The 125,132-nt window shown below is 38.9% G+C and overlaps 2 protein-coding genes and 1 long non-coding RNA gene across 11 annotated transcripts; 2 read left to right on the forward strand and 1 right to left on the reverse strand.

The window, feature by feature from the left end:
- The first annotated feature begins 3,796 nt into the window (after nucleotides 1–3,796).
- Ncf2 (neutrophil cytosolic factor 2) lies at nucleotides 3,797–29,327 on the forward strand. Of its 2 annotated transcripts, none has more exons than XM_027934991.3 (15): nucleotides 3,797–4,189; nucleotides 5,953–6,035; nucleotides 11,704–11,812; nucleotides 14,511–14,612; nucleotides 15,546–15,653; nucleotides 17,068–17,127; nucleotides 18,311–18,354; nucleotides 20,217–20,358; nucleotides 20,560–20,628; nucleotides 21,542–21,617; nucleotides 23,138–23,163; nucleotides 23,526–23,677; nucleotides 23,783–23,894; nucleotides 25,227–25,401; nucleotides 27,905–29,327. In XM_027934991.3, exons 1-15 carry the CDS (start codon nucleotides 4,016–4,018, stop codon nucleotides 28,015–28,017), a joined length of 1,545 nt encoding a protein of 514 aa, XP_027790792.2. In that variant the 5' UTR covers nucleotides 3,797–4,015; the 3' UTR covers nucleotides 28,018–29,327. The 2 variants fall into 2 exon arrangements, with proteins under 2 accessions (XP_027790792.2, XP_027790791.2); XM_027934990.3 differs by having other exon boundaries at nucleotides 3,799–4,189; nucleotides 14,478–14,612.
- Nucleotides 29,328–31,340: 2,013 nt separating this feature from the next.
- Nucleotides 31,341–108,585, reverse strand: Smg7 (SMG7 nonsense mediated mRNA decay factor). 8 transcript variants are annotated; one of them, XM_071600237.1, is made up of 24 exons: nucleotides 108,248–108,585; nucleotides 73,744–73,882; nucleotides 67,116–67,147; nucleotides 64,804–64,921; nucleotides 63,196–63,328; nucleotides 56,309–56,480; nucleotides 54,988–55,059; nucleotides 53,744–53,894; nucleotides 53,263–53,398; nucleotides 49,866–50,028; nucleotides 49,360–49,516; nucleotides 47,527–47,597; nucleotides 45,895–45,955; nucleotides 43,102–43,221; nucleotides 41,999–42,287; nucleotides 39,417–39,561; nucleotides 38,499–38,791; nucleotides 37,439–37,810; nucleotides 36,489–36,638; nucleotides 34,428–34,508; nucleotides 33,919–34,078; nucleotides 33,108–33,278; nucleotides 32,842–32,987; nucleotides 31,341–31,862 (listed from the first exon to the last, which is right to left on the reverse strand). In XM_071600237.1, exons 2-24 carry the CDS (start codon nucleotides 73,857–73,859, stop codon nucleotides 31,749–31,751), a joined length of 3,423 nt encoding a protein of 1,140 aa, XP_071456338.1. In that variant the 5' UTR covers nucleotides 73,860–73,882; nucleotides 108,248–108,585; the 3' UTR covers nucleotides 31,341–31,748. The 8 variants fall into 8 exon arrangements, with proteins under 8 accessions (XP_071456338.1, XP_071456337.1, XP_071456335.1 ...); XM_071600236.1 differs by having other exon boundaries at nucleotides 38,499–38,824; XM_071600234.1 differs by having other exon boundaries at nucleotides 38,499–38,881.
- Nucleotides 108,586–109,044: 459 nt separating this feature from the next.
- LOC117794801 (uncharacterized) lies at nucleotides 109,045–110,110 on the forward strand. The gene is made up of 2 exons (XR_004618672.2): nucleotides 109,045–109,204; nucleotides 109,636–110,110. It is a non-coding gene; the product is annotated as an uncharacterized lncRNA (long non-coding RNA).
- The last annotated feature ends 15,022 nt before the right edge of the window (nucleotides 110,111–125,132 follow it).

The raw sequence follows: 125,132 nt of genomic DNA on the forward strand, positions 1-125,132 counted from the left end.
CAGCACAATTCACAGTAGCCAAACTATGGAACCAACCTGGGTGTTCATCGGTAGATGAATGGATAAAGAAAACAGTGGTTTAGGTAGACAATGGAGTTTTATTCTGCCATAAAGATGGATGAACTTATGTGATTCACAGGAAAATGGATAAAACTTGAAAATATTAGGTTCAGTGAAATAAGCCAAGCTCAGAAAGTCAAGGTGCAGATGTTTTCTCTCATATGTGGAAGCTAGAGAGGAAAAAGGAGAACAAAGGTATGGTGGGGGGATTGCATGGGGTTTAAGAGAGCTTGGTACAAGAGAGTTAAAGGGACCCGGGGAAGGAGGAAGGGAGGGAATGGGGAAATACTGGGGAATGATACCGACCAAATCTTTTGTTATATTGTGCATATGTATGAATATGTCACGATGAATCCACCACTACGTACAATTATGACGCACCAAGAAAAATATGGGAAAAATTAAACTGAAAAGAGCACCTTCCACAGCATCAATATTTAACATGTATTTCAGGAACTCACGACAGGCACATGATAGTCACAAAAGACACAGTGGAAAATCAGACAGGAATGAATCCCGTACTTCATAAAGAGGGATGAACTTATGCCATTCACAGGAAAATGGGTAGAACTTGAAAATAGACTGTGACCCCACAGTCTAGTTGGGGTCAGTCAGGTAAATGATGGCACTCACACGTGGTTGACCACACACTAAGAATGATAGAGAGATCTCTCTGAGAGCACATGGTAGGAAAAACTAACCTAGTCTGTGAATCAGAGAAGTCTGGAACTGTATGGTTGTGACAGGCAGAATTCTAAGGTGACCCCCAATGATCCCTGCCTTTAGGTAATCCCCTCCCCTTGAGAGGGAAGGACTTGTGACTTGCTTTTAAAATATGGCAAAGGTGAAAGTATTTTGCACACAATAATTAATGCCCCTGACTTTAAGTTATTCAAAAGGGAGACTATGACTATGGCCATACTACCCCAAATGCACCTGATCTCAAAAGAGAGACTATCCTGGGTGGGCCTCACCTCATCAGGTAAACTCTTTACAAAGGTCTAGAAGTGAGAGAAGCAGCTTCTCCCTGCCTCCACTGCTGGCCTTGAAGAAGCTTCCAGAGAGCTGGCAGCAATAATGAAATGAACCCTGACAGCAGCAGGAGAGAGCTTGGAAGTCAATGTGTCCTTAGTCTAGCCTCTGGATGGTATAGCATCCTGGCTGGCACTTTGACACCCTGGGCAGACAGATGGCTGTGCCGCACCCAGACTCCCAGCCCAGGAGACCTGTGACAAAGTAAATGTGTGATATTTTAAGGCGTTCAGTCAAATACGAGGGTAGATTAGACAGAGCTGGCTTTGGGTGTCCTCCTGGGCAGAAGCACTAGAAGCCGAGGGTGTCGGTGGTCTTGAAGCTTCTGTATCCTGCAGGTGACATCTAGGCCAGGTGCATACATAGCAAGCGAGGTCTGCCCGCCCACCTCCTGGGGGCTCCCGACTGGTGTGTGAGTGCCTACACTCTCGTGTGTCAGAATGTCTTCAACTCTGATATAAAACCCCATTTGTGTGGCTTAAATAACAACTTCATTACCTAACTAAACAGGAAGTCCTGAGGTAGGTCAGGCCCACGTTCTGTGAACTTATAAGCTCACTAACATGATTAAGGGTCAGGATCTTTTTTGCTTTTCCACTGTCTTCTCCTCAGGACAATGGTTTGTTCATAGTTTGCTTTCCTCGTGGTCACAAGACAGCTGCCACTGCTCTAGGCACATCTTCATAAGGCTGTCTAGTGGAGAAACAAGTACTGTATCTCTGCATGTTGCCTTTCTTCTAACCAGTGAGGAAAAATCTTCCTCAGGCCTCTCCTAATTAGCATCCCATTGACCAGAACTCTATCTCATGCATAGGGGCAGAGGGGACAGGCCACTGAGAACATGGAAGGAGGCCCGTGTGGCTGGACTGAGTGTGGGGCAGCCGGAGGGGCTTCCTGCTCCTTGAAGAGGAGCCTGGGTCGTACCCCAGGAGCCACTCAAAGGCACCGATGGTTTGAAAACAGGGCCACGATGTGATCAGAGTTGTGTTTTTAAAAACTCAATCCAGCTGCTGTGTAAAGAATGGATGGAGGCACGGGGGACATCAGGAGACCATGGCATTAGCCCAGAGCTGATGGTGGTGACTGGGCTTGGGCAGTGACAGAGGGAGGGAGGACGAGTGGACAAGCTGAGCCTCCATGGCATTGCTAGTGCCTCGGGGGACACCAGGGTGGTGTGCCGCCTGCTGCGGGGACTGAGATTCGCCTGTGCAGCCAAAACCCCAGCCTGGAGGGTGAGTGAGAGCCACGTGGGAGGCGCAGGGAACTTAGAAGAAGGCGAGGGCATGGGGCAGGGGTGTGTGGCAGGCGTCATCTCAGGGCCACAATGAATTTTGGGGAAGAGGTGACACGAAAGGGGAAATTCTCTCCACTACCTGGCTTGTGGAGCGAGATTTCACAGAGAAGGTGACATATAAGTGTCACTTGAAGGACGGGCCTCGAAGGATGAGTAGGAGTTTGCCAGGCCAAGAAGTGAGGTGGGAAGGTCTTCCGAACACAGGGAAGGCTCTGTGCAGACGCAGGTCTTTTCAATTCTCACCCCTTCATCCCTACAAAGCCTGACAAGCCGTGGGCTCTGACAATTTCTACCAAACAAGAGGTGACATCTAAGCACTGACCTCAGGAGCACGCATTTTTACCAGCAGGAAGTGGGGATTTTCATCAGTCTCAGGAGTAGACCCACGACCCCCGGTTATTCCTCAGAAATATTTTAGTGACTTTCACTTTTCCAGGGCATCAAGGAAAGGATTCTGAAATCAGTTTCTTTCGAGACTAGGAAACTCATTAGTCATGGATACAGGGCCCTGTCTCTTCCTGTTTCACAGAAAGACAGGAAAAGTCGTGATTCACCCTCCTATCTGGCTTCTAATTTTGGCGTTTGCAGGAAATCAGTCTGTTATGGTTTAGATGTGGTGTCCCCCAAAAGCTCACACGTAAGACAATGCAAGAAGGTTCAGGGGAGAGATGACTGGGTTCCAGCCTTAACATAATCAGTGAATGAGTCCCCGGAACGGGAGGCAGGTGGAGTGTGGATGGAGGAGGCGGGGACTGGGACGTGGATTTGGGGTATATATTTTGTATCTGACCAGGGGAGACCTTTCTGCTTCCTGATCACCATGTGAGCTGGTTCCCTCTGGCACACTCTCCCTCCATGATGATCTGCCTCACGTTGAGCTCTGAGGACTGGAGCCGGCCTGCTATAGACTAAGACCTCTGAAGCTGGGTGCCCCCAAATAAACCTCTCCTCCTTTACAGTCGTGGTCGGGTCCTTCAGTCACAGTGGCGAAAAAGCTGACTAAAACAGTCCTTTCTGAACTTCCTGAGAGTTCGTGCAAGTTTTCTCCAACCCCGAAAGATGCTCAAGAACATTCGTGCTGAGGCCGAGATGTAATTGCTCATTTCACTGAAAATAAAAACGAGCCTTTCAAGACAGTCTGTGAGGTTGAGAGACTGTGAGCAAGGAATCCATTCCAGACTGTGAAGGCCTCTGCTCTTAGCCCACACCATCATGTGACAAGTGTGGGCACTGAGGCAAAGGTGCCCCTGGACCATGGGGCAGGGCCCTGACCCCAAGCTGCCCCAGAAGGAAGTGGGAGGCAGAGAGAAGGAGCAGGGTGACAGCAGAAGTGTTTTGAGGAACTGGCCCAGGGCAGGCATTTCAGACGCACTTCCTCTCCCCTCCACACCCTGCCTCCACCCGCCCTCTCTCCAGACGCTCCTTTTCTCTCTAGTGGGCAGGTCATGCATCGGTTGCTGACAGGTGGGGACATTTCCTGACACATTTGCAACATTAAAAAGTGTCCCAAGACACGGAGAAGGCCAGGCCCCATTCTGCACACCACGCCAAGGACAGAAGACCAAGGCCGCTGGGGCAGCCCTGCCCGTCTCCTGGTCGCCCTCTTGGCCTCCTGGTCTCCACCTCACCATGTCCCTGGCTGAGGCCATCAGCCTGTGGAATGAAGGGGTGCTGGCAGCAGACAAGAAGGACTGGAAGAGAGCCCTGGACGCCTTCAGTGCCGTCCAGGACCCTCACTCCAGGATCTGCTTCAACATCGGTTGCATGCACACCATCCTGGGAAACATGCCCGAGGCCGAGAAGGTGAGTACAGCTGCCTCCTGGGTCTGTCTCTGCCTTGTAATTACGGCTCCGACCCCCTGCCCTTCAGAAACCTGAGCTCCAGGGAGTTTGCAAAGAACAAGTTGTGCAGGCCCCACCCCCTGAGGTCCTGATTTAATTGGTGTGAGGAGGAGCCGGGAGCCACCCCTGGGAAAGCTCCCCGCTGGTTGGTGGTTCTCGTGGGCAGCCAGGTCGCTGGCCCTGTTCTCCTTTCTTTTCCATCTACTAAATCCAAACCGTCCTGCAACCAATCTTTAACAGCTTTAGGAAGACTCCCCATGACATCTTCTTCTAGCCACCCTGCTGGACACAGGATGTCTGTCTATCACTGCCACACACCTGATCGTTAGGTGCCCTTTATGGCTTTCCAGGAATATCACATGCATCAGCTTTGCCTGCCCAAGAGATCAGGGTGAAAAGTAGGTTCCCTCCTCAGTGGCAATTCCCATCAGTTACGAGGGACACTCTTCTAAGGGTTCTGAGGCTGTCAGAGGAATTCATACCACGATTGGGTTAGCGGTGTCGGCCACAAGCATGGTATGGGGTATCTTAACATTTTCTAAAAATACTTTTTCTCTCTTGAATGCCTTCGAACCAGTTGAGCATTCTCAGTCATCACTTGTTTAGATTGGTTGTGCTAAAGTGGAAGGGCACGGAGTTTGGGAATAGAAGATCTAGTACCAAATCCCAGCTCTACCTCTTCTGGACCTATATCATAGCGCAAGCCCATATAAGCTTCTGTCTTTTGGCATCGTGAGACTTTAAATATCACAAAGATTAAGTGAGATACCAACTATTAAAGTGCTGTGTAACTTCCCATCCCGAATTAAATTTTCGATTTTTACCCTGTCCTGCCAGCCTTTGCAAGGTGTAGACAAATAATTACTCCTCGGTACTCCTTAACGAACCAAGTCATCCTGTTACCAGCAGTGAGCAAGCCTCAGTCACGCCCTCTAGACGGGAGGAGAGACCAGGGCTCCAAACGCTCTCCCATCTGACAAGCGGTTCTCAGGCTTCAGAGAAGGGGGACAAACTGTGCTGAGGGCCTGTGAGGAGACCCCCCGCTGCTGCACCACCTCCCTCTGGGCCTGCCAAGGGGCTGAGCAAACAGCACGGTGCACCTGAGTGCTTCAGGGGACCGAGGGCTGCTTGTTGGGGAGAAGAGATTAGCGAAGGCAGCGGCAAGCTGCAGGGTCTGCTTGCGTTTCAACCTGGGTGGGGGATCCTTGGCCACCAGGGCAGACCCATGCACCCCACTCGGCTCCTGCGCTCACTGCCCTAGTTTCCCCTTGCTTTCTCCTGCCGCCTGCCCTCTCAGTCCCTCTGCTTGCCTTTGTCTTTATGCTTGGGCCCTTACTGCCAAAATGTTTTATATATATATATATTTGTTACTATTTTAATTAAATAATACATTTATATCACAAATACAATGATTTATGTATTTTAATTATACTATTTGCATTTTAATGAATTTGACTATTTTGTTCCTTCCAGTCATCTTGAAAGGCAGGTAGTGATATCCCCATTTCACAGACAGAAAACCGAGGTTCATGGAGATCAGATAACTGGCCACATGCCATGCAATGAGGAAGTGACCACCCAGGGCGTTCTGACGCAGGGTGTCGACGCCCTAGGCTTTTTGGCACCTTGACCTTTATCGTTCTCGTGCCCCTTCCTGACCTGCCCGCTCCGGCTCACCTCCCACTTCTTCATGGCCTTGCTCCACATGACCCTTCTCTCCACAGGCCTTTACCAGAAGCATCAACCGGGACAAGCATTTGGCGGTGGCCTACTTCCAACGCGGGATGCTCTACTACAGGACAGAGAAGTAAGTGGTCCAGAGTTGCCCACGCTAGGGAAGTCCAGAGGGAAACCCAAAGAATCTTGGAGCTTTCGGGCCTGGTATTCCAGCCTCTGTTGGGAAAAGGCTGACCCATTCTTGGGAAGTGAAGCAAGAATCAGCACCTGAGGCCGAGGCAGGCCTGCCCGGATTATAAATCCACAGTGCGTACTCACGGGGCCTAGAAACCTCCCTGCTCTTCAACCAGCAGGCGCCCGCCAGTGTCCTCGATGGGGTCACCCATGGTGGCTTACCACTGTGAGGTGCTGAGCTGTCCCAGAATGAAGAACATTATGAAACCACCTCAAAACCCGGCTTCATCCCACCAAGATGTGTCCTCAGAGCCTGGTTTAATATATTCAGTCACAAAAACTAGAATATGAACTACTAACAGTATTATGTCTAAGAATAATTTATACAGAGGAATAAGCAGTATATATATATATATATATATATATATATATATATATATATATATATGGAAAAGTTCACAGTAGACATCAAATTTTTTAAAAAAAATTTAAAAATGTATAACACAGTTCCATTTGTATCATAGAAAAGACTGGAAAGACATATACCAAAATATTCTTGGTAATTCTGGATGATGGAATGATTAGGAAGCTCATTTTCTTCTTTCATCCTATCTGCATTTTGCGGGGGGGGGGGGGAGGGTGTTTACAGTAAATATGAAATAATTAGTAAAAAGATAATGACAAAGTGAAAGTTAGTCTCAGTTTCTACTCCCCCTTTCAAATGGCCAAAGACCCAAGATATAAATAACAGAGGAAAAATGTTCTAAGTGACAGAAAACTCATTCTTCATGGAAATTGTCCGATCATTTGGCTCAGGTCACTGAAGACCTTTCTAGCAGTGAGTCATGGTGTGTGTTGGGGTGCAGGTGGACAGGGTGTTGACGGGGAGGGTGCAGAGGATGGGGGAGGGGTTGGCTCTGATCCTGTGCCACCTTGGAAGGCTTTGATCCTAGGGTTTGTGAGAAACACAGCTGGTAATGTCCTGTGTGTTCAGCGGTTGCTAGGGGCAACCACAAGGCACTCAGAGGACTTCAAAGATGGAGATGTAGCCAGTTACCTGAATGAGTAAGAAGTCTTCCCCAAAGAAAAAGCACAGGCAGAGACCATCTGGGAGAGAGAGCCTGCGACTGGGATAAGATGTGTGGCTCTTTCCTTTATTGGCACTGTCCCTGCCTGTCCCCTTTCTTCACGTCCTTCTCATCCCCCACTTCCTGCACCCTCTGTATTCTCCAGATGGATATAACATACAGGGAGGCCAAGCGCCCATCCTCCACCCTGTTTTCAATTTCAAAAGACAAACTCTAAGGCTATCCCTTTAATTAGCCTCAGTAACCTATAATGCGGAGGGGAGACGGCAGGAGTTTCAGCGTCCAGATGGAATTCCCACATGAAAATGCCCACAGACTCCAGATTCTGGAAGGCTGAGATTTTGAGTGAGTTAGGAGGAGCTAGAAATAAGATCCAGAATTCTGTTACTCCACTTGATAATAATTAAACCGAGAGAAAAATCTAGCAAATTTGATCTATAGTTCAGCAGCACTTTGATGAGGACATAGATCTCCACCCTGACCTGGCTCCTTGTCCTTTGACCAATCCATAGGAGCTGGGGTCCCCCTCCCTGACATTCTGCTCTCAACCCTTTGTCCTAGTATGATCACAAGAGTGGCTGCTAAATGATAAAAAATACGTGAGCTCTCTCTCATGAAACAATACGCAAGCACATGCCTTCTGTGATGTCCCATCTCAGGGGGTACCGACATGGAAATCCTCCTGCGAACCTTCACTGTCTATTTCTGGGCAAGGCTGCCCTCTCCCAAAGTACTGGCCTCCATTTGTAACCACCCAGCTTAGGACATCTGAACCTGGATCAACCCAGAATGTCCCTAGTCCTGACCTTGTCAGGGTGACCTCCAGACTCTATCTCTTTATCTCATCTGCCTGTCACTGCCCTGGGTGAGACCCTCATTTTCCAATGTTCCAGAGTGATCTTTAAAAGAAGGAAATCCATGAGGTCGGCTTGGGAACCCAATACTCCCCTTACTGGGGGACACAGTTCCTCTGCGGTCCAGCAGCTGGCCGCCCGTCACTCATCCTCCATGCCTTTACCACACTCAACCTCAGGGGTGGCAGCCACACTTTCTCTTGTGCCTCCTTTCGTGACATCTTCTGGTCTATGGCAGATATTTGCTTACTTGATAGTCTTCTCCACGATTACTCTGTGTCCCTTAGGAGAAGAAATCTTTACAACTTCACGCTGGAACTTCAGTCCAGGTAGTAGTTACTCAATAAATGCTTGTTGAGTTGATAAATGAAAGTGAGCAAGTGTTTGCTTCAAGGAACTCATACATTAAAAGGGGAGAAAGAGCCACCAACACTGGTGACTGTGGTGCAAGAAGTGGCCAAGTGTTGTAAGCCCTGGGATGGAGCCCCAGGGGCGTTCCACCTCTGAGCCACATCCTCAGCACCCCTCCCTCCCCTCTTCTTTTGAAATAGGGTCTCACTAAATTGCTGAGGCTGTTCTCTAAATTGAAATCCTCCTGCCTCAGCCTCCTGAATCACAGGGGTTACAGACATGCACCACCAGCCCAGGCTGTAAGTGCTATTTTTAAGTGCTGTAGGGATCTAAAGAAGGCTTCTTGCCGAGTGGGCTGGGAGTTCCCTTTGATCACAGTGGGATTTGTTCTAGGGCGATAACGTCATGGATGGTGCTTCTTTCTCTATTTTCCCACTCTTGATTGTTATTGGTTCTTCGGTCACTATCAAGTTCCAACAGAACAGAGTTAGAGCGTGTATCTGAAGAGGCAGGTGGTGTCTCACGGATGACCAGTTGAGCTGTCTTGTCATCTAAGGAGCAGGGGCTCTAAGCCCTGTGCCTCTTGAATCTTAGGGGTGTGGAAAGAGAAGAATCACAGACCCTTTAGAGGGACCTGGCTTAAAGAGGCCAGCAGCAGGCTTCTCCCTGCCGACTTGGAAATGGAAAGGGCAGGACCTGGGTCCCCTCAGAGGAACAAGCAGGAACTTCAACGGTCACCTTTACAGAGTCTGTTTCAAAAATGATGATTAGGAACTCTCTCAAGCTCTGGGCCTGCAAAAAGATTCTGCATGTTTCTCACTTGGGCAGGGAGTTCCTGCAGGGGGAGTGGAGGCCAGGGCACAGCATAGCACAGCCAGGGTTCTCCAGGGCCTCACAGAAGCCACAGGAAGCAGGCAGCTCCTTGGCTCCTCAGGAGGCCTCTAAATGGCACCCAAGGGAACTTTGGAGAAGGGCAAAAAGGAGTCTGGGTTATGCCCAGGTTCCAGGGACACAGGCTGACAAGCTATTTCAGACCTTTCATTCTGAGCTTGTTCAGACCTGCCCAGCTGGAAGCAGAGCTGTGTGTCAGAGTGGACCCCCACCAACTCCCAAGTGCAGCAAGTAGAGGACTGAGGAAGGCCAGCAGAGGGAGGGAGGGGGCCGCCAGGCCAGCAAATGAGCTTGAAGAACTCCTAAGAAGGGACAGTTAGCAGGGATCCCCCCTAGTCCATTCCCCCCACCCCTGAAGCAAGCACTTGGAATAATTTGTCAGTGGTTTCTCTCTCCCTCCCACGGAGCCCAGATCTTTGGACAACTTCATGGAGCGTCACAAGGAGGATTTTGCTAGGCTCCTGCAAAAACAGGAAGCAGCCAGGGGACCTGGTTGGTCTCTTCTCAGCTGAAATCCATCTGCTTAGCGAACTCAGCAGGGAAAAAGGCGCGTTCCTAGGTCGATGCTGACCGGCACTCAGAGAGCACCTTCTGAGACCTGGCATGGCCGCTGCGGAGGGAACAGGACACCTGCACTTCCACCTGCCCCCTTCTCTGTGTGGTGAAAGGAGCCAGTGCCCAGCCTTGGTGGAGCTACCTCTCCCCCTTTCCAGGATTGCCTGAAAGACGTGTGGCGAGGCCTTGAAATGCCCGGTGCTTCTTCCAGAGTGGCCTGCACTTTTTTAATGCATTTCACAATCATCCATGTGAACAAGGATCCTGGCAGTCCTGTTTCAGGCCCAGGCCGTCCCCTCCCACCCACAGATGCCCTGCTGTGAGCTGCTTCAAACCTACCTGGGACTGCAAGTCAAGTCCCCACCCCAAACATCCCTAGGACTCTCTTGGCCCACCAGCCCTCTTGGTCAGCTCTGAGCCTCCTCCAGATCGAATTTCCACTTCTCCACAGTCGATTTTTAAATCTCCTGATAACATCTAATGCCATATAGAGCTTTAAGTGAGCAGGTGATAAATGACTGATGCAGGGTGCCACTGGGGTTTCAGAGCCTAAGAACTAAATGAATGACTGGGTTGCCAGGTCCTAAGTGCCTGGACGCTTCAGGTCTGCACTGTTAGCACCCTCCTATTCTAAAGGCGAGGAAACACATTTAGAGAAGCAAAGTCATTTGCCATTCATCACCAGGTCACCAGACATCAGTGGCAGAGCCTGACAGGACTCAGGCTCAGTTTACCTTGACTTCAGAAATTGGATCTGGGACTACACAGTAGCAAGCTCCTCATGTTATATGCTTCTTGTATACAGTATGCTCCCATGTTATTGATGTGTCCCTGAGGCCAGAGAAGTAGCTTGCTAGGGTCTCCCACTTAGTGGCAGACCTGTGGATATGGTGCCTGACGCCTGGCTCTGCTCCAGGGTCCTTCCCTACACCATACTGCAAGAGAAGTCCCACATGGCAGCTCTGATCACAGTGGCCTGGGGGCTTCCCAGCTCAATTGCTCAGGTGGGGGTCACAACCAAGCAGCCAAGGGGGCTGAGAGGAGCCATAGGTAGGGTGGCTTGCTTTTGCTTTTCCCACCCCCTGCAGCCTAGCAAGGGCTCTCTCTCCCCAGGGCCTCTGGAAGTCAGGGTTAGGCCACAGCCTGGGTTGGCTTCCAGAAAAGTGTGAATCTAGGTCCTGCCCACTGGACCCCTGCACCTTGTGTGTCTGGGATCCTTTCTCTGTTGCGATTCAAGAATAGCAGCCCTGATACATCTTCAGCTAGTCAACAATGCCAGTTCGACAGAACGCAAGGCCGTGCCAGGAGCAACATTAGAAGTACCGTCTGGCCGCCGGGGAAGTTACCTCCTCCTTTTTTCCAAATGTGTGGAGGAGGTAGGAGTAGGGAGGAGAGCCTAGTTGGAGTTAAAGGAAGCCCCAGGAGAAGGCTGTGGGCAGGAGGGTGGTGTCACAGCTGTGAGAAGCACCCCTCGTTGCTGTGCCAGGCTGCTCTGACCTTACACAGGGGGTGGGTGGGGTACAAAGCCCGCTGTGCTTCAGATCAGCTCTGAGACCTGCAGGGACGCAGGTGGGCAGGCGTGGCTCTGCCTGGAGCACTCAAGAGAAAGGAATAAGCGCTATATTTGAAGGTGACAAACCAGGTGGCCAGAAAGGTGAGAGCTATATACAATCCATAGAGAAGAAAATCCCAGGGACAAACTGGGGGCATCCCAGCCCCAGGGGAGAGTTCCCACCAAGAACAAGAACAAGAACTACAGAATCAAGAAATCCGAAAGGCCTTTTCTCCCAGTGAGCTAAATGGGAGAGACAGACCCAGGAACACTTGCTTTTGCATTTATTCCTTTGAGTCCGGGACGGGTTTATTTTCGCCCTCTTTCCTGCAGGTACGACTTAGCTATTAAAGACCTTAAGGAGGCCTTGACTCAGCTTCGAGGGAACCAGCTGATAGACTACAAGATCCTGGGGCTGCAGTTCAAGCTATTTGCCTGTGAGGTAAGCTATTTGCCTGTGATGGCTCGGGTAGGTACAGACAGACGGCTGACAGTTGGGATGCTCAGTGGTCTGCAGCGACTTTCAAGGGCTTATGAAAGCCATGTTGCTTCCCGTGCCTTGGGGCTCAGGTTTTCCATTAAAAAGAAGATCTGGATGGGCTGGTAGGATAGCTCAGTGGTAGAGCGCTTGCCTAGCACGTGTGAGGCCCAACATTTGATCCCCAGCGTAGAAAGAGGAAGAAAGGAAGATAGACAGACAGACTCAAATGAGTTCAGGGTCATCAAAATCATTAGTTGGTGTGCATTTTGTTACTATCAGGCTCCAAGGGCCTTGCAAAAATGAGCCCAATGGGTTCTCCGAGGGAGATGACAGGACTGTGTCACCCTAAGACAGCATTCATCATAATTGGCGTGTTTTGTTTAGCAATCCAGGTTGACAAGCTGTTTGCTCAGCACTCACAAATCCAAACTCCCAGCCTCACTCTCCACGCAGCACCTGCCTTGACCTTGCTATTTCCACACCACACTCCTACTATCAGTGGTCTCGCCCATGTGTTTGGTTGACACCCAAAGAGAAAACGAGGATACTTTGGCACAAATCTGTCCCCTCTTGCTCCCAGAACAGCTCAAAGCACCAATTTAGGTCAAGGTTTCCATAGAAGGACAACTTTTTTTTCTGTATCACCAGAAAGGACAGACATGACTTGGCAGGGTCATGTCATTTTTCCAAACAACCTCCCCACCCCCTCCTGCCCCCAAGTCCACACTCGTAACTTTAAAAACAAAAATCCCTGCAAATGTCAAGGGTCTTTATTTAGAAGAATTGCTGAAAAAAAGTCTCCTTGCTTTAGTTTCTCAGGCTCAAGAAGTCAAGTGTTCCCAGGGTCACTCAGGGCTAAAAATAAGAGTCCACAGCTGCCCAGGGTCCCTGGGGACATATGGCCTCATGTCAGCCCTAGAGCAGGCTAGCAGCTTTTCTTTACCTCTCACAGACTGGACAGATGAGGCTTGGTATTGGAGCTGGCTCTTCTAGAGACAAGCTGTTACGGTGGACCGGGTGATGCTGGCCCCTGGGCTCTGCCCTCTAGATGCCAGAGGCACCCTACCCTCAGTTGTAGCAGTAAAACCATCTCAACATTGCCAGTCACCCCAGTACCACTTACGTGGAACACAGGGTTGGGGGGTCAAGTGGCACTAGAGAAAGGATCATGCCCCAGTGGCGTCCCAGCAGAACTCCATGAAAGGGACATCCTCCCTGTAGCAGGGGTTGAAATGACCCGAGGAACAGGAAATGCTGACTGAGAGGGTCTCCTTGCAAGTGGAGCTCCATCTTTGGGGACCTGAGGCCCTCTATGTCACAGTCATTTCCCTATTTCTAATTCCGTTCCTCTCATCCCACTGGGTTTCACCTCCTCGCCTTCTGAGAAATCACAGCGGTCTTGTCAAGGAGTCTCAAGGTTTTTCTAGTCACCGAGTCACAAAAATTGTTGTGGGTAAAGGTTTCAAGAGAAGGTGGCTGAGAACCAAACAGGAAGTTCTGAACCCCCTCGAGTTCTCCTTTCCTTTCTACCCGTGGTTAAGAGCAGCTGAGCACATACAGATGCTTCCAGACCTGTACAGCTCAACCCATCTTAAATTTATTTATTTATTTTTAATATTTTTATTAGTTGTTGATGGATCTTTATTTTATTTACTTATCTATTTATATGTGGTGCTGAGAATCGAACCCAGTGACTCACACATGCTAGGCAAGAGCGCTACCACTGAGCCCCAGCCCCCCCATCTTAAAGTACCCTAAGTTGAAAATGTATGTCATGCACCTGACTTACTGACCGTCACAGCTTGGCAACACGGTCCACTGCAGGGTGGGGACTGTTCCCCCATGATGGCTGGGTTACTGGGAGCTGGGGCTCACTGCCACTGCCCAAATTGCAAGTCTGTTGTAGTGTATATTGCTGGACCAGGAAAAGATCAAATTAAAAAATTGCAGTACCTTTTCTGCTGGATGCACATTACTTTTATACCATTGTAAAGTTAAAAAAAAAAAAATTGAGTCCTTTGTGTAAGTTGTGACACATGATAATAAAACACACATCTAGAAACCTACAACTCAACTAAAGGCCTGGAATATGACGAAGGTCAACCTGCCACCTCCTCACCCAGGACAAGCACTCGCCTAACTCTTTGCTGTCTCTTCCTGCTCCACTGCGCCTTGCCCCTGGAGCTTTCTTATGCACATTGCTAGATTACAGTGTTGTTGACGCCTGTTCTAGAACCTTCTCTCCACCCTGCACCTGTCCTGTGGTTCAGCACAGGCTCAGAGGCAGGAACTGGACTGGGAGGCCACACTCCTCTCTCTGCCTCTTCAAGGGGCCTTGGGCAAGTCACTCATCTCCACACTAAAACCACACAGTCCCCTTGAGCTCTTGTCCCCTTGGACCCCTTTGGTTTTGGAAGAACATAGAGACATTGACTGACACGCCACGAGACGCTATCTTAGCACCAGGCTAGTGATTGACAGAACTGGGTAGCAAGACTAATGTGCCCCCCAGGGGAGCTGAGAGGGGAAGTGTCCCAGGTGCCATGCCCTGTGGGTAATGTGCCCTTTGCTGGCACCTTGGTGGGAAGGAGCCTCAAGCTTTCTGCCGTGGCCTCTGCCTTTCCAGGTGTTGTATAACATCGCTTTCCTCTATGCCAAGAAGGAGGAATGGAAGAAGGCCGAAGAACAACTCGCACTGGCCACCAACATGAAGTCTGAGCCCAGGCACTCCAAGATCGACAAGGCCATGGAAAGCGTCTGGGTAGGTGTGTGGGGAGGGGAGGTTTCCACCGTTCTCACTGTGTCAGGGCTGAGTCTGGGCTGCCCTGCTCCACGCTCAGCATGAGGCCACTGAAGCTTTGAATCTGGGCTGAGAAGACAAGGACCAGAGCACAGGGTGGCAGAGCCCTTGAATCCCTTGTAGTGGGGATCCTCGGCAGCCTGGCACCCCTGGGCGGCAGGATGTTGGAGGCTGAGCAGGGCTGTGAGGGCAGAGGCTGCTTGCTTTTGAGTCCTAGCAGCCTGGCACAGAGCCAGGCACAAAATGGCCCTCCACAAAACATCTTGATTAGAGGAATAAATGGTAAAAATGAATGATAGTCTGAGCACATTGGGAATGAAATTTTAAATAGGATTTTTTGATGGGACGTGCTGGGGATTTAAACCAGGAGCACCTTACCACTGAACTACACCCCCAGCCCTTTCTTTCTATTCTTTTCTTTCTTTTTTTTTTTTTTAATTTTGAGACAGGGTCTCCCTAAGTTGCTTAGGGCCTTGCTAGGTGGCTGAGGCTGGCCTTGAACTTACGATCCTCCTGTCTCAGCCTCTGGAGGCACTTGGATTACAGGTGTGCACCACCACACCAGGCTTAAGTAAGATGTTTAAAACACCAGGAAGAGTGTTCAAGTCACATCCATATCACCAACGCTGGTCCCAAGACAGCAAGGGAAGGCTCTTGACATTTTGGTCAGCGGCGGATCCCATGTCCAGCAGTGGCTGTAGCATCTAGGGCTGTGTGTTGTAGAAGGAGTCTAGTGAGGGCTGTGGAAGTAGAGGGAGTCCTCAGAATCCTGAGAAGTAATGACAGAACTGAGCCTAGATGGTGTTGTTCACACAATGACCAGACAGCACATGTCTCCGAGGGTGTTGCCATTGCTAAGTGACGGGTGACTGTCCTTTGCCGTCTGTGTTTCAGAAACAGAAGCTGTATGAGCCTGTGGTGATCCCCGAGGGAAGATTGTTTCGTCCAAATGAGAGACAAGTGGCTCAGCTGGCCAAGAAGGATTACCTGGGCAAGGCCACGGTAGGTGGGATCACATTCTGCCTGAGTCCTGTGCCCAAGGCCGTGCAGGGCAAGGTGGGAAGGACCTTGGAGGACAGGGTGTCCTCTGCGGCTGTGTGGACAACGGCATTGCTTGGTGAGGATGGGGCAACCTCTTGGGCCTATCTTCCCAGGCCCCTCTCATTTCTCCCTCCCAACCTGACGAGTGATCCCTGAGGGTGGCTCTCCGGGTGCTGAGGGCTGGGGCTGATCCAGGGGAGGAAGGCACAGCCACATGGGCTCCTAACTGCGGAAAGGACCAGCGTGACAGTCCTAGGCTCAGTTCTGTCATTCACTTCTCAGGATTCTGAGGACTGTCTCCACTTCCACAGCCCTCACTAGACTCCTTCTTAAACTGGATTCCTTGTGAATCGGGTTGGAAATCCTCTTGGCCATGATTCAAAGTGTCTCATCAGTCCCCTTGCAAACTGCACCCGACTTTAATACATTTGGATGGCTAAGGTGCTCGATAGCTGGGCAGCTGGGATTGGCACAGTGGCAGAGGCCAAGAGAGCCTAGGTTAATGGCAATACCCCAAGTATCTGTCCGTGGAGGAATGGATAAGCAAAATGTGATATGTCCACACGGTGGAATATTCCACGGCCGTAAAAAGGAACAAAGTACTGATATATACTTCAACATGGATGAGCCTTGAAAACTAGACTGTGTCTGAGAAGCCACACATTTAACATCACATGTTATAAACTTTCTTTTATGTAAAATATTTGAACAGATAAATCACAGAGATAGAAAACAAGGTAGTGGTTGCCAGGCTAAGGGAATGCAGACTAACTGCTAAATGGGTACAGCTTTTTCTTCAGGGGTGATGAAGATGTTTTGGAACTAGTAGAGGTGTTAGCTAGACAGCACTGTGAACCTGCTAAATGCTACTGAATGGTTCACTTACAGAGATTAATTTGATATTCTATGAATTGCACCTCAATTTAAAAATTCTGTTTTCAAGAGAAGGCATTGGGGATATAGCTCAGTTGGTGGAGTGCTTGCCTCGCATGCACAAGGCCCTGGGTTCAATCCCCAGCACCACAAAAGAAAAAAAAAAAGAGAGAGGGAGAGAGAGAGAAATATTGGGATATTGTAGCTCACTGCTATAGCACTTGCCTAGCATTCAAAAGGCCCTGGGTTCGATCTCTGGCCCTGAAAATTAATAGTAATAATAAATTAAATTTTAAAAAGTGAGTTTGGGTTATCGGTGGTGAGGAGAGTACTAGTCTCTCTGGTCACTGGAACTTCTGATCTGGAGGTCAGTAGGCTGATCCTTAGCCACCGTGCACTTCTGGAACCTGCACGAGTGGGCATGGACCTGTGATGTGGGGAAGGAGGGGTCTTGGGGGAAGCATCTGGCCGAGCCCTCAAGCCCCGCTGCCCTTGATTCCAGGTTGTGGCGTCTGTGGTGGATCAAGACAGCTTCTCCGGGTTTGCCCCTCTGCAACCACAGGTGAGCGCCCCGACCTCTCCGTGGATCTGGGTCTTCAGGGCTGTGTGGAGCGGCCCCGGGGAGGGCAGTGCTGAGCGGCCCTACTGTAAGGCCTCCAGGTGCCGCTGAGAGTGTCCACCTGCCCATTCTCAGGCCCAGCTCCCAAGGCATAGGGGGATAAGCCCAGGTCAGCGTAACTGCATGTCCTCCTGCTTCCCCAAAATACCAGTTCTCACTTCTCTAAGTTCAAAGAGATCAGTTGATTATCTTGTGAAACCTTCCTTGACCGTTTTCTCAGAAAATTGAAATGCAAGCTGTCGAAGGCTTTTTATTGTTAATGTGCAGGACTGGGGATCGAATCCGGGGCCTCTGACTGGGTCAGTGGTTAGTGGAGGAATCCTGTGGGCCCAGGGCCTGAAGTCTTGGGATGTCCTGGTACTGTCCATTTGCCGGTGTTCAGGGGACACCCCTGTATATACATGAGCCCTGTTGTGGTGGAACTGTGGTGGGCGAGACCTCGGTTAGCACCGACTGAGGGACCCAGGCTGCAGTCGACACACACTCTGTACACTCCCAGGGCCACCGAGGGTGACCAATGCTGGGACTCTGGGGCACAGGATAAGTCAAGAGGGATGCGGAAAGGCCAGTGTGTGGGTTGCTTGACCTCAGCTTTCACAATAAAGTTGAAGAAGGCCTTACTGGGCCTCAGTTCAGCTAAGGACAACCAGAGGGTCAGACACCCAGATGACCAGACTGTGATATTCAGCGTAGAAGAGGGAACATGTATTGAAAGCAGATTCTTTCCTGATCAGCGGATCCTGAGTTGATTTTAAATACCAGACATGTCACGTGATACCACAGACATTAATTATAGAACATTTTTGGAAAGTGTCCTGGGAAAAGGTCAGAGCTCAAGGTCATAAGCCCTCCCTTGATGCCACGTTGCCCTGTGCTGGCTAACCTCCAGAAACCAGCTCTGGCTTTATGTGCATCCCATGTGCAGGGAGCTGACGAGAGGTAGAACTTTGTTTTGTTCCATCAGGGTACACCGTGCCTCCCCCGAGACAGTGTTCCCATCAGTCAGAAATGCAGTCTTGGATTCTCTCGTCTGGAAGAATGTTCAAACTACCATTAATAGTCTGCTCTCTTTCCCCTCCTTCCCCCACTGTCCTCCCCTTCTTCATTTCTCCTGAATGTACCATAGGCAGCTGAGCCTCCACCCAGACCCAAAACCCCAGAGATCTTCAGGTAAGTTGGATTCAGGTCCAAATGTGGAATAGCCAATCGCCAAGCCTGCGTCGATGGTAATAAGAGGGTAAAAAAGCCCTCACTGGGGTCAGGTCTAAATCTGTTTCCAAGGTTACATCAGAGTGATAGTAGGAAGGGGGGGGTCTCGACTGGAGCAGGGCAGAGCTGCTGTTACGTGGCGTCCCCATGTCCGTGGGCACAGTCACCCCCATACTGAGGGGTTGTTGAAGTGCAGCAAGGTCCAAGGTCCCATGGAACATGGCCCAGGTCAGAGAAGAGGTGGAGGTCAGAGGTCTCTGAAGTCAGGAAACTAGAATGGTACCCCCTTTCCTGCGTGGGTGTTTTCCATTCTCTATTGCCACATGTTTTCTGAGAAGTAAGAGGAAGGACTCAAGAACAGGAAGTCATTCTTCTGTAAGACGAGAAGCAAAGAGTGACGTAATCTACAGCTTTCTTAAGAATTCCCTCTCAGTAAAAAAGCAAGCCCAAGCCGCGCGTCCACACCATAAAGGAGGTTAGAACAGTGAGCAAGTACCAAGGTGACAGAAGGAAGTGGGGGCTGGACGAGGTCCTCTCTAACTCTCTGGCTTGAGGAGACAGGAATAGCTGGGATGTTTGAAATCAGAAGGGAGGTCTGTGTGGGCCGTGGACTGGGGACCTTGAAGCCAGCCTCACCCACACTTTCCAAAGTGCACCACTGAGATGCCCCAGAGTGTGGAGGAGTCGAGTGGACCCTGAGCAAAGTAGAGGGGTAGGCCGTGCCTGGCACAGCAAGGCAGCTGCAGGACCCTCCGCACACATCTCGGACTTCCCACGCCTCGACTCTCTCCATCCTCATCCTCCTGCCCCTACCCTGGCCCCAGCTGCTCAAGGAGACTCTCCTCCCTCAGAATTCACCATCCATTTCCTTGCTCAGCTGCTGTCACCTGACTTCCACCTTAGCCAGTCCCCTGCCTCACCCCCGTGACCCATCTCTGCCCACACTTGGGACCTGGCCAAGCTTACCCTGTCTGGAAATCTCCTCAGAACAGAGGAGATTGTAAGGTCCATTACCTATAGCTATTTTGATTTATTCTTTAAAAAGTTTTCCTGGATAACTTTATTCAAACAAGCATAAATCTGTCACTCTTTGTCTTTTATTCTTGTCCCACTGCATGTATAGTTGCTCCCCTTTAACTGCAGTTTGGCTTTCCCCAGTTTCTGTTACCTATGATCTACCACAGTCCACAAATATTAAATGAAAAATTCCAGAAATAAACAAATCATAAATTTTTAATTGCATGCCATTGGGTAGTGTGATGAAATTTCACTCACACTTCACACTCTTAAGCTGTCAATCATCCATTTGGTTTGTCCTGTGTATCCACTCTGTATATGTTACCTGCCCATTAGTTGTTTAGTAGCTGTCTATGCAATCAAGATTATCTCAATATCACTTACGTTCAAGAAGCAAGCTCAAGGGTGGTGATACCAGCAATTTGCTTATATAAAGAGAAGCTGTAAAATGCTTGCTTCAAGTGAAAGAAGCAAGTGCTCACCTTAATAAGGAAAGGGTAAAAAAGTTATAATGCTGACCTTGCTAATATCTACAAAAGGAACAAATCTTCTATTTGTGAAATTGTGAAGAAGGGAAAAGAAATTTGTGCTGGTTTTGCTGTCATACCTCAAACTATAAAAGTTTTAGCCACAGCATGTGAAGTGTTTAGTTTCCTATACTTACAGTTATGTATGTAGATATAGGAAAAAAAATAGTATTCATATAGTTGCTGCCTCCAAGTCCATTTATGCTTGTCTCACAGCACCACATGAGGGGGTGTGGTCCAGGCTTAACAGTGCAGTGGATCTTGTGTCTGCCCCTGCAGGGCTCTGGAAGGGGAAGCTCACCGGGTGCTGTTTGGGTTTGTGCCTGAGACACCAGAGGAGCTCCAGGTCATGCCAGGGAACATCGTCTTCGTCTTGAAGAAGGGCAATGATAACTGGGCCACGGTCATGTTCAATGGGCAGGTATGTAGAGGATTGGGGGAGGTTTAAGGCCACAAGAACCCCGCAGCAATGGCAGGGCTTTCTGCCACCTCATTTGCAGAGTGGCCAGGTTCTCCTGTCTGTGTGCAATCCCTCCCAGAAGCTCTTGGTCTTCTGAGGTATGGACACTGACAAGCATATTTTTTGTTTTCTTCTTTCTGATTCTGTGACGTTGGGCTGCAGAAGGGGCTTGTTCCCTGCAACTACCTGGAGCCTGTCGAGCTTCGAATCCACCCTCAGCAGCAGCCCCAGGTAATCAAGTGCTAATGCCCACCCACCTCCTCCCTTCCTTTGCAGAACTCCCTCTGGATGGGAGAAGGTAGTGAAAGAGATGTTGGCGCTGTCACTAGTTGGTCCTGGGCTGGATGAGTTGCTCAGAGCTGAACCTGGGGACGAGGGAAATGGTCAAGATGTGCTGAGTGGGGGAATCTATAGGACCCACGGGGCCCATCCATCTCTGAGACCTCTGGGGTGACTTAGAAACCAGAGCCTACAGTAGACAAGGGCTAGTCCTCCTAGATCTGGCCTCTTCATCAGGAAGAAGAGTCAACATGCTGGTTGGTGAGATGCCATTAGAAACAGGAGAGGCACTTTAGAGCTTTAGAGCTGCAGAGCAGCGCTGAGTCAGAGCAGTCGCTGCCTCTGAAGCTGCTACCCAGCCCTTCTGCCAGACTACAGTGTACTTTGTTGGCCCTGAGCAGATGTGTAAATGATCCCATGGCAGCGGAACCTGTCTCCCTCCAGACCCTGTGACCAGTTGTATATGGGCTCAGCCCTTCCTGGTCATCACCACAGCCAGGTGTTTTGAAAACTTTCAAATGTGATGCAGATGGGACGTGGAATCTTTCCTTTCTTGTGCCCTCTGCAACTGAGACAAGAGCACAGCCTGCTACCCCATCTCCAGTGGGTTTCCAGTACTGCGGAGGGGATGCAAGGCGGAAGGGCTTCGTAGATGGCTTTAGGATGTCTATTTCTACTCTGATATTTCACCTCATTGGGCCAAGCTTACCTCCTCTCTCAGCCAGCATTTTCCTTAGTCTTCCTGAGTGACATCACCACCCCAACTTTTAGAAAGTCATTTGCATCTGGCTCCTTTCATGACCCCTTACCCCCAAGAATTTTGTCCTGATGAAGGTCCTGACCACCTCTTGCTGACCTCTTCCAGGAGGAAACTCCCCCGGAGTCTGAAATCCCACCTCCTCCTAGTTCCAATGCCCCAGGGAGACCCCAGTTGTCTCCAGGTAAGTGGCCCACGGGCCCTCCAGGCTGCTTCCCGACTAAGGTGCTCTCCCCATCTCCCAGGAACTTCTGGTTTCTCTTCTAGGAGCAGCTTATGACCATCGAGTCCCAGAGCCCCCTCTTGCCTGCACTCACCCACCCAAACCCGAGACCCACGCCCTCTCCCTGCCTGCTCCAGAACCCTCGGAGGGGGGATGAATGTGCTGGTTTCAGCGCAGTGTGTCAGCCCTCAAGTAGGCACCGAACCCCTCCTTTGTTAAGTTCAGAAACCGCTCGCAGAATAAAAGGATCAGCAATTGTGCCTTTTCACCTCAGAGGGACGTGGATGGCTTTTAAAATATCTGAGGAGCTGTACCTTGGAAAGAAACTGCTCTGTAGTGCCCTGGGGCATGGACAGAGCCATGGCAGATGTGAAAGGGACATTGTTTCTCCAGGAGCATCTCCCCTGAGGTGGAGAGGGCTGTCTGGGGAAGTGGAGGGATTTTTGTTACTGGTGCAGTTTAAGCACGTTCTCATAGAGAGAGCTTTGTCTTAGACCTCTGGTCACCAGAATCACTCAGGTTGTACCCTCCCGTGTTTTTATTTTGAAAAATTGCAAACCTACGGAAAGGCTGGAAGTAGCGTGTAATAGATACCAGAATGTCTTTCACCTAAGTTCACCAATTGTTTTCATTTTGCACCAAGCACTCGCCCTGCTTCCCTCTCATTTTCCCCCTGAGCCTTGACTTTCCTAAAACAGTGCAGTCTTCTGTGGGACCACAGCACGATCTGGGACATTCAGCACTAACATAATGACTTCATATAATGTATTTTCCACATGTAAATTTCTCAATTGCCCTGCCCACCATATCCTTATAGTTTTTTTTTTTTTTTTTTAATCTTTTCTGTCTAGGGGTTCATTAAGGATGACTTACTATCCTAGAAGATTTTAAGAGTATGGATTCCTGGGTCTTTGATTCTGATTTTTTTTTTTTAAGACAGGAATGAAACTATTTGCATTTTTAGCAAAAACTCCCCCAATTATTCTAATAATCAGCCGAGCTTAAGATCTGTTTTTTTAATGCACCTCCTATAGTATCTTATATTTCTTGCAAATAAATTATATGCACACTACATTAATACATTATGTATGTTAAAAAACATACAAAAAATAAAGGACAAGGTAAAAATAAGTGGTTATTTCCTCTTGAGGTCTCTGACTCATCCCTCACTCCCTGCTTTTCATGGCTTTGGTCCCACTGGTTTACTGACCTTGGGGACTTATGCTAACCCCTGTGGTGTAAGGATGTGCTAGTCCTTTGAAATTACCCTCAGGCCCCTAGAAGCAGAAGCTGGGTTGTTCAGGTGTTGGTGACCTTCATGCTCCCCCAGGGTGAGCTTTTCCCACAGTTCCCTATGGCTAACAATTTCCCCTGAGGCTCTAGGTAGGAAGCGGGTGCTGTATCCTAAGAGGTTCCATTAGCTGGCCAGGAGAGTTCACTGACCACCTTCTTTTGTTTTACTCCTTACCTTTTCCATTTAGGTCAGAAACAAAAAGAAGAGCTCAAGGTGAGTTTTTCCTTGCACTACTTCAAGTGGGAGAAGAGGGAAGAGCTGGAGGTGTCAGCCATGGAGTCCCAAGGGAAAGGTGGAACCAGGTGCCCTCTGGCAGAGTCCATGGGCTGGGGACCCCCTCAGCCATCACCCTCATCCCCCATACACATTTTGTCCTAGCTCATAGCTGGGTGACCAACTTTGGTTCTGTGGCCTAGAGGACCTCTGCAGGTTGCAGGACACTAAGGAACCTGGGCTTGCCAGTCTCTCCCTGCAGCTGGGTTACTTCCTGGGCCAAAGCACAGCACCACGGTGATCCAGGATGGTGCTGAAAGCCGCAACACTTCAGGAGTTCCCTTTGCTTCCTCCTCCCTCAGGAAGTGAAGCTCAGCGTCCCCATGCCCTACACACTCAAGGTGCACTACAAGTACACGGTGGTCATGGAGACACAGCCTGGGCTCCCATACAGCCAGGTCCGGGACGTGGTGTCTCAGAAACTGGACTTGCTGCCGGAACACACTAAGCTGAGGTGAGCTACCTGCAGGGGGCACTCAGGGGCAGGCTGTGGGCCTCTTGCTGGCCCAGAGCACAGAGGGGGTGTCTTCCTTGCTGATGTCCTTACTTGTGGTCTCAGCTATCGGCCCCGGGACAGCAATGAGCTGGTGTGCCTTTCGGAAGAAAACATGAAGGATGCCTGGAGCCAAGTGAAAAACTACTGCCTGACTCTTTGGTGTGAGAACACAGTGGTGAGTGCAGTGAGCCCTAAGATCCCTTCCACTGAGCCACTTCCTCAGGCACCTCAGCATGTGCTTAGTGTTGGGGATACGGTGGGGAACAAGTTGCAGCTCTGACTCCTTTTTATCTGCATCTTCACCCCAGCTGGGTCCCCCCCACTCAAGAGAAAAAAGCAGGCCCCAGAGGCCCAGCCGCCCACACAAAGCCTGGTCCCCCTCCAATGGTTGTCAGGCCTACTTAGGACACGCATCATGCACATCACTATAGGACAAGGGCTGGAGCAAAGTCACAGCTCGAGGCTGAGGTCACTGCCATTCTTCATCTTCAGCTTCCATGGGGGAGGTACTTGAAGGTGCAGGAAAACAGAATTTATTTCACAAAGAGATGGTTAGGGCAACAGCCTCCTATTAATAGCGAACATCACCAAGAACTTCCCACGGCCAGATACTGTGCCAGCATGTTCTGTATATGAATTCTTAGGATCTCCACAACTCTACGAGGTACACGATCAGGAATCAGGGCAGAAAGAGGTCAAGCAACTTGCCCAAGGTTGTGCTGCTGGTCCCTAGTGGAGCCAGGGCTGTGGCAGGCATTTTGACTCCAGAGCCTGGCTGTGTTCACAGGCACCAGGCTGTACTGACAGGACGAGGGCAGGTTATCTTAGAGCCCCGAGATTTGTAAAAGTTACCTTTCAAGTAAAAATGATGGGAATCAGAAGCAAAGTGAGAGGCTAGAATTGGTAACCAGGAGGTAACATGCTTGAAGTTTGTCCCTTAATCTCCAGAGGAAAAGTTGCCCTTCTTTTCTGTTGTGGATGTTAATTCCACACTCCCCCGGCCCCTCCCCTCCTCCCCCCCCAAAAAAACTACCCATAGAAAGCCCCCAGCGTCCTTGATGTTAATCCCTCCCCAGAAAACTATCCATCTGCTTTCTGTCAATATACTGTTCTCTTATATCTCATTATAAATGGATTATACAATATATATGGTCTTTTAGATTTCAGTAATCCAGTAATAATCCCTTCCTTTTGATTGCTAACTGGTATTCCATAGCATGAAGACCACCATTTATCTATTTACCTGTTGGTAGACATTTGCCTAGAAAGGGCTCTTTACTCTAAATGTGAACAATTTCACTTAAATAATTTTTAAAAATGAATTTTTTTCCCCCTGTGATGAGGTTAATCTGTTTAGTGACTCTATGTACCTCCCCATATTCCAAATGCAGTCTTTTGGAACTCGATCCAGGCTCAGGGATCACTGTTGAATGCTCTGTCATCAACTGTTAGCCTGAAGGCAGTAAGTCAGTTGGCTCTCACTGAATTAACAGGGCCTTTATTTCAGGGTGACCAAGGCTTTCTCGACAAATCCAAGGAACATGAAAAATGTGACTCTAATCAGAAAACAGAACCTCAGTTTAAGGAAGGCAGCCAAGTGGTAGCACTCTTCAGCTACGAGGCTACCCAACCGGAGGACCTGGAATTCCAGGAAGGGGACGTAATCCTGGTTCTATCAACAGGTAAGTGTTACTTCTTGACCACAGAACTCAACTCATACATTAGCAGAAACAAGGTCAAGGGCAGAGAGAAGTAAACATTGATATCCCACAAACCAAACTTCATAGGGGTTTCAATCTCCTTTCCCTGTCTGTCCTAATAGAGAAGCAACATGGATGTGACTATGATCACATTTTACTATTAAAAGACAGCTGAGCTTTGGAACCATGGATTTTCACTCCAAGAGTTAACAAATTGCCTGGAATCATTTTGCCTTTATACCAAACCATAGATCTATGAAGTCACACACTTCCCAAAGAGGAAGAGAGGAAAAGAAAAATTTTACCTGAAAAATCTCTCTGGATTCCGTTAGGATGAAATATGATATGTCAAGAGCTTTGTAATGTTTTGAACAACCAATAAAAAAAAAAAAAGAAAAAAAAATGGATTCTGTTAGGGATCAAAAGATTAAAAAAATCAATCTGAGCCAAGCACGGTGGTGCATGCCTATAATTTCAGCAACTTGGGAAGCTGAAGCAGAGAGATTACAAAATTTGAAGCCAGCTTCAGCAATTAAAAGGGCTCTCAGAATTAAAAGGGCTGGAGGTGTAGCTTAATAATGAAGTGCCCTGTGTTCAATCCCCAGTCCCGCAAAACAAATGAACAAAAAGAAAGTGGAGTAGAGTTCTAATTTAGTAATTCTCAAACTTTAGTATGCCCAAGAATCCCTTGAAGAGCCTCCTGAGTGGAGTTCCTTGGCCTGCTTCCCAGATTTTGGTTCAGACCTAGGGAGGGGCCCACAAATTGGTACTTCTATAACCAGTTTCCAGGTGATCTAGGCCTACACTCTAAGAAACAGTCCTAATTCATGGTTGGGTAGTCCCATTTATTTACCTGGGTGCAACAGATTCCCATCCTGAAAAGCCTTGATCACAAGATTAAAATGCTGTGCATCAGTGATGCGAAGTAGTGAAAAACTATTATAACTACAGTAGAAACCCCAACAGATTAAGAAATCAGTGAGAGATTCTGAAGTTAATGGAGTATACAAGTGTGTGACAATGAACTCAAACAGAAACAGCAGCAGAGCACCCTGCAGTACATTTCATTCAGGGGACATTGGAAGCTGGATCTGAGAACCTCAGTGCCTTTTTCTAAGGACCACTATCAACCAGTCAGCCAAACTGTTCAAAACGTTTTAATTTTTGTTTGGGTATGTCAGTGACGAGATAAAAATGAGAGAACATGCAGGCTGAGGATGTAGCTCAGTGGAAGAGCACTTGCCTAGCCCGTGCATGCAGGAGCCCTAGGACTCATCTCCAGTACCACAAAAGCCCAAACCATACATATGCAAGAAAACCCTGGGAAGAGAAGGCAATGTACTTCCTACTCTGATATGAACACATCTAACTGGTTTAAGAAACCACCTGAGGGTACTCTTGGAAAAACTGACGCTCAACCACACTCCACACTAATTACAGAATCTCTTGAGGGCAGGATCCATGCAGTTGAGCTCTGTCTTACACTCACTCAAAGATGAATTCTGAGTGGCTTGTGTGGTTGGTAGATGGGCTTTGGAGGTTATACCCAAGTCATCTAACATTTACTGGTAGAATGGCTCTGAATAATCTCTGGGCCTCCTTTTCCTTAGCAAAATGGGGTAAAAGATAACTTGAGTAATTATTAAGTCTGAGCGTATGTACACCCTCATACATCTATTTTTCATTAAAGGCTCAAGAAAGGGGCTATGAACCCATTAAGTCCCAAGTTTTCAATTCTACAATTATTTCAATGAAATTGACACAGTTGCACTAAGTTTGGAAATCACAATCAGGAGTTCATCATATAACTCATCGTCATTAATAAAAGAATGGTAAAAATTCAAAGTTACTGTAAGTGGCATGTTTGTTGCTCAATTTGTTTTATAGGAATTCCATATATGAGACAATGGGATATACATAATAGGTCAAAATTCTTACATTTTATAAAATGTACTAAACTATCACTAGTTCTAACTCCTAATGTTTTGATGAATTCTGTATTGGAAACTTTCATTTTTAATATATTTAACCAATGGCATGCCCCCTTTTCTGTCATCAAAATGAACATTCCCAGCAAAGCTCAGATGGTCCATTTCTTTCACCTTATTTCTCTGTCTGGTAACTTCTTGAAAAATAGAATTCAGGGCTTGGGCTGTAGCTCAGTGGTGGAACACTTGCCTTGCACGTATGAGGCACTGGGTTCAATCCTCAGCACCACGTAAAGATGTTGTGTCCATCTACAACAAAAAATACTTAAAAAAAATTCAACTCATTCTTCTTTTACCCATTATCATGTTTAAGACAAAAATCACTGAGATGCTAAAACCTATGTTCACTCTAACATCAAATCCCTTTCCAATACTGTCTTCCCCATTACCACAATGTGGGGGAGGGGTTACTGACAAAAGATAAGCATGGAATACCTGAAGGGGGTAATTTTCCTCCTCTGGATTTAGTAATTGATATGTACTTTCCCTTTTTTCAGTGAATGAAGAATGGTTGGAAGGGGAGTGTAAAGGGAAAGTTGGCATTTTCCCTAAAGCCTTTGTTGAAGAGTGTGCAACTACAGACTTGGAGAACACTCCTAGAGGAGTCTAGGATGTTTCACAATCTACCAAGAAGAAAAAGGTCTATTATTTGTTTGCAAGATTTACCACACCTCTGACGTACACTATACTGCGACATTACAGTTTGTAAGTGTTCACTAACCTAAATTTTCCCTGTTAAAGTTGAACTATAGACAATGATATGAGATCCTCTCAGGATGAAGATTTCCTGGTACATGGAGTGGGGGAATGAATGTCTGAAGATTTCCTGGTACATGAAAGGGGGTCCTCAAGGATGTGACAATATGGTTTTGTTTAGTGCTAGCTATCCAGATGGGTTCACTTTGTGAAAATTGAGTTGCATGTGTAATTGGTGCACTTTATATGCATGATACCTCAATAAAAATCTTATCTCACAAAAATAAAGCAAGACATCCAGAGTCCAGGCTCAAGAGCTCAGTAGAAACATTCTTCTTCTTATATCATTAATATCACATACTGAGGCCTGAAAGCAATTTCACAAGTTATTCAGAAGGCGTATACAGACAAAATAACTTGTTCTTTTCTTACTAAAAGTTTCATTGCTTAATCAGAACCTAAACAGAGTTAGGTTCCCACAGAATATAACATTCAATTCCCCAAAGAACTAAAATACTAGAATTATATCCCTTTATGCCTTCTCAGAGGGACATTTTTATAAAGAGTTCAATATTGAATATTTGCCGCTAACACTTGAGTTGGTTAATAGTATTCTATGACTTTACACATTATAGTATTATCATAATAAGAGAGATACATAATGTCAGGTTTATTTGGTCATCATTTGGGGTTGACTCAGGTGAAGGATTCAATAAATACTAGACTTTAGGACCTGACCTTAATTTTCCTCCACCCCTTTTTCATGTAGTTATGTATGGCTTTGCTAACACATTTTCAAGTGTGTAGATGCTTGTGAAAAGCAGAGTTAGGAAATGAACTACGAGTGAATCAGCACCAAGGTGAAAGGACAATCAGTGTGAGCAATGGCTTCCAGCACACCGCTGAAGGCCCAGCAAACCACCAACGGGAACTCTGAACACAACTGGAAGACAAGCCACCACAAGGCCAAGAATAGTAATTACTGTTGATGGTAACCAGATTTAGTGAATTTTATAGGCCCAAAGGATAAACTATCTCTGAATTGACTCATTAACAGAACAGGGATAAAAATAGTGGGTATTACATAATTCCTTTACATAAGTCAATCATTCTTCCTTAAATAATTTTGAAAACTTGTTTCTTTGTACCTCCCTTTCGATAATAATTCATTGGTATTAGTTTGAATGATACAAAAAGCAAAAATAAACCTGTAAGTTCTGACCATCTTTGCTCTTCCCTAGACTACTTCTGCATAGGTGAAATTCTTTAAGTTGGATTTCCTTCAACACTGAATCTGTTAGGATAGAAAAGAAACAATCCGTACACAGATGTGGTTGGAGAGAACATGGTTTAATTAAAGGCAAAGCTGATTTCAGCAGCTGCAGGTCTCGCACAGACATACAAAAAACAAAACAAAACAAAACCCAAAACAAACCAAACAATCAACCCATAAAAGTAAGTTTACTACACAAAACCAATTTCTGATGAAGATTCTCCTCCCTCTCCTCATTACTCCACAGAGAGGATGACAAGGCGAGGAGCCCTGCCCCAAGAGTCAGAAAACATTCCAAACATCAAATTCTCATGCAGAATGGGGCTGTAGATGGGAACTGGGTACTACTGGGAGGGAGATGATAAAGCCTGGTTTGCTTGTCTAGGGTGCAAGAATCAGTGACAGTTCAAACACTGGAATGTTGCAGCTGCCTGAATGCAGAGAGCTCAAACACACAAACTGGGTAAGGCAGTAGGGAAAGAGGCTTAGGAAAGAAGCAAAAGGAAAAAGGTGGACACAGTGAAGGGGCTGGAGAGAAGCACAAAGGGTTTCATATTGCCATTGGGTGGGGGCCTTCACCCTTTCAGACCTTTCCAAAAAAAAAAAAAAAACCCAGAAAACAAAAATCCCAACACCATGTCAAACTAAAAGAGCAATAATGTAAGCACAACCGGGACTCCAACCACTCTTTCTTAAGAGCAATGAGCATTATCTCACCCCTTTCAATTGCTGGGGTTGCCCAGACTCCAGTGACAACCGGGGCTCCTGGATGTGCTTTGCTCTGAAGCTGTTTTCCAGCTAAGTTCCACACTAACTCACACGCTCATACCCACAACCCCGTCCCTCTGGGAGAGCAGATGGGCATGTGTGAGCACTTGTATGCACGCACACACACACACACACACACGCACACACACACACACACAAATACAGGAGAGACCTCCCAGGAAATAATCCCTACCACTAGCACAGCAATTGGACATTTAGATTGTTTCCATAATTTCCCCTTAAAATATTACTTTTCCAGGAAACGACTAACAGAAACGCTGTCCTTCCGTTTCTACACAAGAACATCTTCAGTCCTCTTTCCTCCTAATAAATATCAAATAAAAAGTTTATTTTCCATTCTTTTGCCTTTTCCAAAACGGCCTTCGTTGTGTTTTCTTCTGTTCACGACGTGCATGTGTCCATGTTGCCTTGAATCTCACTCTCGAAGTGGAGGCTGGGAGGCTGCAGCTGGGCAGGGGCCTGGCCCCTCTGCGGCTGTGCAGACACCGTCACTTCCTTCTTCAGACTGTCTTTTGGGTTCCAACTGCTGGACCCCATGCTGTTGCTTCTTGGCAAGATGTTGTACACATTAAGAATAAAAAATGATTACTAGCAAACAGCACAGGATTAAAAAGGGATGGAGACAGGCCAAGGAGGCTGGTAAGTAGGATGGGGGCACAAAAACCAACCAAACAAAAAATAACCACACTGAAAGCTTCTACCCATTAAAATGTATCAGGCCAGAATGGATCAGCCTGCCTTCTGTGGGACTGTTTGCTAGGCTACCGCAGAAGGTACAGGAATCAAAAACGTAATTTGAAATCCTACAGCAGTCACCTGCTAGTCCAGCCCAGCACCACTACCCATACCGTATCTGGGGGCTCGAGCACCTACAGAGTGAAGGGCATTTCCTGCTGGAATCTCCAGGCCAGAAGAAGGTCCTACCCAGGACCTTCTACGAGGCCCTGTACTCTCCCTTATGGAACACTTCCACTGGCTAAAGAGGTCGGTTCCCCATCCTGTCACCACCAACCTCTCACAGGAGCAGTGAATAGGGCTGTCCTTGCTACACACTGACTAGAAGCACACCTGTGTATGGAAGAATTCAGTGTGATAATTTACTACTGAGAGTAATAACAATAATAAAAGATGTTTAGGAATAATTTCAACTACATTCTCAGTCAGCAAAGCAATCATTAATGGATTCCTATTTTATTCCCCAAAGAGGAAAAAAGGACTGAGAAGTTCCCATTGGCTTCTCCCATCTGCCTTCCCTTCTCAGCTTTCACTTCCCATGTGGCTGGGGACATGCACGATGGAGAAGGTGAGAGGCGGTGATATCAAGTAACTGAGTGAGACAAACAGCAGTTCCTCTCTCCCTCCGGAAGGACCTGGGGGGACGGAGAGTTCCTGATGGATTTTTCTTTTTGTTGCACTGCGAACATTTCGTGCACACTCAGCGGGCTGGTGGAACACTTACACCCTCTTGATAGCAAGAAACAGACAAGAGGGCTGCCACCTGCAGGGGACTGTGTGGGCCAGTCCTGCAAACCCAACATGCCATGGTTTATGGAGCCTTCATTCCCAGGGTTGCCACTTTGGCCTCAGTGTGGAGGGTTCATGGTGCCTTGTCCCCGCTGCTGTTTCTGCTTCTGCTGCATTAACAACTGCTCCAGAGCGGAAGGTCCAGGATGCATCATGGAACTGGACCAGATAGACTGAAAAATAGCCCAGATCTTGTCAACAGAGGTCAAATGCCTGGTTGTCTGACTGGGATTTGTATATTAATCCCAGCCAACTATAACATGATGTACTACCAAAAGAATGGGATCCTACTTAGATTTAACTTATACTCTATGCATGTATAATACGTCAAAATATACTCTACTGTCATGTATATCTAAAAAGAAAAAAAAGACACGTATGTCCCAAGAACCCTACTTTGCCCCCTGAAACAACTGCTATCACAAAGTCATTATAATACTCTCAAGGCTAGTTAGTTCTTCGGGGTGCAGTGGTGCACACCTGTAATCCTAATGGCTCAGAAGGCTTAGATCATGAGTTCACAGCCAGCCTCAACAACAGCAAGGCGAGGCACTCAGCAACTCAAAAAAAGAAAAAAGGGCTGGAGATGTGGCTCAGTGGTTTAGTGCTCCAGAGTTCAATCCCCAGTACCAAAAAAAAAAAAACTAGAGTGGAAGGTCCAGGATGCATCATGGAACTGGACCTGATAGACTGAAAAACAGCCCAGATCAATTTTAAATTGGAAAAGGTGAAATTATGTTTTAGGTAAAATCTCTTTACTCAGCTCCATGTGGTACCACAGGCTATATTTGTAGTAGTCTATTTTAGGTAAACAAAAGCATTTCTAATATGATATACTTTTCTTTCACTTGGTCAGAAAAGGTTTAAACCAACACTGAAGGTGAATCAGAATTTTCTTAACCTTAGAATAAAACTAAAGGCTTTACATTTTGGATCCTGTGATGATATTTAATCACTAGTGATTTCATAAATAATAAAAAAAAAATCCCCTCCAAATTGCTAGGCTTCACGTGTTCCCAGGACTGCACTACACATGGACTCTGCTTTAGGCAGCTCTAAGGGCACAGAAGCAAGCCTACTTACTTATGTGAACAAAAGTAGAAATTATCATAGCTGCCAGTTTCGTGGCTCTTGTTTTGGAAGTCTACTCACCTTTAGACTTTCCATGAGGACAGCAGAGGAATCCTCCATGGAGGGGCCATGGCCTGTCCAGGTGCCACTTGGAGTACTGGCCTGATGCCAACTGTTCTCAGAGGATGATGTTGCTGAGAGATAATCAACGCCAAACCCACCCATGGCTAAGAGATAGAAAGAGATAAGAATTCAAGATGATGTTCTATCATTGGCAAATTCCAAACCCCAGGTAAGGTTAGAGCAAGTTATCTCATTTTTTCTATATAATAAAGCCCGGATCTCACCTGGCTTATCAGTTTTCCACCGATCTGCAGTCCTCCTATCCCTGTTGTCTGGAGTCCCAATGGGTCCAAAATTGGAAAATGGAACAGAATTATGGTTGTGTGTTGGAGGAGAGCTGGGCAGACTGCTTGGGTTAGAGGAATGAGGAGACTGGCTAGCTGGTGTTGAGTGATCTATTAAATGATAGCAATATAGGTTATTTAATAGATGTTTCACAAACATACCAAGAACCAATTATTTCCTGCAGATCCAGTCATCCAAATTTTATTAAAAATAACCCCAGGGCTTTGGCAGAGAGGTAAACCCAGGACCCCATAAGGGAGCCTGTGTAATGTACTAATTTACCTTAGTATGCCTATCTAAGGCACATTCTTTTCCTTAAATAGTACACAAATTTTGTCAACTGAACATTATTCTGGCTTGTTTCAGATTAGTTACTTGGTTCTCCATCAGAAATAAAATTTCTTGGTCTTTTAAGAATATTATAAAGTCAGGCAATAAAATTGAGATAAAAAAAATCTTTACTTTGAAAAGTATAACTTTCCTTGCAAAGAATGAATATCTATAAACAAAACTGTTAAAAAGCTGAAGCCATATGATATAGCCCATATTTCTGTCTCTTATATGCTGGTTATCTAGGATATAAAAAGCTTTTTTCAGTAGCATTTACTACACAAACTGGTTTATCAGTTCTTTTCCCTATTTTCTTTCAGAAATTACTTTTTTACAAAACCAATATATTTGTAATTACAAATCTTAGTCAATTTGAATGTATGAGAATGGCAACATCTATAATTTAAGATTAGTTAATACCTGAACTGGCAGGAAGTGATGGAGACCATGGAGTCCCTTCAAAAAGGGAGTACAGTGATGTTTCCTGGGGGGCCATCGAGGGATTGAGTTCTGCTTTGGAACTGGTTGTCAGGTTTTTCCCATATACCTCATTGAACATACTGTTATTTGGGTATCTTTCCTGAAAGATATGACACTCAAATTACAAACTTCTCCAAAACAAAGAGATTTAAAAAAAAAAAGAAAGAAAAAGAAATGTCATATTCATAAATTCTTAATACACCTAAAGCTTTTATTTTCATTTCCCCTTTTGCTTTCTCTCACCCTGTATTTTGCTCTACATAAACTACTCACATTATACAGGTCACTAATTTGACCCAATCAGACACTAGGGGATAAACTCAAATTTCCGAAAGATATCAATATATGGAAAAGAAGGGAAAGAGAAAAACAGTTGTATTGAAAAAGAATAGGAAAAAGCATCAGCATAGAATAAAAGTACAAAGCAAGATTCTTAACTTTTTACCTACCTGATTGAGAGAGAATCCGGTGAGGGACAGGAAAGAGGATGAATGTGACATGAGCTCTGAGGGTTTCTCCAATAAGGATTTCTTCACAGTCCCAGAAAGAAAAGTAGTTAAGTTATGCCTTCCATTTTCTTAATATTAATCTTAAGACACTACAGAATCCAAGTAAAAGACCACCGTTTAATCATACTTGTACTCATTCAACGTATACAATATAATGAATGCCTAGAAGATGTGAATTCGAAGCTGAAATACCATGACGCTAGCTAAGCTTCAATTGCCACAGGTGAGTTAGTCAGAACTCTTCCTTATCAGTGTTATCTAGGCTAGCTCAGAGATTCTGGTAGGGACCACAGAGCCAGGAAAACAGCGGGAGTTCTGAGTATTTTTAAGGCATGAATCTCAGGAATTCCTTTATCAATAATTGCTTTTAAAACAAGAACTGTTCTACCACTGCTTACTCCCTAAATTTTAAAAATACTGACATGGATGACATACAAAAAAGCCTTTCAAAGCTGACAACTGGTTTTGTTTACATGTTTCCTAAGCAGCTATATTTGTGGTGTATGAATATACTAAAAGTCTAAATTACATTTATTGGCTATAAGAAAAATATGGGGAAAAGAAAGCTGAATCTATAATACTCACTGCCACTAAACAGTGGGTCAACAAATCATTTACTGAATACTGACTACATGCAAGGCATTTTCATATATATTATATTGTTAACAATGAGTTTAAGAAGGGTTACTGTTGAGGGCTTTAAAAAAATCTGTTTTTAATGGTTGGTTTTTTAAAACACATATAAGAAAAATAAAAATGGACTGAAACCCCCACCACTTGCTCCACTTCCAATGTAAGAGCAGGAGCAACAGGAACCCAGGGATATGATATGGAAACAGGTGGACAGCCAGCCAGTATTCCCAGTCTCTCAAGCCACTCCAGCAGAAAAGGAACAAGACAGGCACAAACACCCAGGCAACAGTACAGCAGCTGGGCTTTCAGCTCGTCCCTGCTCCTGGGTGTAGCACTAACACCAGGGGTCTTAGTTGCTAACTTGGGAAGAGGCTTTCATTCTCATTCACCCAGGCAAATTCCTAAGGGAACTTTCAGGTACTAGGGATGGCAGCTAATGTCATGACAGCTGTTTTTATTTCTCTTGATACTACAATTAATGCATCTTAATCTAATGTTTAGAATGTTTTTCTTGCCCTGTGTTTATGGGAAAGAAACACCAAGAAAGAAAACTTTTTTTTTTCCCCTGAAATGTAGTGAACAGCGGGGTAAAGCCTCATGGCATACATCATCTTCCCAACTTTTATACTCCCTGCCCTCAGTAAAATATAACGTAAATGCTCATGAGCATGAAGAATGTCTTTGAAATGCAGTCTATGTTGTAGAAGATCACTTTTAAAAAGACATGATTAATCCAATCTTACATTCTAAAATTGTCCTAGTTATTTATCTTCATATTGACATGGTACTCCATGTCAATATGGCACTCCAACAATGTTTACAAATAGAATCCTCTTCAATTTTACTCAGTTTATGCATCCAACTCTTAATATCAGGGCTCTTTCTGGGTTCAGCCAGCTAAACAGGAAAGAACTAAATACTGTTCAATAATTTCAGTAAGAAAAATCTAGAACATATTTCCTTTCATATTTTGAATACATTTAAGACCAAAAATCTCACTTCCCCTAGGCAAGATTAAATGACACTTAAGTTTCTGGGTTCAGATGGAAGTGCCACCTGGAAAGCGAGTAGGTTTGCTAATACCATGGCCTGAGCATGACCAGCCCTGCAGGATGCTTTGTGGATAGCACGTGTATCTAGGCTCTGTATGATTCTACGATTGGAGGAACCAGAGTCAGAATTTTTTTTTTTTGCCATATTGGATTACCATTTTAAGGTTAGTTCCTGGCAATGAGGAAATATATTTTATACTTCATACTATAAAAAAGCCAAGCCCCGGAAAGAAGAAATCACCTATAACGAGTAACACAAAATTTCAGAAAAGCAGCTGGGGTTAGAGCAAGAAGCAGGATTATGTCAAATACATACAAAGAGGCTTCGTCCAGGAAGAGAGGCGAGAGGCCCCAGCAGAGCTGGGTAAAGATCAGGAGGGTTAGAAAAAATCAGCTCTTCCTCTTCCTCCAAGGCAGCCAGACTCTTTAACAGGTCCGGAGGAAGCAAAGGGGAGCTCTTGGGGTCCTAGTGACAGAAAGGAGCACAGTGAGATGCAATCAGGTATGACAAAAGCATAATGGAGTAGTAGTAGCAGCGTGATTACAGTGGATAAGGCAACTAAAAGGGTGGAGAAGTAATCAGTAGGGAAATAGTTAATGCAAAGAGAAAAGGCTGTGAAATATAAAAGCAAAGTGACACAGGACATGGTTGAGAAAGACTAAGACAACAGAAAGAAGCAAAGAAAGATACAGATAGAGCAGAACATAAAAGATTAATGTAGTTAGTAAAAAAAGGCAATGAAGCAAATGATTAGCATATTTTGTGCTAACAAATAGAAAAACAGATCTTTTAAAAAAGTTTATAAGCACACCTGCTTCTCATGACTAAAAGGGCAAGAAAAGGGAATTCCACTGTCCTCGATAACTGACTGACTTTTTTCCTCTCAGAAAGCAATTTGTTTAAATGCTCAATAAAACCATTTTTAAACTCAGTGACTCGGCCCAACTAAGAGGAGCTCTTTGTCTCAGAATTCTCGAACATGCTGCATTAGAGATTCCTGTACATTTCTCACCTGAACATCATAGTTAAAATCAGTTATAATTCTTCAGTTCCCCTAATTGAACCATACTATGTAATTTTGAAGAGACTAAGTGCTGTAGTACCAATGGACCAGAGTGATCTTTTATAATATCTATTTCCTATATGTATTTCTATGTGTCATCTTGAAAAATATAAATAAATACAGTATCTACTATAGAAATTAAAAAGATAAGCAATCTTAGACCCAGCTTTACAAGAACCTGGTGATCGGAAAGGACACACACCTCAAATGGCATCCTGGGCACAGGATCCTGCTCTGGACGGAAGACTCCTGGTGACCGTTTTCCCCTGCGGTCCATGTTTGCTTGCTGTGCCATTACAGCTCTATTATCAGCCATGCTGTAGGAAGAATCCCAGTAGAATTCTGGGACCTTGACTTCTGAGGGATTATGGTTATATGGCTCCATGGGAAAAGGCTTCATTTTTTTCTCTAGAGGCTGCTGCTGCATTACAGGAGGTTGCAATGACGGCTCAAACAGTTTTATGGGGTCTTGGGACTGAAGGTAGTAGGGCTGTTTCACAGGCATGATTTTCCCTAATGGGCCTTGAACCTGAGGAGGATTCCACAGCTGTTTGGAGGCATCTGCCTGTTGATACTAAAAAGACAGATAGCTATGACCAAGGTGAAGATAATATGCAATATTACTGAAAATTAATGCTAAAGAATCACAGAAAGAACCAGAAACCAAAACTATAACCAAACCAAAACAAACCAAATTCTCTGTGTGTGGGTGGGCAGGTAGAGGGGGATATAAAAATCCAAAACCAAAACTCAGCAATGCAGTAGTTTCCTTTACTCTTCATTGTTTTTTTCAATATAGATTTTAGGAAACCAAGTATGGGCAATGAACTCATATTTTACTTTTTCAATTCAATTATTTAAGAGGTTTAATGAATGAATATATATGAGAGACTTTCTGCTTCAAGTGCTATGGGGATAACATGTAAGATTGGTATCACATTCATCATAGCACTTCATTAAGACTATGATTTTCTTTTCATTTTGCAGTTTATATTCAAATAAGAGATAATTATTTAAATAAAATCTTTCCTACAAAGCTCATAATTAGCACTAGCAAAGAATGACAGTGAAGATTATCCTTTATCAATAGAGAAGGAAAATATTTATTTTTCTGACAGAGAATACTTTTGTATTCCCACAATAATAAATTATAAGTCTAAACAAGAAGTATTTTTAAAGTTTAACATTTTTTAATTAGTCAAACAAATCATTTTGGCATTTCCCCTTATTCAGGGTGGTCAGCACACGTGACTGCAATGTACCTGTTGGAATCCAGAGTGGTGAGGAGGGCTTTTCCCCAAAGCTGGCACGGCTTTTGTAGGGGATTGCTGCTGCTGAGCAAGAGCTTGAACCTGCAACTGGCTTGTGGACTGTGCTGTTGGCTGAGCTGGTAAAGATGGAAGGGGTTGCTGGGAGGGTGGCTGTGACTGTTGAGGTCCCTGGTTCATTGGCCCTGGTCCAGAGGGCCGTTGCTGGCTGTAAGGAATGTGGGACTGTTTCCCAGCTTGCACCTGGTTTCCTGCTGGAGAGTGAGCTGCAGGCTGAAGAAAGGTTCCTGGGACAGAAACACCAGCTGGGAAGGTGTAACCTGAGCCCATAGAAAATGCCACAGGAGGGGGAATAACATATGTTGGGGGCGGGAACCCTTCAAAATAGAAGAACACAGCTTTAGTTCTAAAGAAAGTTAGCCCAAAAGGGGAAAGTCTTTTTTTTTTTTTGGTGGTGGTGGGGGATTTCTAATACATTATAAAAGCAACACATCAACCATGTTGTCAATCTTTAAGAATTCAAGAATTAAGAATTAAATGCACACTATTTTCTAATTTTCTTCTGTCCACTGAAGTAATAAGCACATTCTAAGTTTTAGATTTTTTTTGCAGTGCTGGTAGTTGAACCGAGGTTCTCACATATGCTAAGCAGCTACCTATCCCTGAGCCACACCCCCAGCCCATTTGAGTGCTTTAAAGATGGCTTCTCAAGTTTAGTAATAGGAATTCCTTCATGATAACAACATGCACTTGTATATGAACTACAAAAATAATTTCATAAGTATTAGGGGAAACTGAACTTCTTTCTACTTGATAACATTATTACTCTAAGAGAATAAACTACTCAATGAGTGAACAGAAATCCCCAGACACATATGGAATTAAGTACAACAAATTACAAAATGCATTTACCTGGCCGGCTAGGAAGAGGAGGGAAGGCTCCAGGGTGATGAATGGGGATGAACTGGGAGTTACTTGCTTGACTTGGGGTTTGAGTTACAGGTGTTTTCCTGGCTTCAGACACTGGAGTCTTTCTTAGTTCTGCCTGGGATTTCACCTATGACCAACAGAAGCAAAACTATCAATAAAAACATGGAATTCTAATGTGTCAGAAAAAGTACCTATTCCTAAGAAAGTATGTTGAAGATATTTAAATTCACCTAAGTTAAAAATGAAAAAAAAAATTAAAAATTATTTAATTGTCAATAAAATAGATAAGGATTTAGTTTAACTAATGTAGTAATTTTGCTTTCATACAATCACAGAACCTCTAAATATGGAAAGGACTTCAATGCCCATTTGTTTTACAAGTGATATACCTGATGCCAACAGGTTATCAAACTTATCTGTGATCTTAAGCTGCCTACTGTGGGGCCTAGGGCTCTTTATGCTGAATTATGAATTAATTAAGACCATCAGCTCTTGGTGATTTTTTTGGCCCCCAGTTTAATTTCATCTGGACAGGCTTAAGTGTAGAGTCAGGTATCTACCCTCAACCTTATCACTCTTTGGAATAAAAAAAGGATATTTTCAGCAGAGCCAGAAAGTATCTATATACTACTCAAGGTTGAGCAGGGGGAAAAATATTAGCATTTACGAAAAATTGCGATGAGGCTTTTTTATGGGTGGATTTAAAATGGAGAAAGGAGATTTATCAATTTGGACCTTACTGGAAGGCCATGAGAATGGAGAAGGACAGGCAGAAAATGCTAGTCTTGTGTGGGAGGCCAACCTTACCGGTGACTTACACTCTCCAGCTGGGTGCTGAGGCGCTCAGTTACAGAAATGGGTGTGTCTTGCTACAGCCCCATGGATGAAGCTATGCTCACCTGTCCCTTTGTAATATAACCCCTTGCCCTGTTTAGGATAGAATCTTCCATGGAAGTGCCTTGTGTGTGTCCCCTCCTCTTACTGTGCCCTTGGGTGTGGCCTACCCAGGTGTCAGTCAACCTGCTGACAGTGGACATCATGAAGATAGACTCAGCCCCCTGAAACCTGACCCCTTGCCTCATTTGAATAGCTTCTCCTCAATAAAAGGGGTCAGCGCGTGCTCTCTCTCTCTCTTTCTGCGGACCCTTAAGGTCAGAGAAGCCGTCACAGCAACCCCAAAGAAAAAGGTATTTGTGTCTCTTGTGTGGTTATTTCGTGCAGCCCAGTTAGCCCAGTTTAACTAGAGTGACCCCTGAGCCTTTTAGTCGTGAGAACAGAAACCTGGCAGTCTTGATATTCCTAAAACATGAGTCCTTTGGTTTTCTATGTTTTTTTTTCTTTTCCCATGTCTTTTCTCAATTTCCACCATTTTCTTATCTGTTTCTCTTCCTACAATTAATCTGAAAATGAAAATGAAACTATTGTTTTCTTATTTCTCCCTTTCTCAAAAAAGTTCTATTAGGGAAATAAATTGAAGATACTGTTTATTTGTAAGCAGCCTTCAATAATGTAACGTTCCTCCTGCAAACACATACGTTTGCTGAAACGTGTTAACAAATCACATGGCTACTTAAGTACTTATTCAAAATTAATGGTATTGATAAAATCAGCAAAGAGTAAATACCCTCTGTTAATATGAAATTACCTGTATTTCTTTAGAAAGATATAAAGTAAAAAAAAACCCTCAGAAATAACTTAGCAGAGTTTTTTTTTCTCCCCCCAACAAGATATTTTGGGTTCTTGTTTTACAAATTCCTGTGAATCAGGTATTAACCAAAGGACTCATGTTTTAGGAATATTACCTAAAGGACAGTGCCATTGGCTGGGACAGGTATAAGTTCAAAGATGAGAAGCTTTTTCTTGACATTTAATCAAAGGTGACTATTGGTTTCTCTCCTGTGTCTCAGCTGTTGCTTTGTAATTTGGATAGTGAATCTTAGCAGAAAACAAAAGATCACACAAACCTTAATAGATCTTGGATCTACAAAAGACCTCAAATCTTTGCTTTAACATTAACAAATAGTAATTACAACCTTATAAATAAAAATCTAATCCTGTGTGGAAATGACGGCTCTACAACCAGTCAACTCAAATCACTAAGACAGAATTGATAAGAATTTCTTATCAGATTTTTTTTTTCACTCACATTATAATACCCAAGAATCAATAAAGTCACCACAGCTTGCCTTTTTTTTTGGGGGGGGGGGTTATTGGGGACTGATTGAACCCAGGGTCTTGCACATGCTAAATGCTGAGCTACACCCTCAGCCCTACCATAGCTCTTTACATACCTTACGATGAATTCAAAGAATTCATGTAAACTTCACAACAGCCAATGTTGAAGGCTTTAGGAACAAAATGAGAAATCTTGCCTTTTGTGTGAGCCTGCCTTCCTCTACCTGCTCTGTAGTTCAAATACAGCTTACCTGCACTGCCACATTCTGCTTTCCTGTTTCCTGTAACTTTTCTAAGGTGCATTTCTTGGTTTCAGTTTTCCTCTTGGTGTTGTCCTTCTTTCCATTATTCTTAGTTACAGTTATTCCTTTGCTATAGTCCCTTCTCACCTCTTTGGGAGGAAAACTTCTTCCTTGGTCTCTGTTCACTTCTCGTGGCTTAATGTTCTCTTTGAAGGTGACCATTGGTTTCTCTCCTGTGTCACAGCTGTTGCTTAGATTTCGGCCTGTAGACAGTACTGATTTCAGTCCTGGGCTCCCATCAGCAGCCAGCGACTCTATCACAGGTGTTTCTTGTAGAATGAGGTTCTCTTTGGCTTCACTGGGGTCTTCCAGTATTAATTCTGGAATTTCTGTGATAAATAACAATTTCCCTACCTCATTTTCACACTGAATCAGCCTAAAAAAGTAAAAATAAATCCATATATGAAAAACATAAAACTAAAAAACAGTAACTCAACTGTGTATGATTCAAGAGTCAGTATGTTCCTGGCCCTGAATATCAAAGAAACAACAGGATATAACTGTGAATCCAGGTCACATAGAAAATACATAGAAACTCAGATTTTTTATTAGCACACTTAACATTGCAATACATTCCACTATCCTTTCAATATTTGCTAATAATTAGTTATAACTACTGACCATGTTTTAAGTACATGACACTAGTCTAAGCCTCTTAGCATAAACTGTAAAGTGGCTATATATAAGCCCTATTTTGCGGGTGTGGAAACTGACACTCAGAGCTGAAGAGTTCACATGAAAGCCACCTAGAAAGTGGCAGAACCAGAAACTGAATTCAAACCTATCTGATTCGAAAACTTGTTTTTTCCATTATACCAACTGTCAGATCTGCTTTGTATTTAACTAGTACTAGCACCATCCCAGCTAGTCCTGACGGAAACCAACCAGGCATGCCCTCGCCCAAAGAAATCACTGTGAGAACTGAAACTCAGATTTATACAGACGTTTACAAGCTTGAGCAAAAGCTCATGACAAACAACGGAGACACGTCCAGTTCCAGTGTACTGGGGGAACAAATTTTTAAATAAAATGTATACTTATGATCACTTGTCATAATTAGATGTTCTGCTACAAATATTTTTACTTAGTTCATAATTGACAGTATTTATGTCAAAGCCTGAAATACATGTGAGAGAGCGGGTATGTACAATTTGATTCAAAGGAGTGGGCTAGAAGGCCAATGGACATACCTTGGCTGATTATCGGCAATCCATTTGCCTATAGCTATCAAGCGTTGCTGTCGTATTCGCCGTTGCTGACCTTCTTTGTCTCCTGTAATACCCTGGTGGCCTTTGGAAAAATCCAAGTTCCTAAAATTCACACAACAAATTACAGAAAATGAAACTCTAAAAATAGTTTCCAGGCAAAAAAATTCACCTAATTAAATGCAAAGTATATGTTTTCCAGACAAGTTAGCTACTTGATGGCATTTGTATGAATTACACTTACAAAGACTTTAAATACAATAAAGCAGAAAACAAAAATAAGAGCTCATTACATTAATGGAATACTTTTGCTGCTTCTATTTCATTTTCTAGTTAAGAAGCTCAAATAAATCACTTTTTATTAGGATTCTTTTGTCACTGTAATAATAAAGTATTTTTTGTTTATTTGCTGTGCTGGGGATGGAACCCAGGGCCTCCTATGTGCTAGGCAAGTGCTCTACCACAGAGCTAAAACCCAGCCCAGAATAAAGTTTTATCAACACTTAACTTGCCTTCCAAACAATTTGATTAAAATAACCAAGGCAATGCTAAGAGTCTCTGAGGTGCCTATTATAATAAACAGCATTAATCTATCCATTTTTAAGATGGCCCATTCTAAATCAGAAAAAAGCATAAATATCATGAAGTATACAGATAAGAGAAGGGTTTGTCAACCAGAGAAAGTAAATGTTTTTCAGTTCTCTTCTCACTACACTTTCAAAAAAAAAAAAAAAGGTTAGGCAGAAGGGAGGAGTTTAGTTTGAGGACATCAGCTATAATTATGATTCAATCTGATAAATAAATTATGATTCAATCTTATAGTAAAAACTATGCAAAGAATAAGGGAACAAAGTAAAATAAGGATGAGATCCTTCTCAGCAATTCTGGAAGGGTTTCAGAGTAAATGACACTGAGCTGGATGTTAGCAGATGGGATAACTGCTTACCAGGCTAGTAGGGGAAGGGCCGGAGAAGAGGAGGGAATGTTCTAGGCACAGCATGAATAAGGTGTACGGAGAAATAAGAATACAGAGCTAACCTAGAATAAAACACAGTGAGTGCATGGTGTGTATAAGTACCAGGGGTAAGGGAAGAAAGCAGGTGAAAATAAATCTGAAAAACTAAGCTAAATAATATTAGGACTTGGGACACCGACCTGAAAGAAATACTGCAGTGACTGGGGATGGGTGAATCTAAGTTTTTAGATTAGTCACGGAACAGCATCAGTTCTACACTTGGAAAAAAAATAATTCTAGAAGCAGTAGGGGCTATAGGAAGAGAACTGTAGGAGGCTTCTTATGCTCCAAGTAAATGGTGATAAAAACCTGAATTATGGGGAAATAAAAGGTGATGAAGCTGACAGGCATTTTGGCCACAGAATTACTAAACTTGGTGAGAAATACTAACAAAAACAAGAGCTTTTCTGATTTCTAGCCTGGTGGACAATTTCTAGCTTGGTCTACATAAGCACAGTTAAAAAAATATAGAAAGAAGATTAATTTTAATGACCAGATAGGAAAATATAAATTCAATTTTGGGCATAATATAGCTTAAAATGTATAAGGGTCATTAGATTTTTAAAAATAGGAATCCAAATTCCAAGAGAACTTAGAAGTAAAACTTTGGGAATTACAAAACAAGATAAAAACTCAAGACAGGGATGGATCTGATCACCAAGGGAGGATGGAGAAAGTGGGAAGGAAAGAACAAGGAGAGAATCCTGGAGAACAACATTTAACATGTGTGGTGCAAAAGAAAGAGTGAAAAAGACTAAGGGCGGGAAAAGAAGAGTAATGTCACAGAGCCCCCCAAGGTTTTGTCAAGGAAGGGGATCAATATATTCAATGCTGGAGATTAAAAAAGGATGAAAATTATGCAACAGCCCCAGGAATTTGGTATCTAGGAGGGCACTGACAGTTCTAAGTTGCTGAAGGCTGAGAAATGAATAAAAATTGAAGATGGGTCAACATGGTTAGCTCATACTAATTTTAAAAAGTTTAATGAAGAGAAAAGATAAGACAACAATGAAGATGGGGGTTGTAAATTTATTTATTAATTAATTTATTTAATTTATATTTGAGGTACTGGGGGTAATACCAGGGATGCTATATCCCCAGCTCTTTTTTTAATTTTTTTAATTTTGAGACAAGGTCTTGCAAAGTTGCTGAAGCTGGCCTCAAATTTGTGATCCTCCTGACTCAGCATCCTGTGTGTCTGGGACTATAGAGCATGTGCCACTGAATCCAGCTTTATTTTATGTAAAAGAATGGAGCATACATAAGTGATACTAGGCTGAAGGGAACTGTTTGGTTTTAAAAAAAAAAAAAAAAGAAGAAAGAAAGAAAAAGAAAAATGATATGGAGAGGAGTAAAAGATGAATGAAGGCGCCAGAGGAGGTAGAAAGGGATGGGACCAAGAGACATAAGATGACTGGGAAAACCAGATTACAAGTAATAACCTTTGGTTTACATCTGTTTCCCTTTTTGACATTTACCCTCTAATTTCAAGAAAAGTTTGAAAGTTCATATCATTCAGTGAAAAAATATTACTTGGAGAAGCCATTTTCTTTTCCATTCCTTTCTTAAACACTTACTATTGGTATTATACAGGAATTAAAGACATGACATACATGAATCCATTTCACATCAATACACTGTCATTATTAGTTTTTGTTATGAAATAAGAACAAAGCAAAGGTTCTACATACAAACCTAATTCTTTTTAATTATAATACTGCAACCACTAGCAATGCAATAAACCTCCTTCAGCAGCCACCTACCTGAAAGAAGGTCTCAAAGCCAAGAATCCTTGTAACTCAAACTCCTCTGGAAGTGGTGTAGCTAAAGGGAGCAAATTTTTATTTTATTAAAATTTTATTTATTTAGTATTTTAATTAAAATAATATTATTCAAACAATGCTCACTAAATTTTAAGGATAAAATAAAATAAATATGCAAAGAAAGTATCTGTAATGCTCAATTCTGTAATCTTCATAGTAATCTTAATAAAAATAACTTACCCATCAAAATCCCAGAGTATGTTATCTTTGGAGCCTAGCATTCTTCTACTATTCACCTAATAGTCAATGTGCAGGAGGATGGGTATACAGACTTTATTATCAGCATTTCTAAAAATTCTTAGCCTCAGATTTAGTAATCCCAATGTTTATATCATTTATCTCCTTTAACTCCAAGTATTGATGAGCAACATTCATATCACCAAGAACTTAAAAAAAAAAAATACAGATTCTTGGGCCCCCTCTCAACCTACTGAATCATGTTGAATTTGAACAAGATCCAGGGGATTCACTTGCAAGTTAGCACTGAGGACTACTGATCTCATGGAAGATAATCAGAAAGGAGTCAAGCTATATGTTGCTCAATGCAGCACTACTTATTAAGGGAGAAAATGTTAAAAGTCATAGACACTGAGTAAATAGATTATGGCACATATATAGGATACAATACCATGAAGTCAATGAAAATTGTTTTCAAAATGCTTAGTGAAAGAGTCTTAACAATATAATGTTAGTTTTAAAAGCAGGTACACAGCTGTATCTGATATAATACATTACATTGTTACCTATAAGAAAGAGGCTTGGAGAAAATATACTATCATGTGAATGGTACAAAGTACTACAGGATAACTATGGGCAGTGTGTGTGTGTGTGTGTGTGTGTGTGTGTGTGTTTGCATGTGCCAAATTTTCTGATGAGTAGGTATTAATTTGACAGAGTGATATTCTTAACACCCCTACCCCTTTAAATAGTATGAATGAAGAGGAAAGAAAGATGGAAAAAATTTAAAGATATTCTTTTACTCTCTGAACTCCTACTCAAATGTGGCTGAGCAAGAATAAGCTGCTTGAGGGGCTGGGGCTATAGGTCAGTGGCAGAGCACTTGCCTAGCATGTGTGAGGAATGTGTTCGATCCTTAGTACCACATGAAAATGAACAAATAAGGCTGGGCACAGTGGCACATGCCTTTAATGACAGTGGCTTGGGAGGAGGGGGCAGGAGGATCACAAGTTCAAAGCCAGCCTCAGCAATTTAGCGAGGCGCTAAGCAACTCAGTGAGACCCTGTCTCTAATAAAAATACAAAACAGGACTGGGGATATGGCTCAGTGGTCAAGTGCCCCTGAGTTCAATCCCTGGTATGCACCCCCCCACCCCTGCACCCATGAACAAATAAAGACATGCTGTCCACATACAACTAAAAAAAAAAAAAAAAAAAAAAAAAAGACGCTTGAAGAACATCATCTCTACTTTCACCCACTTAATCTGTATAGAGCTCAAAGTCTCTTCTCAAATACTGAATTTAAAGTCAAAGACTTTTCATCAAAAACCTATTTTTCTCTGGCCTTAAACGCACCATTAGTGATAGAGAAACTATAGCAAAAATTCATTGTTACCATTAGTACTTGAGAGATCCTCTTCGTGCGGATGGAAACTATTCAGAAGAGAAATTAGCCAGGGCCAAATGCTGTAAATTAAAGAAATATTTCAAATTTAATTTTTATACAAGATAATTAGAATACTCATAAACCATGAAAATGATGTCTACAGGAACTAGTCTTAATGTATTTTTCCTTTTCAACATTTCAAGTTTGTATTAATCCCCAAAATATATTTTCAAAGATATTGCTATAAAGATGTACCCAGAAGAGTCAAATTTCCATGACAGAGACATACTACTGAAGATTGTTTTCCAGGTTCCTTATTTGACAAACAGCAAAAATGATGTTAGTTTTAAACACTGAAAATTGATGTTTATTGAGAAAATTCTAATCAGAAAAAAAAAAAAAGATATTGCGTTATATATATATATATATATATATATATATATATATATATATTTTAAACATATATTAGCAGCTGTGGGACCCACTGGTAGATCTTTTAACCTGTGACGGGGTGAGGGCACATCACATTCTCTCTTCTAAATGATAAATAATGCCTTCTTCCTTATGGTACATACACACAAAAAAAGTCTACTCTGCTCAATATCATCTCTAAACTCTGGGCCAATAGGATAATTGTATAGGAACAAGGCCTATATACAGAAACGGCCATCCCTGTCCATAAACACGAAAACCCTATATGTAAATGATAAAACAGACTTCTTTCACAGTATTACTGATACAATTTATTAAACCAAACAGAAGTTTGAATTCTACATATATAAAACTGTATAGCCTAGGTTTTTTGATTTGTCATAGTTTAATTGAAATTAAATTTGATATTGAATAAACAACTTCAAAAGTTTTATAATAAATATCCCAATATTTTGTGAATATAGCCTAGGTTAAGAAAAAAATTTTATTCAAGACAGCGCCTAGAAATATATATAACAAATACCTTTGCAAATATTAAAAGGAGATGTATACAACATGGCACTATGTTCCCAAACTCCACTAATAATGTCAAAAGTGATGGAGCTAGCTTATAGTTAGGTGAGAGAAAAAAGGAAAGAGAATTATGAAGTAGAGGGATCACAGGGTCTCGAATGAGGCCTTTTCTTAAGTTGTGATCTTCGTCAATGTGATGGGCCACAGATAGCAATTTCAGAGATTTTCCTTAAATTTAGCACCAAAACACACAGGGAAGGAACTTCCTACTCACTGCAAAGCCTTCTTGAAGGTATTTACCTCTAATACTCAAAGGTAAATTGAAAGTTTTCATTTGTCACTGTGAAGTCAACAGTTCTGTCAGAATTACTTTGGATACAGATCACAGAGAAAATGGTAAGAGTAAAAATAGCTTTCAATCTTCTTCTGTGCTTAAAATAAATACAATTCAAATTGGGTGTTATTATAAAGCAACATCAAATAGTTTTAACATACAGAAAATAATGAAAGAATTAAGAATCCCTTTACAATCCCTTTTCCTGAACAAAAAACCGAGGCACAAGGTATTTGATAAGAAACAAACTGATTGTATGTCAAGTTCATCTTGAAATGTGAAAATTATCTTTTCCTCAGGATGGTAACTGGGAACAGGGAAGGGCAGAGAGAAGCACAAATTCTTAAGACTGTGCCTCACATGAAGAATTCAAACAAATAAATGGGAAGCATACAAAGAGGTTTTTAGTTCAATTTCCAGAGTGTAGGCAGAAAATACAAAGTCTTCCATTGTTTGAATGTTGTGTTGTTTGAATTGTTGTGTTTCAGAAGGCAGTTTTCACATATCTATGAATATCAAACAAACAAAGCATACAAGCTATGATGAAATTACAAAACACTTACTACTGTCTTTCATCTACCACTGCCTCCTGAAAGACTCTGGGTCTGAGTCTTAGCCAGTCCATGGAGACCTTGACCGCAGGAAGGGGATAGGCATTGTAGGACTCCTCCTGAGACTCATTCTGCAGAGGACACTTGCACAGGATGCCAAGAAAAGACACTTAAAGAAAAAAATGTATTCACAAAGCATAAGATATTTGAAACTGTATACCAATCTAAATTAAAATGTCATTATGAGTCTCCTCCTATATTCTACTGAATATGCAAGGATTTTCAAGTTTCTTCCTAAAAGGGCATTTTTTTTTTTCCATGTTAAAATGTTGTAAAGTTGGTGAGGGGATATCATCAAGTAAAAAGGAAAGAACTTGGGGTCTGGGGCTCCTGATTTAATATTAACAAAAACGGAACACATTTTTGTACATCATTCTGTTTTGCTACACTAATGAAAATGCTGAAGATTTTGCTTTTCCAAGATGATGCCTGTCAAAGTTGAATGGTGTAATACTCACTAAAGAGGGCCAGCAATTGTGTCCAACATAGCTGTTCATCTTGGCTGTAACTATGCTGCTCCGTTTCATTACTAAAGTCACGAAGGTGATGAAGTTGAAATAGGTTAATGACAGTGACATGAACTAACTGCTGAGAGTTGAAAGCTTTTTGGAATAGCAGTCTCTGTAAAAAAAGACAAAAAATACTGGTATATTACTAAGAGCAGAATTAAAGAATTAAAGACTGGTAGTCTGCACTTAAGACCACATGGGTAATAGAATTACAGATGAGTAAATTGTTTCACTTTTCATCCCAGTATTTTAATTGGGTCTAACATTTCCCAATCCGAATAATTCTCAAATGAATTAATCCAGAAACTACTGAGTTGTTTGTCAAACAATCTTTTTATCCTAAGAAACTAGACATTTGTAAATATGACTTGAGAAAAAGGTTTTGGACAGGGATCTATCCATAACTTTACACAGTTTAATTCATTAGATATTGTTTTATAAAAGATACAAATATATTAAAATACCAATAATTAGAAAGCACATAAAGGAATTTATTTGATCTGATCAACAGCATTACAAAGAAGTTGTCACCGATTACTCTCAGCTGGCAGCCTCAACTTAATTACCCTTCTACTTTAATATCTCAATAGTTTTAGACTATCCCCCAGTAAAATACTTTTCAAAGAGAAGTTCTTAACAAAGTTGATAGCTACCAGAAGCATTACACTGGTTTCACCCTACCTTAGCTACAGTCAGCTTCCTTCCCTCCCCAGGGAAAGGTTTTGGAGAGAGCAGAGATTTGCATCTTTAGTCTTATGGTTAGAAATAACAACCTTTACTTACAGCTATATCAGCAGCAATAAAAGAATATACCCAGATTCACAGTTACCTTTGACTATTCTGAGTTTTTGTTTCTACATAGTTTAAGAATCTGAAATACCCAGAGTAATCTCTGCAATTCTAAGCAAAGTCTTTCACATTATTACTGTAGAAAAACACAATCCATTCTATTTTTTCTATCACAACTTTCAGCCCCCTTGCAATCTGCCATCCCATTGTCTTTATCTACAATGCTCATCCCTTCTCTAAAGGCCACAAAGCATTTCTTTCTTTCCCAAAAATTTTCTAAAATTCTACCCCTGTTCTCCAGAATTTTTACAGAAAAGTTCTCCTTCAACCTCTAGATCCAATCTTCTAAATAAGCAAACCGTTTACACAGATGACACTGTGAGTTCAGTACCCTGAAGTTTATATGAGGATGATATTAATTATCTACATGTTTTAGAAACACTTTTAGAAATTTAATCCACTATGCTAAAATTTGATTCTAACAAGATTATTCTGTTATTTTAAAGTTGGATCTTGTAGTTTGGAACTTGGATGTCCCCCAAAAGCCCATGTGCTGAAGGCTTGGTCCCCAGCCTGTGGTGCTATTTATTGGTAGGTGGAAGAAAATCTGGGAGGTGGGTCCTAGTGGAAGCAAGTCAAATCTCTAGGGGTGTGACCCTAAGGGGACACTGGGACTCCAGCCTCTTTACCTCTTTGTTTCCCAAGAGCCGTAAGGTGAGCAGCTTCCTCTCATGCTCCCACCACGATGTGTACTGAATGCTTTGCCACAGGCCCCAAATCAATGAACCAACCAACTATTGGACTAAAAGTTCCAAACTTTCCTCTTTTTCAGTTGATTATCTCAGGTGTTTTGCCACAGTAATAAAAAGCTAACATAATGGGTAAGGTTTCAAATAGACCTGCTAATCACATGTGTTGGTGATGATACTTCAAAGTATATTTTAGCAAATGGCCATCTACATTCTTACCTACAGAAATATATATATTAATTGAGAAAATATTAGCATTTGAGGTTCTACTAAATGCAAAACTGACTGGGTTCAAACTAGAAAAACTACACAGTGAAGATCACATTAATGCAGCTCTCATAGAATCAGAGCTAGAAGCAATCTCAAGATGTCATCTAGCCCAATGACTTGCCCTTTAATTTGAATTTTATCTAAATCATGCAAGAAAGATGACTGTCAATCTGATACCTAAAATCTCCAAAAAAGGAGAATCTGCACTCTCCCTCAGTTACCTATAGCTCTCAACTTAAAAATTTTAGTTTTGACTTCAAGAAAGACAAAGATATGTTCTCTTTAAATAATCCTTCATATATACGAATACTTATTAAAAATCTAGTTAGATTTTTTGATCTTTTCCAGGCTAAATAGCCCAGAGCATCATCAAAGTTACGTTGTTCCTTTCACATATCCAACCCAACAAATGATATATCATGAGCTAAGATTAAATAGGCCATTAGGAGAAACAGAGAAAGGAGGGTATCCCAAAAGTTTATTTTAAAACAATTTCTATTAGAATCTGTTATACATATCAAGTACCAACAAAAAAAAATTATAATCTTTAAAACTACTTCAAATGACTATATCTGGATAATCCACGTCTTTAACTGTCCATGTTCGAAAACATGTTAGAATGGGAGACTTTCATAAACCACCACCACCACCGCCACGGCCACCACCAAGAAGGCATTTCCAAGCAATTAGCGTTTTAAATTCTAAAGATAATAAACACATTAAAATTAATTTTAAGATCACTAAAGACAGAAAAACTTTAAAACAAATGAACTATAGGATTATGTGTGAAGTATCCACATAAATTATAGGAACTGTCAGGTAGTTATTGACAATTCCCCAAGTGTATAGATAGAAAGAAATAATCAAGAAATATAAAATGTTGAGATTTGTCTTTTGTGCTCTTGATCCCAGTGCCTAAAACAGTGACTGATACATAACAAACATTTGTTGCATGTATTAATTAAAAATAAAAGTTAATACTTAAATTTGACTAGCCTTATTTTATGTATTATACTACATTTAAACAAATAATTTCTCAATATAGTAAAAAAAAAAGTCATTTTCTTATATAAATAGAACAAAGGTTATTTAATTTTATTTCCTTATATAATTAGTAAAATAAGTATTTTTGTTGGTGAAGTTCTCATTACTTTCCTTCAAACTACCAATACACCTGACAGATTGAAGCACATTAAGAACAATGAGAATGGTTTGTAGAATGGCAATGTCTATAAAATAGGCATTAGAATCATATTTAAGAATGTAAAACCAACTAAAGTAATACTTTCCAAACAAGACTGAAGAGTTAACACTTTTTGCCAAATGGCGCTACTCAATTAAAACATTGCTACTGTATTTCTTTTGATATTATACTTTAGTTTAAATGACGAAATGTATATGCAAGAATTTCATATTCTTCCAATTTAATTTTTACCAATACCTTGGTTAAGTTTTGTCATAGAACCAGGAGTCAGTTTTCTCCAAATGTTAGCCTTTCTGATTTAGACAAAAAAATTTCTCTATTTTTGAAATCTAACCTTAAACTGTTCTTCCAATTTCTCTCGAAGAGGGCTCAGCTTCTCCAAGCTCTTACTCAGGTATACATGACCATGGAATTTAATAAAAGCCTTAATGAAGTCAGAAACACCCCATTTGGTTTTCACCTCATCCCGGCTGAAAAGAAAGAAAAACTTTTGTGAATCTTAAGAGTAAAATATAATAAAACCACCTAAAAGAGGTTGGGCTTGCAAGAACAAGTTATTTGAGCACCTGATACACGAGGCAAGAGTTGCATATTTAATTAACTTTTCAACTTCAGATAAGTATTTGGCTGGGAACAAATCAGACACTGGGTAAAACTCAGTGACTGTACACATAACTATTATGAAGCATCTATAGGTTTAGGAATGAAAGAAGAGAAGCACAGGTCACTGACTATTATTTCCTGTACGCCAAAATATGAGGAATTAATCCAGGTTACACAAAGTCCTCTTATGGGGCGGGGGGTTTCAACCCTACCTTTCCAGTGCTTTAGAAAGTGCTTTTTGTAGATTCGTGGAGGCAGCTGGGAAAGGGAACTTCACAGCAATGCTTCTGCAGTAGTAGAAAATTGTGGTCAGATGGTCTCCTTTGGAAGAAGCTAAGATAGCCAATTGATTGTAAGGCTGACCTAAAGGAGAAAAGTTCAGATTCTAAAATAACCCAAGAACCACAGTCTTGCTATCAGAATACAAACGTTCAGTTTTTAAATCCTTAAATTAATAATGGCAAGTATTTTATAAGACAAATCTCATGACTAATTACAAATGAACATAATGTGAAACAGCATACTTTAACAATGATATGTACTATCATGTATAGGTTTAAAAGTCATATATTTAGGGTGGAGAGCACGAAAAGCATTTTTCTTTTTTTAAAATATTTTTTAATTGTTGATGGACTTTTATTTTCACTTATTTGTATGTGGTGCGGAGAATCGAACCCAATGCCTCAAGTATGCTAGGCAAGTGCGCTACGCTAAGCCACAACCCCAATCCATGATAAGCATTTCAAATAAGGGTTCACAAAGGGCTAGCTAGTAAGTATTTTTTTGCTCTGCAGGCCAAAGGGTCTCTATCACAATCACTCAGACAGCCAAAGACAATACGAAATGAATGGTATGGCCAGACTACCAACCCTACTTTAGATTCTTCTAGAATTAAAAGGAATTTCATCATGGCTTAACACCAATGATTTAAATCATTAAGTATATGATTCAATTTCTTTAATTCAAGAATCACTGCTAGGGCTAGAGTTACAGGTCAGTGGTAGAGCACTTGCCCAGTATGTGTGAAGCACTAGCATCCTCAGCATCACATAAAAATAAATCCATTAAATAAATACAGAATCACTGCTAATGACTATTTTGGGACCACCAAAAGACTAAAGTACTAGCTTTTAGATAACTGATCATTTCCAAAGGGAGAAATGGTAGTATTAAAGAGATAACTATTCCACAAGCAATTGAGGAAGCTACAGATATAGAAACAATATTAGATTACATTAATTAATTCTGTTATTTTACTAACAAAAGTAATCTTATTTGAAACTTTTTTATCTCACTTATATGGAATGTACACTTTAAAGGGCAATTACAAAACTCAATATCCAAACTCAACATCTATTGCTTTTATAAAACTTGAAAGATGAGCCTTTAGTTATCCGTTATAGTGCTATAAAGAACAAAGTGTCACGGCCAACCTCCAGTTGACAGACCCACTCACCGTTGGAGGGGACAAGCTGAGCTGCATGCCTATAGTAGGACTCTGCCTGGCTGGTCTGGTTTCTATATCGAGCTAAGAATAAGAGAAAGAGAATTTAGTTAAACACACACACACACACACACACACACACACACACACACACACACACACCACCAGGAGGGCATTTCCAAGCAGTTAGCATTTTAAATTATCTGAAGATAATAAAGACATTAGAATTAATTTTAAGATCACTACAGACAGAAAAACTTTAAAACAAATGAACTATAGGATTATGTGTGAAGTGTCCATCCGCTTTCCCTATTTGGGACAGTCAGCATGTAACCAATTTTAAAGCTTACCTAGCCCCCATTTTCAGGTCCTCCAGTGTCATGCATCACCAGCTCCCACTATGGACTATGCTGGTGACCTGGAGCCGGCCCACAAGAAGGGGTGACTTATATGGCACTTAAAAACAAAACAAAACAAAAAAAAAAAACCACTATACAATATGATCTGAGAGTTATGTAGTTCTTCAATATCTTATAAAGTGATTTTTGAAAAATGCCTTATAATCTACTGCAATATTAAGTATGTGTGTGCAAAGAATACATCAAAAGCAAAAACAACTCAAACATACTATCCCTGAATCTCCTTGAAGAACTCAACTGCTTATTTTGATGTAACTCCTCTCATGGAGTCACTGATTTAAGAAACCTAATATCTTTAAACAAACAAACAAACAAAAAAAAAGTTTTCCATTTCTTGTTATTTTGAGGACAACAAGCAAAACATAATCCTATAGTTAATTTGTTTTATAACCTTTTTAGGTCACCTTAAAGGAATAACAAGAATAAGTAAGTAATATAATACTCTCAGATAAAATACATGTCATGGAAATACACATTTATCTTTTAAAAGGAAGCAAAGTTAAAAATGAGCTTTTAACGCACTAGTAAGAAGGAAAATAGGGAATTTAGCTCTAGAAGAAATAACTTACAAACTATTTATTCCAAAAGAGTACAGACTTTCAATTTAGAAAATATGGTATCACTTTGAAAAATTTTGTTCTGATTACATTTTTGCTGCTTATTATTTTTCTACACCTGCATAAAGTGTAAATAAAATTTAAATCTTAATATAAAAATTATTTTCAAGATTATCTGACAATCCCAAAACCTTGAGAAATTCTAAGTTCCTAAAAATACATTTCATAATTTTCTCTTATGATAATCTAAATTACATGCACATACTTACGGCCTAAAGGAAAACGTTTTTTCCTATGACTACTCCAAAAAAAGAAAGGAATGAATATATTATGAATTTCTTTACACCAAAGGCTCACCAATGTCTCCAAGGTGGACGAGGCAGTGCTGGCAGATATAGGAACAGGAGCTAGACTGTGGCTTCACTATGGCGCTGGTATGCGTCTGTTTATTGCTGATAATTCCCAACTGGGAAGACTTCACACGGCATGGTAAATCTACATTAAACACTGTACACAGTTCTTGTAATAACTGAAAGAAAAACATAAGCAAAACTTAGTAGAAATTTAGAAAGCAGTATGGAGATTCCTTGGAAAGCTGGGAATGGAACTACCATTTGACCCAGCTATTCCCCTTCTTGGACTATTCCCTAAAGACCTTAAAAGAGAGTACTATAGGGATACTGCTACATCAATGTTTATAGCAGCACAATTCACAATAGCTAGACTGTGGAACCAACCTAGATGCCCTTCAATAGATGAATGGATAAAAAAAAATATGCCATTTATACACAATGGAGTATTACTCTGCACTAAAAAAATGACAAAATCATGGCATTTGCAGGGAAATGGATGGCACTAGAGCAGATTATGCTAAGTGAAGCTAGCCAATCCCTAAAAAACAAATGCCAAATGTCTTCTTTGATATAAGGAGAACAACTAAGAACAGAGCAGGGAGGAAGAGCATGAGAAGAAGATTAACATTAAACAGGGAGGAGAGGTGGGAGGGAAGGGAAAGGAAGGGAATTTGCATGGAAATGGAAGGAGACCCTCATTGTTATACAAAATTACATATAAGAGGAAGTGAGGGGAAAGGGAAAAAAAACAAGGGGGAGAAATGAATTACAGTAGATGGGGTAGAGAGAGAAGATGGGGGGGAGGGGAGGGGAGGGGGGATAGTAGAGGATAGGATAGGCAACAGAACACAACAGACACTAGTATGGCAGTATGTAAAAAAGTGGATGTGTAACCGATGTGATTCTGCAATCTGTATACGGGTAAAAATGGGAGTTCATAACCTACTTGAATCAAATGTATGAAATATGATATGTCAAGAACTATGTAATGTTTTGAACAACTAATAATAAAAATTAAAAAAAAAAAAAAAGAAAGAAGTGTTTTTGCAGTAAAGTCTATATATATTTATTAACACATACTGCTAAGACCTGAGACTATATGAAAATTATATGGTAATCTTTGATAGGATAACTAATATCATTTATTATAAATCATCTTTTGGATTCTCAAATATTACAACATTCTAGGATGTGCATTTAAGAGGAACAGAAGCACTTAAACTGTACCAAAATAAAGCAAGAAATTCCATAAAGTCATATATTTACTTCTCTCAAAAACACAAAATCCATTGAAGACTAGTTGGTTATAAACGTCACTTAAATAAAAGCTAAGGTATTTCTTATCTGACATTTTAAAGTTCTAGCCTAATTCTTTGTATACAAAACAGAGCTCATGGTATCACAGGCCTTACATAGATTACATTCTTTCTTCCTTCCTTTTCTATTCTTCAGAGAGTGAGGGATCTTTCTCCTGGTCAGAGCTAACTCACCTGCCTGCACATGCCTGCTATACCTTGCTTTTCTCTCTCCTGCTTATCACTCCCACCCACTCCTCTATTCTTTCATCTATTTCCAACTTCTCATGCATCTGTCTGGTGGCCTAAACCTATCGAGATTTTCTATAAAAAAACAAATATGATAGCAAAAAAAACAACAAAACACCCTCCTTTGACCCTAGAATCCTTCCCAGCAACTTTCTAATAGTTCCTCCTCTCAAACAAATTCCTTCAAAGGAGTCCATTTTTCATATCTGCTTTGCTAACTCCTATCCACCCTGAATTGATTACTATTTGGTTTCTACACAACCCTGTTCCCACTCCACCATCCACCACTGCTTTACTAAAACTGATAATTCACTATTCACAGTAGTGAAATACAATGCTCATCTATTAAGTAATCATTGTATTGGACCTCTCTGACAGCACTTAAAACAGTGGATCTAGGAAGGGCATAGGGGAATATACCTATAATCCCACCTACTCAGGAGGCCGAAGCAGGAGGATTCTGTCAACTTAGTGAGATCCTGTTTCAAACTAAAATATACTAAAAAAGAGCTGGGCACACGTATAATCCCAGTAGCTCAGGAGGCTGAGGTAGGAGGATCATGAGTTCAAAGCCAGCCTTAGCAAGTCAGTGAGACCTGGTTTCTAAATAGAATATAAAAAAGGGCTGGAGATATGGCTCAGTGGTCAAGCACCCCTGGGTTCAATCCCAGTACCAAAAAAGGGGGGGGGGGGCTGGGGTATAGCTCAGTGGTAGAGTGGTTACCTAGCACATGTGACTATCTGGGTCCAACCCCCAGTACCAATAACAACAACAACAACCAAAAAAAAAAAAAAAAAACCCAGTAGATCTTAATGTTGATCACTGAGCTTTTCTTTTATATATTTCTCTAATTATATCTTTTCAGTTTCCTGCATTCCTCCCACCTTGTCAAGGGCTTAATCCTTGGTCCCTACACAGTTCTTCCCATTCTATTCTCGTTTATTAAACTCTCAGAAATATATTCATTCAAATATTTTTTCCTAAATATTATTATATTCATTCAACGATTTGCCTACCCTCTCAGGCAAAGATTAATGTGGTAAGCAACAGAAATACAAACATGAATAAGAAAATCTGTGTCCCTGAAGAGCTCATAGCCAAATGCACAAGTCAGGTAGATAGAAAAAAGGGACAGGAAAGAGGAAAAAGGAAAGGGGAAAAGAGGAAGGGAGAGAAAGGAGGAGAGGGAAGGAGAGAAAGAAAGCAGGATGAATAGCATAAATCAATAGAATATTCTATATCTATAATAAACTTCATTCCCTAGATTATTTTGTCTCATCCTTTTGATAAAGCAGCAGCAACACAGTGTATGTAGCTATACAGTTCCATTTTTTTTTCAGATAAGGATGTAAGAACAAATATCTAGTGATTGACTAAGATTACAGAATTAGAAATACCTGAATTCTATCATCACTCTGGCATGTACAGAATTCACAATCCAAAATAAAACACCATCTAAGTACCTAACTCAAGTATCTGAAAGGTGCCACCTTTTTCCTAAGATACCTCCATAACGAAATATAAAGCCAGTGAGTGCTTCCTCATTAACTACCCACTTCATCTTTCCTTGTATTTGTACATCTGTAATGGGCAAGGAACTTGCTGACATAAAATTACACTAAAAAGTGGGAAGTAAGGAAACAGAAAGCACCTGCCCACATCCATGGCCCCTTAAAAAAAGGGAAGCAAAACCCAAAACTCTGGAATATAACAAGAAAACATGAGAGTTCAGTAGTTATGAGTTCAGTAGTTACTGAAAGAACAGACTGAGAAACTAGGCAAGGCAAAAAGAAAGATCACCAAAAAAGTAAATCAAATACAGATTTTAAAAAATCATGTAGAACAGCTTTGTAATAAAATATGCCAGAATCCATGAATTATAGGTAGAAATATCCAACAGAACAAAAGTTCTGCTGGTAAAAAGGTTCTGGGAAAGACAACTCTGTTTTATTTAGAGGCAATAACAAGGTGGAACCAAAAAAGAGGAAGTTGAACAAAACTATATTTGGCTTTTTTTTTAAAACTAAAACTATATCCTATCTTTATATATGATCCTGTATCCTATCTTTATAAAGTATCCTGATGTACTTGGCAGCAGTTTCCTAAAACTAGGTGTGTGACTAAGATAAGAAGCTGTTTAGTACATTTTATTGTAGCATTAACCAGGAGATACTCCTAAGGGTAGAGGCTGAATAACTAATGCTTTGTGTTCTCCTCAAACTCCAATCATAGAATTGCCCACCCTACTCTTTTCACAGATCAGGAAGTTAAGTACCATAGAGGTCAGTGACTTGCCCAACTGTCACAGTTAGCACTAGAACAGTACTAGACAATATGTCCTGGCTTCTGACTCATCACGTGCTCTTTATACTGTTCCATTTCTCCTCAGCTCTTCACTCTATGCCAAGAATGAAGGACTGATTATGAAGGTACAGAGTATCACCTTCACTAATGTAGAAACTTAATCCCTTTTTCGCTCCCATTTTCTTAGAATAAGGACTACTATTCTTTGATATATAAAAATAACTTACAGTAGAATGTTATATCTTTACTTTCACCAGGAATTTCGTATCTGCTTCAGGCACTAAGCTTTAATTTGTTAACAAAGTGACAGCTAAGAAATCAAAGGATCTTTGCACAAAACCCAAGTGTGAATGATCACACACATTTTCATACTATTCCAATCAGACTATCATCTCCTCTCTGCTGAAATCATAAGTTATAAAATGAGCCATTCATTATTTTATACAGTATGGCAAGAAAAACACTGTAAATTAAATGGTGACTTGCCGTTAGTCTTATATACTGAAATCTAAAAAGTCTACGATAAACTTACCTCTATTAGAATATGAAAAAGGTTTAGAAATGAAGAAATATGTTACTTATTAAGCCCACTAATGACGTCTATGTTTTCAAATCTAATTGGACACTTTTAAAACCTTAATTTACTTCTTACCAGCACTCAAACGGGGTTGATCACTTCCTTTCCTCACTGAAATGTTCTTGTTTGGCTCCCAAGTCCCCTTTCCCTGATTTTCTTTTACCTGCAGCTGTTATTCCTCTTGAGCTAAACCTGTTCCCCACTAAGGGTTCTGTACTGTAATCATAAAATTTATGACCATGACATTTTTACCTTTTCACTGGGTTCCAAACATGTTTATGCAATTACCTATTAGACAACCCTCCTTTAACATCAAATGGGCATCTTTCTAATTTAACATGGACAAAGTTCCTTTCCTCCTGGTGATTCCCATCTTAGTAAACGGTACAACCATTCAACTAGCTACTCTTTGATTTATCAGCTTTGATGACTCCTTTACCCTGAATTCCACAAACCTAACCCAATCCATCAGAGGAAGCCCTATTGGCCATACTTCAAAATTCATTTCTTTCCATTCAAACTAGCTTCTATCCTCAATTCCAATATCAAGTAATCTTTTAAAAATGCAAATCAGAACATGTTATTACTCTCCAATGGCATGCAATTATACTAAGGATTAAAATTCAAAACTTCAGTCTATGTGGTCATATAATGATCTGGAATTGATCTACTTCTTTAATCTGATAAACGAGTCTGTACTGCATATAACCAAGAAAGATGTATGAAACATTTTTGTTAGTAACACTATTAATTGTTTCAATGGTAAAATAAGTCAAAATAAAATGCAAGTCCTAATAATGTTAACATCTGAAAAGTCTAAAAAAAGCATAATGTGAAAATAAAGAAGTTTGTTGGTACTTATTCTATCATTCATAATTGGTCAACCACTGCCTGTAGAATGCAGGTAGGAAAGAATCAATGCTTATAAAAACTTCAAAAAATTAATTTCAAAATTAAATTGTCCTTGTATTTTCTCTTATAAAATATGAGACACTTGAATGATTTTATTATTCACCAGCATACAGAACACTTTTATAAATACCATGGTTCCTCAATAAAAATGTACTTTGCATATTTGTTTTGATTTACCAGTATCCAATCATATGTATATCACATCATAAAAAAGGTTAAGAATTAATTTTAAGATAACAAACCAATCTGTCTAATGGCTATTGAATGTATTGCAGAAGGTAAAGAGTCTTCCCTTTCCAGAAGCATCCGCTTACACTGCTAAAAGCTGGCGTAACACTGAAAATGAATTTTGAGAATACGAATTATACTTGAGTTCTTTCAATTACGAATTGTGATGAATGTTTTTGATCTAAATAAAACATAAATAACCTCTATAAGATGATTGATGTCTTCCAGTACAGAAATGCTTTTATTTTTCTTAAAAAAAAAAAAAAGAATAAGAACATAAAGGCAAATATAGGTAGGTAGCAAGCAACATAGAACTGGCCCAAGACTTCAGTATAAGATCTATATTATATTATGATGCTAGTTTATATATAAAATTTTATTAATTAAATTACAAATTGATAATATGGGAATTTAAAGGATTATGCTTATAGCAAATAAAATTCCATGGTCAAAAATAAAATTTATTCATTCCTTGCCTGATTTTTATCTGGATGTGACCAAGGAAAAGAAAAATCTTGTGAAAATTATGAATAATATCTTATTACTTAAACTAATAAAAAGTTATTCCATTTTGTAGGTAGTTTAAAACATTTCAAAGCCAAGATAAATTCTCCTATATAAATAATACTATAACAAAAACCCACCTGATTTTACAAAATTTAATTACTACTACTACTATTACTACTCTCTTTTTTTCTTTTTTTGGTACCATGGATTGAACCCAAGGGTGCTTAAACACTGAGCCACATCCCCAGCACCACCACCCGCCCTTTTAAAAAATTTACTTTTATTTATTATTTTGAGGCAGTCTTACTAAGTGGCTTAGGGTCTCACTAAGCTGTTCAGGCTGGCTTTTGAACTTGAGATTCCCCCTGCCTCAGCCTCCCACATTGCTAGAATTACAGGTATGCACCACTGTATCTGGCAAAATTTAACTACTTCTTATCTAGAAAATTTAACTACTTCTTATCTAGCATAACATAGCTTGCTTTCATAACTATATTCATACCCATAAACTCACACTTGGAACTGATTACTTCCACTGTTTGACTAAAACTTTGCTTTCATTGCCCCTTTTCTATTCATACAGTTATACCTTCAACCTATAAGCCAAAACCAATCAACTTAAGAGTCGAGTCTTTAGTTTTTAAAAATCTTCTGGGAAATAATTTTAGAAACCTGTATTCACTTGAGATTATAGATATCAACCCCTAGATGATTCTTACAGTGGTTATACAATGTGTTTAGATGAAATAAAGATGTGTGAGAAGAGAAGAATATTTACTATTAATACTAGGAAAATTGGTGTACAATGAAGAACTCACCTGGGTATAGAAGCCACTAGCTGCCTCTAGGAACAGAGAAAGGTTTGCCTGAACTTCACTCCGATTCGGGTTTGCTCGATTCTTTGCCTGTCCTTGTAGTGTTGTGATCTGATTCTTAAAGGCATGATTCCAGCTGAAAACAAAATGTAATTCTATTTGGTATAGCAGTGACTCACTGGGCAGACACTGGTCCCCCTGAGAACAAGAAAGAACTGTTTGTTATAATTATACCACACTGGACAGTAAACCTGCATTAAAGTTATTCATGTATTTAAATAACTTTATGTTCCCCCTTAAACAAGACCAGACGTGCAGTAGAATCCAACATTTAGTAAACACTTACCAAATATTTAAATAATAAGACTGTAGCCTCAGCTATTAATCTTTTAGAGCAACTGCAATTAGAGCCTATTTAGAAAATCTAGTATAAAAATCAGAACTACAGTGGCAAGATTATAAAAATAAGCTATTAACAAAATTCCATACATTGTGCCAAAAATACCTAACTGTACCCTAAGAAGTGACAATGTAAAGGGGAGGGGTGTAAATATTAAGCTATGCTTTATCTCTTATTTTACCAAAAGCCATTTCCCATAGCACTTTTTTCCCTTCATAACTAATAGTTTTAGAGAATCAGTTTACATTCAGTTTTGGTGAAATACAATCTGTAACTTGAAAATCATAGTAACTAAAAGGAGGTTATAAAGTTATAAAATTTTACTAAAAAAGCACCTAATTTTAATTAAATCAACATCAACTTAAGGTACTAGGTTTTTTTTTTTTAATGATTTAGGAGGTCATCACTCCCTCATTATTGCTACTAAGATCTCATCTTGACTCTAATACCACAGACATGGATTCTGATTAGTTGCTATTTAGCTCTATTAACTAGGTTTCCTAAAAATATAAAGTATATAAAAAAGGTGAAACAAACGGGAAAAACTTATCTTCACCACAACTTAGGGTAATGGACATTACTAGACAATATCTCTTCACTGACTTTCAAATTTCCACTAGGTTAATGTCCCTGATCCAATTTTTAAGGCAGGGCCTTCTGCAAGAGGTATTTATTTACTCACTTGGGAATCTGGTTATCTGTTATCTTACCCTTCATAGAAAGAACAAATGGAATAGCCTAAATACACAAAATCTTTAATTTGTATTGGGAAGGAAAAAAGAAAATGTCAATTTATTTGATTAACTTTCTATAATGCATATACATTTTTCTGCTGGAGAAATTTATAGGATCACATTTACCAAAGAAACATTTTTCTAAAGTTTTTTTGTTGTTGTTTAAATCGTGACTTAAATGTAGGACTGAAAACAGATAATCAAAAATTCTTAGCACTTGAAATATGTTTTTCTGATATGCTCTAAAAGACGGCCCTTTATAAGATTCCATTCTAAACATTTCTTTCTTACCTTTAAAACTGTACCTGAAATATCAATGGCCAGATATTTTGTTTAAAAAAAAAAAAAAGTTAAAAATAATTAATTTCTTCCTACCAAAAAAGTTTGTTCTAAGGTAGGTTAAAAAATAACCAACCAGTTTTAAAGTCTTGGTGAGAGTCTTGATCTTACAGGAACATCCCAAATGATAATACTTACAGATCCTGTTCTACTTTCTTGTCTAAAGCGTATTCCAAATCAGTAACTAGCATTTTCTGGTACAGGTCCTGCAGAGCCTGCCTGGATGTCCAGACCTCAGCTGGACCCAGCTTAGAATCTGAGTAACAAAACAAAAATACAACACACAGACAGGTAAACAATAATTCCTTCCCTTTCCATTCCCCAAAGCAAATTTACTCTAAATATATTCCAGGCAGAAGTTTTATATTACTACATTTCAAATGCCCACCTTTTAGCTAATGGCTGTGATTTAAGATGCTTTCATTTTTGTTAATCTTTTAGTTTTGAAATAATATCATGAAATGAAATGGCTAAAAAAAATATGAATGGTTTATCCTTTGCTACTGGTTTGGTCATATTCATACCACTGGAAACCATATGCTTCACAGTAAGTCACTCTATTTGAAATAATGGACAATCAAGTTGGAATCTCTACACTCCCGTTATCTCTGTCCAAAGCGGACTTTTCCTTTTTATTTTGAATTATTCTCAACAGTGTTCACATAGAATTCTCATATTGGCTCGCCATCCAGCCGTTGCTTGGATATTTTGCTGTTATTCCTATTTTATACATGTCGATCTAATAAAGCCATGGCAATAGGAATTATCTTAATGGGTGATCAATTACTCTAAGTCACTTTTGTGAGCAATCCACACTTGCCATTTAATGTGAAGAATGGCCAGTAAAAGACTGGGAGTAAATTCCTTATGAGGCCAGATGAGAGCCTGGGTGTAGACTAAAATCAGGAAGTTAGACTATGACTATACATATTGTCATACTGTATGCCAAAGTCCTTCAAGGCATTTTAGGTATCAGTTATTATTTGACAGCAAGTTGCTTCAGTAGAATAACTTAATAATGGACTTTTGAATTATATATTTCCAATAAATACCAGTTAAGGTATTTCATTTCTTTTAGGAATCCACTGCTGCACAAACTTTACTCCTCTTTAGGTTTGCTAATCGTATCAATAACCACCACAATACTATTCTGCAAATAGAATCTCCTATATATTTGAGTTAATGCTCAAAAGAGTTTACTGACTGATAAGAATAAAGTCTATTATAAATTAAGTTTTCAATCACTAATAGATTAATAGATTTATTTAACCGTTTTGATTCATTGATAGCAAAAAAAGGGGACTATCAGAGATCATTAATTCTATCACATTGATTCATTTAAGCAAGAAGATTTAATGTTAGGTAAAGTTTCTGGACAGCTAAATGTTCCCTATAAAAGTCAAACTCTAAGACTAATTACTGAGGCTGTTAAATACTTCAAAAAAAGAAAAGAAAATGGCATAGATAGCCTGATGCTGCTCCATGAACTATTTTTGTCAGATGATTCAGATTATGCCTTCCATGCTAATTCAAAAGCAGAATACAGTAGCTGTTCAGAGCTGACAATGATACATACAATATGGATAATAATAAATCTATAATAGGCCTTCCTTTTTTCTCGAATAAGATGACAGTATAACCCATGAACTCCAACCATCAGCCTGTGATTCTAGAAATTGAGAAAAAGATACCTCAGCAGTATTTACCTTCTTGAATTGTAAATCTTGGCAGGAATGCTAGTTATCAAAACAGTTTAATTTTTCATGGGTTTTACTGTAGAACTAAAATCCTTAAAAATTATAGTGAGATCTATTATCACTGGAGGATACACTGATCACTACATAGTTATTACTAAATAGGTTCTTATTTTGGAGTTAAAAATCTGCTCCTGTCAGTGGCTAACCCAGGAATTCTTTTAAAAAGACTTCAGCTATTATTCAAAGCAGCAAAGATATGGGGAAAAAAGAAAGAAATGTGGCAAGACAGCTCAATGAATTAAAAGCTTTCAGTAGAGTTTTCCTGTAAACATTTTTTCTGATGGCTTATTCCTACTCAATTTGGGTAATTATAAATAGGAAAAGAACACTTTCTCTAGGAAAATAATAACCAAACACCATAATTTTATGTTTTTACTTATATGGAATATAAATTATTTTCTGAATATCTTAAATTGATGATAAAAGTTAAACTGATGATAAAAAGTTCATAAAAAATGATTACATATATTAAATTAGGTAATATTCAATTAATTGTGGCATATGTTATATACAATTCCTGACAAGTATATACGTAAGAATTCAAAGTATAAAAATAACATATACAGCAAACAATCATCCCTTTTGGCAACTAGGTCAGGATTTAGTGCTACAAGTAATATAGGAGAGAGAATATCCTTTCATTAATTTAATGGTATAAAATAAGCTGTGAAAAAGAAATAAGTTAGCCAATACCTGTCATATCAGCCTTCAGGACTTCTGCCTGCCTAGATAGGGGAAGAAAGAATATCAGTTAGAAACAAACTAGGCCTGACCAACATAAATAACAATATAAATTAAGTGAAACAATTTATTACAATATAATTAAGGCTATTATATGTTCTTGCTTGAACATCCTGGGTAGCTAGCACTAGATCTTGACAAACAGGCCATTACTTAAAAGCTTACAGGATTATCAGTGACCTCTTTTATCAAGTAGTTGACTTTCTTGCTGCTTTCCTTCAATCTGACTTTTTAAAGGTAAACATTAAATGATTATCCATTAAAATTAAAAAGTTTTCCCTTGCTGCTGCTAAGGATCCTACTGTGTTTCTCATATACTAGTTATCACAGCTATTTCAAATTTTCACTCTTACCAAACTGTTGTTCCCCTTCTTCACTTCCAAATGACAGACCTATTTTATCTCAGGGAAAACAATTGACATTTACTAAATACTACATGTATATTGTCCTCTCCTTACCTCTTGTTAAAAAGATCAGAGGTATAGTACCTCTTATTTAAGACCAAAATTCCACTTATGTATGCTCTTTGTAAGGGCTTGCTCCTTTAATCAACACCTATCCTTTTTGACAATTTTTAAACTTCTACTGGATCCTTCCTTTAGCATTTAAACATGTCCAAACCTTTCATATATTTTAACCCCCACTCCCACCTCAGCCCTACACTTCTCTCTAGCTGATGCCTGTTTTTTCTCTCTCATATTCTCCAGGAATTGCCTGTATTCAAGAAGTCCAAAATCAAACTTATGGTCCATCCCCCAATCCCACGCCTGGTTGTCTTTCTAACATTTCTTTTTTTTACCTTAGCAAATACATATGGCTTTGCAGTTGTTAAAGGCAGAAGCTGGTAAGTTATCCGCTGCAACTTTCTTCTTTGCCTGAACTGCTACAAAGCCATGAAACTGCTTTCTCCAACTCTCACTTGCTCCATTTCATTGTGTTCTCTCACTGCTGTCAGAAGGCTCTTTTTAAAAATGCACACCTGGGGGCTGGGGCTACAGCTCAGGGGCAGAGCACTTGCCTAGCATGTTGTCAGGGAGGCAATGGGTTCGCTCCTCAGCACCACATCAAAACAAAATAAAGACATTCTGCCATCTACAACTACCAAAAAAATTTTTTAAATGCAAACCTGATCTATCAATTATCCACTTACAACTTTACATGAATGATTTCCCACTGTTGTTGAGGTGTATAACAAAATCTTTGTTAAAGTGTCCTACAAAATTGTATAGTCTCAGAACTCGACTTTTACCACTCTTCCCTCCTTGATCTCCATGTTTCACTGCTGGACTTCTAGGCCTTTGTAAAGGACAGTCCCTTTGCTAGGAACACCTCCTCCTCTTTGTCTGGTTAATTATGACTTACTCCTTCTCTTGAGTCAGAACCCATCTAGATTAAGGACATTCCTATTTATGCTCTTAAAGCACTTTGTATTTTTTCTTTATAGTACATATCATAAGAATGCTCACCACTGCAAAGGCTGCCTACCAGCACAGTGCCTAGCACACAGCAGGCACTTGACAAACATTTTTCCAATGAAGAAAGGAAAAGGTTAAGTCATTTTTGTATACTCTGCTTAATGACCTCATTCATATGTGGATCTAAAGAAGTTGAACTCATAGAAATGGAGAATAGAAGAATGGTTATCAGAGGCTGGGGAGGGTAAGGGGCAGGAGAGGATAAGAAGACACTGGTCAGTGGACACAAAGTTGTAATTATGGTGGAGGAATAAGTTCTGGTGTTATGTGGCATAGCAGGATAATCATGGTTAACAATATGTATTAAATATTTCAAAATAGCTAGAAGAGTGGATTTTGCATGTTCTCACCACAAAGAAATAATAAATGTTTGAGGTGACACCTATACAAATACCCTGAGGTATGATTATTATACATTCATTGAAACAACACACTGTGACCCATAAATCTGACAATTATACATGTCAACTAAAAGCAAAAAATGAAAAAAGTAACTGTAGTAAATTTCATTTAAAAAATAACTTTTTGATGTGAAAGCTAGAGATTAAGGTTCTAAAATTTTTACTGTAAATAGTTACACATGTTTTAGGTATTTAACAGAAATTACGAATTTTAATTTAACTAAAACAAAGTGAGCCCTTTTATTTTCTTAGTCTTTATGAAGATATGTTTAGTTTTAAACTAAGCTTTCAAATAAGAGAATCACAGTGGGGTACCACAAATCTCATGAGAGCAACCAATACAAAGGAACAGTATTGATTAGTTATGTTTAGTCCTAAAATGTGATATCATAATCATCAAATTCCATTATCCACACAGCCTAGGACCAGGTATCAACTTTTGGCATTAAAAAAAAAAAAAACCTGTCACAAGGCTATTGGCTTATGCTCTTAGAATCTAAGAGCATATCATGTTTACTATCCTACCAATGTCCCCTTCTCTGCCACAATATGGAATACTGCCTCAATGAAGTATTAATTTTCCTTTTTTATTATGTACAATATATAAGAAATAAAATAAATAGATATGTGATCTTATGCAAAAGCAGGACAGGACAAAGTTGGCTATTACATTACCTTATTTCATTAAGAAAAAAAGTACTATACCTCAATTGTTCAATTGGTTTTAAAGACTTACGGTACAGGGGCTGGGGTGGGGGGTGGCTCAGTTGGTAGAGTACTTGCCTTGCATGCATAAGGCCCTAGATTCAATCCACAGCACCACACACAAGGGGGAAAAAATATGTACAGTAGATGAATAGTTTAAAGCCAATGCTTTTGTAAAGAGACAAAATATTTTCTCTTGGCATAGGGTACAGCAACATGAGTTTTCTTTCATTCCTGCTTTAAGCTAAATTAATGAAAAGAATGAGCCAAGAATCTAAAAAATTACATCACCATGCCATTATTTACAAAACACTTTTATAAAATATAAAGCTTTCAAAACATTTACTATATTGTCTTATTAAATAAGAGAAATTAATCACTTCTATCAAGCAATAAAAAGTGATTAAAAGACTGAATAAAGTCTGGATCACTGAGTGACAAATATGTTGAAGACTAACAGTCTGAAGCAGCACTCCTGGAGACATCATCATCTACAAGTAATTTCATGAATTCTAAGCACCATGTACTGTAATAGCTAACACTATACGCAGAACTTACTATTGTCAAACACTGTTCTAAGGGCTTTATAGAAAGTAATCATTTAACTCATGCTACGTAGTACTGTCCCCACTTTATCCCTGAAGAAAACCCAAGGAGATAAGAGGTTAAGTAACATGCTGAAGATCAAAGTTAGTAACCAGTAAAAATAGCATTTGAACTCAATCAGTTTGGTTCCAACACCTAATTAGTTCCTAATCATTACATTAGAATTCCTAATACAAGAGTACATAGGAAAAAAAGATGGAGAATGTTTGATAGTAACAGTCCAGAGAACTGGGAATTTTAATACTTAACCATTTTAAGATAATTTTTTAAAAAAAGAAAAAAGAACCCTAAAATTTGGGTTATCTTTTTAAACCAATTCCTTGATCATACACAGCACTTATATAACAATGCAAGGTAACAAATAAAGATTACATTCTCTTAAGAACATTCACTCTGAAATTCATGGTTTAAATACAAGATATTTCTAAATTGGGGGCACATAAATAGGAGATTCCTTCTATCTGAACTCCAGATCCACTTTCTCTATAAAGAGAATTCAGAAATATAAACCCATATCTTCTAAACTCAAAGCTATTGAGAAAAGGCAAATCACTCCCTTTTTTTCGGTGGTGGTAAGAGTACCAGGGATTGAACTCAGGGGCACTCAACTACTATGGCACATCCCCAGCCATATTTTGTATTTTATTTAGAGACAGGGTCTCACTGAGTTGCTAAGTGCCTGGCTAAATTGCTGAGGCTGGCTTTGAACTCTTTGATCCTCCTGCCTCAGCCTCCTGAGCTGCTGGGATTACAGGCGTGCGCCACTGGGCCTGGCCCACCACTCCCTTTTACTCTGAGAGAAGAGGTTAATTTCTTTCCTTGGGGGGTGGAAGTAGTGTGAGCAACGGCCAAGGTAGATTTTCTTATTGTGTTAATTTGTTTACTTGTTTCCAGAGTTCTAAGGAGTAATTAGGGGTAACAATATTCTGTAATTATATCCATAAATCAAGAACCTAATCATAATAATTTACACTAAATAAGAGGCCAGATACTATAAAGTGAGTGTAGTACACTTACGCACACACAAAACCACATATGCAATATATAGTTTTCTCAGACATCAGTATGTCTCATGATGTTAATCACAGAAAACCAAATCATATTTCGGCATTGTTGGATTTTGCTGAGACTCAAGGATCCAAAGCTCCTAAAGGAACTTTTCTCAGTATCTTAGTAAAAATACTAATCAGCTTTCTCCCTATGGCACTTTATCAGGCATTTTAAAATTTCCTAATACTCCAAAGCTCTATACCATAACATTCACTGCACAATCTATATTCTTTGAAAATGTGTACCTAGTTTTACTTATTTATTTTTAAACATTTCTGGTTTAAAATGTGTGTGTGTGTGTGTGTGTGTGTGTGTGTATTTAAGTTGTAGTTGGACACAATACCTTTATTTTATTTATTTATTTATTTATTTTTATGTGGTGCTGAGGATCTAACCCAGCACCTGGCATGTGCTAGGCAAGTGCTCTACCGCTCAGCCACAACCCCTGCCCATGTACCTAGTTTTATTAAGAGCCAGTTGTGATCTGGAAATTTCAAGGAAGAGAAGGCAAAAGAAAATAACACAACAATGAAAAGCAAAGCTAAGTCAGTGAGTGAAGATGACTGGAACACTACTTGGTAGGAAGCCTCAGAAGATGAAGCTGGAGAACACCAAGGAAGACAGGAGATTGTGAGAAGCATTGTATGAATGTTAAGGAGTTCAAATCCTACACTGTAATGAATAAAAAACCAAAGCTTAAGTTTATGTAAGGTATATAGCATTGTTAGATTTGCTATTTAAAATGACTTCTACAAGATTTTTGAAAGATGGATTTTAATAGCTCAAGACTGGAAATGAGAAAGTGATAATACAGGTGGATGGAAAAACTCAGACTGAACAAATATCTGGAAGTTAAACTAATAGAAGGGAGATAAAGCAGAGGAAAGAGCACAAAAATCTCTCCCAGATTATTAGCTTAGACAGCTGGGTATCTGAAAAGGTAAATGTGTGTAAGCAGCCATTTGGAGATGAGATACTATGGGGAATAAATAAAACAAATTCCATAAAATAACATAAGTGATCCCTCAAAAAGGAGAGGTCATCTGACTGTGACCACCAAATTACTTTTGCTCATTTGGTTACTGACTGGCTAGTCAAATGTCCACTCCCCCTCTACTGCTTCATGGGATTCCTTCTGCAGACACATTGGGTTGAAGATTTTTCAAGGTGGAAAAATCCTAGGTTCTCTACCACCACACAATGCCAAGTGACAAAAGAACAATAAACTGTTTAGATATCATGAAGACATAATAGTATGAACAGAAAATAAATCCAAGAAGGAGTTAAAGAATTGAGTCAGATGTTTTTCTTTTTTTTTTCTCTCTAAACAGTAGTTGTCATTATGTCGTTATTTAGTATTTTAAAAACTGGATCTGATAATACAAACTATAAATTATAGAAATGCCACGCTAATGATAACAGACTCTAAATCCATCTGTTAAAAATTAATAATCTAATAATACAATTAGATCATGTATGCTTTCACCTATTATAAAATCTTTGAATTGTACAGCAATTCTACCAAGTGAGATATAAGCTCTCCATTTTGCTAATGAGGAAATGGAGGCGCAGAGTGGTTAAATTTGCCCAAGGTCACACAACTAAGAAGTTCCAGGGCTTGGGATCCACCTGCAATCTACTCCCAGAACCAGAGCTCATAAGCATTATAGAATAATGTAAATCTTTTGAAACAGCCTCAATACAGGTGTCACTGTCACAGCACTGATTTGCAGGAGCAACTATCACCTCTCAGTTAAAGGCCACATCTATAAAATTAAGCATCTTCCCATGTTCTGTCATTATAAGATGCTATAGCAAAGAGTTACTAACTTATCATGTAAAAGACTTCTCTAGTACATTATCATAAACATATTTCTTTAGGCATTAGGGAGGCTTAACTGCATCCCATGCTGATGTAAAGAAACAAGAGCTGATGTCTCTGGCACGCAAATATATTACTATACATGTAATTGAAGCACAAAATCTTCATTCTAGAGAATAATTTACAAGATAGATCACATCTCTATGCTTATAAATATTCAGAAAACTAGTACATAACATAAAAATCTCTTAAATTTACTTCAGTAAATTTTTAAACAATTGTTCCTTGGATCACAAGATACAAATGCTCATGACAAAGTAAACATGCCAAAGTTCTCATAAAGCCACATAGGTTAAAAAAAAAAAAATCTTTAGCATGCCCCTCCCCCATCTTGGTCAAAATAAAATCTTTCACAAAGTCTCCAAGTCTTCCATTAGTGTTCATGAAATACAAATACTTTAACATACATCTCTAAAAAATGAATAAAAACATGTAGAAATCCCTTGTAAGTTTTATCCTACCTAATATTACTTGATTTCAGATGCTCCTCTGATTTCAAGTTTTCGGTCCTCATCTGGGACTTAAATGAAACGTTTTCTCCCACAATGACTATCTGCAAGAACATCCAATTTCTCATAAGGTAGAATGGTTTAAGACATTCTAGATAGAGGAGAGGAGGAAAATATGAGTTAACTCACAAAAACAGATTCCCCTGGAATAAAATTATTTTTCTTTGAAATGATTTAATGTGAAAGGCAAAGAAAAAAATACCAAAGTTTTTTCTTTTTATATTTAGTTTCTTAGAATACACCCTTTCAAATTGTTTCAAGTATTTCTAACAGATTCCAGTTATAGACCAAAATGTTATCCTTTCCTAGTCTGTCTCACTGGTTGAAAGCTGAGTGATCTCCATAGGACAGATACAGGTTACCCAACAGGGGTCTTGTAGGACCAGGTAAGAATGCCCTGCAGAATACAGAAGCAGAGAGACTCCTTGCAGGAAAAAACAAGACACATGAAACAACTAAACCACAATTACAGGTGATACGGATAATTCTAAGATTAGTTTTTTAAATGTCAGATTTTTAACATCTTCATTCATAGAACAAAATTGGGTCATTTTTAATGTGCTAGCTGCTACATGAAGGTCTAAGTACACAATGATAAATGAAACAGATATGGTCCCTACCATAGATTTAAAACTTAATGTAGAGACAGATCAACTAGAAAGGAGGAGGCAACAAAAAGTAGTGGTTAAAACCATGGGCTGGGAAGTCACTGTCTATAATTAATGGTATGGCAGGGACTAAGTCAAGATACAGTAAAAACAGCCCAATTTCTTGAGGGTATCAATTTAACTCAAAGATTTAGGCAGTTAGATAAGTAACTATTGATTACATTTGTAATTATGTACTAGACACCAGGCCAAATGTTCTATATGCATGATCTGATAGAATGGGAGTATAATATGATATATTGTTAAGTTAATATGATATATTGTATGATATGATATATTAAGTTAATATGATATATTGTTAAGACAGCTAGGAATCAAAGCAATTTCTGCCACTTGCTAGCTATGTAACCTAAGGTGATTACTTCTCTATGCTCTGGTTTTGTAAGATAATAAAATAATCTACCTCACTGAGATGGTTTGAAGATAAAAGAAAGTAGTAGAAATAAAGCAATTAGGACCATATGCAAGCCCTCAAAATGTTAGTCACTATTATCACTGTTATTATCATCATTTACAGTTATTATTACCCCTTCTAACAGTTCCAAAAGGTAAATGATATTATCTTCATTCTAAATTAGGAAACTAAAGCTATGAACCCATACTATCAATTCCACAATTGACCACAAAGTTTTCATAATTTCTGACAATGTTACACCTTAAGCCAGGCATGGTGGCACACGCCTGTAATTCCAGCAACTTGAGAGGCTGAGGCAGGAGAACTGCACGTTTGAGGCCAACCTTAGCAACTTAGCGAGACCATCTCAAAATAAAAAATTTAAAAAGCACTGGGGATGTAGCTCAGTGGTAAAGTGTCCCTGGGTCATCCCCAGTAGAGCAATAATAAAACAAGTCTTAAGAGAAATTTCAAACACGTAGCAGTGGACTTTGCTGCCATATTTCCAAAACATATATTCAAACTCTTGTGACTTTAACTGTACTTTAGTGGAAAAGGATGTTATAAAATACTTCATGATAAAACAGAAGTGCTATACAGCACATAAGATTCCACAGCTTTCTACTTTGCATTTTATGATCCAATGACTTTACTTTTAATCTATTAATGCTATTTTGCCCCCCAAAATTTTTATTTTTAAGTTGTAGATGGACACAATCTCTCCATTTTATTTATTTATTTTTATGTGGTGCTGAGGATCGAACCCAGTGCCTTGTGTATGTGAGGCAAGCGCTCCACTGCTGAGCCACATCCCCAGTCCCTTGTCCCCCAATATCTTTATTCATGCATTTTCATTCAACCTGGCGTGTCCTCCCATTTCTTTCTTTATCTGGTTAAACCCTTCTCATATTTTAAAATTCAGCAACTCCTCTAAGAAAGCCTTGGCTTGGCCAAGTACTGACAGCACATCTTAATGCCCATTTCAACTACCGCAGTCACAGCATTATAAGAACTCATTTGTTTACACATCTACACTAAACACTGTCCTATTCCACCCTATACATCCTATACCTAACAGTGCCCTGTATTACAGTGTGCTCTAACTTAAATTAATTTGAACTAAACAGTCTCTCAGTTAAAGGTCAAGATCCAAAAAAAAAAAAAAATCAAGGTTTCTCAAATTTTGATAATAGTTTTCAAAGTCTTCAGGAAAGCAAGGTTTTTCCATCTGAAAAAGGATAACAAATTCCTGTTTAAGTTCAGAAAACCTACCATTTTATACAGAGAAATAGACGACTGTTTACTTGGCTCTCTGAAAATTCAGATTTTACTTTCATTTGTAGTTTTCATCTATACATCATACACAGAACACTAAATATTTCTCTAGAAATACAAAATATTAAATCTCAAATAGAATAATCCAAGTGAAATTTAAATGAAGCTATCAACTGGGAAGCTATTTCCCCTCATCTCAAATTTTACATTAGACAAGGTATGCCAAGAACCATGATTTTCAACCCCATCAAAAAAAAAAAAAAAGTCCAGGGGCTGAAGATATGGCTCAAGTAGCGCGCTCGCCTGGCATGGGCGGGGTCACTGGGTTCGATCCTCAGAACAACTTAAATTAAAGATGTTGTGTCCACCGAAAACTGAAAAAATAAATATTTAAAAATTCTCTCTCTCTTCTCTCTCTAAAAAAAAAAAAAGTCCAACATCTTCCTCCCGCCCCCCAATAATCCATTCTTTGACAATTTAAGAATACAAGTAACAATAAATGTTGACCAGGATGTGGAGAAAAAGGTTTCACTCATACATTGCTCTTGAGACTGCAATTGATGCAACCACTCTGGAAAGCAGAATGGGGAGAGTCCTCAGAAAACTTGGAATGAAACCACCAGTTATTCCACTCTCAGCATATACTCAAAGGACTTAAAATCAGAGATGCAGCCACACCAATGTTTATAGCAGCTCAATTCACAATAGCTAAGCTATGGAACCAACCTAGGTGCCCTTTAACAGATGAATGGATAAAGAAAATGTGGGGCTGAGGTTGTAGCTCAGCGGTAGAGGGTTTGCCTAGCATGTGTGAGGCACTGGGTTCGATCCTCAGTACCACATAAAAAATAAATAAATAAAGTAAAGGTATTGTGTCCATCTATAACTTTAAAGAGAAAAAGAGAAAATGTGTTATATATACATAGTAGAATATTATTCAGCCATAAAGAAGAATGAAATTATAGTATTTGCCAGTAAATGGATGGAACTGGAGACTACCATGCTAACACTAAGCCAATACCCAAATGGCCAGATGTTCTAATATGCGGATGCTAACACATATTACTGGAGGGAGGGAAGAATAGAAGTTCATGCAATTAGACAAAGGGAAATAAATGCAAGAGAGGGGTATGGGAATAGGAAAGAAAGGAGGAGAATTAATTAGACATCATTTTCCTCTGTTTGTATATGAATAGACGACCACTGAAACTCTACATCATGCACAACCACAAGAATGGGAAGTATAACTTCATGTGTGTATAATATGTCAAAATATACTATACTGTCATGTATATCTAAAAAGAACAAAAAAAGGCCTTTATAAAATATAAATAAAAAGTGTTTTTCAGAGACAAGATATATTATAGTTGGAATATTATTAAAGTTTAATCTCATTAGCCAATTTATGTGTTTTGATTGGAGAGTCTGATCCATTTATATTTAAAGAAATTCCTGAAAATGTACCATTTCCGTTTTGTTATTATCTCCTGTTTCTTGTAGTTGTTTTTTTGTTTGTTTGTTTTGTTTTTCTTTTTTGCTTTAACTTGTACTTCATTGATATATTTTTTAAAGTATTTTTAGTTATAGATGGACACAATACCTTCATTTTTACTTATTTTTTCTATGTGACTTAATTTCCATTTAAAAATTCTTTGGTTTAAAAAAAAATCAATTCTTTACAATAACCCCTGTACCTTCACAAAATGAAACACACATAACAAAATTAATATATTAAAATCTAATACAGGTAATAGAAAAGAAAGAAAAAGAAAGCAAGTTTGAATAAAATTAGTATCACCATAAATACAAAAAGATCACCTTAAAAGATAACAATGAAGTAAACACATGCTTCCATATGTGGCTAACAGAAGTAAAGTCAACAGAATCCTAAATGAGGATATAAAGTAAAGCAAAAATGAGTAGATATTAGAATTAAAAACAATTGTAAAAACAGACTAGACCAAGAAATAGTAAGAATAAGTGAAAAATAACTGACACAGTAACAACATGACAAGATAAAGCATTAGGATGTGACGGAAGACAACAAGCATGTCAAGAGAAGTTTCCAGACAAATGGTTAAAGGAAATGTGAAATATATACACAGTGGAATTCTAGTCAACTATAAAGAATGAAATCATGTTGGAAAACGGATGGAACTTGAGAACATTATGCTAACTGAAATAAGCCAAACTAAAGAGCCACATGTTCTCTCTCATATGTGGAAGCTAGAGAGGGGGAAAAAAGGTAGGGAGTGGAAAAAGGGGGAGAGATCTTAAGAAAATAGAAGAGAAAGCAATAGAGTATAGGAAGGGGACCAAAGGGGAAGCAGGAGAGGAAGAAAAGAGGAGGTCCTGGGGAATGTATCAATGAAATCACATTGTGTACCTGTGTGAACATGTACTAATTAGAACCCCCCTACTATGTATAATTATAATGCACTAATAAAAATTTTTAATAACACACAAAAATAATAAAAATGAGAAAATATCTGTAAAAAAACGAATTTGATAAGGGACTATTATACAAAATTCACAAGAACTCTTAAAACTCAATAGTGAGAAAACAAGGATATGAGTATATCCTTTGACAGGTGATGCAGAACAAGAATAAGGTTGGAAAAAGAAATAGCAAACAGTCATTTATATAATGTAGAGAACCAAATAAATTTAAATTATGGAAAAATAAAATTCAACTTTCTATCTTGAAGTAGGTAGATAATATGGCAGATGGCCAAGTTAATTAAACAGCTAGCAGCAACATTTAAAATACTATTTGACTTAAAAGAATCTATAAATCATTATGGTACACATTGTATAGTCTCTTCTTGTAAGTGGTTTCTGAAATTAAAAATCTAAAGATACACAAAAGTCAAATTTGATTTTCAATCAGAGAATCATTAGCCTGGGTTGGGGTTGTAACTCAATGGTAGAGCACTTGTTTCACACTTGTGGGTACTTGGTTCAATCCTTAGCACCACATTAAAAAAAAAAAAAAAAAAAAAAAAAGGGTATTGTGCCCATCTGCAACTAAAAATATTTTTAAAAGAATCATTAGCCCATATTTTCAACACAATGATTTTATGTAGATAGTTTTTTTTCTTCTTCTTTTTTTTTTTTTTTGGTACCAGGGATTGAACTTAGGGGCACTCGACCACTGAGCCACACCCCCAGCACTATTTTGTATTTTATTTAGAGACAGGGTCTCAATGATTGGCTGAGCACCTCATTTTTTGCTGAGGCTGGTTTTGAACTCAAGATCTTCCTGTCTCAGCCTCCTGAGCCGCTGGGATTACAGGTGTGCATCACTGTGCCCGACCTAGATTATTTTCTTATTTAAGTAAAGAAATAGGTGCTATGTTATAAGCAAACAATTTAACAAATTAAACATGACACAGATCAGAAAGAGTTTATGTGTATTGTTTTATTAATGGCCCCCAGTGAATCACATACTTCCTGGCACCTGCACCCTCATGAACTCCCTTCACTCAATGATCCTGGGCTTGGTCACCTGGCTTACCTGCGCTAACTGGGTTTCAGCAAATATGACACAAAGACTTGATAAGCACTTGTTCATTTTTGTAAAACCACCCACTGCATTATGTAACTGAGGATAAGAGAGTACTTGGAAAGAGAGATCTGTTTTTCCCAGCTATCACAGTCATCCCAAGTGAGGATCTAGACATTTGAATGAACTGAATCATGAAGGTCAGGATCAACTTGACTTAGTCTGAGGGGTGAGAGATCTTCCAGCACAACCTCTGAAGATATTAAGATATAACATGAGCTAACTTAAGATCTACAATGGTTTCACCTGGCTGCTGTGTTACACTAACAGGCTTACCAATAATAGCAGTAGTAGAGACAGTAAGATGCAGTCAGACTCTGTCCAATAACATTTGTCAGCAGATTGATTGTTAAGTGGGGGGTGGGGAGATCAAGGACAATTTTCAGTATAAGAAGCTGAAATCAAGGATTTACCATTTACTAACATGGGAAGGCAACTGAAAATTTAAGGAGAAGAGTGTTTTTGGGAAAACAATGTTTGGCACATGATGTTACATAAGCATCTGCTGTTTTTATAACAATGTTGATAAGTTTGAGATGTTCATTAAACATCCAAGTCACTGTAACTAGCAGTTTGTTAGTGTTTGGGGTTCAGAGGAAAGACTGGAGTACAGATACCCATTTGTGTGTGTGTGTGTGTGTGTGTGTGTACACACACACATATATAAAATTTTGAATAAGTATAGAAATACAGAAGTCTGAGAAACTCCAATATTTAAAGGCTACACTGAGAAGGGAGCAGTAAACAGATACAGACAGGAGGTAAATTTGAACATGGTATCCTGAAAGTCCAACAAAAGAGGATAGAATCAATAAATGCTGATGATTAAAATGAGGGCTGAAAATTGCCCACTGGATTTAGTAACATGGAAGTTAGTGAGGATCTTTTTAAGTAATTTTGTTGGGGAAGTAGAGGCTTAAGCCTATAGACTACCTCGAGAATGAGAAGAGAGGACTGAGACTAAAACTCAGTTTAGACAACTTTGTCTAGAAAAGAAAAGAATCAGGAGCCGGAGGGAAATATGAAGGTCAAAAAGATTTTTAAGATGGAATAAATAACAATAAGGGTTTTTAAGTAGGGTGAAATGGAATGAATAAGAATATAGGAAAAATTCTGATAGAAAAAAAAAATGGGTGAAAACAGAAGTCTCCAGAAGCCATAGGGGCTTGTTCAAATATTATGCATGTTTAAAAGGAAAAAAAGTCTCAGACAGAATAAAATTAAAAATTTAAAATACAGACAGAAAGAAAGACAATAATTATTGAGGTCTACTAAATGACAAGAGAAATAAACCATTCAGAGTTTAATTTTAATAGTAACCTGAGATTTTTCCAATTTTATAAGTAAATAAATAAAGATCAGAGATTTTAGGGAACTTGCCCATGGCCACAAAGATATTAAGTCCTAGAACTAGGATTCACATCCAGAATTCTGAAGCCTAAACATTTTCCAAACATAATGCATGACAGATCTCAATTATCAACAGTTCACACACACTGAAAGTTAACTAGAAAACACCTATTGTTTATGATTTAATCTGAGTTTGCCTTTTTTAACAGTGTAAGACCCACTTACCTCCCCCATTTTCCTGCTAAACATGAAGAACTTCTCAAAGTGATTTTCCTGGTTTAGCTTTTAGTATAAGTTCTTTCCCAGGAGGTATCTCTCCAGTTCTTCCTTCTCTCTTCCTACTCGACACAATGCAAAACAAAAATCCTAATTTTCAGAAATTTTTAAAATTAATATAATTATGGATAACATAGATTTCCTATTTTTTTTCATATAAATTATATAGGACAAATAAACACACAGACTTAACAGCAACTGTAGAATGTTCTTGGAAGTGACTCTAAGTCATCATTACAAATAATTTGTTTTGTGGCTTAGGGCCAAAACTGTTATTCATAGAAAAATGTTTGAGTACACAATTAAAAGGACAAGGGGGACACATTTTCATACTATGCAACTTTCTTCAGCAGCATCTAAAACATAGAGTAAGATCAAACAGATTCTGTTACACCCTCCCATACTGCTATTCAAAAGCAAAGTTATAGACTAACATCACTTGTTATTCTAACAGCTTAAAAGCCAGATTTTCAGTTTGTTTCTAATACTAACCAAGAAAAACAAATTATACCTTCTTATGTTGCCAAGTGTGCATAAGGCAAAATACAACTCTATACCATAGCAACAAAACTAAATTATCAGTTCACTTGGGCAACTGACCCTGAGAAGTTAAAGAGTTCATATGGAATCTGGTTGATATCAATTTTTTTGTAATGGGTGAAAAAATAATAAAAATTTTCCAGATTTGATGAAAATTATAAACTCACAGATGTAAGAAACTCAATAAACTACAAGTAATTAAACAAAAGAAGAAAAACCACAAAAGCATTTCAATGAAATAGTTGAAAAACAATCATAAAAGAGGAAAATCTTAAAAGGCGACAAAAAAAAAAAAAGATATATATCATAAAGAGGAATAAGTTAAGAATCATGGCTGACTGCTTATCCAAAAAACAAAACAAAAATCCAACCAGAAGGTAATAAATAGAACATAGAACATCTTCAAAGTACTAGAGGGGAAAAAAAAAAAAACTCCATCTATACTTTCACATTCTGTGAAAATATTCTTCAAAACTGCAGGTGAAATAAATACATTTTCAGAAACTTAAGAGCTAAGGAAATTTGATGCCAAAAAGATCAACCTCATAAGGAATAGTTTAAAAAAAGAAAATAAACATGATACTAGATGGAAAATTATAACTGAATCAAGAAATGAGTATTGCCAGAAATAATAAACATGTCAGCAGATACACAACAACTTTTTACACCATTTTAAAAATTGTATTTAAAAATTAACTGTTTTAAGAAGAATATATTATATTTTGGAACTTAAGACATATATAGAAGATGTTTAACAATAATAAACAGAAGGGGAAATGAAAGTACATGTTACATTAAATATAAAAGGGTATAACAGACCCCATACTATAAGTCTTAGAGCAACCAAAGAGAGGAAGAGGGAAAGGGAAAGACAGACAGACATGGCTAGTAATAAACCAATAGAAAAAACAAAACAAAAATCAGAAACAGAAAAGAGAAACCTCTCTCCATAAATAACAGAGCAAGCAGGCAGAAAACCAGTAAGGTTTGATGAACACTATCAACCAAATAAACCTGTTATTTATGGAATATATTACCCAACAAAAGAGCACATATTCTTTGCAAGTGCACATGGAATTCACCAAGTCCGATCACATGCTGAACCACAAAACAAGACTCCAGAAATTTAAAAGAACTAAATCACATAAGTACAAATCAATACAGAAACCCACCTGGAATCAGATGTCTTAAGTTGAAGAATAAAGTTGTCTAGTTCCTGAGATATTTGGAAATGAAATAATGTATTTCCAAATAAAAGGTCAAAGTAGTAATCATAAGAGAAATGTGAAAACATTTCAAACCAAATGAAAGTGGAAACATACATAATGTGCAGAATGCAATAAAAGCAGTAGAGATTTTTATAGCTTTAAATGCTTATATTAAAATAGAAAAGTCTAAAAGCACTGATCTCAGCTTCTACCTTAAGGAGCTAACAAAAGCATATTATGCCCAATAAATTGGAAGGAAGGAAATAATAAAGAGCAGAAAAGAAAAAAGTAAAAGCCAAAAGTTGATTCTTTAGAAATACTTTAATTCTCCCTATATTGATCCATCATTAGAACACAATTCCAATAATTAAAACAAAACAAAACAGCAGGCTGTTTCAGGTAGAAACCAAGAGGCTGGTTTAAAAAATTTATTAGAAACCAATTTTCAAAAAAAATTAAGGTAACGAACTTACACTAATTTCAAAACCTAATGAAGAGCTATGAAAAATCAAGGGAACAGGGAGAGATCTGTATAAGGGCAGAGGCAGACCAATGGAATAGAAGAGGTCAGAAATAAATTCTACTTATGTATGAATGTATGTTTGTATGTAGGTGTCTGTGTATAGTTAATTTTTGACCAAAGTGGCAAGGAATATAATGGGTTAAAATAAAATTTCAATAAGTGATGCTGAAACTGGATAAAAATTTAAAACTAGAAAAAAACTCAACCTCAAACAATACATAAACAGCATACATACAAATTAATGCAAAATGGATCCCAGCCTTGATCTGTAACATCTCTGGAAGATGATTTAGGAGCAAATTTTTACAACCTGCTATGGTTTGAAAGTCTATGTGTCCTCCAAAATCCATGTTGAAACTTAATCTCCAAAGCAACAGCATTAAGGCATGGAGCCTTTAGAAATTATCAGACCATGAAGACTCCACCCTCAAGGATGGGATTAGTGGCTCATAAGGGGCTGGAGAGAACTAGAGAGCCTCCTTTTTATCCTTCTATTGCTTCCTGCCATGTGAACGCATAGCATTTGTCCCCTTTGGAGGATGCAGAAACAAGGTCTCATTTTATAAGCAGACAAGGCCCTCAGTAGAAATGGAACCTGCCAACACCTAGATCTTGGCCTTTACAGGCTCCAAAGCTGTGAGAAATAAATTTTTGTTGTTTATAAATTACCTAGTTTCAGGTATTGTTATAGAAACAAAAATGGACGACCCCAGAGTAAATAACTCTTAGATGATTCAATGAAATTAAAAATTAATAAATTGTGTTCATCAATATTTAATACTTCTGCCTTTTGGTCTCAGTCAATGAGATGAGAATTTTTCAGCTCCTGTATAATCTTACGGGACCACCCTTGTATACGCAGTCTGTCACTGACCAAAATGTCCTCATTGAACATTAACATGCACAGCCACAAGTATCAAGAATGAAAATATGTCCATGAAAACATTTTTAAAAGAATGTTTCTACAAAGCTTTATTCACAATAGCAAAAAAAAAAAAAAAATCAGAAACAACCTAAAGGGTCATCAAAAAGTAAATAGAGGGTCTGGGGTTGTGGCTCAGAGGTGGAGTGCTCACCTCAGCACCACATAAAAATAAATTAATAAAAAATAGATAGTGTGTCCAACTACAACAACAAAAAAATATTTTTAAAAAGGTGCATAGATGAACAAACTGGTATATACATGCAATGAAATACAATTCAGCAGTCAACAGGAAGGAACTACAAATGTACACCAACAATGTGGATGAATCTCTTTATGTCAAGCAAAAGAATACATACAAAAGAGTACACACTATATTATTCCACTATGAACCTGTGGCAAGCAAAAGAAACCAACAGTGATAAAAATCAGAGTAATGATTTGCCTGAGGAATAGAAGACGAAATGGTCAGGACTGACTACAAAGGGGCCTGAAAGAATTTTGGGGGGATTTGGAATGTTCTAAATCTTGATTTGGGTGATGGTTATAGGGATATATTTGTAAAAATTCATAACCATACATTTCAGATGAAGAGTACTCTGTTATAGAAAGATAAGATTCTGACTGAAAATAGTATATGCTGGGGTTTGGGGTATAGCTCAGTGATAGAGTGCTTGGCTAGGATATGTGCAGCCCTGGGTTTGATCCCCAAACACATGTACATAAAAATAAAATTTAAAAAAATATGCTTCTGAGGTTATCATATATATTTGGGGTTTTTGTTCATGGTTCCTAGTTCATAACTCCCTCAACCTATGGGATCTGTGCTATTTCCAGGTAGACAGTGACAGAACTGAATTTGATCTGCTAACTTGCAGGTGTGCTGAGGTGGTCAGGGTTTATACCTTTTAAGGTCATGGAAGTCTTTTGCATTGACTTGTGATGTGTCAGCAGAGAAAAAGCAGGTAATTTTGTGGCTCTTCAAAAACAATGTTTACTCTAAAAGGCATCATCTGTATATAGATAAAATACAAATTTATACATTCACAAAAAGGCTGGAAGGGGTTGACAGCAGTGGTAGCAATTTTAATATTACAAATTTATTTCTCAATCCTCTAGTTTTATTCAAGGCACATATACATTTGTAACAACAATGGGGTGTTTAAAGCCATTAAGAATGCAAGTTGATTTTATTATCATCTAGCACCTATTCCCTGAGGATCTGGCCTTGATAACTTTATGTAGTTATTCCTTGGTATCCAGAGGGGATTGATTCCAAGATGCCCCTTAAATACCAAAATCCACATATTTTCATGCTCCTCATATAAAATGCTATAGCATTTGTACATAACCTTAACATATCCTCCTGTATATTTTAAATTATCTCTAGATTACTTATAACACCAAATACAATGTAAATGCTTTTTAAAAAGTTACTTTTACTGTACTGTTTAGGGGGTGCTACTCATCAAACCCAGGGTCTCATGTATGCTTAGCATGTGCTTTACCATTGAGCTAAGTCTGTAGATTTTTTTTCCTGAATATTTTCAATTTAGGGTTGGTTGAATCCAGAGATGCAGAACCAGCAGAGGTGGAAGTCTGGCTGTACTTCCCTGCTTACAGATTTAAGTCTTACCACTAAAAGACAACTACAAAGTCCATAATTTTTAACCCAGCTCATGCTATGGTCTCATTCCAGTTGCCTATAGGGCTGTCAGCATAGACATTCCTTTAAAATTCCCTTCAATACATACATCTTTATTCCTTATTTCCATTAAAAGTTTACCACTTCTTCAAGGCCAACTTCAATATCATCAATGACTCTCCTGCTCCTTCACCCTTCATATCTAAACAGTTACTAAAATCCCACTGCTTATATCCCTTTAAAAATCTCTCACTAATGTTTCTCAGTGTTCTGATTTAGGTTCTTATTGTCTTCACGTGAATTTTGGCAGTTTCCACCAATGGTCTTCATGACTTCACTGCAGTTCCCAAATTTATCATACCAATTCTAAACACATCAATTTCATTTCTAGCTCAAAAACAGATAAAGTCTGAACTAAGTGGCCTGCTAAGATATTATTTGTGATTTAAATATCAAGATAATGAGGATGACAAAAAAATAAAGTTGTTTTTTAAAACATAATAAAAATCCTTTGGTGGAAACTCCTTATAGTATTACTACTGGCTGACAGAAAGAAATATGAGTACACATATAATTAAGTTGTAGCTACATTAAAAAAGAAAAAACACTGAATTTTAGTTAAACTAACATAACTAAAATATTAGCATTTGAATATGCAATCAATATTAACAACTGCTAAAAGATTTAAAATTCTTTCTTTTCACAATAAATTATCAAAATCTAATATGTATTTTACAATTACAGCACCTCTAAATTCCCCATCCTAGATTTTCTTTGGAAATACTTAACATAATTCAGATTTCACAAAATTTACTGTTGAAAAGATAGATTTTTACATGTCCAAATTGTTCCATACATATAAAAGCTTTCCAATAACATAATCAAGCATAGGTCTTTGAAATGTGAATTAATTAAAATTTAAAAGTCAGTGCTCAATAGACACAGGTGGCTAGTAACCTCTATACTTGATCAGTACAGGTATAAACCACTCATGAGGATCTCTTATTTTAACAATATGAAAAAGGAAAGATTACAAAGATATCTGTTGCCTAAAACCATACTGACTGGGCTGGGATTGTGGTTCAGTGGTAGAGCACTTGCCTAGTACATGATATGTGAAGCACTGGGTTTGATCCTCAGCATCACATAAAAAATAACTAAAGTTATTGTGTCCATCTACAACTAAAAAAATTAAAATTAAATTAAATTTTAAAAACCACTCTGACTATAAAGTGGGATAAGGGTGGGAAGGTTCTCCAGGGCAACCACCTTGCATACTAATTGCTACAGTTTGAATGTATCTCCTAAATTTCATGTGTTAGAAACTCCCAATGCAACAGTTTGGGAAGTGGGGGCCTAATAAAAGGTGATTAGATAAGTCATGAGGGTTCAGCTCTCATAAAGAGATTAATGTTCTTGTCACGAGAGTAGGATAGTTATCATGAGACTGGGTTTGTTATAAAGTTGCCTTACTTGCTGTTTCCTGTCCTTCTGCCTTCTGTCACGGGATGACAGCAAGAAGCCCTTAGATGTGGGACCCCTGGACTTCCCAGCTTCAAGCACGGTAAGTAACAAATTTCTTTACAAAGTATTCAATCTATGTATTTTATTTAGCAACACAAAGGGGAAAGACACTGATAGAAAAGTTGTATATTACAATCTACCTCTTATTCCATCAACAAATACTCGAGGGCCCATTATATCTAAGACACTAATCTAGGCCCAGAGATATAAAGCAGTGAAGAAAGTACAGAAGACTCCTGCTTTCAGGGAACTTATGTTGTTGACCAGGGGTTGTAGGAGATAATTAGTAAGCAAATCCACATATAAAATAATCTAATGGGGATTATAGCCTGAACTTGACAAGAGATAAGACTCCCTAGGAAAATATGAGGTCTACCTTTGGAGGGTGGGCCTCAACCCAAGCTGCAGGACCTTGGATTTAGATGTATAACAGCTACAGTAAGCAGTCTCAGGGAAACTGTATTTTACCTTCTCAAGGTTATTTCACTTGACCTCCCTTGCCCAGCCCAAGCAGAAAAATTCGATATGAACTTGAGAATGAAGCCAAGCCAAGCTTTTTCACTATCTTATCATTTAACATAACACTTGGCACTCTAGGCACTTTATATTATATAAGTAGAATTAAATAATTCAATTCCTGTTTACTTTGTTGTTTGACCTTTGGCCTGAGTTTCAGTTTCCTATATGAAAAGTGAAGGCTTGTTTTTCAAGGTTTGTCAGTGAGAACATTTAACACATGAAGATACTGTTAATGCTGAAGTACTTATGAAACAGAAAAAAAAAATACTGTAATTATATCAGCAATGAATGCAGTTGAGGTGCTGCACAGTATCTTCACAGGTGTGATTTGAGACTTTGTTCCTGGCTGTATAGCTGTCATGGGAGACAGAATGATCCCCAAAGAAGTCCACAGCCTAATTCCCAGAAACTCTGAATATGTAAATCCAGAAAAAGAACTGTCCAGATGTGATTAAATCAAGGATTTTGCAAAAGGAAGGCTATTCTGTATTATCTGAGTGTGCCCTATACAATTACAAGGATTCTAAAAAGTAAAAGAGGGAGGCAAGAAATTAAAAAAGATGTAATAAGGGAAATAGAAGGTAGAATGATAGGATTACTGGCTTTGAAGATGGAGGGGGGCCATGAGCCAAGGCAGCCTCAAAAGCTGGAAAGGGCAAGTGCCCATTTCAAACTGTGTCCTCCAGACCTGTGAGATAACATGTTTGTGTTATTTTAACTCATAATGTAGTGGTAATTTGTTATAGTATTAATAGGAAACTCCTACAGATGCTGAACCGAGGTCTCCAACTTCTGGATGCTTAAATAAACCAGAATGTTTCTGTTCCTCACAATTTAAGAATATAAACTCCCCTTATCCTTCCATCTTTACACCTATACTGTACTAGCACTTCTTAAAAGCCTGGGGTTGTAGCTCAGTGGTAGAGCGCTTGCCTAGCATGTGCAAGACGCTGGGTACAATCCTCAGCACCACATAAAAATAAAGGTATTATGTCCAACAACAACTAAAAAAAAATTTTAAAGACAATGATACAGTCAGTTATTGCTTCTTTCCATTGCTTCAATCAAGTATACTTCGCTGTGTTTATGTCACAAGGAAGAATATTACTGATTATTCAGACTCTACCATTCCTTTAAGAACAAGGTATGTCAATTATTGTGAGAAATTCATAATTCAAAATGTTTGCATTAGTACAAGCTAACATATTATTAACCAATATTTACTGAATGTCAGTATGGCCCTCAGGTTGTACATTTCTCTTCAAATGCTAAATGGCAACAAAAAATGGTGAATGCACAAAAATAATATGACCAATAAAAGATGATTAAGAATAAAGAGAAACACCTAGTTATTTATCTGAGGAAAATAATGCCAAAATGATTCAAGAAAAAATTTTCTGGAAGAAGGAATATTTAAAGGGCAACATGAAAAAAAGAGGAGCTGGGCATGGTGGCACACACCTGTCATCCCAGCTACTTGAGAGGCCAAAGCATAAGGATGCCAAGTTTGAGGCAAGCTTCTGTACCTTAGCAAGACATTCTCAAAACAAAAAGGGCTAGGGGTGTAGCTCAGTGGTGTAGTGCTCCTGAATTCAATCATTGGTACTACCACCAAAAAAAAAAAAAAAAGTTAACACTGTGAAGTAAAAGAAAGTTGTCCTTTTTCTTGGGTTAACCACAGTCTTGCCATTTTGATTTCAATTGACAATATATTTAAGAAGGAAAATAGTAAATTCAAACATGTATTTTGCCAAATACAAAAGTAAAGCTTTAGTAATTTGTTATTTTAAAAAAGTCACACTTGGGGCTTAAGGATGTAGCTCACTGGCAGAGCACTGCCCAATTTGCAGGAGGACCAGCATCACAAAAATAAATTAATAAGCAAATCACACTGAATTTTTCCTTTTGAAGCAACTTACTAAATTTGAATTTCATACACACAAAACCATATCCCTTAGCGTTAGAAGCCAGCACATAAATCTCTATATAATAATTCTACCTAGTCAATAAGAAAAAACAGAATTCCAATCTTCTCTGTAGTTTAAAAAAAAATCTGGAAGTTATTCTCGACTTGTCCTATGAACACAGGTGGGTCAGAATTACTTGCTCCCATTAACAACTGTTTTTCAATATTTCCAAAGATCCTGGTAAATAGACTGTATTTAAATATCATTACTAAAGGCAGAAACTGGAGAAAGGGTAGCTATAATAGGGAAGAAGTAATACGTCAACTAGTCAGTAAGATGACTTAAAGCAGTCTAAATAAATTTATTTTAAATAGTAAAGAAAAAAAGTCTTCCCTTTTTTGCTTCCCTCAATATTGATAAAACTATCCCACCCATTCTTTACTGTTCACAGAAAATAAGTGCATTGGAAAGGTTGAGATTGATGAGAAATGTTTGTTTAGATCATTTAATTATGTGTTTTATGTAAATATATAATAAACATACAAAATAAAAATAAAAATCTTACAATCCTAAACAAATAAGAATATAACTATGGAAATACAGTTGGCATGATGTATGGTTAAAAACACAGATTCTGAAACCTGATTTCTGGGTTTAAAATTTGGCTCTGTCTTTTTGTATATGACCCTCAACTACTGTGAGCCTCTGTTTCCTCACCTGTAAAACAAGCAATATTAGTATATATCCCATAGTACTCCTATCGCAATTCAAAGAATAAAAATGAATGTTTAGAATAATGCCTGGCACAAAAATAAGTGTTGGCTATTACAAATCAAGTCAAAAGAAAAACAGCCTCTCTATTCTATAAAGTTATTCCTCACTACAAATCTATGCAGGCCTCAAAGTCAGAACTGAAAAAGCAAAAAGCATATCAGTGTCTGCCAAATTACAGGTGAATAGGAGAGTTAACCCAGGACCCATGACAGAGTCTAAGAGCATAATCATCAAGAAGGCTTTCAAACAACAAATAGGTCAAAATGATTCCTAAAAAACATTATTTATAAAGTCATAAAAAGAAGTGCCAAAAGATTTTAAAATGAAAGATACTAACTCAGGATTCCCCTTTAAAGTTTCACAAAGATACATATATGATTACATCAGGGTATGCTACAAACATCTCCCAAATCCAACACAAAACAATAAATCCTTACAAAGGAATGCAATTCCCTGTAAGCATTTAAAATAATGGAGAATCACTCATGGTGACACGTTTTTGAAAGCCGCCATCACCAGTAACTTTACACCAGCTGCCAAAAATAGTGGAGAGGAAAAACTAATCATTAGTTCAGTATGAGTAAACACTGGAGGTAACAAACAGAAAGCAGAAAACTTGATGGTTATTGTGGCATAATATGAAATATATTTGGTCTTTGTCTCTCTCTATTTCCTCTCACAGAGTACCAAAACCCTTGGAATTTCCTGACTGACAGAAATGTCTCATTGTTCATAATAAATCCCTTTTGGTCATATCTAAGTTTTATGCTAAAAAGTGACTCAGTTTAGGGCTGGTCACCAGAAAGACCAAATGGTTAGAGGGTTAGAAATTTCATGCCCACCCACTGACCTTTAAGAAAGGGGAGTAGAGCCGGGCTTGGTGGCACATGCCTATAATCCCAGCGGCTCAGGAGGCTGAGGCAGGAGGATCGAGAGTTCAAAGCCAATCTCAGCTACTTCGAGGTACTAAGCAACTCAGTGAGACTCTGGCTAATTAAAATATAAAATAGGGCTGGGGATGTGGCTCAGGGGTTGAGTGCCCAAGTCCAATCCTGGGTACCCTCCCCCCACAAAAACAAAGGAAAAAAGAAAGGGGAGGAGAGAAGGATCAGGAGATCAAGCACTATAAAAACTATAGAACAAGGATCTAATGGATTTCCAGATTACTGAATACATGGAAGTACTGGAAGGTTGTGAACCCAGAATGGGCAAGGATGCTTGTGCTTCCTCCTCACTGCATATCTTGCTCTATCCATTTCTTAATCTGGATATTATAAAGCACCTTTTTTTATAAAGAATATTATCTGTATGATGCTTTATCATATCCTTTATTATAATATCCTTATACTATCTTTTATTTGTAAAAAAGATAATGTAAATAAATTGTTTCCCTGAGTTCTGTGAGCCTCCTGACAAATTATCGAATCCAATGAGTAAGGCTGTGGGAAACCCAACTTATGCCCTGTTGGTCAGAAGTATACATAAGTGACAACCTACTATTTGCGTTTGGTGTCTGAAGTGGAGACAGTCTTGTGAGATGAGTCCTCAACTTCTGGGATCTGAGAATAACTAGCTTCAGAACTGATCTAAATTAAGATACCCACTGGAAAATAGCTTGGTGTGTCGGGAAAACTTTCCACACATCTGGTCACAGAAGTGTTCTATGCTGTGGTGAGTGAGATTAGAAGAATCACTGTTATTTTATTAGGTTGGTATCACATTATATTATTTTCAAACTCACTTTACAATACATGGTTGAAATTTCCAGAATCTAAATTGTCCTCTTGTTTGCATCTCACTTCACATGGGAATTTAGGGATCCGAAAATGAGGCACATTAAAAAAAAAAAAAAAAAAAAAAAAAGTCTACATCTGGGTCTAAAACAACGAAAACTCATGTTTCACCAAGCATCAAAAGATACACCTACTTTAACAGGGTTCTTGTGTGAAGATGAAATAAATAACAGTCACTCAATCTGGACCCTAAATCACTTTTCACCTGGATCCTCTCTAATTCCCTCTGGTTCTATTGCTTCCTGCTTAAAACACTACTATGACTTGCCATAGCTTTCAGGATCAAATCCAAACTATAATGAAGTTCATAATCTGCCACGTGACCACCTCTCAAACCCATGTCCTTACATTCTTCCACACATCATTGATGCTGTAGAGAAAAACAGGGAGTGATGGAAAGAGTCCATGGACTTTAAAAACAGGTGAGGCCTTTGGTAACCAGGGCAAGTATAGATTCAGTGGAGCAGTAGGGGTAGAAATCTTAAGAGCATGAGGTGAGGATGCAGAGTCGGCACAAATCATATTTTTAAGGTGATAACTGAGGAAGAGGAAATGATAGGACACTGCTCGGAAAGATGTAGAGGTTAAGGGGAGCGTGTTTAAATATTTATGATGAAGCTCCAATAACGAGAAAAAGGTGAGACAGAACAAACACTGTGAGATCACAGAGACAACACCTTAATATGGAGGAAGCCAACTTCTTCCCATTCTGAGAAGAGGGGACAAACACCAGACTAGTGAAAGGGGGAGCAGAAATAAGATAAGTCCCACCAAAAGGCTTTGTGCTATAAAGTCATCTGCTAAGAATACTACAAGAAAATAGTAAAAGTTTAAAACCACTGCTTTAAAAGCAAATCAGAGAGGGAAAAACAACTAACAGATACCAAAGTGAAGACTATACATTTTAATAGCAATGAACTACTCTGTAATATTTTTTTTCCCATGTGGAGTAACCTGTTAATACCCAAAGAAGGACATTGTCAGAATCATTCTGTATTGAATTTTCCCAAACAAGTGAGGTGGAAGGACAATGGGACAAGGAAGAAGGACACGGGTAAGATAGTAAAGTGACGTCTAAAGATGAGCAGGGAGGGGAAGTAAAAACAGAAGGAAGAAAATGAAAAAGTAGAGACTTAACTAATAAAGAAAAAGGAAGAAAAAAAAATCAATACACTGGAAGCCTTAACCAGAAGCAGTTAATTTAACAGAGATGAAGCTGTGGTCAAAACAGAATGGCTGAATTTAAGATTTTAGAGATAGAAGAATTCCAAAGAATGATGAATTCTAAGGTATGATTTCAGCATATATGAAGATTGAGTATATTAACAAAATGTTTAAGAGAGAAAAGATCTCAAAAGGGAAAGCACCATTAAAAAAAAAAAAATCAATCCTATGAAATGTGACTTAACTTTGGGAAACAATAAAGTACATCTCCCTCCTTAAGTTCACAACACATAGCATTTTGCAAGTAATGAGAAATCCTATAAAGAATCCAAATTAAGCCAATTTTCTCAAATTTATTTTTGCCTTAGAAACACTGATAAGCCTAGTGACCATGAATATACCAGAAAATTCATGTTCAATAAGATACATTTTAAGAATTGCTAGAGTACTGGATAGTTTTGCATACATGAAATACAAATAAAGACATCAAAGGGTCTGCTTAAAAACAAAAGTGAGATGCGTGAGACCCTCATTACTGATGAGGATGTACAGAATCAGGTACTTTTAAACAATGCTAGGGACAGATTAAACAGTTTGAACTTTGTGATGATTTATGGAAATATCTATTTCTTTAGTTTCCTATTGCTGCTGTAACAGATTACCACAAACTATGTGATATAAAAACACCACAAATTTATTATCTTACAGGTATGAAGGTTAGAAGTTCAAAATGGCTACTAGTGGGCTAACATCAAGGTGTTACCATGCCTAAATTGTTTTCTGAAGGCTCTAGGACAGAATTCTGGTTTTTGCCTTTTCCTAGTTCTAGAGGCTACCTGCATTCCTTGACTCCTGGCCCTTTTCCATCTTCAAAGCCAGTAGGATGTCATCTCTCTAGTTTTGGCTCTTTTATCTCACTCTTCTACACTTAAAGGTTCCTTGTGATTACATTGGATCCACCAGATAATCCATAACAATTCCTTAAAACCCACTGATTAGCAATTTTAATTTCCTCTGCAACCTTAACTCTCTTTTGCCAAGTAATATGCAGTAATATTCACAGATTCCCAAGGTTCAGATATGGACATACTGGGGGTAAGTAGGATACGTCTAACAAATACTTTTAAATGTCAATATACTTTCCACCTAAGCAGATGTACAAAAATGATAGACATGTACAGGAATGTTCGTAATCGCATTTTTTAAAATAATAAAGTACTGGAGACAATGTAAATTTTTATTATTAGGAAATCAATTCAAAAAATTATAGTACTTCAATACAATAGAACAGCATGCCAGTTTTTCAATAATATAGGTATACCATTATGAATACATTTTTAATATGTCAGGTGAAAAAAAGATTACAAAACCATGATATAGTACAGTCCCAGTTTTCAAGGTGTACACATACATATGCACATACAATTATATCCCTAGATGGTAAGGTGACCATAGTTGCTATGTGTCTTGAAGAGTCCAGACTTAGGTCTGATGTCCCAACAGTGGCTAGAACTATCATATATATGGTTATGCTTACCATATTCTGGTTTTTGTTTTATTTCAAAAAGAAGTAGATACTAAACGTGGCAAAGACGATAACTATACTAACACTTGAAATTTTAAAAAATAATTTTTAAGAAATATCCTTTTTAATAGATGAATTTGCAACCACCTAATTGTGCATCATTTAAATATATTACACCACTTAACAACATCAATAGTAAATGTGAATACTCAAACACGTTTTTTCATTTTTAAATTCAAGTGCATGAAGTCAAAGAGGGAGTAGATTAAGACTAATCCCAACTTGTGTATTAATTAGGTATCTTGACTTAAGTCTTACTTCTCTATAAAATCCCAATCCAATTATACAAGGTTACTGTGTATATTTAAGAAGAGTATATGAAAAGTATATTGAGGGGCTTAACTTTGGGAAACAATAAAGTACATCTCCCTCCTTAAGTTCACAACACATAGCATTTTGCAAGTAATGAGAAATCCTATAAAGAATCCAAATTAAACCAAATTTCTCAAATTGAGGGGCTGGGGTTGTGGCTCAGTGGTAAAGTGCTCGCCTAGCATGCATGAGACACTGGGTTCAATCCTCAGCACCACATAAAAATAAAATAAAATACTGTACCCACCTAAAACTAAAAAATAAATTTTAAAAAAAGTATATTGAAAAGTACAAAGTACTAATAATATCTAAGAATGTATTCTTGTAGAATAAAGAAGTCTGCTTTACAGTAAAGACCCCTCAATTATCCTACAGCTATTTATATCACAACTGTTCTAATTCCAAGACTAAACTTGCAAACTTATAAGTTATATACCAATGTTTTTAAAATGCAGAAAATTAAATCAATGCAGAAATTAGGCTCTTTACTCATCTGAAACTATGCTGTACTTTATACATACACATATATTGGTGAAATTCTCCTGGTAATCCTATTATATATATAAAATATCCTAGCATTTTTCAGATAGCAAAACTAAAATAGAGGGTTACAGCTGTAGCTCAGTGGTAGAAAGCTTGCCTCGCATGAGTGAGGCACTAGGTTCGATCCTCAGCACCACATAAAAAATAAATAAAATAAAATAAATGTATAAAAATACAATAACATTACTTAAAAAAAAAAAAAACATAGAGAAGTTCCAGGTCATATTGCTAATAGCTAGCAGACACAGGATTTGAACTCAGAACAACCTAAACAAGGAAAATCTTAATTCAAAGAACTTACTCTTAAATTTGCTACACCATAATGCTATTTTAGGAAGCCAAAAAGATCCTAGTGTATGGGTTTATAGACAAATTAACAAATTACTTTTTAAAATAGAAAATTATTAATCTGTCACATTTCTTTTGCTTTCCTTATAGAAAACAGAATTTACAAACAATATGCCTTATCACTTAAGTTATGCTTCTTAAAATGTTCTAATCTTTTTTCATTAAAAAATTATTATTTCAACCAAACATCATTTGTTGTTTTAAATTAAGTAAATCTGAAAACAATTATATAAAATTAGGTATTAAAAAAATTGCCTGGTGTGGTAGCACATGCCTATAATCATAGCTACTGGGCAGGCTAAGACAAGAGGATCACTAGTTCTAGGACAGTGTCAGTAACTTAGCAAGACCCTATGTCAAAATAAAAAATAAAAAGGGGCTAAGGATATAGCTCAGTGGTCGCATGTCCCTGGATTCAATTCCCAATACCACAAATAATATCAACATTTTAAAATTACACTTCAAAATACATTATACAAGCTACATGTGTGCATACATACAAAATTTTACCGATGCCCTAAGATCCTCTTTTAATATTTAAGCTTAGTCTGTGATGGTTCTCTTAACACTATACTTTTTATCTGCTTTTCACCACTTAATAGAAAAATTCCAAGACAAGAAGTCTTAAATGTTTTTTTCTTTGAGTACCATCTTTTAGTTGCATTTTGATTATCTCACTACTGCTTATCTCATAGCTGTACAGTACCTTTAAAATTTTTATTTAGGTGATGGGCTGATTAAGAAAACTAATAATACATGACATTTCTTAAGAAATAGTATTAGTAAAATAAACACTAATTTGCTATATTCCAACCTACATACCCCTGAAATACTATGCCTTTGGAAAGAATAGGGAAGGAAAAAAGACTCAATTTCTGTGGTCTGTGAACAGTTTTAGGAAACAGACTGAGGATATTAATGCATCATTATGGCAGTTACTTAAATATATCAGAATTAGAATCACTTAAGATATCATGGAATTAAAATGGCATCAAGAACTGTGATAGTAAACTATGAGTGTAGCTTTGGGATAGAATACTTGCCTAGCATGCATGAGGTCACGGGTTCAATTCCCAGCATGCACGCGCATGCACAAAACCTGGGAGAGTAAAACCCCAATCACCAAAATACAGTATGCAAAGTATTTTGACAGATTTCAGTTAAATCCAAAGACTTCACTTAATATCAGTAACTAAAGATTTCTAATGTTTCCCCTTAATGCTACAAAACTCATCTCCATCTCTCTTCTTTATCTCAAGAGATGAGGATTCTAAAATATAAAACCCACTATTCCAAAATCGTCCTCAGAATCATGTTTTCACAAAACTCTCATTATCTCCCTCATATTTAATAATGTTCTAAATAATTAAATTTTACCTAAGATAAAATGATTTAGAAAAGTAGGGGGAAGAAATTTAAAAACCTGTGGATCTCAAGAAAGTACTGTATGCACTGCATAAATAGCTTTCTTTTGTGTCTCCCAAATCTAATAGGAATTTGTACAACAAACACCAGCCATTACAACATAAATTGCCCCCTTAAGATTACGGGGGTGGGGTGGGGGGGGTGGAATATAGCTCAGTTGGCAGAGTGCCTCCCATGCACAAGGTCCTGGGTTCAATCCCTAGCAACACACACACACACACACACACACAAATATTAATGACGAGGTTCAATGAAAGAGAATCTTGGACTCCCTAGGAAACTCACAATGAAATGAAGACTAATCAAAATCCCTTCAATTTTAATTTACAATATATAATCTGACCACTAAACTCATTTGATCATATATATATATATACACATATGTACATATATATGTAATATATATATTTAGTTGTAGTTGGACACAGTACCTTTATTTTTTTTATTTATTTATTTTTATGTAGTGCTGAGGATCTAACCCAGCGCCTCGCACGTGCTAGGCTAGCGCTCTACCGCTGAGCCACAACCCCAGCCTCTCATGTGATATTCACTTCAACCAATCTCTCAGTCATTCCCAACATCAAACTTTTTTTTTTTGGTACTGGCAACTGAACCCAGAGGCACTTAACACTGAGCTATAATCCCAGCCCTTTTTATTTGAGACAGGGTCTCACTGAGTTGCTGAGGCTGGCCTGGGTTCAACCCCTAGCAACCCTCCTGCGACCCCCCCCCCCAAAAAGAAGAAATTATAAGTACTAAATGACTAAAAGACTGAAAATGTTTTAGTATTCAAAGCATGGAGAAACACCAAAATAGGTAAGAGAATCTTCAAGTGTGTTAAGAAACTAATAGAAGATGGCACTATCTACAAGGGAAACAGCATAAGAGATACTTAAGCAGGAATAGACATCATGTCTAGAAGACAATGAGGAAATTACTCATTAGTCTATGGCAGGTGGTTCCTATCAAAGAGTAAAAAGGTACCAAATGGCAGAAGTAAGTGAGAGTAAATTTCTGGATAGCCAACAATGCCAGGTTAAGGAATTTAAGGAAGGGAAAGCCACATACAAATAATTTCCCAGGAATATTAAGATAGAAGTAATGTGAAAGATTAATTTGCAGTGGAAAAGGTGATGGGAAGTCCAAAGGAGAACCAGAATTTACTAAATACACACAATCAGTTACTGGGAAAACTCAAAGATGACTGCAAGGATTTAAACCTGGACTGGGGTCAGGAAGGAAGAGTACTGCAGCACCAATGAGGAAAAAGAGAAAACACCAGGAAGAGGATAAGAGAAAAGGAAAGATTAAGAGTTTACTTTTATGACTGCTGAATTTGATGTGACACAGTAAGACTTCTAAACTGAGGAATGACCAGAAGGCAGAGGTGCAAAATGATAAGACTGGTCAGTGCCAGAGGATAATTTTCAGGTGTTATTCACAGCTAAAATTTATACAGTATTGACAATTTGCCAGAACCATTCTAATCACTTCACATACTAACTTATTTGAGCTTTGTAATTATTATTATCCCAAATTTACATATGGGGAAACTGAGGCACAGAAAGTCTAAAGAGTTTGCCCAAGGTAACTCAGCTAGTAAATGACAGAGATATGATTTAGATCCAGGCAATTCTACCCCAGAAACTCCGTTTTTAAAGCACTATAATCAACTGTACTCTTTGCATTATTTTATGTTTTTGCCTATATCATTATATTGTTTATAACTATGAATGGCAGGGATGATATCTCAGACTAATTTGTCTTCCCAGAACCTAGCACAACGATTTATACTCAGTAGATACTTGACAGATGTTAAATAATGATGATGAAATGATAGCAAAAATCCTGTGAGTGGATGTGATATCAGAAAAAGTAATGCCAGGAGAGGAACAAGAATGGGGCATGCCTTTCTTTTTGCCACTAGTGGGGTGAGGTAGGCCAGGAAAACTAAACTGGGCAGGTAATCAGATTTGTTACTGAAAGCAACTGAGTTCAAGAACTTCCTGTAGGTTCCCTACATACATATCATAGCTAGTATAAACTATATGCTAACTGGTACTTCTTGTGAGCTTAGTAAAAACTACTTGAAGACAAATTATTTTTATTCCCAGGGACCTAGATACAGCTTACCCAAAGTGAATGTTTACTGGTGGGATGGATAGATAAATAGATACATAAAAGAGGGACAGAAGCCCAGTGCAGTGGTGCACGCCTTTAATCCCAATGGCTCAGGAGGCTGAGGCAGGAGGACTGCAAGTTCAAAGACAGCCTCAGCAAAAGCAAGATACTAAGCAACTCAGTGAGACCCTGTCTCTAAATAAAATACAAAACAGGGCAGGGGATGTGGCTCAATGGTCAAGTAAAAAAAAAAAAAAAAAGAGGGAGAGAGGGACAGAGTATCACAGACAGGAAGACAAAAGCATGAGTATGAAAGAGAAAGGAAATTATCAGTGGATTAATTTGGCAGATCTTTGGCATCTGTGAAAATGTCAACTCCAATGAAGTACTAAAGAAAAATACCTGGATGGTAATAAAAGGAAGAAAAAAAAAACACTACTGTAGGACAAACTTGAAATGTTGAGCCATAAAGCAAAGATAAGGAATGACCAGAAAAATCAGACCAGAATAGGACTTTTAAGGGAAAACTGAGGTTGGTTCACAGAAGAGAAGACTAGTAAAGAAAAGAATAACTTAAAAGATTAAAAGAAGACAGCAACACAATTGAAATAGGTTCTAGAGAATTAGTGTACATTTAAAATCACAATTTTTTAAAGAAGAAGATTTTGCAGGAACCCTACCTGACCAAATTGCTTTTCCTTTTTAATTTTTTTTTGAGGCCTTTACCAGTCACCAAATCTTCAGAACTACTACTTTCACATTTCTACTTCTCTGTCCACAAACCTATCTTAGAAAAATCTAGAAAAGCTTAGTCAAAATACTAATGTCATGTATTAAATGATAAATAAATTTTTTAAAAAATAATTGGAATAAAGGAGATGTCCTTCCTCCCTGAAATGACAATTTGTCCCAATATCCACTTTAAAACTTCCATCCTTCTTTCAATACTTAGATCAAATCTCACCTCCTCCAAGATACCCTCTCCTCACCTTACCTCTACCTCTGTTGGAATATAACATCTTTCCCAAATTCACACAGTACCTTTGTTTCTCTATCACAGCACTTAATGGTGTACCAGCTGCTGTTGTTACTTAAATGTCTTTTTCCAGTATCTTTGAATTGGCCATAGGCAAAACCCCTATAATTGTGTTCTACACATTAGTGTTCAATAATTGCCAGCAAAATAAAACTGGGCAGATAAGATTAAAAGATTAAAAAAGAAAAAACCGAATATGTACAAGCATTTTGGATAAAGTATGAACATGGTAACTAGCCCACTACTACCTAAGAGAAAAATGATCAGTAAAATTTAAGAAATAATCCATGGCTTAGAGAAAGAGAACACAAGAAAATAGACCCATACATGTTATGAGCTACAGTTAGGTTCCGCAATGTCGTCTCATCCCGTCCCCTCCCATCCCGTCCCGTCCCCCCCCCCCCAAAGGCCCATGAGTTAAAGGCTTGGCTTGGTCTCTAGGGTGGCACAACTACAAGATTGTGGAATCTTTAAGAGAGGGGAATGGGAAAGGCTCGTGGGAGCCTTAAAAAAAAAAAACCTCATGGGAGGTTTTAGGTCATTGGGGGTATGCCCTCAAAAGAGGCTGGGACAGAAGTGTCATGCTCTCTTTGCTTCTGGGCTGCCATGAGGTGAACAGCTAGTTCCACCACAAATTCTCTGCCATGATGTACTTGCCTCACCACAGGCCCAAGAGTAACAGGGACAAACACATGGACTGAAACCTCCAAAACTGTGAGCAAACAAATTCTTTTTGTAAATTGATAATCTCAGGTTATTTGTTATAGTGATAGAAAGCTGACAGACACTATGCATACATGATACATCTTTCCCATATATATTTTCTAAATCAATGGTTGTCAGTTGAGTGTGAACATCTAGCACACCTGGGGAAACATCTGGCAGTGTGTGGAAATATTTTGTCACAAATGGGGAAGAACGAAACTAGCAATCTTAAAGTTAAAGCCAAGGAGGCTGCTAACATTCTAAAATGCACAGGACACAATGAAGAACAATCTAGCCCAAACTGTCACTAAGTACCAAGGTTGAGAAACCCTGTTCTCAATGAAGCCAACAAGAAAAAGATCCAAAGTTGCTAGTCTACCTGAGATTCCTAAAGTTTTCTTGAACAATTAGTTGTCACTTTCTCTTTTCACTGACTAAAAATTGGGTCCAACCAAGAGAGAGTAAAAACAACTTTCCTAAACAGCTTCAATTACATGTTAATAAGAAAAGAAGTGGTTACAAGTTCTCACTTACCACGTAACATATTTGCCAAGACTTTTCCTCTAACTGCTGATTAGTCCTTCTTAGTTACAATATCCCAGATCACTGATAAGTTTATGCAAAACAATACAACAAACTAAATGTAAATATAGTTCGACTGCAAAACTTATATGGCAATATGTGACAACCAACTGCCAACATATCTACATACAGATGAACAATCCACTATCTGTAAGACTTATGCTTAATAATTTATTCTCTGAACAAGAAGACGGGTTAAATTAACCCATCTAAACTTTCAGGCACCCATTCATGTGCCTAATAACAAATATCTGAAAATTTATCCAGAGTTAGGGATGTCATTGGAAACCAACAATTTTACTACAGTATAAAACAAACTATCCCTTTTAAAGTCTGAACCACTCTCCACCCTAAAACTGCCTCCTGAGAAACTTGCTATACTGGTGGTTCCAGATCTTACTATAACATACTCATTAAAAACAACAACAAAAAGCTCAACAATTGCTTCCTCTATCACAAAGGTAGACAACAGCAGCTGTTAGCACAGAAATGAAACATAGGCTAAGGCAGAAAGTATATATTTTGAATCCATCTGAAACTACAAGGGAAGCAGAAATCAATTGCTAAAATAATTTAACCAGTCAATAGCCAAACAGGTTATGTACCAGTATAACAAAGTATAATTCTCAAGAGGCTGTCATTTATTTCAAATAATTGCCTGCTACTTTATCCAGCTTCATCCCAAGATTTACAATGATTTACAATGACACATTTAAAAAAATTTTTTTAGTTGTAGATGGATACAACATCTTTATTTTATTTCTTTTTTTTTATATGGTGTTGAGGATTAACCTAGCACCTAACACGCGCTAGGCTAGCACTCTATACCACTGAGCTACAACCCCAGCCCTTTAACTACACATTTTATCTTACAACACAATGGATATTTTCACTACTATTTAAATGAAAACCATTTTTCTGCAATGTCAGAAGACAATTCTGTGGCTGTTACATTATTTCTACCTCTGGTAACAAAGTTTCTGAAAGAAGTGTGCCCCCAGAATACTCCTTATTCTCTATAGAGGTATCATAGCAAAAAAAAAAAATCCTAATAAAATGGAAAATTTTTGGACTTTTCTTGTAAAAAAGTCTAATACCAAGGATCAGCTAAGGGTTTACTGAAACACCCACAGTACAGGAAGAAATTAAAACCAAAAACAGTGAAGAAGCAAAGGATAAAAGTTGGAGAGAATACAGACTATGAACAGTGTCTCCCATAACAGCAACAGATGTCATTTGGTGGCACCTGTGCCACCTTTTTTATAATAGGATTTGACCTGTTTGACTGGTATTCCCTATGGCTATGATTATTCTACTTTCTCATCTTCCAAAACAACTCTGATGATGTCTTCTCTACTGGTAGTTTAATACTTCTCCTACCCTAGTTTTCTGACCCTGTTGTTAATCCATATTTCTACTCTTCCAAAACACCACTCTTTTGAAGTATATTATACCTCATCTAAGATCTCATCTATAGCCTATTCTCACTCTCCCCCCTCCCCTACCAAAGCAACTATATTCAACTCACACTTTTCCTTTTACTGCACCTAAGTGTTAATCTTTCATTTTATCATAAATCAAATTTTTAAAATCCAATTTTTCTTCAAATTTAGTGGTAAATTCCCAATGCTCTTCAGCCTAGAACCTCCATATTTAAGTTCAATCCTCACTTTTGTAAAATTTAAGAAAGTATTTTAATTTGGATAGGAGTCATGTTAATTTACTATTAGGAAAAAATGACATCTCCCTTCTAACAACAACAGCAAAGAAAAAACCCACAAAACATCCCCTTTCCTATAAAGAGATTCTGCCTCTCATCTGTTATATTTCTACAACTTGAGACTAATTCAGTCCCCTTGATATTGAATTCCCCTTTTCTTGTTCTTACTGAGGTTTCTTACCTCATATCCTCATTTCTTACTCTTCTGAAACTGCCACATTGTTCCCTTGTTTCCCACCATGCCACCATTTCAATGCTGGACACCCTGGCCCTTTTTTCCTGAGAAATTAAAATTCAGCTAAGAGAAAACTAATTTTCATTTACATGAGAAAAGATCTGTAGCAATGTATTTTAAAAACTGCTCAGTCATGGTCTTCTACCACCAATAAAGGTAGACAATAAACTCTTCCTAGTGTCAAGGTCACAAATAACTGCTACACTCGCAACCACACTCATTCAGAAATACCCAGCAGCCTCCCTGAGTTTCTATAAAAACCAACAGTTCTATTTCAAAGAGAGTGAACATAATGCTTCCTTGAAGATATTCTCCAGTCTCACCACAGCAGCTTTTAAATGGAATGAATAATTATCTAAAGGAGAAAGAAGGAAACTGAGGCTAGTGAAGTCCTTCTTCATTACCACATCCCCGCCTCCAAGACACACACACCTTTCAGTCCCTGGCTCCTATGAATCCTAACACTTGCTTTATTTACCTGGGAAAAACTGACAATAATGGGACAAGATTAGCTCTGGGGTGGGCTGTGGCTATGGCTCAGTGGTAGACCACCTGCCTCATACATGTGAGGCACAGGATTCAATCCCCAGCCACCACATATAAGTAAATAAAATTAAGTCATTGTGTTCATCTACAAAAAAAAAAAAAAAAAAAAAAAAAAAAAAATATATATATATATATATATATATATATATATATATATATATATTTTTTTTTTTTTTTAAATTGGCTCTGGGGAATCTTAAAGGGACACCAGCTCCTATGAATCCCCCTTTTTGCTTATTTGACTTTTGGCTAGAAGAATGTAGCTTATTTAAACATTATGTTCATTCTTTTTCTTTTCTCCTTTCTTCAAAGAACTAAATTCATCACAAGTTGTCTACCATGAATTCCACAACCCAAGGATAAGTTCTTCTGATTGTGCTGATTTATAAAATAGAAGAGACACTGCACAGAACACACACTGCTCTTCCCATTCTAAGTACACCCCACTTCATCACACTTTTCTAATCTTACTGCTAAGACCTTATTTTGGAACTTAAGAGTCCACTATCCTAGTACAGAGTAATTTTTCTAATAGATAGCTATGAACATGTGGATTCCCTTCTAACAAATAATCTCAGACTCTCTGTCTACCAATTTTAACTATAAACTACAGATCATAATATTTGACATCCTCTTAAATATGGTCACCTTATTAAATAGACTTTCACTGAACACATTGAATATATAAAATAGTACATCCCAATTTTTGCTTCTTTGCACTTGTAACTACCTTATATTGTTCTGTTCATGTTTACTGTCCTTCTACTAGACTAAACCCTTCCATGTTTACCCTTGTGTTTACCAGTGTACCTTCCACATCTAGAACATAGGAAGCTCTCAATACATATTTGTGACCAGACATGCAGCACAGTACAGCTGACTTGAAGTCAGAAGACCTACATTTGAACTACAGTTTCGGCATACAAGCTATACAATTCTCAACCATTTTCACTTCAACCATTTCATACTTTAAATAAGTATGTAGCTTATTTAAACATTATGTTCATTCTTTTTCTTTTCTCCTTTCTTCAAAGAACTAAATTCATCACAAGTTGTCTACCATGAATTCCACAACCCAAGGATAAGTTCTTCTGATTGTGCTGATTTACAAAATAAATCACTTTCCTAATCTGAAAAAGGAAGGGGTCAAACTTGATAAAACTCTATGTAAGCTTTTCCAACTGAAAACACCCCTACATTCTAGTTTAACTGAACAGCGCTCGCTCTCTCTCTCTCTCTCTCTCTCTCTCTCTCTCTCTCCTATTTAAATATCTTGTTCATGTTCACTGCATTTGGAAACTCCTTAATCCACACCTGTCAGAATACTGTTCATCCTTAAAGTTCATTATAAGCGCTATTTTCCTCTTAAAGCCTAACAAACTATAAGCCTGTAAAAGGAGGGTGGAGTTCTAACTTTCTATTCTTAGCAGCTGGTACACTGCCTCTCATATAGGTGACCAACTAAACAACTGATGAATCATGAGTATATGAATGAGTGAATGAATATAGACAGCTTTTCCTGATTCCTCCAACTGCTCAGATAGGTAATCTCCTGCCTTTGGACTCATAACATTTGGTATCTTTCAGGGTACTGTGCTATTATTAATTTACTTGCCTAATAGATATTAAAATGCAAATTCCTTAAGATTAAGAACTGTCATGTTTTCCATATCCCTCTTCAGTACCTACCATTGCTCTTTGCCACAACTGTACTTTTTAAATTTATCTGATACATTAAACAATAAAGGGATAATAGAGAAATTGCCTCAATATACAGAAATCATTCCAAGTGTCCCATGGTCATTGAGCATGTAAGCTGCTTTATACAAAGGCATTCAAGCATAGTTCAAAGATCTCATCATTCTCTCCTTTCCATTCTGTGCTTAATAATGCTAATTTCAAAGTAGAACAGCCACCCTTTGTATCACCTACCACCCTTTCTTACAATATATATAGGGGTCCACAATCAATAATTTCACTTCACTAAACAGCTAGACTGACTTTTCTGCTAATTTCAGACTTCCATCCCATCCAATTCCCTCCTCCACAAGGTATGAAACCACTTTTTAAAAACATCTTCCTATAACGCCTTTCTTAGTTCTGCTCCTGCAAGACAAAAAGGACCAGTTTTAAGATCTTCCCCTTTTCTAAGCAGTAGCAAAGCAACACACAAATTAACCTAAGCTTATTTTTTATGTACCATCAAGATTTTTGACCCTCTTTAGCTCTACCTCCAAGTTCTTATTCAGCTTCCTTTCTCGCTTCATGATAGCTGAGGTCTTTATATTCAACATGCTCTCTGCTATCAGGTACTAAGTTCCATTGTATCTGTATCTTCTCCTTCTTGAAATGTTCATCAATAGCTGCCATCCACCCACCCCAGACACACATCTCTCTCTTCTCTTCTCTCTCTCTCACTCTCTCTCTCTCTCACACACACACACACACACACACACACACACACACACACACAATCCATGCGTCACTGTATCTCGGACATACAAGTTCCTTACACCACACTTAATGAATGCACACGACTCTCAGAATGGTATCTTCCAACTACACTGATTCCAACCCAGTTTCTTCTAGGGAACACAAGCTTGTTCATAGAGAGTGCCTCCCTCTCCTCACTTCCCCATTCATTCCCCGTCTTCATATTCCCCCAACCTGGTCAACTAACTACAGATGAAATTAATTCTCACTACTCCCAGCCCGCGAATGAAGAACGAGCTCTAGTTTCCTGCCGTCTACCCCCCTCCGGTCTGCCCTCCCCCCCAGCACCCCAGGTGTGCCGACTTCCACCCAGTCCTCTCCGCATGCATCCCTCCAACCAATCCCACACCGCACCACGTTTCCCCTGCCACAGGGATCGGACTCCTCCACACCCACCTCCACCTGGGGTCGCAGATGCCTTCCCAGGCGTCTCTCCCCACCACTCGCCGGCGAGCCCCAGACCCCGGGCGCGCGCGAACACATATTCTCACGCTTCCCCAACCTCCCTCCTCGCACCGGGAGCGGCCGGCTTCGCTGGAGCTCAGCCTGGCCGGCAGGAGCTCGGCACCCTTGCAGGCATGTGGGTGCCCGCTCCGCCCCCTCCCGCAGATCCCCTCGGAGCCCCCGCCTCCCAGCCGGGGAAGAGGAGGACGCAGCAACTCCCCCACCACCCCGGACATACCACCTCTGTGTCTGTTGCCTCTTGCCCTAACCCTCCGCCTGTTCCCACCACGTCCTGGGCAGGCCTGGGCACTCACCGGAGATACTGCGCGCTCTGCAGGCTCATCCTCCGCCGCCGCGTCTTCCCGCGAAGCCTCCGTGGGTCTCTCAAGCTCCTCGGAGCGGCCCCGCGGCACCGCGGGTGCTGGCGGCCGCCGCCATCTTCCTCTCCTCCGGCTCCTCCTCACTCGGCGCGGGGGGAGGGGGGGAGGGTGAGTGAGGCGAGGGGGAGGGAGCGGGGAAGGCTGCTCTAGCTGCTGCTCTTGGCCCGTGGGGCGCAGGGACACTCCGACCCGGGAGGGGGAAAGGGGAGGGAGAAGGAAGGGGGCGGGGGAGAAAGGAGGGAGAAACAGAGGAAGGAAGTGGGGCTTCTCTCGCGAGATTTCAACAGCGCTGGTCCTTCAGGGTGACTTCCGTCTTTCTGTACCGCTCCCTCTTGGGAACCACAAGGCGCCTTTACGGCTGCTGCGGGATCTGCTGGTGGCGCTTGGCGGCTTCCTGCGGATCCACCCCTCTTCTCCCGCGCGAGGAGGCAACCCCAGCCTCACCAGGAACATCGAGCCCAAATCGACCGGGAGTTACACTCAAAGTCTTCCCCCCGTCTTTCCACTCCACCCGATTTCTCTCTTCCTTTTTCCACTCCTCCACTCTTCCCCGCCGGAAACGCCGCTCCTTCCTCCTACAGTTCCGCCCGCCAATCCCTCGATTCTTGTCTTCCCTCGCGCACGACTGACGCGAAGGCCTCCTTCTTCTCTGCTGCCCCTCCCCATGCAAACTGGGAGACTTTTGGAGGAGGTAGGGTGGAAGAGAAAGGAAACCAACCGGATTGGATAAGCAGCTGTCATGGCAACTGGAGGCTGTGGTTGTATCGTCATAGTAACCGGAGTGTGCGGACAGGGTGACCCTCCCCTTGGCGAAAGGATTCCCGGGAAACCGCCCAGGATTCCCCCTTGACTTCCCTTCCATCCCCAGGCCACCCTGGCGTGGGAATCGAGGTAGTTTTCCCGGGCAGTGAAGTCTGTTTCCTCCTCCCTTCCCTCCTCCCTTAGCAATTGTGGGGAGACCCCGAGGCATTCACCGTGGGCATTTCCACCCGGTTGCGGGCGGGAACCACCTTCATAGTTTCCTCTCTGAGCCGAGCGTGGAGTGGGCCCGGCCTGCGAAGAAGATGCAGGGCCTGAAGGCTGGCGGGTGGTGGGCTGGAGCGGGCAGAGCGAAAGCGAGGCTGCGACGCCGGGCTGCGCGGTAGGGCGAGGGGTTTCCCCACAACTGCCTCGGGCTCAGGGAGGCGGGATCCCGCCTGGACGGGGTCCCTGAGGGAGGAGAGCGGCACACGACAATAGCGATCCCTCTCCCGCCGACCAGCACATCCGAGTTTTCCTGCCAGCAGACCCCTTCCCGAAATCCCCTCCGCCCCACCCCACAGGACACCGTCGGCGACTGAGCGTCTGACAGCCTGCGGGACTAGACCGGCGAAGGTGGAAACACGTCCTAGAAAGCTGACAAGTGGTACTCAAGCATTTGAAATCCAGGACGGTCGGAGGGGCTTATTACTGCCCTCCCTCTTAGAAGGGTTCCCAGTAAGGATCCCGGCTTGATTATTAAAGGCCGCTTTTCAAGTACCCTCCTCCCAGGAGTCTCAGTATTTTAGAACTTGACACCCTGTAATTTGGGGATCAGAGAGAAAATATTGACTAAACTAGTGTTGGCACGAAGGTCCAATGAAAGGAGTCTAGGAAAAGAATTTTCCATTCTTATGAACAACTCTTTTTGAATGTCTTATGTGCATTTTGTGTCAGGTACAGGGCTAAAACGCAGTCAATGTATTGTAGAGTGTATGAGAATTGCTGGAGAAGTCGTCATGCTGACAGCTTGAATAAATTGACGTTTTCCAAATTTCATTTTCAGTTCATCTTGTGGAGTCATGTAAGCAGGTATCCCAAAATACTTGAGAGTAAATAATGGTACGCAACCTTTAGAAACGCACCCCTCACTGGATAGTTAAAACCAGGATTTGAATGCGCAGTTTTTGGTTTGATTTGAGTATCAGATTCCTGCCATCTTTCCAAGCTAGCTGAAGGGGCACTTTGAAATCCTTCCCTGGGACCGCACCCACTAAAAGACGGGACCAATGTTTATTTGGAACTTCATGTTTAAGTTTGGGGGAAAGAAAAGTACAGCCGACTTTGAAATAAATCCCAAGGACAGGTTGTCATTAACGAAATAGAAAAGGAAAGTACTGCCTAATTTGAAATAAATCCCAAGGACAGATTGTCACTAAGGAAACAAAGTGACCTGTGCCCCTCGTGCTGCAAACAAGCGCCTGGTATGATGCGCGATGACGCGCGGTGATTGCGGCAGTACTTTGCCCCCAATCTTCCCTCTGACACCAAGGCGCCGCCCACTCCTGGGAAAGAGAGCCACCTAGTGAGAGATTGGCACATCTCCGATGTAGCATCTTGCTTTTCCTTCAGTCGTGAGAGCCCAAAAATGAAGATTGCTACTACCTAGTTTGTTTCCTTGAGTTTATGAGTTAGATTCCCACAGAATGAAGCTTTTATGTTTGTGTAAAATAATTACTCCCTTGCTATTATATCTCACGTCTGGGGCACGTAACGCCAGTGAACAGTATATGAGCAGATCTGGTACACTTACGATATAAAATTTATGAAAATATTACTACTGTTATTAAATATTTTGGAAACAAAATGGAATCAGAAAGATGAACCCTTTTGTAATAGTCTGCTGATTGATGTTCAATAAGCATTTACTGAGCACTTACATTTCAGGGACTGTCCAGGTTATTATGAATACTATGATGAAAGAAATATGTTCCCCAGTCCTGGAAGAATTCATCTTCTGGTAGAGACATTGTACTAGAGAAATGACTAGGAGGTAAAATAATGGGTGTAGTAATTGAGGTAAGAACAAAATAAGAACACTGATGAGGTCGGAAATAATAAACTAAGACTTTTACAGGTTTTGTTAATGCTTTACAATATCCCTACACACTAGATAGAACAATAGTAACATCACATTTATGCTAATCTTTTTTAAAAAACATTTTTTTTTTTAATTTTTGGAAGTAGTTGGAACCAATACCTTTATTTTATTTATTTTTATGTGGTGCTGAGGATTGAACCCAGGGCCTCACATTTGCTAGACGATCGCTCCATCCCTGAGCCACAACCCCAGCCCCACATTATGCTAATCTTAAAAATATGATTCAGAAAAAATATTACCTGAAACTTACATATTGCTAATGCACATTTTATTGTCTCATCTCCTTCTACTGTCCCATTTAACAAACTTGATCATCATCCAATGAAGTAAAAATCATAGAATGCAAACATTTTTCTGCATTAGGTTTTATTCACCTTTTCCCCTTGCAGCTGTAAATTAAATCTAAACCAAAAGAAATTGCCCTATTTCCATTAATCCTACCTGATTTTAAATTATTTGGTTTATCTTTCTGACTCAAGTGATTTTGTGGAAAGTTCGTAAGTAACAGGTCTGAGTGTGTCCCAGCTCTATCATCTCAGCATCTAAACTTCAGTTTGCTGAGGACATTACCTATCACAGGCTTCCTATGAAGTTTAATGATGATATATTTTTGACTGTTGCAGCAACTGAGGTTGAGGCAGAATGATTGCAAGCTCAAGGCTAGCCTCAGAAACTTAGACAGTCTTAAAATAAAAATAAATAAATAAAAAGGACTATGGATATGGCTGAGTTGTTAAGTGACCCTGGGTTCAGTCCCCAGTACAAAAAATATATATATACATATTGACTGAATTTATAACATGTATAACACTGGCACATAATAAACATTCATTTTCTCTGCCTTTTTGCTCTTTAATATCAAGCTAAAATGAATAATTTAGGACTTCTGCAACATAAAATTATTTTTTATCTTTTAAATGAATTATTTTTTTAGTTGTAGATGGACACAATACCTTTATTTTGTTTATTTATTTTTATGTGGTGCTGAGGATGGAACCCAGTGCCTCACAGGTGCAAGGCAAGCACTCTAACGCTGAGCCACAACCCCATCCCCTAAATAAGATTATTTTTTAAAATATTTTTTAAATAATACTATAGTCTTTGTGCATAATACTCATAGGTCTGAGCATACTTCCAAAGCTATCATTTGGTGGTAGAAGATCAATTTCTTTATTCATGATTTTGATTAAAGAAAAGAACACTATATCAGGACATTATTAATTAAATTCTAGAAGTTTGAAATTTTTCAAAAACCTTTATCACTGCCAAACAGCCCAATATAACCATATTTCTTCCCAATTAAATATAATAGCCACTTTTCAACCAAATACTGAGAACTTGCTGAGAAGTTACTCTTATCATTCTCACCAAATATACCCAGAGCTTCATTAACCTTACAATTAATACATAGCAAGCCTCCTCCCTTTTTATAATAATAGTTCCCACCTGTTCCATGAAACCTTAATAAGTACTCATTTATTTTAATATTTAACCTACATATTCTGAATGTTTCCAAGTCATGTGCACAATTAAGCACTTAATAGATGTGTTTCTATTTTGATGAGAATGATTCATCAATTGCATACTTGAGCATACTGAGTGGCGTTCTTTAGTACCACACCTGAGACAATGGAGCTAAGTAATTCAATCAAGTGAATGATTCATTCTCTTCAAATAGTGAGTCAGTTACAAATTGGCATTTAAACTCAGGTCTTCAGTTGCACAAAATTTCTTAGATCAAGGGTCAGCAGCATCTTCAAAGAGTTTACCTAGTGTATGTTCATTCTTTCATTCCTAAGAGGGAGTTGCTTAGCCTGAAAAATAGTAAAAAAGTATTATAGTCCTAGATCCATGGAAAACCACTTCTGGTTTGGGAGGCAATAGGTTGCCAGTTAAGAAATGGTAGTCAAGAGTGCTCTTTATCTTTCTTCCATTTTCCTAGTGTTTACTAAAGGAAACTACTAATTTCCAAGAATTTCCCCACATACTCAAGAAGCAAATACCTCTGAGAAATTACTATACCGGAACAACTGATAATTTAATGGACACAATCAAAAGAAGACAAGAAGAGATGCTGATAGGGAAGATGGAAGAGTATTTAAATATAAAAATATTAGCCTCTCTCCTCTATTGTCAGAAGACCTTAGTGTTAGTGCAGCACTTTACTACTCAAACACAATGCTAATCAAAGCCATCCTGTGGTCCCAAATCTAAAATCCCTGTATTTCATGTCAATGTCTGTTGTATTTGTGTTATCCATGACTGCCGTTTTTTTTTTTTAAACATTCAACTAAAGGCACATAATTTTTAATGTCTTCTAGTCTTTTCTAATTTCTACTTTGTAGATACTATTTTTGAGCACATAGAATATGTTGCTGATATTGTCATAAATCTGTTCTTCAAAACTACAGGAAACCACATGTTCATGCATGTGCACAGACACATATCTTCTTCCTTTCACTGCCATTGTTACTTGCATTTCAACTTAAAATGTGATAAAGATGAAAAACAAAGAAACTTAATTTCTTAATCTGAACTTGAATGGGATTCATCTGCCTCAGCCTCCAGAATTGCTGGGATTACCAGTGGTGCCACAGTCTGTCCAGCTGAAAAAGCAAAGAAACTTAAAGCAGGTTCATTGCTCTGAAGCATACCAAGGTTATGTACCCAAGCACAATTTCACTTTGCTTTACTAGCCCAGTCTTCTCAGAAACTTCTATGTATCAGAAACTTAGATGGTTTGTCCCATATTTATGAAAATTCTTAATATCATTGAATTAAGAAATAAGAGGACACTGCACAACAAATTAAATGGTAAATTAATGTATTCTTTCATTCCACATTTTAGCCATATTAAGCTTTTAAAAAAGCTTTCTTTTGATTTTCCTCCTAGATCAACGCCTCTACTGGCTTTCCAATTACCCTTAGGACTTTATTCCCAATCCTTTGGGTGACCTGAACGTTCTGACCCCTGCCTGACTCTTTTCCAACCCCACCTACCTACCCATGCACCACCTTTGCCACTCCACCTATAATGACCTCTTGGATATTCTTCTCAGAGATTTTAGACAAATGGTTCCCTCTATATAGGTAACTTTTCTTTCCAGATTACTTTTCTCTTTTTTGCTGAAAGCCTATACCTGAACTTCTCTGGACAAATCTCCTCTACTTCCCTACCCCCCACGACCAAGCTAAGAAACTATACTAGTACTGTGCCCATAGCACTGGGCCCTTCTTCTTGGCACCTTTTATGGGTATAATTCTTTGTTCAATGTTACCTCCCATTATAAGCTCTGTAGTGGTACTGTGCTTATTTTGCTCACTGCTGTATTATCTTTCTCCTAGCAAAGTGCCTGGTACAAATGGTGTTCACTAAATGTTCAATCAGTAAATTTAAAAAGAACTAATACCGCTAGGTGTGGTGGCACATGCCTAGAATCCCAGTGGCTCAGGATGCTAAGGCAGGAGGACTGCAAGTTCAAGATCAGTCTCAGCAATTTAGCAAGCTCCTGAGCAACTTAATGAGACCCTGTCTCTAAATATAACATAAAATGGGCTGGGGATGTGGCTCAGTGGTTAAATACTCCTGGGTTCAATCCCCAGTACCCAAAACATAAAATAAAAATTCCTGACTACCGTACTGAGGAATATTCTTTAAAAGTAATCCCTAAGCAATAAGTAAGGAACTTTACTGGGCCTTCAACCAATCTGGGTAATTGAAATCCGCTCTTATATTTAACAAGAATGAAAGTTTTAATTAAATGACACTTATTTAGACAATGAGTAAAGTATATAAATATAAGATTAAGGATAGCTCATCCATTATATCAAAGTCTCAAGCTTTAATGTGGAAACAAAGTCTTCAATATCCAAATTATTCTTAACTTTATGTTTCCTAATATGGGATTAGATGAAACAGTTAAACCTCTCATATGTGACAGAAAAAAGACAAACTGCTGGGGGAAGATAGCAAGAGATAAAGGATATCATCAGCTAATCAGAAAATAGGACAGAAAAATTAAAATTTAAAATTCAGGACTGGGGGTGTGGTTCAAGCGGTAGCGCGCTCGCCTGGCGTGTGTGTGGCCCGGGTTCCATCCTCAGCAACACATAGGAACAAAGATGTTGTGTCCATCGAAAACTAAAAATTAAATATTAAAATTCTCTCTCCCTCTCTCTTTAAAAAAAATAAATAAAAATAAAATAAAATTCAGAAAGCATCTGTAATCCCAGCGGCTCAGGAGGCTGAGACAGGAGGGTCACGAGTTCAAAGTCAGCCTCAGCATGGTGAAGCCCTAAGCAACTCAGTGAGACTCTGTCTCTAAATAAAATACAAAATAGGGCTGGGGATGTGGCTCAGTGGTCAAGTGCCCCTGAGTTCAATCCCTATTACAAAAAAATCATAGTATAGAGTGCAAAGCTCAGCTGTCTCTACTTCTCATCAGAACACCAGAAACACATTTATATATTCTAGCATTATTATTATTTTTCTCCTATTATGGGATGAGGATTAATTTTTTTTTTTTTTTGGTGGTGCTAGGGATTGAACCCAGGGCCTTGTACATGCGAGGCAAGCACTCTACCAACTGAGTTATATCCCTAGCCCAATGGTAAGATTCTTAAAGAACCATATCCAATTTCAAAGTAAATGAGATAAAATAACAGTGATACACCTAGCAATGTTTGGCACTTAATAGAAACTCAACAAATGGTGCTGCTTTTATCATACACATAGAGAGAATAAGAATTTCTTAACACACTCAAATTAATGTAGGTAAAACTTTTTTTTAACACAAAATACTATAAAATTGCATTTGTAGATGGAGAGGTATAGAACACACTGCCTCAAAATCACTTATGTCATTAAAACTAAGTATAATTTCCAAGACAGAGAACAGCTTTCACCTTCTTCTGGAGGCCATCTCAGTTCATTAGCTATTTTATGTTTGAATGAGATGAGATTTGAAGGTCTGTCTCAAAACTGAAGAGGACAAGGAGGCTCATAAGGAGTAAAGCCAGCTGTTTTTATCACCCACTGTCTTCTTCCAAACTAACATCTCTGGAATAAGTTGAGTTTGAATGTATTCACCCCTTCACTCACTTGCTCATTTGTGTACTCACACTTGTGTTCTCTCTCTCTCTCTCTCTCTATCTCTATCTCTATCTCTCTCTCTCTCCCCTTGGCTGAGATGGACATGCATGGTTTTAATTCTTCTTTAACAAGTTTCCTTTTGTGAGACCAACTCTATGGGGCTTGCCAAATATTAAAATGCAACATTTCCAAAATGGAGGCAGCAGTGGACCAAGAGGTCATAGTTATTAGCTGTGGAAAGAAAGTGAAATTGATTTTCTATAATTATTTGGGGGAATAGTCAAAGTTTAACATTAAAACACAGCAGGACTATTAGGTAGAGTGAAAAGCTGAGGGTCTACAGAGAATATTCAGTTGATCAATTCCTATCTTTCTTTACTTTTTCAAAACAAACATCATATCTAAATCAAAATTTTACTTCTACGAAACTTAATCTGGTATATCCTTATATTAAAGAAAAGTTTGATGAGTTATGGATCCTCTAGAAATTCCCTATGTATTCATTCTTTAATTCATATATCAAAAGTATATTGAGAATTCACTTTAATGGTGAATAATGCCATCTTGCCCCCAGAGATTAATGTTTAGAGGAGAATTAAGCTAAGGGGTAGTTATACTGTAAGTGATAAATGCTGTCAGGGTGGATGTCTTTGGAACCATTCTACCTTGAGACTGACTGCAGACATGCAATCAGATAATCTACATTAACATCCCAGTCAACTTCAAAGTTCTTCACAATGAGACTTTGATAGTTCACTTTTTCAAATTCTGTTTCCAGCAGGAATAGGAATGCATATGGTTCAACCTGCCAGAAAAGTAATGGAAAACCATGGCTAAAAGTATAGTCCATTAAAATATACCCAAAGGATGTAAAACTACATATAAAGTATAACTGTGAAATAGAATTGCATAGATAAATAGCCAGAAATAGAACAGAATGTTAATAGCAGTTATTTCTGTGGTATCACGTATTTTTCAGTATCTCCCACAATTAACAATTAAGCCAATTTTATTATTCTTGCTGTTGTTGTTAGGGGTTGTTGTGTTGTTTTGTGATGCTGGGGATCTAACCCAGGGGCTTGCACATGGTAGGCATGTTCTCTACCACTGAATACATCCTCAGCTCTGTTGTTTTTAAAGAATGCTTGAACTATCCACTATTTTACAGGAGCCTAAAACTAACACTGGAAATTAAAAGTCAAATTAAAAATAAGTGTAATCTTTTTTCATAACTAATACTTGAAAACAAGATCTTATTACAGGGAATTCTGTGATTCTAATATAGCATCTGATACTGATACTATGTACGAGTGAAAATTGGTGAGTATGATCACTTTTTGAATGCACCGTTACTTGTTACTGGACAGTGAGTTCCTCAGTTCTTGTCTTCCCTAAAAAAAGACTTTGTTGAGAGATACAGATAGAATAAACATAAAGGATTTATTCAACGAAACAAAAGCACACTCCAGAGAGCATGGAGCAGGCAATCCCAAAAGAGGGGGCCGCCTGGGGTTTTCCATGTGGTGGGTTTTTATATTCGGTTTGGAAACTCTTCCTCATGTATTGTGTATCCAGGGCAGTTACTGTGGCTTCCCACTATAGGTTGGTGTGCCTGCGCTGATTTCCCCATGTTGGAAAATTTCGCCATGTTGGAAAATTTCCCATAGGAAATCCATGGGGGTGGGGGTGTGTGTGTCAGAACCACAAATGTAAATGATATTACAGTGAGCCCAGATTCACCCTTGGACAGTGTCTCAGTGCTCTGCACATGCTCCAAAGCTGAAGTCCAGTTCCTTACACTGGTCACACCCAGTTCTTGTTAGTTTTAAGAAGGCAGTTTCTGGCCGTGAAGGAGGTGGTTTATGAGTGGGGTTCTCCATCTCTTAAGGTGGAGTGAGCCTGTTCCTCATCCCCTCGTCCCCTTGCTCTTGTCTGCCTTTCTATCTACTTTAACATTACAGACCAGCTCTTAATCTACTCTGGGAACCATCACAGTCTGAGAAAGATGGTAAAGCCTGCATGGGATTAACCTGAGAACCAAGTGAAGTCAGAAAAGTCTAAAGCTAAACCTGTATTTAACCTTTTTGGCCTTTTCTTACCTTTGTAATTCTCTCCTCAACTTTAAGGCACATCCTGGCCCCTCCCAGTTATGTAACAACCTGCATTTCCTCATTTCTCTGGAATGTGACCAGTCAAGAACCACAACCCTTCCCTTCCCCATCCCCTTTCTTCCTTCTCTCCTTCCTTCCCCCCTACTTCCTCCTCCTCCTCCTCCTCCTCCTCCTCCTCCTCCTCCTCCTCCTCCTCCTCCTCTTCTTCTTCTTCTTCTTCTTCTTCTTCTTCTTTTCTTTATTTCTTTCAAGTAAAAAGGCAGAAAAAGAAAAAAGAAAATCCTGAAATCTGGAGGAAGAGATGGATGAGCAAAGAAGCACCCTGCCTGATGGTAATAATATTGTTAGACATTCATACATCCTGCTTTCCAGAAGAGATTTCAAGAAGAATCTAGATCTTCGATCCATCTTAAAAGCAAGAAAAGCAACTTTGTGGCTGCTGGAAATATATTTTCAAACTCGGCAATCTTTAACCTTTGAATGAGGCATCCCAAGTTTTGCTGTTATGGTCTAAGTCAATGATGATTCCATTTAAGATCCAGTTCAAGGAGACTGCTATACACCATGAGAAATTTTGCATTACCATTTTGAAGAACATATCATTTGAATTTGGTCTTTGGAGCCAGATACATTGTAATCCCAGCCATTGGGTGGAGAGGCCTGAGGCAGGAGGATCTTGAGTTCCAGGCCAGCCTGGGCAACATAGTAAGAACTCTTCCCACAATAAATAAATGAACTTGGCCTTTGGATATAAAGTGGACTGTCACCCAATCTTACATATTTAGTAAGAATGAAAACATCATTTAAAAACAAAACAAAAAACTGGTTGGGGTTGTAGTTCAGTAGCAAAGCAGGTGCATACTTGAGGTACTGGAGTTGATCTCCAGCACCACAAAACAGAGCAAAAACAACCAAAAAACAAAAACAAAGAACAGTGCACAGTGAAGTCCAGACAGTTGTTAAACTACTCTATACTTTATAGACAGAGATAGTCAGGATCTTGAGATAGGTTTAGAAACCTTTAAATTAAATATAACAATGTCTTATAAATTTTTATTCTTTCAGAAAAATTTGTTTATGGTACTGGGGATTGTACCCCAAGGCACTTTACCACTGAGCCACACCCCAGCCCTTTTATTGTTTATTTTGAGATAGGTTCTTACTAAGTTGCTTTGGGCCTCACTAACTTTCTAAGGCTGTCCTGGAACTTGCAATCCTCCTTCCTCAGCCTCCCGGTTATTGGGATTACAGGTGTGCTCCACCATGCTCAGCTCTTTCAAACTTTTTGAACTATGTGAAAATACTAATCATGTTTTATGTTTGTTCTACTGAATCTAATGACATTTTCTTTTTCATTCTACCACCCTAACCTCATCTTTAATTCATTATACTGATGTGACTCTGGTCCTATTAAGTGTCCTTTATCTGAATCATTGGAACTAGAAGTGTTGTAGATTTCATATTTTTCTGATTTTGGAATATTTACATGTACATAATGAGGCATCTTTGGATAGGACCGAAGCCTAAACACTAAATACATATATGTTTTCTACACCTTATACATATAGCCTGAAGGTAATTTTATACAATATTTTTAGTGCACCTGCATTTCTACTAGAACTCATAACATAAGGTGAGGTCTGGAATTTTCAATTGTGGCATCATAACAGAGCTCAGAAAGTTTTGAATTTTAGAGTATTTCAGATTTTGGATTTTTGGATTAGGGATATTCACCCTATACTGATTTTTTAAAAATGCATAGATTGAATAAATTTAGGACAAAGATTGATGACTTTAGAGCAAGAATTTCAGCATCAGTGTTTATATATATATATATATATATATATATATATATATATATATATATATATATATTAATTTCTCTTGATTGGTGTATAGTAAGATAGTCAGAGAAGAGACTATACACTGCCTCCAGCCCAAGCCAGAAGCCCTGGAAATTTATGGAGATTCTAAATAAGTTTCTGGCATTTGAGAACAGAAGAAATCTGAATCCCCATTACTAAGTAAAGCCAAAGTTAGCAAGATCACAAAGTTCCAGAATGTCACAGGAAAATAGTCAAAATGATATTATGAGCTCACACTTTGAATTTCTATATCTTCTCCAAGAATTTCAATAAGGAAAAAAATGAAAAGACATCTCTGGGTTCATTATCATAATAATCATCTCTGGGTATCAGAAACAAAGGAGCGACACAACTGGGTTAGTGGGGCTACAGTTATGGCTCTGATTGTCTTCTGGGTCTGGAAGCAGGTAGAAGCTGGCTGGGAATTTGAATCTTTCAGAGTGGTGGCAATCAAAGGCAACCCATACAGGCTATAGTGCCTTCATCAGTTTCAGTGTAAAATTGGGATTTGGGAAAAATGTGACTTCTACCCTGGGCTGGATTTAAAAACCTAAACAGTGGCTTAGGAGGCTGAGGCAGGAAGATTGCAAGTTTGAGGCCAGCCTGGGCAACTTAGCAAGACCCTTTCCTAAAATAAAAATAAAAAGGACTGGGGATGTAGCTCAGGGGTAAAGTATCCCTGGGTTCAATCCCCAGTAACAAAGCCACACAAAACAAACAATTGCTTGGCTGGGGTGGTGGAAGAAAGCAGAAAAATCAGTGCACACAAAATGGGCCAATCTGTTTTCTAGCTCAGTAAACAGACTACCATGTCCCCAGTATCCCTGAGAGACAGAGTCTTGAGCTACTTACTTCTGGACTAGGGCTTCTCAAGTCTACAAGGAAGCTACACTAAAATAGGAAATGGGTGGAGTAAGTAGAAGAGTAAAGAAAAACGACCACTTACAAATGAGCTGCAAATTACAATTTGTGTTCAAGGAAAATTAAATTTAAAAATTAGCCAATCTTTCAAGTTAGTTTTTATATAATCTGTGAGTTTCTAATTAAGATTATATTAAAATATCCAATGTAGTTGTTGGAATAATTTTTTCCTTATAATTTTGTTAATTTTAGTTTTTTTTGTTTTTGGGCCTTGTACATGTGAGCAAGCATTCTGCCAACTGAGCTATACCCCCAGCCCTAATTTTAGTTTCATATCACGGTTAGCTGCACAGAATTTCTTTTACTTTTTAATCTTTACCATTATATAATTTATATTTATCCTTACTCATTTTTCTTTGCTATATACTATTTTGATACTAATATTAAACTTTGACTTTCTTTTTATTGGCATTTGCTTGCCATAAATTTTTCCTTTCTTTATTCTTCCCTTTCTATATTATTTTATTATGATCACATCTTTTGTAAATAGCAAATAGCTGCTTTTTAAAAAAAATTCTTGACAGTTTATGTTTTTTAACTGAAAAGTTCAATTCACATGAGTATAATCACTTTGAAATTATCTCTACTATTCTCTGATGTACTTTTGATTTTCTGTTTACAGTACTTTCTGGGTTGGTTATTGTTGCTTATTTATTTGCCCTTTCTGTCTTCATTGGATTGATGATTTAAAATTTTCCTTTCTTTTACCTCTGCTGATTTGGACTCTGTAGATTTTATTTTATTTGTTTTTTAGAAGGTACTCTTGAAACTTTGGTGTGCAAATTCAACCATTTACTTTCTTAGCAATTTCTGAAGTTTTAAAAATACAGCTCTCATTTTGCTCCAACAAGACTGTGTTTTGCTACTTGATGCATAGAGTGGTTACTTTTATCTGGAATTTTAGTTTCATATTTATGAGAACATAAAACTATTGCCACACAATCAACTGATAATTATATTTATCAACCTAATTTGTTAAATTTTGTGTTTACCATTTATTTACTTAATGCTACAATTTTCTTCTGAATTCACTTTTTTTCTTTTTCTTTTCTTTCTTTTTTTTGGGGGGGGGGACACAGTCTCACTAAGTTCTTTGTATCTAGCTAAATTACTGAGGCTGGCTTTGAATTACAATCCTCTGCCTCAGCCTCCTGAAAGGCTGGGATTACAGGAGTGCACCACTACACCTAGCTTCACTTTTTTTTCTTGTTGCAATATGTCCTTTAGTAGTTCTTTCAATAAAAATTTATGGTTGGGGGTGGGGCTGGATAGTGAGATGTAGAGATCAGTGTTGCCAAATATTTCCCCCTCAGTGCTTTGGAGATGTTACTGAATTGGCTTCTGGTTCTCTTGCTACTGATAACTCTGGTATCTAATTATTCTCCTATGGGTCATCTGTGTTTTCTCTTTGATGGCTTTTGAAATTTTCTCTTTATCCTTAATGTTAAGCATCTTCATTACAGTTCATCTAGGTGGGAATTTACTTTCACTATTTTGCACTTTATATGTAATTTTATTTCAAGAACCTTAGGAAATTTCCAGTATCATCTCTCCAAATAGTACTCCAACCATTCCCTTTTTTCTTTCTTTCTGAAACTATTAGATATGTCCTTCATGTGTTCTGTATATTGCTGTATAAGAAAACACTCCAAAACATACTGGCAAGAAACAGTACCCATTTGGATAAATACATCAGATAAAACTTGACTCTGCTTCACAATGTCCAGGGTGCCAGATGAGAAGACTTGAGCAACAGATGGTCACTTGAAACTGCTGGGAGATTTTTAATTCACATATCTAGAGGAACAAAGTGTGGGCCAGGCTGGGATAATAGCTTGGAATACTTGCACATGTCTTCATCACAGTGGCCAGAGAGTATCAGACTTCTTCCGTGGTGGCTCTGGACTCCAATAGTGAGTATTCCAGCAAACAGAGCTGAAGCTGCATGGGTCTCGGTTATCTAGCCTCAGTAAATACTGTCCACCAGTAAATACCATAATACATTGAGGACAAATAGTTTACCAAAAATGTAACAATGGAGCAACAATTTAGAATCTACCTCCTTATTCCACTAAGAAGAAGACCCATAGTCTCCTCTCACTGGATACAAATAAAGCATGAAAAAGTTAAGAACCATAATTGAAAACTAAATCTCTTAGCTAACTAGGCTATTCATTTGATATGAGTATAAACAAAATGAACCCTTCAAACATATTTAATAATGAGATTATAGAAGCATTCCTATTACAGTCAGGACATGACAAACCTACTGTGACTTCTACAGTTAACATTATACTACACGTTCTAATCCTTGTATTTAAGACAAGATGAAAAGGTACTTGATGATTAGCATGGAGAAGTAAAATATATTTATAAGTAATATGATTTCTTAGCTAGAAACTCCAAGAGGCTCTATAAGAAAAAAAATTATATAAATGAGCAATGTTGTTAAATACATGATCATTATGATAAAGCAATAGCAATTCCATATATACCTAAGAAGTAGGAAATCCATATACCTATGTAATAATGGAGGAAAAGATCACATTTACAATTGCAACAGGAACAATAAGATTCTATGGAATAAACCTAACAAAAATGTACAAAGCCATTATAAAGAATTTTATGAATATCAAAGGGCAAAAAAGAAGATGGTAATAAAAAGTACATAATACTAAATTCACAGAACAAAAAATCAACAGTGTAAGGATTATGATTACCCATAATTCATTGCACTTTCAATCAAAATCCCAACAAGGCTTTTTTGTAGAACTTGACAACTTGATTCTAAAGTTATTTATACAGAGAAAAGGTCTACAAAGAGCCAAGATAATTCTAATAAGTAAGGGAAGTGTAATTTGTCCTCTCTGAAAAGAAGACTCCTTATAAAACTACAGTAATTAGATAATGCAGTGTTAGGATATGAAAAAAAGCAATGAGGTAGATACAAGTATATATGGGAATTTGACATCTGATAGAGAAATTATTAAAAGTCTACTAGGTTCAGAGGATGTTGATTTTCTGTACAAAAAAAAAAAAAAGTACAGCTAGACCTCTATCTCATACCTTATACGTCCAGTTATTTTTTGTTTTTTGGTATCAGGATTCTTTTACATTCTTAAAATTTATTGAAGACCTCATAGATTTTTTGTTTGTATGAATTATATACATTGATATCTACCATATTAGAAATTAAAATTTATAGAACACATATGAACAAATAACACACATTTTTCATTAATCATCAGAGTGATGACATCATTACATATTTTTAGACGTCTGGAAGACCCCCCCCCCCCGCTCCTGAGAGAATGACTAAAAAAGACAAATAACATCTTACTGATATTACAGAATAGCTTTGACATTGAAGACCTCCTGAAAGAGTCTTTAGAGACTCCCACTTTCCTCTTACTATAATTTGAGAACTTTTATAAATTAAATTCCAGATGAAAAAGATCTAAACCTGGAACAAAATTAAAAAAACTTTATTCAGTTTTAGAAGTATAGGAGAACACATTTTCAATCACAGAGGAAGGATTACTTGAATGTGACATCAACAAATTACAAAGGAAAAGCTTAATAAATTTATACACTCCATATTTAGTAATTCTGCTTGATAAAATATCCCATAAATAAAATTCAAAGAAATTTTTGAATAGCCTGGGAGAAGTTAATAAAAAAAAATTAAAAAAAAAAAAAAAAAAAAAAAAAAATATATATATATATATATATATATATATATATATATATAAAACAAAGCATTAGTATTCAGACAATATAAATTACTTTCATAAATAAGAAAACAACCTGATAGAAAAATAAGAGAAAATATGTAATCCGAAAAATAGAAACAAAACATCCATTAGACAGTAAAAATTTCTAAGTCTAACAATCTCATGTGTTGGCAAGGAACTAGGGAAGTAAGAAATCT

The sequence above is a fragment of the Marmota flaviventris genome, chromosome 12, assembly GCF_047511675.1.
Source record: "Marmota flaviventris isolate mMarFla1 chromosome 12, mMarFla1.hap1, whole genome shotgun sequence".
In the NCBI taxonomy this organism is placed as follows: Eukaryota; Metazoa; Chordata; class Mammalia; order Rodentia; family Sciuridae; genus Marmota; species Marmota flaviventris.

What these genes read in the sequence shown, in the direction of transcription:
- Ncf2 (XM_027934990.3), top strand. Translation starts at nt 4,016, where the DNA reads ATGTCCCTGGCTGAGGCCATCAGCCTGTGGAATGAAGGGGTGCTGGCA. An exon ending in CTCTACTACAGGACAGAGAA is followed by an intron (nt 6,036 to 11,703) that starts GTAAGTGGTCCA and finishes TCTTTCCTGCAG; the next exon opens with GTACGACTTAGCTATTAAAG. An exon ending in ATTACCTGGGCAAGGCCACG is followed by an intron (nt 15,654 to 17,067) that starts GTAGGTGGGATC and finishes CCTTGATTCCAG; the next exon opens with GTTGTGGCGTCTGTGGTGGA.
- Smg7 (XM_071600230.1), bottom strand. Translation starts at nt 73,859, where the DNA reads ATGAGAAATTGGATGTTCTTGCAGATAGTCATTGTGGGAGAAAACGTT. An exon ending in GTGGTAGATGAAAGACAGTA is followed by an intron (nt 47,598 to 49,359) that starts GTAAGTGTTTTG and finishes TTTAATTTACAG; the next exon opens with CATTTGGCCCTGGCTAATTT. An exon ending in GCTTTGAGACCTTCTTTCAG is followed by an intron (nt 43,222 to 45,894) that starts GTAGGTGGCTGC and finishes TGTGAATTTTAG; the next exon opens with GAACTTGGATTTTTCCAAAG.